This window comes from Papilio machaon, chromosome 11, assembly GCF_912999745.1.
Source record: "Papilio machaon chromosome 11, ilPapMach1.1, whole genome shotgun sequence".
NCBI classification, from domain to species: domain Eukaryota; kingdom Metazoa; phylum Arthropoda; class Insecta; order Lepidoptera; family Papilionidae; genus Papilio; species Papilio machaon.
Window position 1 is genome coordinate 6,808,162 of NC_059996.1, and position 127,119 is coordinate 6,935,280.

Consider the following 127,119-nt stretch of genomic DNA (forward strand, 5'->3'; position numbering starts at 1 on the left):
GGAGGCAGACATTTCAATGAATGCTCTGCTTATTACTACTGATAATATTTGAATTAAAAATAATTTTTAATTTAAAATAAATGTGAATGCCTTGACTTAAAAAATGTCAGGAGAGCGAGTTGAATTGCAATATACACTATTCACGTTTTACAATAATCAAGAAATTATTCCAACATAAATAAATTAAATAAAATAAAATAGTAAATTAGTCATAATAACGCCTAGTAACAGGATAAAACATATTTTTTTTTCATTTGTGAGTTATATTTATTTTTATTTAAATAATAGTCTAAAATTACTAAAGTCAGACAGACTTTATATTATTTTAAGGTCGAATTAATTAAGCGTTATTTAAAACTACGAGCCTCATTAAATTTTCTTAAATTCATAATAATTAAGAAACAATTTTCAGATACTTTTCAATTATGTACGAATTTATTAATCAAACTTTAACTCAAACTAAGTTTAATATCAAGTCTGTTAACGACAAAAGTAAAAAATTATATTCTATAATAATCGTACAATATTACAACCGAAGCATAATTTAATGGCTGAAGATATGTTTTATTTTTAATTCACAGACTGAAAATGGAATCGTTTAACGTTTCATATTATACTCGTAATAAAAGCATTTTAATGAGTAACATTTAATTATTTTAAAAATCTGTTGGGTACATTTAACGACACACTCTTGACCCATATAAGTCAGCAAACTGTAATCTGAGAGTCGTTCCAAATTTGAATTTTTATGTATTTTCAATGCCCATTCATGACATGAAACGTTAGTTTACGTCCTATAGAATAATCCAAGACATATTAGAATTTAATCTTATAAATTCAGACAGTACTATAATATTTATTATCCAATTTTCTGAATTTTAAATAAATCTGTTATTTTCAAAGTCGAAAGTTACATCGTTAGAGTACAAACATTAAACAATTATCCTCAAAAGGATCAAAACCACTCGAAGCGATCATTCAAAGTTCCTAATCTTCCTCTGTACCGGGAATTAGTGAGTTACGCTCAATTAATTCGAACACAATTTCTCAAACAAACTAAGATATTACTTGATTTAACAACTTTACAAACGATGAAATATTAATTGATGATAGAAAATATTTTAAACTACTTATAAAAGCACTTTTGTTATTGACTATCCCACAAGCTGTTTACACTTTACATCAAGACTGTATTTAAAGAACCTAAGTACACTCATAATTAGTATTCTATAAAGAATAAAAATGTCATCTCAATTTCTTTTAGCGTACCCGAAACACCGAAACTCAACTTTTTTCATATTAGTCGTTTGAATTAAACAGTTTTTTTTTTCTTATTGAGTGAGAGCAGTAAAAGAAAACAATTACATTTATTTCATATTTGATCCCAGACGCCTGATTTCTACTGTCCAGATACAATATGAGTGCAAATACGCAGTACATACCATTTGATGGAGTCATAAAGATAACAAAACAACTCAAATAAGAGGGTGCGCTCGCCAACTCGCTCTACAAACATTCATTCCTTGTCGCCCTTCTTCAATCGTCTGTCCATAAAAAGGGAGGAGAAAATTATCTCCTGAATAAATTATATTTTCCCCTTTTCATGAAGACAGTAGAAGTACATTTCTGTTTTTTTTTTTCCTTTATTTGCAGTAGATCAAAGACGCAGCAACGTCTGAAAGTCCGCAAATACAAATGGGTGAGAAATTTAATGTGATTTGATGTCCCCCGGATAATGGCTTTAACATAATTCAAGCGGACCCTCCTCGACCAACCTTGTTTGTTTTACAATTCAATTTCTATTATGCTTTTTTTCTTTTTTTGAATCTATTAAGGTTTCGCGATTGTTTGGAATTAGGTTTACATTTTTAAAGTCGCACCACACAAAAAAATATTGATATTCACTTCGTAAAGTTAAAATTTTTTATATTATATACTGTTAGAGACAAAAATCAACACTGTGCCGGTGTATCGGCGCAGCACTAGACATGTCAAATATCAACGCTTACGTCGCCTCACTACAGCTATCTGTCACTTGGTTTTGGGAACTTTAGCGCGCAATACGCTCGAGATGATCTTGACTAACAATTCTCTAAAAGTTCAGAAGAGGGATATTACCCAAACTCACAAAGTGATTTTGTTGCATAAAAGAATCGTATTGTTTACCGGAGAGTAAGATTTTTAAATTTGTAAGGATATTGAGAACTTCGAGTAAATGGTAAACTTAAAACGCACACCAGCGTGAAAATCTTCATATTTGGTGAGATTGTTCCATGTTTCTAATTATCTGTACAAAATTATTTACTGATTTCTTAATTTGGTGATTTCTAAAAGACTTGAAAACATTTTCCTAAAGTCCGTAATCGTACAATCATAAAGTCATATTACGAAAATTGTTTTATTAACAAACCATGTAAAGACCATTGGCTTGAAAACACAAAATCAAGATTTGTTGTGTTTATTTCTATTTTAATGTTTGATTTAAAGGTTTGGTTTTATGGTTTGTCAAGACACAAAAGTTTGTGTAAAATATTAAAAGTGCCTTTCATTTTAAAACAAGGTATGATTTATGTTGAGACACAAAAGTGGTGTGTAAAATAATATGAATCATACATTTAATATTAAGATTATAATTTGGTTAGTAGATAAAAGTTTTGTGTAGAATATTTAAATATACTGTTGGCTTTAAGACAGTACTTTTAAAGACTACAGGTTATGTTATAATTTAACAGGATAATTAAAAATACTTTTCTGTATTTTAAGACAGACAAAGAGGAATAAAGAGAAAAGACAGTCAAATTGAGGTATTAAAGGAGTTGGTACAAAAACTAAAATACAAGTCAGTGGTGTATTATGTGGAATATAATTTTGAAGTTGTGACAAATATGCATGAAAAGATGTTACAATGCAATTGCATGGCAAAGATAACTTTGCCAAAATATGAATGGAGGACCCCATGTATTCATTATGTCAGTTGATGACAAATTTAATTCAAGTGTTTCCATTTGTTAAGAACAGTAGTAGTAGTTCAGACTAGGGAACATGCCAATTGAGTTAAACCAAAGGGTGAGGATTCAGTAAAATTTTATTATGACAAACTTGGGATTGGCATGTCACATGTCATGTAATATGACAGATAGCATGATTGTTCAAGCCATTATTGGTATAAGCTGCCGGATGTCCTGGCATGGATACTTATTCAATTTGTACTGCGGTAAGATCAAACCAACATTTATTATATTTTTAGTGTTGATGTTTAATAAGACAAGATCAGGTTTTTCAATTAATTTAAAGAATTTTCCTAACAACTGAAATTGAGAATATAGATCAGTTTATTAGTGAGGGTCTGGTAAAGCAGAGTTGTGATAAAATTAAAGCCATTACCTGAGTCAGATGGATATCATTATGTCTTAAGTCATTGATGTCCTTTCTAAGTTCAGTTTATTTTAATTTGTGTGTCACCAGGATACTTCTGAATTAAAACTTGATTTTATTGTTTGGTATGTCATGACATGCTTGCCCTACATGGTCATGTGATGAATGTTATAGATCCATAAAGATACTTGGTGTTTGAGATGACAAGAGAAATCGTGTAGATCGAGTTACCGCCTAAGGGTCCGAACCTGCGCATGTCGCGAGCAGCGCGCGATTGAAGCGCGTGTCGCGAGCAGCGCGCGATCGAAGCGCGTGTCGCGAGCAGCGCGCGATCGAAGCGCGTGTCGCGAGCAGCGCGCAATCGAAGCGCGTGTCACGAGCAGCGCGCGATCGAAGCGCGTGTCGCGAGCAGCGCGCGATTGAAGCGCGTGTCGCGAGCAGCGCGCGATCGAAGCGCGTGTCGCGAGCAGCGCGCGATCGAAGCGCGTGTCGCGAGCAGCGCGCAATCGAAGCGCGTGTCGCGAGCAGCGCGCGATCGAAGCGCGTGTCGCGAGCAGCGCGCGATCGAAGCGCGTGTCGCGAGCAGCGCGCTTGTGAAAGCGCCTGTCGGGAGCAGCGCGCTTGTGAAAGCGCCTGTCGGGAGCAGCGCGCTTGTGAAAGCGCCTGTCGGGAGCAGCGCGCTTGTGAAAGCGCCTGTCGGGAGCAGCGCGCTTGTGAAAGCGCCTGTCGGGAGCAGCGCGCTTGTGAAAGTGCCTGTCTACAATCAGCGCGCCTGAGCGGTGCCTGTTTACGATCAGCGCGCCTGAGCGGTGCCTGTCTACAATCAGGGCGCCTGAGCGGTGCCTGTTTACGATCAGCGCGCCTGAGCGGTGCCTGTCTACAATCAGGGCGCCTGAGCGGTGCCTGTTTACGATCAGCGCGCCTGAGCGGTGCCTGTTTACGATCAGGGCGCCTGAGCGGTGCCTGTCTACAATCAGGGCGCCTGAGCGGTGCCTGTTTACGATCAGCGCGCCTGAGCGGTGCCTGTTTACGATCAGCGCGCCTGAGCGGTGCCTGTCTACAATCAGCGCGCCTGAGCGGTGCCTGTCTACAATCAGCGCGCCTGAGCGGTGCCTGTCTACAATCAGCGCGCCTGAGCGGTGCCTGTTTACGATCAGCGCGCCTGAGCGGTGCCTGTCTACAATCAGGGCGCCTGAGCGGTGCCTGTTTACGATCAGCGCGCCTGAGCGGTGCCTGTCTACAATCAGGGCGCCTGAGCGGTGCCTGTTTACGATCAGCGCGCCTGAGCGGTGCCTGTTTACGATCAGCGCGCCTGAGCGGTGCCTGTCTACAATCAGCGCGCCTGAGCGGTGCCTGTCTACAATCAGCGCGCCTGAGCGGTGCCTGTCTACAATCAGCGCGCCTGAGCGGTGCCTGTTTACGATCAGCGCGCCTGAGCGGTGCCTGTCTACGATCAGGGCGCCTGAGCGGTGCCTGTCTACAATCAGCGCGCCTGAGCGGTGCCTGTTTATGATCAGCGCGCCTGAGCGGTGCCTGTTTACAATTAGCGCACCAGTGAAACGCGTGTGGTGAGCAGTGCGCTTGTAAAGTGCCTGTCGTTAGCAGTGGCGCTTGTGGAGCGCCTGTCGCGAGCAACGGCGCTTGTGGAGCACCCGTCGCGAGCAGTACGCTTGTGATGTACCTGTCGCGAGCAGGCCGAGGCCGCGAACCTGTAGAGAGTATTGATGGGTATAGATGTCATGGAGTACAGGGTGCACGGAATGCCAGGTATTTGACATGGTAGTAAATAATAATAATGATAACTTTTATTTCAGACTCATGATCGATAAAAAAAAAAGAAATCAAAGATTGCCTATGGGGCGTGTGTTTAGCCTCAGGGCGTATATGTTGCCTCCGGGCGTATGTTTTGCCTATGGGGCGTATGATTAATAAAACTTTTATTTCAGACACATGATTGATAAAAGAAAATCAAAGATTGCCTATGGGGCGTATGTTTAGCCTCCGGGCGTATATGTTGCCTCCGGGCGTATGTTTAGCCTCCGGGCGTATATGTTGCCTCCGGGCGTATGTTTAGCCTCCGGGCGTATATGTTGCCTCCGGGCGTATGTTTAGCCTCCGGGCGTATATGTTGCCTCCGGGCGTATGTTTAGCCTCCGGGCGTATATGTTGCCTCCGGGCGTATGTTTAGCCTCCGGGCGTATATGTTGCCTCCGGGCGTATGTTTAGCCTCCGGGCGTATATGTTGCCTCCGGGCGTATGTTTAGCCTCCGGGCGTATGTTTTGCCTACGGGGCGTATGTTTAATAACAATTATTATTAGTTTTATTTCAGATACATGGTTGATACAAAATCAATTTTTGCCTACGGGGCTAAGTTGTGCCTATGGGGCTATATGTTTTGCCTACGGGGCTAAGTTGTGCCTACGGGGCTATATGTTTGCCTACGGGGCTATATTTTCTGCCTACGGGGCTGATTTGCTTTTAGGTCCTTTTTCTTGGAGGTGTTCTGGCTCTTCATGGCGCTTGGGACAGCGTGTAAAACGATGCAGCAAGGATCAATACTCCTTCGAGGACGAAGGAAATGCAGGATGGCCGAACTGTTAGAGACAAAAATCAACACTGTGCCGGTGTATCGGCGCAGCACTAGACATGTCAAATATCAACGCTTACGTCGCCTCACTACAGCTATCTGTCACTTGGTTTTGGGAACTTTAGCGCGCAATACGCTCGAGATGATCTTGACTAACAATTCTCTAAAAATACTATCCTGAATGAATTAGTCAATATGACTGGCAAAACACATCTATACAATAAACATGATGTATAATCTGCGTCACTGAATGATGAATAATCCAATTTATATATTTTTTATTTTTGATCTATCCATAATGTCGCGTTTGTTCCGGTAATCTACGAAACGAATGGGCAGATTTTAACAGGACTTTGTCGGGAAGGTATCTCATGTATACGGAAATATTAAAGGCCGCTATTTATCTATTTTCGCGCTGACAAATACGCGTGCGATCGACAGAGTTAAAATATATCATTCGTGTGTTTCGGCAGCCCACTGACAGTGCCCAGTTACACTAGTCATCAAACATATCGAAAATAAAAACAGGTAAATAAAACAAATGCATATTTAACACATCTTTTATTGTTCTACATAACGAAAACATTCTATTATTCCTAAATAAAAATTTGTAAATGCTGTCCTAGTATATGAGTTACATATATGTTTGATTAAAAAATAAAAATCTCATGAAGCTTTATATTTTTATTTAAAATCTCATAAGCTTATGAAGCTTAAAAAAAAATAAAGAAAAACTCTCGTACTAAAGCGAAAAGAGAGCACCTAAAAATATCTAAATATCCATTACGATATTTGATGCACAAATAACAATAAAAAATGGCATAATCAGCATTTTTTCGATACTGAATTACAAAAGAAATACCAAACCTAAGTACAATCTTAAAATTAGGTAAATAAATACGATGTTAAAACGAAAAAAAAAACTCAGTTTCAGCGAAGCAGCACAAATTTATAATGTTCCAAAACCAAGCATTTGTGAGCATCTTTATTTACAAACGAGCAGGAAAACACAACTTGTCGATTATATCATAAAGTGCAAGTTGGTAGTTGCAGAAACCATAATCAATATGACAGAACTTGGTTTGGAATGACAGACAAGACGCTGCACAAACCTTCATAAAAAATTTACATATCATCAAATTTCGGCGCGAAAATATTGAAGCGGACTAAACCTACAGATTACACATGTGTACATATTACAAAAGACATACCATATTAATCTACCAAAACAGCTAGTCATTATTTAATAGAAAGATTTTTATATAATTTAAGGTATAAAATAATATTTAATAAATGTGCAAACAGCCACCAGGTTTAGCTAAAATACAGAAACAACCATTGCTAATAGACATCTACAATAAGATTTTCGATGTATTGCCAATTGTAAGTTACAGAGGAGGGGTACCTATATGTTGCCTCATCGCCCAGTTCCCTTCCCCTTCCCATGCCTTCCTTATAAGAAAAGACTAGGATTATAATTTTGCCTCTGGTACTCACTAATTGAGCCATTAATTTAATAAAAATCTAGGATTTTCACTACAACTATCTAACAACAAGCTAATATATTAAAAAAAACATCTATCGATTTATTTAGGCCATGTTTCAAATTAGGCCAGTCAAAAAATTCATCATCATCAGCTCACTATACGTTCCCAATGAAGGGGTCGAAGCCTACCCCAATTTAGGGGTGACTAGGCTATAGTCAACCACGCTGGGCCAGTGTGGGTTGACTTTACACATATCTTTGAATTTCTTCTCAAATATGGGCAGCATCACAATGTTTTTCTTCACCGTAAGAACGTCAGATAAATGTACATATGTAAATCGAAAACACATTGGTACATGGCGGGATTCGAACCCAGGACCTACAGATTGACCTACATAGTCAAGTACTTAACCCCTGTGCCACCGATGAACAAAATTCGTTTACATATAATTATATATTATTTTAATTTACATAACATACTAATTATATATGTCGTTGTAATATTGACAATGTATTTTAACAAATGCATCTGTATTTTTGTAACTTAAAAAAAATCGTGAGCGTATTTGTAAAACTAAATAATTGACATTAATGTCCAACGGTGAGTAAAACTGCCTTTTGGCTACTGTTAAAAACAACTTTATACAAAGCTATTTATACATCATATAAAATACTCTACTGCTAATAAACTTTAAATTACTTCCCTCCAAAGATAATAAAATATAACATACCTTACTGAAGTTTATACACTTTTAGTGTCATTTCACTTTAACTCATTCACATACATTTAAACTCATGTTCAATACACAAAGCACTTTAGGACTACAACGGAGACACTTTCACTGAATCTGGAGACGAAGTTTCCATGACTTCACCTTCACAGTAATTTGTTTCATCCATCATAGACCTAAGAGGCAAAATGCCAGGAAGTTGGAACATCAGTCTTCATCATCTATTTCATCATCACTCATCTCCTCCTCGCTGGTGCAGTCCGGCTGCGAGCCTTGAGCAAGGCAACGCTCACACCAACAGACAAACAAATAATTCTGTGCCAGTTCCTAAAAAAAAATCACAAAATTGCATTATAATAGTATGTATTACTATAGGTTTATACACTTTACTTATAAGTTCTTTAATTTTATCATCATCATCAGCTCGCTATACATCCCCATCGAGAGGCTCCAAGCCTACCCTAAGTTAGGGGTGACTAAGCCATAGTCAACCACGCTGGCCAAGTGCGAGTTGACTTCACACATATCATTGAATTTCTTCTCAGATATGTGCAGATCGCATCACAATGTTTTCCTTCATCGTAAGGTACATAGCGAGATTCAAAACCAGGACCTGCAGATTGCAAGTCAAGTGTGTAACCCCTGAGCAAGCGCCACTCTAAATAATTTTATGAACAAAGTTGATTAAAATAAATTGTTTGGTGATCGGTTTATGTCAAAAGTTTTCTATACCATAATTATTTCTATTTATTAAATCTTTTGATAAATTTTAATAGTCTGATGCTAAATCACTTATCAAATTATTTATTAAGACGTAAAAAAATAATACAACTATAAGCCATTTTAGTTACCTTCTGTCTAGAATGCCTCGACCTTTGAAGTGAGCACTCGTCTAAATAGCTTATGGATATCTCATCTCCAGGCATTATAAGATCAATTGCTTTCAACTGTATCCTATGGTTGCCATACGGAAATGATGACTCAGCATTAGGGGCACAGCTGTGATTGCATGCACTCTGCAATCGGTACAGACCTGAGCCTTCTGTGTTTAAAAAAGTACCGGATTCTGTAAAAAAAATAAAAAGTAGAAATGTCAAGATTTTTTTAAGTATTTGTTTATTTGTTTCCTTAAATTAACTGAAACATTTTAATAAATATTGGCTGCAGAGAAATGTATGGTAAACAGTTATAAACAATGATGCTCACTTTCTAATCTCTTAAAAAAAATACACAAAAGCACCACACAAAAACTTTAAAAGGTGGGTTTATTTAACAAATTAATTAGTGTAAAATAATATATACAGTACAATCTCCCTAATCCGGCACTATTAAAAACCGGAGGGTGCCGGATTATTGGAATGTTCGGATTACTGGGTTATACTGAAAAAGTCATCAGTAATAAATAAAATAAAGCATTTCATAGAGAGAATAAATGTATGTAATGTATTATGGAACAATTGAATTAACATGTAGGCACATATGTAATTAACTAGTTTTGAAATAATCATAGGCAATCTCCGCCCACGCCTCCCTTTCCCCTCTATACCTGTGCGACCAAAGCGCAAAGGGAAAGGGAGGCGAAAGCGAGGAAAGCGTATCGAAGTGCCGGATTAGTGAGATTGTACTGTACTATAAAGTTAAATAATTAAAATTTGTTCTGCAAATTCTTAAATCTTACTAATATTATAAATGCGAAAATTTAGATGAATGGATGTTTGTTTTAAGGTATCTGTTGATAAAATTTGGCACAGATGTAGAACATAGTCTGATAGAACACATAGGCTACTTATAACGATTTTTTTTTTAATTTCGCCCGGACAGTCACGGGCGACAGCTAGTGATTTATAAATTTTACCACAAGAAGATATAATTCAAGAGTGAAAATAATCATATTAAACACTTACCTTGTTCTACATATTGATACAGCTTATCAATAAACAAATCAAGTTGTTGTCTCTCATCATCTGACATAGTCAATTCTGATACGGAATTAACCCACATTGCAAGTGGGCTTGTACCAATACCTTGACCATTTGTACCAACTAGTGCCATTAAACTGCAAAAGCCTTCCGGTGTCAGAAACTGAAAATTGTTTTCGTAAACTATAGTTTTTATTTCATAGACACTAATAAAAATGTCAAAAAATTACATGAATAAGAACAATATGTTACAGATGATAAACTACTTTTAGTGAGCTATCTTTATACCAAATTTTTTAGCTTAAAAGATAATGATCTAGCTGAAACTTTAAACATTAGATTAAATTCAAAAAGCTGATTATGAACACAGATTTATTTTATACTAGCTTTTACCCGCGACTCCGTCCGCGCGGAATAAAAAAAATGCACACAAAATAAAAAAGTTCCTATGTCCGTCTCCTAGTTCTAAGCTACCTCCCCATCAATTTTCAGCTAAATCAGTTCGACTTATCTTGAGTTATAAATAGTTTAACTAACACGACTTTCTTTTACATATATAGATGACTACATCCATATAAAATCAGAACTTTCACTGGTTAAATTTATCACATAAACAGTGTTCATTTTTAGCATAAAAAATCACTACCTCTTGTATGTGTTCTCCATTAATAACATTAGCTGTCATATCTCGCAATGTATTCAGTTGATCAGTAAACTGTTCACCGAGTAACTTATGAACAAGTTCTGCATCCTCATTTACCGTTCTATGACAGAATTGTTTGATAACACTGGCTGCTGCAGTAGGATCATTACTCTGTTCTATAAAAGCCAGTATTCTTACTAAAAGCATTACACTCGTTGTTTCTGGTGGATAATGCATTTGTCTGGAAAATCACAGAATGATGTTGTACATGTTTGGATTTCCAACTTCATATAGTGATTTTTTTTTATTGAATGATCACTAAAACATAGACTATTAAAGTTGGCCTAGGTAGACTTGATAAGGAAATCAAATTCTAATTTAAAATAGTGCTACTTTGAATCGGAAGAAAAACTGTCTTGCTCAGTATAGATGTCAGCATGATCAAAAGTGTATATCACAGATATCAAAACACTTAAATTATCCACAAATTACTCTGTGGACTGCAGCATTGCATTCCGGCTTCAGGGCTTTTAAAAATCCAGCACAGTCAGTAAGGAATATATTTTTAATTTTAATAAGAAAGATATACAAAAACTTTGTCAGATGATAGTGAACTATTGGTGCTGGCACCATCTACTTAGAGTTTTCAGTATTTCTCTTCATTCAATTAATGGTACAATTTTTAAAATTAAAAAGATAAATTACACTCACTTCCAAGTCTCCAAGAGTACCACTATAGGATGTTGTGCATCAGTTGTGTCATAACATAAACTTCTATGATAAGTATCAAATGCTCGTTGTTTACATTCCTCTCCGCAGTATAATGTACTGCATTGCTCACAAGTAGCTATATTCTCCAGGTTTATATCAAAACAATTGGCATGTGGTAGGACTATATCTGGTTTACAAGACAGTCGTCTCACATTTTGTTCTGGCGTTTCCAATGGCCTAGAGAAATATAAAGCGTTTGTTAGATCTTGAATTTATACAATATACGAGCAGCTAATAAACAGAAAGAAACAGTGATATAACCTCATACAGTAGTCACATGCTAAATATCTGTATGCCGCATTCCAAGCAAATTGGCACGAAACTAACGGGTCTTCTTCCAATATAATATCACCTTTGTCATACTTCTTGGTTGCAAACAATCCTTTTCCCTGTAAATAACGAAAAAAAGATAAGTCGAAAGCTCACATTTGAAATGTTGTTTACAAAAGCAGTGAAATTACCTTTTTGCTATTAGAAGTTCTTATTTCAAATCCTGCCATATTATGTGTAGGACTTGATATTTATTTAAATATATAAAAATTTCCACTTTTTAAGTAAATAAGGCTTTTTGAATTAGAGTTTGCAGAAATAAAATGAATTATAACTCGTTGTTTTACAACTTATAACCACGATGACACCAAGCTTGGTGATAGTCTGACAGTGACAGATAACAGATGCCAAGTCTTTTTTGTTGATTTTTTGGCCTGGTTACTAGACCTTTAAGCCAGTGCTAAGCGCAAGAGGAAGCTAAATAATTGTAAATTAGAAATTGCCATATTGCAAAGAAAAAAGATAACTTTTTTGACAATTTTTTTTCATACTTCTTTGTTTCAATTCCATTATCATCAGTCTATACTCCCAACTTACATGCCTATTCATTGTTTGGCGAGATTCTTTACTTAAATATGTATGTTGTGTATAAATGTCATAACTAAGAGTTAGCGACGAAGTTATTTTATCTTTTTGATTGTAGTACTTCCCGGAATTTAACGTTAGTTTTAAACATTTTGCCAATAAAGCAAGTTAGAGAAGGAAATCAAAATAAAAAGGAACAGATTGATTAAAAAATAAATTAAAAGAGGAATTGGTCATTAATAAAACCATTACTGATTGGCGAAGATCACTTAATTTATTTCTTTAAATAGGTATTTATTACAAAAAAAAAACCTGTTTACAACAAGTTGCATACTATTAAATAACCTTAATATAAATAAACATAAGTATTAGCTACAATATACTATATGATCACATGTGAGATCGACGGAATAATTTTTTTTGTTAGCGAAATGAAAACATTCTTTTAAATATTTCAAAAAGAGCGAAACAGTTTCATATGTTTTTTTTTATCTCAGACATCGGTTTGAATTAACTTTGTAAGTCTAAAAATAATCAAAACATTCAATAGAAAGTAATACATATCTAAAAAAAACTTAAACAACTTTATTAAAAATTAACGATTGAACTAAAAACAATGTATGGCCAATACGCATTCAAAAACGTACGGCTACATTTTTATTTTCATATAAAGCTATATCGTACATGGGTACACTTACGAAGCTACATCCTTATACTTACACTAGCGACCCGCCCCGGCTTCGCACGGGTGCAATGCAAAATATACCTACTACAGAATAAATGCACAATTTATTTAAGGTACTTAAATGGATAAGGATTAATGCTGTATTGTTTAAAATCACTTCGTAAAAGAATAAAAATGGTTATGCTGGGTTATCCCTAAGAGATAGACATATACCATCGCGGACTTTTTTGTTGAACTTTTTAAGGTGAACAATACTGTAGTACATTATTTTGGTCTATCTCGTAGGGTTCAGCCAGCGTTTGCAATATAAGCGCAAAAAAAACGTGCTTATTTACGACATCACATTAGAAAACTTTAAATTTATCAGTGTTTCTCTACTATATTATGCATTTATTATACATACAAACCTTCCTTAAGAATCACTCTATCTATTAAAAAAAACCGCGTCAAAATCCGTTGCGTAGTTTTAAAGATCTAAGCATACATACGGACATACAGCGAAAGCGACTTTGTTTTATACTATGTATTGATTTACGTTAAAATTGTAAGTAAGAATGAATTAATATCATTAAATTAAAGAGCGCACTTTAAGACCTTTAAAATAACTTAGTTCGTGACGAAATCTAATAGAAATATCAAACTTATGTATAAAACAACCATCTACTATCGTGATACTTACCGTTGGTTTCTGAGACCGTTTAGAACATATTGTTATCTCTATTTTGTCAAAGATAATAACAGCAATGACAATACGTTTTATAAAGAGATTTAGGTCTCAGAAACCCACTGTTATAAAAACATAATTTTGTCTATGTTTCTTTAAAGACAACGAGATATTTTTTACGCTAGTGTTGTAACAACAATTTCTGTATTCTATTTTACAATGCGGTAATAATTTTCTCTCTATAATTATCCACTTGCGCTATAGTATCAAACAACGGTAATTTTCTCGTTTCAGGCGTAAATGTAAGAAGTAATGCGGAAATAATCGCTGTAGATGCGAACAGGAGCGATGATAGGAACGTAATTTCCGCTGACTGAAAAAAAAAATCATTCATATTTTAAATTTTAAAAATAAAATAAAGATAACAATTTTTAACACTTCAAATACTATTATTATATATTAAATACTCTTTGTTTTTATCTGTGTTGCGCTAGTGCTTAAGTCCAGAAATGAAACTAAAAAAATATAATCTACGTTTGAGTAAAAACGCAATAAAAATTTGTAGAATATAAAAAGTTTACAAACCAAGATTTACAATTATTTTATTACAGGAATATTACAATGATAAAGTTATAAATTAGTCTTATTTCATCTCTCTGTACGTAAAATGGTAATAGAATTTCTATATTATTTATTCTGTGTTATTCCTATACTCTTACCAATAAAGGCGTAAGCGGGGCAAGCATGCTTCCAATTCTTGCGGCCGTGTTTCCCCAACCAACAAGCGAGCCTCGTACACTCGTAGGGAACAGTTCTAAACTGTACGTATAGATGCCTGTGAAGCATACCACGACTCCAACTTTTCCCGCTAAGAACAATGCTACTTTCAACCACATTATATCTGTAAGAAGAAAAATTAGTGAAAGCACTATTGAAACATACAAGTTACAGTTTAGTAGGACTATTCGTGAATTAAAAAAATAGAGACGGTAATTCAAATGACACGGATTGCTTTAAGTTAAAAGTGACTTGTGTATTATACTAAAATTAGTAGTCAGTACTTTTTTTTTAATTTGTTTGATATTAATATGTTGGTCCCCAATTTTATTTGTTACATTATGATAATATTACCAAATATTACCTACCTTCAGGTGAAAATGCTTGTGCTAACAAAAAAACAGCTGAAAAAATATATCCAAATTGCAGTGTTATTTTCCTGCCAAACTTTTTGAATGTATAATATGCGATGAAATCTCCAGGGAAAGATGATAAAGACGTAAGAACGAAATTTGTGTATTTATTTCCAGGTAACAGTATAGAATGTACCGCCATTCCATAATATATAAAGCTGGAAGAGAAAAAACAGAACGATGCGACGGCTAACCGAATCATTATCTCTTTAGAATTGATAATATCTTTAATAGTCTCTTTGTCTTTTTGTACGACAACATTGAATCTTGATCGTAGGTCAGCATCACTTATTTCACTTATCTCTTTATCTGTGACGTTTATTTTATTTACTTTAGCGATAACTTTTAGAGTTTCTTTAGCTTCTTCAGTTTTCCCACGGAGCAGTTGCCATCTTGTGCTCTCTCTTAATATGAATACGTAGAAAATGAATAAGAACATCGGTGTGTATACAATTAATATCAATGTCTTCCAATACTGAAGTCCCATTGCACTAAAAGCGAATAACATCTCTCCGATGTATACTGCATAAGAGAATATAACTCCTGCCAACACTCTTGTCGATTCACCACCGACTTCTATTACTGAAATGGAAATATAATTTGTAAGGAGAAATATTATCTGAAAGAACAAAGAATTTAGAAATAAATAGATAAATAGTAAGATATTTTCAATAAAACAGAATATATAAGTTCAACCTCCGTAAACATCCGATTATCTCACAAAATTTTAAGGGACAAGGATTTGTAGGTATGTCATCGACTACTTTATAAATTAATGAAGTATACAATCGTTCGGTGATATGGACTTCGATATTCTACGATATTGTTGTACATATAATTTATTTACAAACGTCTTATTGATGTTGCAACGGGTATCTAACTACTCTACAGTTGTCGAATTTAAACAACGTCTCATAACGTTCAAATTTTACATTGAACTGAAGTAATATTTACACTTACATAAAACAACATTGACGGTGTAAAGACCGGAAGCAAGCATTGATTCTAAGAACTCGATCGCTAAGTATGCGTAATAATTCTGGACAAATATTTTGAACACGCCGACAGCTGCGCCTATCGAACACATGATAATGGTTGGTTTTCTGCCGATTCTGAAAAGAAAACAGAAATAGAAAGAACTTAAACATATCTTACTAATATTATAGTTAAATGCAAATGTTTACATGGATGTATGTATAGATGTTTGTCAGAAGGTATCTCCAGAACGGCTCAACGGATCTTGATGAAATTTGGCGTCGTTGTAGATCACAGTCAGGAAGTACACATAGGCTATTAATTAAGTTTATTTTTTATTCGGCGCGGACAGAGTCGCGGGCAATAGCTAGTAAAATTTATAAATTCTGTAGCACTGATTACCACATTTATAGCAGAAGGGTGTAAACGTTGCCTAACGTTAATAAGAAGAATACCAGAAATCATAGTTAATAGTTAACGTAAAAGGTATTACGTTCTTTCTTCAACCACTAAGTTTCAAAAGTACCAACAGCGTAGGGCCAAGAATTACATGATTGTAGAAACCGAACGCTGATCTTGTGAAATTTGATTTGAAAAAATTTGGTGTTTTACTTAGACAATTTTAATAATCGTAAGATATTCACATCTGAAGTACTTATGTAAAACTTACTTATCTGCTATCCATCCAGAAATCATGACGGAGGCAATCATGCCGGCGTTGTGAACACTACCGACCAATGTCGACTTCCATGATTGACATCCAAGATTTAGCTGAAAGAAAAAAAAAATCATTAATACCTACCGGTAAAAAATAAATGGCCTAAGTTCTCCCGCACACGTTTCGGAGATTACCCGGAACAAACGCGGGCTTCAGGACAGACAAACGATAGACAGACAAACATTTTAAAAATTAGTTTTTCGTTATAAGTAAAGCAGTTTTATTCACATTATAAATAGATAGATAATCTTCGTATTCGTACACAAAGGATGGCCAAAGTCACAGTCACATTTGAAATTATTTTTAATACATTACATTATTATGGTAATAAACTAATTTAGATAAGAAATTGCACATCAAATATAATCAAACAAGAAACTGTAATAAGCTGGGGTATAAAATATTAATCGGGGAGTATACATATGTTTACATTAGGTGCATTAATTTACATAATAAATATCACTATCACACTAGTGACTTTATTTTCGTTGCCTAGGACTAAGTCTACGGGAGTCACCAACATCTGCCAGTTTTTTTTAACCTTAATTACATTATCATATCCCAAATGTCTGAACAAAATTACCTTTTGAATCTATCATCTTTTCAAATTCATACGACTCGGGCTATCCAATAAAATAATACAAGATATTTTTTTTTTAAATTTACGAGACGAGATAACCGAATGAAAGCGAGAGTCAAGGGAACGTCGATATTTTTCCCGCTTATAGAGGTTTCCCTCTTATCCAACTTTCTCACTTATGGAAGTCATCTGTCTGTGTCGGACTATGAATCTGGCTTATTAAATTCCGACTATAAGGTACTAATGTACTTAAAATTTAATCATATACAACGGTGCGTCACATTAACCTTCTAATAACCAGATTATGAAGCGTGCCATAACATATAAAGCTTAGAGTATTTACTTATGAATAGGTACCGTTATATATTTACAACTATAATATTTACATAACTGGTAGCTTATAATTTTAACTTTAAACTTAGAATAAAAAGAAAAACTTTACGGTATTTTTTGAATACTAAATCCAATGTTACGATAAGAATGATCTTATTAACCTCATTTCTAGTTAAATAATCTAAAATCCTTTAAGTGTTAAGTGCATAATAAGTATCTGCTCTTTCAGATCTTCTGAACAGGACTACGCTTTGTAAATTAATGAATAATTCCAAAGAACCAGTCTATCATATTATTTTTAAATTGTTTCATATTTTCTAACTCACCGCGGCAACTATTGAATTGTGATTCTCGTAGATCCACTCGTGGCATTCTTCTAGAGTCTCTTCGAATGTCGCATTCGAGCAAGTATTATCTAATGTACCAAAACTGCTGACATCTACAACCGGTCGGAAGCATTTCGAGTCCACATTTTTGGGCCACCACGGCGGTATTTCCGCGCTAGCGTTCGTACCATCACATTCGGGTACGCGGCATCTGAAACCAGTTTTCTTTTATTATTTGAATAAATCACTACTCCTGACTCATCAAATAATAATCCGATTACGATTTGCGGTAACATAATTTCAGATTTATTTTGTATAGGAAAAGGAAGATTGTCTTAGCACCATAAACTGGAAACTCAACTCCGATTATAGTTTAAAAGATCGAGAACGCAACACATTTAACAGTCAGTATAGTTTAGTCGTAAATGATAGGGTCTGAGTTTAAAATTAGGATTCCTTATAATCTGCGAAAGTTTGTGCCGTAAATAGATCATCGCACATTGGGGAAAGAATTCCCAAAGTTGCTTTTAATTTTGCCATCACATGTGCCTGGTCTATGTTTATATCCATGACTGCATCCCCTTCTTACGCATGTAAAACAAAAAACTTGCCGTTTGTGCGGAGTGTTAGTGTAGTATGTGTATCGATTTTTATTAGCTTTTTAAAAGACCACAGAATTTATATGCGAAATAGATATATCTGGCGAAGGCGTGATCCTCTCTGGTCGCCAAATGTCTTGGTGCGTCACATGAATTTAAAATGAAGCTTGACCGCTTTTTCGATTAATGTTCCGTGTGTGACTGATAAGCAAATGCTATCAATGGAATGTAATAAACTTTATTATTATTATTTTACTTCTTTTCATAAGGATTAGAAACAGGTTCTGCGTCAGGATCCACTTTCAGGCCTCGTAATTATTAGGTTTATAAAGATATGTACCATCTTTAACAAAAACGTAGGTTGCTAAATAATCTTTCTGAATAGTTTGTACTATTAAATGGGAGACGTTTCACTAATTAAAATCAATTGGCAACATATTAGATAATTTAGTCGAATTGTTTCAATGATACGTTCATTTTTGATTTACGAACACAAGTATTATTCAACAGGACATTTCAAACTAACACTGATTATCGTATAAAAGGTCTCAAGTAGAATGGTAAAGGTACGGAAGGTAGAAGTTATAAGAAAAGGAAAGAAGATATACTATTACATATATATTTTATGTCGCTTCGGAATATTTTTTGTCTTCATAATCTATGGTAAATGATTCGAAAATTTTACGAAAACTTCTGTGATTAGATTTGAAATGACTTAGCGAAATTAATTAAAAGGACAGTAACTCGAAACTGAAGCATGTTACGATCATTATGACATCCCTACTTAAACGAACTCAATTACGCATCACCTACTATTTTCGTAGTATTTTTGTAGGATTTTTATCTTTGTCCTCCTAAGTGTTATAATCTTATCACAGAGCCTTTGTTCCAATATATTCAAAGATGTTTGTAAAGTCAACCAAGCCGCACTGGGTCACCGCCGCCGACTAAGGCCTAGTCACCCCTAACATAGGTTAGGGCTCCTAGTATTTTTTTCCCTGGGGGTATCAGCGTCGTGCGTTACGCCGACGATACCCTCGTGACGGCTCGGGGCAGCACTGACAGGGAAGCCCATTGCGGAGGAGGACGTATTTGCGGACCCTGTTCGTCGCCGCAGAGCGGTGGGCAGGCGGCGTGCACACGACCGCCGTTTGCCCCCCTAGTGGTAGGGCTCCGAGCGATAGAAACTACCATCCCATCGCCACCTATCAATTATACGTAAGCCGCATCTCGATATTCCGGGTGCGTCTTACTGTAAGATGGAGGGATTCCTCGTCCCAAAATGAGACGAATCCGTCTTGGCGGACGACGCTGCCTGGGTCGCGGACGATTGCGCAAGTGTTCCCGCGACCCAGTCACTAGGCGACGTGAAGGAACATCGTTGGGTTTTAGTTGGTATTCCTGTCACATTCCATCTCGTGGCCGGCGAGTCCAACATACCCTCCTGGAAACGGGAGGAATGCGTAAACGCATTTCCCAACATAAAAAGGGCTCCTTGTATTTTCTCTTATAAAAAATATCGAATCTTACTTATTAATATTACATGTGGGAATTACATTAACATAATTAATAACATTATTATAAGTGCGAATGTTTAGATGGATGGATGGATGTTTGTTTGAAGGTATTTACGGTACGGTTCAATGGATGTTGATGAAATTTGGCACAGATGTAGAACATAGTCTGGAAGAATACATAAGTTTTTTTTAAATTCCGCGCTGACGGAGTCACAGGCGACAGCCTTAATATTAGTAAAATTTAAATCACGTTGCAAAAACTTACCTATGGGCTACGTCTTCAGCAACAAATATATAATTAACATGGACCATAGATACCATTACAAGAGGCAAACTAATTAAAATATATTGAAATAACTGATACTTTGAAAATTTTTCAAAATCTTTAAACACATCACTCTGCGCCGTATTTATATTTAACATCGTAATTTTTTTATTTTAATGTCTAAAAATTATATTTAAATTATTTTTCTATTTAATATTTATGTAAAGTTTATTTTGGACTAGTTGTAACACTGTAGTATACGGATGCCGCCAAACTACTAATTGAATGGCGCGACGGTACTATAGGATTCGTTTGCGTGCGCGTACGATAAGCGAAGAGTTCGGAGATTTACATATATAATTAATGATTGTTTCTAAACTACTATTCGAAGAATTATTTTTAAATTACACTAATAAAATGTGACAAAACGGACATAAATTTTTTCCAGAGATTTCGCACGGTCTTTTAAAAACAAACATATATTTATTTGTATAGAGACGATGTCGATGTCTGATATTCGTTAGGAGGTTGGCAGAAGGTTAATATTAATAGATACAGTATATAATTTCATACTGTTACTACATACATATTGTTAAAATCTTGCGTCCAATTTTAAATACCTTGACACAGGTATGATCTTTGGTTCCATCGCCACCTATCAATGAGATGGGAGACGCACCTCGATGTTCCGGGTGCATCTCACTGTAAGGTGGAGGGACTCCTCGTCCCAAAATAAGACGAATCCGCCTTGGCGGACGGCGCTGGCTGGGTTGCGGACGATTGCGCAAGTGTTCCCGCGACCCAGTCACTAGGCGACGTGAAGAGCATCGTTGGGTTTTAGTGGGTATTCGGTCACATCCCATCTCGTGGCTGGCGAGTCCCACATACCCTCCTGGAAACGGGAGGGATGCGCAAACGCATTTCCCAACATAAAAAAAAAAAGGTATGATCTTTGGTTGAGGTAATTAAATTAACAAAAGTTAACTAAAACGGCTATAATTCAACCGAAAAATTAAAGCTTTCGTAAAGTTGTGCTACTATAATTTCGATAGAAGAGATTCTTTGAGAGAGAAATGTGAAAATGTTGTTTTTTTTATTTATTTATTCACATTAATGTACTTGTCCTTATCGCGTAATAACACAGTAGTAGAAGTTTAGCTAAAGCTATTCTAAAGTAAAATTATGCATTTAAGATGCAAAATGTGGCAACCGTTATATTTTGAATCTATTTTATTGTTAACTAGCTTTTTCCCGCGACTCCGTCCGCGCGGAATAAAAAAAAAAAAGAAAACGGGGTAAAAATTATCCTATGTCCGTTTGCTGGTTCTAAGCTACCTGCCTACCAATTTTCAGTCAAATCCATTGAGCCGTTCTTGAGTTATAAATAGTGTAACTAACACGACTTTCTTTTATATATATAGATAATCTGAATACACATTTTATATTATACCTATTAAACATAATTATTATGTTTAAAAAAACTCTCCCTAGTGTAGTATACATTTGTCATATATTTGTAGGAAGACATCCTGTGAAGTAGCCGTATTGTGGGTTTCAACTAGCAAAACGCTAATAATATACGAGTATTGTCATAATTTTCATTCTAAATGAAAAAACCTGAGGTAACATGTTTCCGGAATTGTGTTCTGGCAGTTAGAAACAACGGATATAAGATATCACCAAGATTTTGAACTTTATTGACAATGATATTTAGTTAACAAATTGACACAAAAGAAGCACTTCGAATAATAATTAACACATGTTACGTCAAATCACATGAGACTGTCACAAACAATATTGAAAAAAATAATAACAATCTGAAAGATTTCCACTGAAGTTACATTAATTTTTATCATAGTAGTTGTTGCCTGCGACTCCGTCCGATTTAAAAAAAAACTAGTAAGTACCCTATGTGTTCTTCCAGACTAAGTTCTATGCGAAATTTTCACCAAGAGCCGTTGTACAAAAATGCCGTTTCGGAGATACCTTCAAAGAAACATCCATCCATCCATATAACATTCGCATTTAGAATATTAGACTAGCTGTGCCCGCGACTTCATCGCCTGACGTACTGTCTTCTGGTACAATTTTAATTATTTAGGCTAATTATTTGACCTAACCGACGTATTATACGTCATACGTCAGGACTACCTACCCACCCCCGTAACTCATACGGGCGTGATTATCTTGTTATTTTTTTACTTAGTCATAAAATATTACAACAAAACATATAAAATTTTACATAACGTTCACATAAACCTTACATATTCCGATACAAACTTTCATCCCCTATTTATTATGAACCCTTGAAGGTAGAGAATGTTGATTTGATACATGTCTTTAGTTCCGACGACAACATAATATTAAATGTAAAAAAAATGTTTGGTGTTCTAAGTTTTTTGAACGAATTTTGCTGAGCTAGTATAAAACATGTCTAAGTATGCGCAATAAACATTGTTATTCTCTTTGCTATTAAAGAAGTTAGCACATGTAAAGCATGCAAATTTTTAAACAAGGAAATGTCAATATTTTTAGTTTTTATATTTTCTCAGTTGTGCTATACAAAAATATTATTTTAATCTATAACAGGATTTTTTTGGAAATAAGCTATTGTCTGAACAATATTTCATGTCAGTTTTTCTATCATTATCGATTGATTCATCATTTACTGTTGATTCTATTTCTACTGCCGTAATTGATAAACTCATATTATAATTTTCTCCCAAACACGTCAGGCCAATAAATTGTTTTATCACATGAGATGATATTTAGATTAGATCAATAAGCATTTGGGAAGCCTTTAAACACTGTGGTAATGTTATCCTAATTACTTTTAATATAAAAGCGAAAGCATCCATCTTGGATGAAATGATGGATGTTTGTTTGAAAGTATCTCCAGAACGGGGTCTCGATGACATTCGGAACACATAGGGTACTTATTAGGATTTTTTTTTATTTCCGCGCGGGCGACAGTTAGTTTAATATAAATAACATGACTTCGTAATCTCTAATGAGGCACGTACATAAGAATTATTTTAAGGTAATTGAACCTAGTGGGAAAGGCCTATGCCCAGCCGTGAGCAGATTTATGCTGTTGATGATGATGCTGATGATGAACCTAGTGACTATATCCGTGATTTATTGGCCTAATATAATATTCGTCTCTTGAAAATCGGGTTTAAAAAACTTGTCCATATTTTATATATTTTTTTTAATGTTTATTAAGACAATTAGAACCCGCTTTTAATTTCTAATTCTAACAAATCTTTTAAATCTTATAAAAACCACATAGACTTTGATTTTGATTGGAATAATCAACGAAAAATTGTATACTATTTGAAAATACGTTAAACTTAATATAAAAAGGATTTACTCAAGGCCATTGACGTATAAAGTGCCTTTGAGTGGCAAAAATACGCCAATATTTATTACTCCCTTAACAAATTTAGGTACAGTTGGTTGGTAGGAACGGAATCACAAGTTTTTAAAATCCGGTTACAAGGATATTTTTGATGAGCTTACAAATAAATCGAAGGTAAAGCTCGCTACAAAACGTAGAGGCATTTGTGTAGACAAAACTGAGAGCTGTGCATTTTAAAAAATGCCTGTTCTATTATATGAACATTATATGAACGATTGTTTTTTCACAAAATAGCAAGTTTTTCTATTTTCTTGATGTGGCTATACCTGTATCTACCTAAATGTTTATTTCGAACGTATCCAATTCAACAATGCGTACTCTTTGGTAACGCGTAAAGCGCGCGCATCATAGACAAATTCATTCTCTGCGCGCCATGTTTTGACAGTGACATCCGTCTAGTTTCTAAGTTTTTGTATGTTTTGTAATAAAAATTTCAGCAATATAATTTTATGAGTAAGCTGTTAATCCAATGTTTCCTGAAATTTTAATAACCTAATGAGAGATTAACAATTGGACATTTTTAAACATGCACATTAAACAGGTAATGTTATATTGCAACATAGTATGCTGATGGTGTTAAAATTTTATTTGTTTAATTTTGAAGTTTAATGTTATTGTTTACAGGTTATTATACAAGGGTTCAAGAGTTACCGAGAACAAATTGTTGTTGAACCCTTTGATAAAAGACATAATGTGGTTGTAGGACGGAATGGATCCGGAAAGAGTAATTTCTTTCATGGTTAGTAAACATTGTTATTCAATAAATTTACTGTTATAAAGCAATAAAGCATTTTTACAGCAAGGTTAAGCTACGTCTGAAAATAAAAACTGCATATGAGTAGTTGACTATAGATATAGATATTTACAAAATATCAAAAATTACCATAAAAACAAGTCATATTAGGATGCATTGATATTTCAGTCAGTTTTTTCTTTAAAGAAATATTATTTATAAACATGTAGAACATAAATTAAAAAATAAAATTAAGGTTTAAGACCTCTTGCACTGATTCTGCTTGAGTGGGATAAAGCAACGGAGATGATAATAGATAAATGAGTAGGCACTGTATGTACTAACCACTACTACTCTTCCATATAACTAATATAAGATGTAAAATATCATACAATAAAATGTATTTCAGCTATACAATTTGTGCTCAGCGATGAGTTCTCACATCTCAGACCAGAGCAGCGACTGGCTTTGCTTCATGAAGGCACTGGACCAAGGGTCATATCAGCATTTGTTGAAATCATATTTGATAACTCCGATCACAGAATACCGGTAAAGTATTTTTATTAAGACATTTTATTGGTCATAGGAAAAATAAATTACTGTAAATTTATAATCTTGTTTCGTTGTTTTATAGATTGAAAAAGATGAAATATTCCTAAGAAGAGTAATTGGATCAAAGAAAGATCAATTCTTTCTAAACAAAAAAGTTGTACCCCGATCAGAGGTTCTAAATCTTTTAGAAAGCGCTGGATTATCTAATTCAAATCCATATTACATTGTTAAGCAAGGAAAGGTAAGTTGTCCCACTTTAAAAGAAATAACTATCTCAACATAGTTACATAGTTATAGAGTATATTAATAGCAAAAATATAAATTAACTAGTTGCTGCCCACGACTCCATCCGCGCGGAATAAAAAAAAAGTAATAAGCCTAGCCTATGTGTTCTTCCAGACTGTTCAGCCGTTCCGGAGATACCTTTAAACAAACATCCATCCATTTAAACATTTGCATTTATAATATTAGTATGATGTTTTTAAATAACAAGTACTAAATTTGACAGTAAAATTTATTAACTACTGTGAACAGATCAACCAGATGGCCATAGCACCGGATTCCCACAGACTGAAGCTTCTCAGAGAGGTGGCTGGGACAAGAGTTTATGATGAGCGCAGAGAAGAATCCGTTACTATTCTTAAAGAAACTGTTGGAAAGGTAATGTGAACTAAAGTTAACAACTTTTCTTTAAGGTACTTCTTAATATTCATTCATCACAATTAAATGAATTAACCTTAAGAAAAATATATTAATTTGTAATTATGATGAAAACTAGCTATCGCCCGCGATTCCGTCCGCGCGAAATTTAAAAAAAACTTACTAAGTAGTCTATGTGTTCTTCCAGATTATGTTCTACATCTGTGTCAAATTTCATCAAGATCTGTTAAGCCGTTCCGGAGATACCTTCAAACAAACACCCATCCATCCATCCATATAAACGTTCGCATTTATAATATTAGTAAGATATACATAGTGTGTGTTTCTCAGCTGAACAGCACAACAGATAAGAAATAATAGAACATTCAGACACAAGGAGAAATTAAGTAGGCTAGTATTAAAAATTGTTTTTTAATACTAGTCTACTGGCGGAGCGACCTATACTCGGTCTTTTATTCTGTTTCAAAACAGCTAATTTTTATAGCCCCATAAATTATTTAGGAATTATTGCTAAATGAGTAACTAAATTCTTTTTTAGGTGGAAAAAATCAACGAGTTTCTGCAAACAATAGAGGAACGTTTGAAAACTCTTGAAGAGGAAAAAGAAGAGTTGAAGGAGTATCAGAAGTGGGACAGAGCTCGGCGAGTGCTCGAATTTATTATACACGACACTGAACATCGCGAGAACAAACGGAAGCTGGAGGAGGTAATAAATGTCATAAAAACAACCGTAATACAGTAATACATAAAAAAAATAATATGTTGTTATTTAAAATGTAGTTATGACTTTCAGAAATTAAAAAAAAGTTATTTATATATCCATTAAGAAAATATAATAGTAATGTTTATTATAGTTGGAAAAGATGCGCTCAAACAGCGGCAAAGAGCAACAACATTATGCAGACTTAGTTAGAGAGGCGCAGGACCATGTGAGGGAGGCCAACAGGTATATTATAATATACTTATTAATACATAAGACATCCAAAAATCTCAAGAAAAAAAACTTTTATTAAAGTATTTTTGGCTAAGCACATATTATTTTTAAAAAGTGGAAATTAGTTTATTTTTTATTCTTTGATACTCATAGAAAACTAAAAGAAGCTCGAAAGGATGTAGCAGCTGCTAGAGAAGAGAAGGATATCCTGTCGACGGAGCAGCAGCAGCTGCTGCGCGAGAAGACAAAACTGGAGCTTGGCATCAAAGATCTCACCGATGATGTGGACGGAGACAACAAATCCAAGGTTAATGTTGATTTATTTTTACTTTAATTAGTAACGTAATTTAAAAATTTATCAATTTTTTTTATTTATTTTCCGTGTATGCCAAAATAAATAAATAAATGGAGTAATTAATATAATAATTATGATATAAGATGAATAATAATTTAATAGTCTTTTAGGATAAGTCATGAATGAGACATTACATCAGTTTTACGGTAAAAAAAATATTTAAAGACTTAAAAAAAATATTCTACTACTACTACTAAATAAATAATAAATCTAGACTAAAGAACTCTTTTTAATGTTAAGGAAAGAGCGGAAGCAGAATTGGAGAGATTGAGACAACAGATAGCGGAGAAGGAAAGAGAACTGGAAGAGTTGAAGCCGAAGTACGAGGAGATGAAAGCTCGTGAGGAAGAGTGCACGCGGGCTCTGGCTCTCAACCAGCAGAAGAGACAGGAGCTGTACGCCAAGCAGGGCAGGGGAACGCAGTTTACCTCTAAACAGGATAGGGATAGATGGATAGAGAAGGAATTAAAGTATGTTATTTATATTTAACATTGTTAAAATTTTATTTATATAATAGTAATTTGAATGAAAAGATAGTGTATTAAAGAAATGTTTAATGAAGGTATAGACATGCCATCAAATTAATTCAACTTTGTTATTATTGGGAACATTCCGAAGCATTCACATCTCATATTATATTAATCCACATTTTTTTTATGATCAGTGCCATACCCAAAATATTGTCATAGGATACACACTAAAATAAACTTCACCTAGTACAGGAAAAATTACGTTGTGAGCCTCTATTTTATTACTTTCTATGTTTATAAAATTAACAAAAAATTTCAGATCCCTAAACAAGCAAATAAAGGATAAGAAAGACCATGAGAATAAACTTAAAGAAGATTTACGTCGTGACGCAACAAAATTGACAGAGTTACAGAAGAGAATAGAAGAGACTACGAAGGAGATGGAGAGACAAAGAATAGCCATTGATGAGCACAACAAGCAGTACTACGAGTGCAAGAAGAGAAAGGATCAAGAGCAAAGTACTAGAAAGTAAGTCTATCTTAAATATAATCTTGTTATTAATTACGCTAAATGTTACTTAATAATATTTCAAAGGAAATTATTAATTAATTTCCACCTAATTCAACACTTTTAACTTCATCAGTGTAGAAAAAAATAGCCCGCGTACATCAGCTACCTCCCTGTTAAGGTCAAGCCGTTCCGGATATTATCTAGAACAAATCTATCTTTTTGGATAGCTAGACAATAATTTAAAAAATTAGTTTTTAGCAATTAGCAACGCAAATACATGATGTATTTTTTTTAGCCCTATGCCACCCTCTCGTTCCCCCTAACATATTTTTGGTGAGGGACCTGGGGTGTGGGTTTGTCTTTATTTCTTTGTTTATTGTAAACTTACATTAAATCTTTAATCTAATATCACAATATTTTTGCTAGGTCTAGGTTAACAAAATAAACATATAATAGGACAATAAATAAAAAATTAAATATATAAAATAGGACATAAAATATTAAAAATACATGATGTATTATATGCTGCTATAAAAAAATCAAACTTTTGCTATCATATCTTAAAAAAAATAAAAGGTGTTGTAGTTGGTAACTATTCTAGTTTTATATTTGAGATTCTGTAATGTTTATTTATAAATTTCAGTGAACTTTGGCGTAAGGAAACGACATTGACACAAAACTTGTCATCGCTGAAAGATGACTTAGCTAAAGCGGACCAAGCACTTAGATCTATGGCTGGAAAGGTATGTATTTAATTAACACATACAATGCTACTAGGATTTTAAAATACTATGTAAACTTGCAGGTTGAGTTAATATCAGATGTGTTATATAATAAGTTGTAACTGAAATTTTTTTTCTTCTAGTTTTTAAGAATGTTGTCATTTTTTAGCCTATTTTAAACGGACGTGACAGTGTACGTAAAGTGTTAGAGACATTCCAAGAGAGGGGAGGAGAGTGGGCAAAAATAGCCACTCAGTACTACGGACCGGTTATTGAAAACTTCACTTGTGAGAAAACTATTTACACTGCGGTTGAGGTAATGATAGAATGTTGAGGTAATTTATATATTAAAATATTTTCAGCTAGTCTTATGTTAAGCAATTTTATTTCGCGTCTTAAAAATTTGTGTCGATCTCTTGTTTTTTATTAATGTATGTAATTTTCTATTTTTTAGATATTTTTCGCATTTCATTTTTATTTTTTTTCGTTTGACTCTTATTATTTGAAAACTAAGCATCTAGAAAAAGACTTCCAAAAGACAATGGTAAAATAATAAATAATGTATGTTCAGGTGACAGCAGGTAACAGACTATTCCACCACATTGTGGAGTCAGACACGGTGGGCACCAAGATCCTGAAGGAGATGAACCGGCAGAGTCTGCCCGGAGAGGTCACCTTCATGCCGCTTAACAGACTTCAAGTGCGGGACATGATTTATCCCAATGACAATGTAAGCATCTATTTTCTTACCAATTTTATACATTCGAAAATATAGATGTATGGATGGAGGGATAAATGTATGGATGTATGTTACCCTATAACTCTAGAACGCCTAAACGGATCTAGATGAAATTTCATCATGTATTAGATTACAGAGTGGAATAGTTCATAGAATTGAGTTTTTTAATTTTTTATGGTTGATTTTATGTGCAAAGATTCCGATTCCGGAATAATAAAAATGCACACAAGATAAAAAAAAAGTTCCTATATCCGTCTCCTAGTTCTAAGCTACCTCCCCATAAATTTTCAGCTAAATCAATTAGACCGATCTTGAGTTATAAATAGTGTAACTAACACGACTTTCTTTTATATATATAGATTAAATATACATTTTTCCTTAGTAAATAATATATTTCAGAATGCGATCGCGATGGTGCAGAAATTAAAATACGACCCGAAGTATGCGAAGGCGATGAAGTACATATTCGGGAAGACGCTCATCTGCAGGAACCTGGAGTGTGCCACCGAGCTCGGCAAGCAGTTCCACCTCGACTGTGTCACCCTCGAGGGAGATCAGGTACATTAATCTCATCAACCCTTTTCTTATAGGGAAAGGATAGGAAGGGGAGGTGGATTTGATGGAGAAGGAGGCATAGGAAGTTTAAATATTCTCTTTTTGTGCGTCTCCTCCTTCGTCTATTGGGGGTAGGCAACGCATCTGCAATTGCGAATGTCTATGGGCAGCGGTCGCTTCGTCATTTCGGCGAATTCATGTGGCCGCTTGCTAATATGTAAAAAATCACGATGTGTGTTGTGGGTTCGAATCCATCTTTCGACTGTTCTCGATCTTAGTTGGAAAGGTTAAATGAAATATGTTAGTAAATTAGTAAATAACTTTAAACTAGCTGTTGTCCGCGACTTAGTCTGCGCGGAATTAAATAAAACTTAATAAGTGGCCTATGTGTTTTTCCATACTATGATATAAGTCTAGGCCAAATTTCATCGAAGTCCTTTGAGCCGTTCTGGATATGCCTTTTAACAAAGATCCATCCATCCAAACAGTCGCATTTATAATATTAGTAAGATATATGCTCTTTCATAAAAAAATCAAATTAAATTAAATCATCATCCTCTGCCGCATTCAGAGTCGTTTAATCGTTACATAATCAGTCCCTTAGTGTTGATTATAGTAAGTTCTTACAAACTTCATTATTCTAGGTGTCATCAAAAGGTTCACTGACCGGTGGCTACTTCAACCAGTCCCGGTCTCGGCTGGAGATGCAGAAGACGCGTTCAGAGCTGATGGAACAGATAGGTACCCTGGAGAGCGAGCTGAGTGCGCTGCGGCAGGAGCTCGCCAGCACCGAGACCACCATCAATACCATAGTCTCCGAGATGCAGAGGACGGAGACCAAGCAGGGGAAAGCCAAGTCAGTATACTGAATACCGTACAAACTAAAACAGGATGGATGTACCGTGGATGTTACACTTTCTAAGCACTTACACTTTAACACTTACACTTTAAATCTATATTGTTACACTTTAAATCTACATTGCGCTAACTTGGCTAAGTCAATAGTAATTTTTCCTGATACAATCGAATATGGATAAGCGAGAATCCAAGATGTTTTTGTCACTTATACACTCTAACCTGAGTTTCTCTCTTATGGAGGTCATTCGTGTAGACTAGAATTGTCTGGCTCGATTGCAGAGGTTACTTGCTTATCCAGGTCCTACTCAGGTCAGGTTTCTTAGTGCTCAATTAATGTCTCTGAGTGCGGCAGTTAAATGATGTAATGTTACAGAGACATCTTTGACAAAGTAAAGGCTGATATCCGCCTGATGAAGGAAGAACTGGCGTCCATCGAGCGGTTCCGTGGACCCAAGGAGCGCTCTCTGGCGCAGTGCCGCTCCAGTCTAGAAGCCATGCAGGCCACTAAAGAGGGTCTGGAGTCTGAGCTGCATCAGGTCATATATTGTATATACAACTTTAGATATAGCAAAGAGCTCAAGATCGGCCGCCAAAAGAATTGGAATGGTCAATAATAAGCCATTTGTAGTACCTGTACCTTTCTCCATCCATTTTTGTAACAGAGGGTTTGTTATAAAGATGGTATCTGTGCTTTATTTAGTTCATAGTTTTTTTTAAACTAAGATTTATTTTCAACATAAGCAAATAAAATAAACGTCATATTTACACAGGAGTTGATGGAGCAACTGTCGACAGCTGACCAGGGTAAGGTGGACGAGCTGAACGATGCGATACGTCGTCTCACGCAAGAGAACAAGGAGGCGTTCAGTCAGCGTATGAACCTCGAGGCCAACAAGAACAAGCTCGAGAACTTGCTCACCAACAATCTCATCAGGTATCTCACCCATTGAGGATAACCTAAGTCTGCACATAAGTGCATTGCTCCTAGGGCGAAGTGCATTGCTTTTAGGGCGAAGTGCATTGATTCTAGGGCGAAGTGCATTGCTTTTAGGGCGAAGTGCATTGATTCTAGGGAGAAGTGCATTGCCACTAGGCAAAATGTTCTAGGGACAGTTGCGTTTGATAATAAGCATTACTAAGATACTTAGCTTTCCCGAACATGCCTTGACTTCACAGTACCGATAATCCTACAAATAATAGCTTAATCCTGAACTAATTCCCCTTCTCTTAATTTTCTGTCAAGAAAAAGATGGAAGGGGAAGGGTATTTATGTGGAAACTTATCGATGTATATCTGTAACAGACGTAAAGATGAGTTAGTGCAGGCGTTACAAGAGATATCTGTGGAAGATCGCAAACGGAGGCTGGCTAACAGCAAGTCTGATCTGGCGGCTGCTGAGAAGAGAATAAGGCAGATCAACAAAGAGATGGAAGAAGTAGAACGTAAAGTCCAGGCGGCTGTGAAAAATGAAAAGGCATTGAAACTGGAACTTGATAAATGGAGGAATAAAGTATGTTCATATTTAATATCATTGATTTTGAAGTTATTTAAAACTTTAGTCAGACATTATTAAGAAAAAACTATTCAATTCACGTCTAGATTTTTCAAAAAAGACTACAAAAGAAAAGTGAGATAAATTGTTTTTTATTTTAGGTAAAGAAAATTAGTCTAAATGGAAAATAAAATTTTTCTTTATTTTGTTAATTCTGCCGTTTATATCGAAATGGTGGCATAGAAATGTGTTATTTGTCACATTTATAAATATAACAGGAGAAGGAAGCACAAGACAAAATGGAGGAGGACGCTAAGGGTCTGGAGAAGATGGCCTCGAAGGAGGTGCTGCTGCAGGAGAAGATCCAGGAGTCGCTGGACAAGATCGCAGCACTTGGTACACTCTCCAACGCACCAGAACTACACGCCAAGTATCAGAAGATGTCACTCAAACAGGTACGCAACGATCATTCACTCACTGAATGATTAACTGAACTGAACTGAACTGAATGAATGATACTGACTGAAAAAAGATGAAGTATATGAATCAGATGAAACTTTACGCGAAAATTCATTAAATTTAATGTTTTTTTTAAATTAATCTCACATTTACTACAAATATACATTTAAATTATTCAAACTTTCGTGAGACATTATCATTAAATTATATAGTGAGTGTTTTAGCCGTTTCTATCTATATAACTTGAATATACATTTCTTATAATTATTTTATTTAATACTAGCTTTTACCCGCGACTCCGTCCGCGCGGAATAAAAAAATAGAAAACGGAATAAAAATTATCCTATGTCCGTTTCCTGGTTCTAAGCTGCCTGCCCACCAATTTTCAGTCAAATCGATTCATCCGTTCTTGAGTTATGAATAGTGTAACTAACACGACTTTCTTTTATATATGTAAGATGCGAATGTTTGGATGGATGGATGTTTGTATGAAGGTATCTCCAGAACGGTTCATTGTATCTTGATGAAATTTGTCACAGATGTAGAACATAGTCTGAAAGAACACATAAACTATTAGGTTTTTTTTTTAAATTCCGAACGTACGGAGTCGCGGGCGACAACTAGTGTACTATGATTTTTTTTTTTAATACTACACAATTATAATTTATATATTTAGTTATTCAAAGAACTGGAGAAAGCGAACCAACATCTGAAGAAATACAATCACGTGAACAAGAAGGCCTTGGACCAGTTCATCAGTTTCTCTGAACAAAAGGAGAAGTTGTACAAGAGGAAGGAGGAGTTGGATATTGGGTAATTATATTACATTTTATTTTATTTATCTAATTTATTCTAACACTATGATTTACAAACATTTTTTTAAGGTTTAAATTATTAAAAAAAAAATTAAGACTAAAAATTATTAACTTCATAAAAAAAATTACATTTCTAATTGTTGGTTTCTAAAACCAAAATCCTTGTATAAATATCTCTGTTTAAAGATGATAAAGTATTTAGTCTCAGAAATCAACTATGAGTACCGTTTTTTCATCATAACTATTAATTCATCAAAAATAAAAAAAACTAGCATTTAACAAAATAATTTATGGAGATAATAACTATATACCTAATTATAAAAAAAAACAGTGTATTAATTAAAATTAATAACAGTGTTGCCGCTTTATTTGAAAAATACAAAATTTTCTAATTTCCAAATCTTGACTAGATGTTAAAAGATATAGTTTTTTTTCTTAATATTATGGACATTTAACACTTTCTAATGATACAGATATTTTAGTTTCATAATAATAAATCTGTTTAATAATAGATAAATATATTAAATCTTTAGCTACATCCGCGTACAGATAATCTAAATGATTGAAATCTTTAATATAATTATCTATCTTCACTTTTAAATGTGTCTTCAATATTTCAACATCACGTTGATCACACAACCAATCATTTCCACTGTAATATAAAACTATTGGAACAGTGATAACACTTAGATCATAATCCGGTGGTGATTTTGATCCATAGATCATTAAATTATCTTCCACACCTCGATCATAACGACAAAATCTACCATTTTGTACCAACTGACCATAATGTACGAACTGTAATGTTGAAGAACCAGCCGGCATATGTCCATGTATTATTGATGACATAGATCCATTTATATGTTTAAAATCATATCCGACTATCAAATTGAGTAAACTGTCACATCTGATAGGTAAAAAGTTACATATGATATTAGTTACTGTATTAAAATATTTCGTACTATGTGAATATGTATTTATATTTATATATTGTAATATTTTGTTCGCGGGTGAGAACATTTTTACTATAGGACTTTTTACATGACTCATCCAAGCTATAGGTGCTAAAGAAAACATCATTTTTATCTTTTCATTGTATTCTGGTTTTAAAGAAAGCATTACGTAAAAACTAGTCGTACCTTGAGAATGTCCTATATAATATAATGTCTTCATTCTAGTAGTTTCTAGAATATAATCTATCATTGATGAAAGATCATATTTTCCTATTTCATCCCAAGTAAATGACCAAAATTCAGTTTGAGATGATTTTAATTTGATATGAGATAATGAATATTTGTTACCTCTCGCGTTACCCATCCATACATCGAAACCTGTCTCCGCTAAAATATAACCTAAAGATTTATTCGGTCCTTGAAGTATCCAACTATCGGATGAATCTAATATACCATGCATTAGTAGTACTACTAGATCATTTCGAGTCGAATTTCTGCCTTTAGGTATCCTGTGAAGGGATAAAATGTAACCATCTTCGGTTGTAACTGTATGCACTTCCATATTATAATTATATTTTTCTGCTAATTCCGTTATATTTAGATATATATCTTCGTGTTTCATTTGAGAGATACTCTGGCCTGTATCACTTTCTGCTAAAACTTCAAATATGTTTTTTAAACTGTTCAACAATTTTACCGTATTCGATATTCCACCCAGAACTTTGTATGCGAAACCGAATATATTAAAATCCATTTTATATAGTAATGTTCTAGAAAACACTGGAGAAATTATTAATATAAATAAATAGATATTTTTGTAGCAATCCATTTTAAATTCACAAATAACGTATCCAACATTCACATTAACTTAATAATCCATAAACTTAAATATTCATTTATTCTCGAATTCTAAAAATACACTTAAATGTTATTTAAATAGTTTTTTTTAAATTCTAAATGTCAATAGTATACTGTATCTTATGACGAGTGAATGAAATCCATGTGAAATTCAATGACGCGTCAACACACGATCGCAAAATCATTAATAATTCATACGTTAAAATGAAATTACGATATCACAAACATACGTATTGTTTTCAAACAGATTTATTGTTTGAACATTGAAAAATGTAAACAATAACATAAAACGTAATATTGTACGCGTAATTATATAAAAAAAAATTGATGATGTAAAGATTTCATTCAATATGACATTTGTTTAAATTAAATTTCCTTATTTGCGTTTATTGAATGAGTCAATAATTGATATATTAATTTTTAAGTATTACATAGACAATTCCTTAGTGTAAATTTAGTAAGAGAAATATTCACTTAGGGATTCCTAAGTTACTTTAATCTATTCCCACTATTGCTATCTCTGTCTTTTTTAAAGAGAATAAAGTCTTTTGAAAGGGATGAAGGAAGGGTCTTTTTAAGGAATTGTTCAGAGTTACACTACTTATAGAGTGGACATTATGAGGAATTTTCAAATATTTTTATTATAATCGGACATATATTCAAAGATATTCAGATATCTTCAGACAGAACTCACTCACAAGTTCAGACTTGTGAGTGAGTTCTGTCAGAATATTTATAAAACTTAGAAGATAAAGAAAAAAATACATAACAGCTGCAGCTGTTATGTCATTTTTTACTGCAGTACAAAGAGGATATTTTGACTATTGACGTTGAAAAGGGGGGCGTGAGTGAGCATTAGTAATAATAATTTGATGCCCCCCCCCCAATCCAGATAGCCTTGTCGGTTTAAAATACCATTATAGTTTAGACAAAAGTTTAGGCAATCGAAACTGGATACGATTTGTTTCGTAACGTCCTGTCTATTGATAGTATGTTGTATGCGTGTTATAAGTGGTGAGAAGATCCGCGAACTGATCGAGACACTGGAACACCGCAAGTTGGAGGCGATCCAGTTCACATTCAAGCAAGTCAGCAAGAATTTCACTGAGGTGTTCAAGAAGTTGGTACCTCATGGCCGAGGCTCCCTCATCATGCGCGTTGCCGCAGACGACGTTAGCGACGCACTCGCTGAGGTATAACTCTTCAAATATCTTTACAGCGCAAAGTTACACTCTTATGATGTTCCGAGCCACCAAAATATATGAAAACTTCAATACTTTAAATTAATAAGATTTTTATATATCAATTGAATAATTCTCTTCGCTTTTTTTCTATATTATTAGCTACTTTAAAAAAGTTTATTTTGGAAATATAATTAACTTGATAAAATTATAATATGTCGAGACATTTTTAAACCATAGAGTTATAATTATTGATAATATATTTTTAAATGTTCAAAATAAACAATTTAAATTTCCTTTATTATATTCTAGATGACATTTCGTTAATTTTTCAAATAATAAATAAATGGTTATTTCTTTTAATTACCAGAAAAAATAGTAATAATGACTAATATAGAGCATAGATAATAATAATAATAACTGCTTTATTGTAACACTCATATACACAATTATGTGGAAGCCTTGGTTCCTGAACTAGGGCAAAGCCCTGTGTTTCAGGAGCCAATCCCTTCCCCCATTAAGCTATATATTTCCGGTACTAAAAAAAAGTATATTCGATTCCTTTGTACTAAGGAGGTCTAATTGACCTCTAAGAATGTTAAGAGGTGGAATATAAATTGAAGAGATGTGACATGTAGCGTGCCAACGCGGACCAGTTCACCGGTGTGGGCATCAAGGTGTCATTCACCGGCGGAGAGGGTGACATGCGGGAGATGAACCAGCTCTCTGGAGGTCAGAAGTCTCTGGTCGCACTCGCTCTCATCTTCGCCATACAGAAGTGTGATCCCGCACCTTTCTATCTATTTGATGAAATCGATCAGGTTTGTTGATAATTTTACTAATAAATGCGAAAGTTTAAATGTTTATATGAAGGTATTTCCAGAACTGATCAACGGATATATTAGGTCCTTACATATGAAATTGGCGTTTTTCGTACTGGCCACTTTAATCACGAATTTCTCCTCTTTGGTAAGGAATTCCAAATTCAAATTTGTACAGCTATAGACTCATGTATTTGTGGTTCGATGACCGTCATTCATTTGTTTTTTTTCTTCTGTTTTTTTCTGTTTGCGTCACTCATTTTACAAAATGGAAAACTTAAAATATCGCATTATTTACGAGTACGAGTTCCGCCGTGGCACTAGTGCTGCGGAAACGACTCGAAGGGTGAATGATGTGTATGGCGGTCGTGTTGCAAAAGAAAACACAGTTCGTTTTTGGTTCCAACGTTTTCGTTCTGGAAATTTCGATCTGCAGAACAAGCCCCGTGGACGGCCTGAGACTCAAGTTGATAATGAAGAGTTGAAGGCTATTGCGGAAGCGGATCCATCGCAAACCACGTCCGAGTTAGCTGCAGGCTGCGATGTTAGTGATAAAACTGTTTTAATTCACTTGAAGCAAATTGGGAAGATTAAAAAGCTTGAAAGGTGGGTACCTCACGAATTGACTGAAGCAAACCGGCAAACGCGCGTCGACTGTTGCGTTACATTACTAAACCGGCACAATAATGAAGGTATTTTAAACCGAATCATTACCTGTGATGAAAAATGGGTTCTTTACGATAATCGGAAGCGCTCAGCGCAATGGTTGGATCCTGGCCAGCCAGCCAAATCCTGCCCCAAGCGAAAATTAACCCCAAAAAAGTTACTTGTAAGCGTTTGGTGGACTAGTGCCGGTATTGTTCATTACAGTTTTCTCAAATCTGGCCAGACTATTACGGCTGATGTCTATTGTCAGCAATTGCAAACCATGATGGAAAAGCTAGCGGCTAAACAACCTAGGCTGGTCAATCGCTCCACGCCACTGCTGCTTCACGACAACGCTAGACCACACACTGCGCAACAGACGGCTACTAAATTAGAAGAGCTTCAATTGGAAAGTCTAAGACATCCTCCGTACTCCCCGGACCTTGCTCCAACAGATTACCATTTTTTTCGAAATTTGGATAACTTCTTGCAAGGGAAAAAATTCAACTCCGATGGGGCAGTCCAAATCGCCTTCAAAGATTTTATTGATTCCCGTCCGACTGGTTTTTTTAGTAAAGGGATCAATGAACTACCTATGAGATGGCAAAAGTGCATAGAAAATAATGGTTCATACTTTGATTAATTAAATATATTATATTAAAAAATATTCGACTTTTTGTTCCTCCCATACAAAACGCCAATTTCATATGTAAGGACCTAATAGAATACTAGCTGTCGCCCGCGACTCCGTCCGCGCGCAGTTAAAAAATGGGGGGGGGGGGGGGTTTATGAAAAATAGATGTTGGCCGATTCTCAGACCTACTGAATATGCTCACAAAATTTCATGAGAATCGGTCAAGCCGTTTCGGAGGAGTACGGGAACGAAAACTGTGACACGAGAATTTTATATATTAGATAATCTGGAAGAACACATAGGCTACTTATTATAATTATTTTTAAATTCCAGGTAAATTATAAAAAAAAATTACATTAATTCCAATTAATAACATTTGTGTTTGTATGTAATAAAAAAAAAAATCTTACGCTATGTATTGCATTATTTTTAATTTTTATTTATGTATCCGCAAGATCCTGTTCGTTCCGAGTAATCTCCGAAACGGATTTACCGTTTTCGACAAAACTTTTATTGAAAGATATCTAATGTGTCCCGGAATAAATTAGGCTATTTTAGTTTTTTCACTAGTTTTCTAGTAAATTAATTAAGAACGTCTTAACTCACGTGTGATCACGGTGATGTCACCGACTAATTTCGGACCCGTCTGAGGTCCATATTCAAAGCGAGTGTTTATTTTGAGGACATCGCGGTTGCATCTTGTCTCGTACAGACGACCCCCGATGGGTCCGAAACTATTCCAGTGACTAGTTTAAAAAATTAAGATTTTTTTAGTAGTTTGTTCAATCACTAATGCTTCAATCACTAATACATCTAACGTGTAATTTTTTGAACTATTTTAGGCGTTGGACGCACAACATCGTAAAGCGATAGCAAACATGATCCACGAATTGTCTGCGTCTGCGCAGTTCATTACGACAACATTCAGACCTGAGTTACTGGAACACGCTCACAAGTTCTACGGCGTCAAGTTTCGTAACAAAGTGTCTCATGTTGAGTGTGTCACTCAGGATGAGGCACGAGACTTTGTTGAGGACAGCGCTACACACGCGTAATACTTATGTATACAGGTAATGTATCATGTATAAGATTCCTAAACATTTTGTCATACAATTTACTGTTCTCTTGTCTTAAATTTCATTATCTTTTACAAAACTAATATGTATTCATACAAATGTTTGTTGTATTTGAATTTTTCTATTGAATTCTAGGAAATACTAAGTTATATTTGAAGTCTACTCTGTTGGTTATCAGACTTTCTGATGACCTCATGTGGTTCAAAACTCTTCCTCATCCGTTATTTTCTTACAATTTTTCTATCTAATAAGATAAGTGATCGAGAAATTGCAATTTTGTTACTAGATTACTTTTGATTCTTTGTGCTCCTTTCACATTTAAATATTAGTTTAATTATTATAGTTTTTTGTATTCGGATTTAAAAAAAAATAGCTGGATATAACTTTTTAAGATTCTTTTTTAGAAATAGTTGAATCGACCCTTTAAAGTTTTAATAAGGATTTATTATAGATTTTTTTATTGATTAATATTAATGTATAATTAGTTTCAATTTAATAGTTTTTTCGCCTAACAAAAGATTTGACAATGTAACGCTGTGCGTCTGAATTTTTAATAATTCCTTATAACATAAATTGACATTCAAATATTACAAAATTGTTGACATTAATAGACATAATTATCTATTGACGTGGTTAAATTATCTTGGACAAGTGACCCTTTTTCCAAAATGAACTATCACCTCAGATCTCCATGTCCAAATTACCTACTTTTAAGATCAATTATTATTATTAATTCTGACTTAGGTCAAAAGAAGACAGAGTGAGAATTAGCAATGATTTAAGTTCGATATCCACTTTGTGAATTCCTGGTGAGGGTCTTTCTTTATGTCACTGATCCTTAATCTTGGTGATTAATGAAGTTATTATTTAACAAAAATATCGCTCATAACTTAAATTCGACTTAACGAAGTGAAATTGGGAGAAAAACTGAAAATTATAAGTAAGGTAGCACCAGCGTCAAGTCCGTTGTCATCTGTCAAAGTTTTTATACGTCATTCTTGCGATTTAAAATTAATAATGAAAATTTATTTCTTATTAATTGTATCGGAATTACAAAAAGCCGAAATTCATCCACATTAATTTATGAATTATCTTTAAAAATTACTTACTTAACTTAATTACTGAATTCTTTGAGTGATTTTTGACGGAATTCGTTGCTATGACTACAGTCCACAGAGTACTTTCTATAAAGTGGTTTTTATATACCTGTGGTATATTTAGTGCTAAAGTACAATTATTAATTTCAATAAGTAAAATAATAAGTGCAACTGTCACTGATACAAAAAAGGGGTGATGTAAATTGAAAAATTGTAATTACATATATTATATAAAAAAATGTAATCTCGACTAACTTTTAAATGTAAAAACTCGATTCTACTACATCACTATTTTGGGACTAAAAACCTGTATTACTGAAAATGTCATTTTACTGATTGGAATTAATAATCTTACTTTAAAGTCACTTTGGCCTAATTTTAGTCCTCTTTCCTTTCCCATCCTTTTCTTATTAGGAAAGGATAGGAAGGGAAAGTGGATTTGGCGGAAGAGGAGACGCATAGGAAGGAGAAATATCTTCTTTCTGTGCGTCCCCTTCTCCGTTGATTAAAGGTAGGCAACGTAGGCATTTGCGAATATCTAGGTGCAACGGTCGCCTCGCTATTGCGGCGAATCCAGGTGGCCGTTTGCCACCTTATGATGTAAAAAAAAAAAAAAACTTGTTTATGCTGACATCTGTAGTTAGCAAAGGACAGTTTTTCTCCCCTTTTACACACAAGATTATATTGAACAATATTTTCAGTCAGATTCTAAAAAGATTTATATAATTGTGTTTAGATAAGCTTTTTACTGTAACTGTGGGTTTCTGAGATTAAAATCTCCTTTTAAAACATTGTTATCTCTGTCTTGTCCAGTAATGACGATATTTTGATATAGGGATTTTAGTTTGAGAAATGCAAGGTTAGTGTTATTCATCTAATTCTGACATTTATATCAATTTATAAAAATGTCAACTACTTTATATGATTAAGCTTTTATTATTTGAAAATTACTGAGTTAAGTTGACGTTATTTAGAAAATTTATGTGTTGGAAGTAAATACATTTTTAATGATCTTAAGGAAGTACTTGTTTTTTTTATTAAAAATATATTTTGTAAAGGCTATTTGTAGTTTCATTTATTTAACACATACCCGAAATAAATAAAAAGGTAACTATCAGTACCCAACGAGAAATAAATACGAGATAAGTAAAGAATTATTTATTTATAAATACAACACCAACAAATTTAGTATATCATCTGTATTGTCTATGACCATAGATAATACATACTATTGCTTTTAAAATTACAGAATATTATCAGTTTTAAAAAGGTAAAAAAAATATATTTAATTACAGTACCAAATTGGTCACGAAAAATATAAACAAGTAAAATCATTTGACGTTATCCATCCAATCCGATACTAATAGTTTAAATAACATATATATCAAAAATATAACAAAGTAAAATAAAAATTAATCCTTAATAATGAACTTTGTTACTTTAAAATTATATCTTTAGTTTTCATTAAATAATTTATAACTAATTAACATATAATTTTGAAAAGGCTTTATACGATAATCTGTCCCCAAATAAAATTAATAAAAATTGTTCATATTTTGTAATGTCTTCTCTAACTACTAATTAAGTACGTCATGAAATTAAAATTCTATATAAAATCTAGAAAATTATTTAAATACGCAATCAAATTAGACAATAAAATTGCAAATATAAAACCGTACTTATCTCATTATGGAATATAAACGAAAATATAGATTTTAATAATTTGATATGTGAGAAATTTTATAATTGTTGGAAAAATCAACATTTAAATGATTTTACAAAGAAAAATACTTTAGGAACATAGCTTTTAATATCCTACTAGCTTTTACCCGCGACTCCGTCCGTGCGGAATAAAAAAAATGCACACAAGATAAAAAAGTTCCTATGTCCGTCTCCTAGTTCTAAGCTACCTCCCCATAAATTTTCAGCTAAATCAGTACGACCGATCTTGAGTTATAAATAGTGTAACTAACACGACTTTCTTTTATATATATAGATTACTAGATAAAGATTTCAAATTTGACTATCACATACCAAAATCAGAAAGCTAGTCAAAACTTTAGTACTACATTAATAGTTATGTACAAAAAACCTTCTTTGAATCTTCTTTGAAGAATGATGAAAGTGATGCTCTTTACAAATGTCGTTATTCGAAAAAAAAAGGCAATAACATGAAAGCAGACTGTAGACATATAGAATTAATATCTACAACTAGAAGGATATAAAAATCTACTTAAAGTTAAAATCACGCACTGAATCTCGCAGAATTTGAAGGCACACCTTAGAAATAGTTATTTACAATGTCAGCTTTTAGCTAGACTTCGATTTTTTTTAGTTAAATTTAACATTAAAAGATACTTTTTAGAATAGAAAAATACTATATTTAGAATATTTAAGATACATAGATTAAGGTTAGTTACTCAAAAAGTACAGAGAAATCGTTATTTCAGGACTGTTTACTTAAAAAAAAAATTAAAGATTGAATATTTTTCACCAAAAATATTAATTTATCTCAAATTAAGATTACATTAAAGTTCAATAAATTGTAAAATTGTCGCATTACATTTATGTAGTTGTCTAACACACAAATGGATGCTCTATTTGGTCACCCCTTAATTATCCCTTACGCAGTTTTCCTTGAAAAATAAAACATTATATATATATACTGTTTGATCGAATTCCACACAATACATGTCTTGGTCCCAAAAATAAAGCCACAAACAAAAGTGTAGATCGAATATTTTTGCTATCAAGATAAGATTACAAAATATTTTTGAATCTTATACTTTAGAGGGTGGAGGTCAAATTGATGCGATATACACTGATTTCGAGAAAGCATTCGATCGTTTTGATCACACATACTTCTCACAAAGCTTCAGCAACTTGGTATCCATGGAGATTTGCTCAGATGGGTTAATTATTATCTCACAAACCGGTCTCAAGTTGTAGTAATAGGAGGATAGCGTTCAAATTTCTTAAATATACCTACAGGAGTTCCCCAGGGCTCACATCTCGATCCTATATTTTATATGACATTAATCAATGTTTTATTTACGCAAAGCATATTATATACGCCGATGATATATAGAGATTAGATAGAGATATAATTCTGTTTAATCCAAATAAAGTATCATAATTTTCCATACACACATTAAAATAAATTAGATAAAACACATTTACATAAAAGTATTGGCAGGTTTTTCAAGATGACATTTGGTTTGAGGAATGTCCCGCTATAATTTCAAGAGGGGCACGGCGTAGGGCGAGGTCCAGTCCCTCTCGAAGACCTCCTGCAGCTGCATCCTTATGTCCTTGGTGCCGTTGTGAGGGCCTCCTCCCTCCTCCAGGTCCTGGAAGACAAAGGAGACGCCCGCGGTGGTGGTAAAGTAGTCCCCGGACCAGTTGGAGGTGCCGATGAGAGCGGTGCGGTCTGTCACCATGTACTTGTTGTGGTTGACGCGCGCGAACGGTATCTTGTCCTGATCGGGTGTAGATGGCACTACAAAACGTTTCTGAAATACGTTACAAAAGTTAATTAATCACACAACTCGTTGAATACAAACAATGAAGAAGTAAATTGTGACTAAGTACTAAGTAAAGTACTAAGAACCCACCACTTGTATATCCACTCCGGGCAAAGCTTGCGAGAGCGCGGTGAGAGAGCGCAGGAAGTGGTCCTGCGCAGGCAAGGAGTGCGACCACCAGCTGATGAGCAGGCGCACGCGCACGCGCCGCTCTAGTGCCGCCGCGCGGATCGCATCGTCTATCTTAGGCCAGTACCTAAAGAACAAATTGACTTATCCTGCTGTCTTGGATAGGCAACTAGGACTTCGAGAAATCCCATTTTCATATTAAAAAAATCGTAGAGGCATGAAATGTGTTAATAGATTTGTTTTTAAATGTTTATGTTATATCGCCTAGTAACTGTTTTCAAAAATATTTGATAATATAGTGATCATTGTTCCAATAATTAAAGGAACAGCTAAAGATAACAAGACTTTTGTATTAATAAGTTATATTTAAACACTCAATTATCATGAGCCATTGAATAATTTAGACATGTTTTGTCTACAACATGATTTATAAATATAGGTCAGGTTAAATAACTCAAATGGACTCGTAGGTAAAGAGGTCATGTACATGTGGTTCGTAGTTGGCGTGTCATATAGTTCAAATTTACAAGTGCAATTCCGCTTGAGTTTTACAACACTCGCCACTCATAAAGCTCGCCGAGAGGTCACAGCGCAACGTCCAATCACTGACCAGAGAAATGCATCAAACTTTAACACAAACGAATATACATTTTTAATATCGTACATAAAGTCGAATAAACAAAAACTACACCACGTATACGGTACGAGTATTTATTTTAAATCTTACTCGAGCTTGTGCGTGTATACGAGTGCGGGCGCGTAGTCCATCACCGCAATGTATATGAACCGCTCGGCCGACTCTATGATGGAAACGATGGCGTCGTCGTCCGCACTGCGTCCCGCCGGACTGAACGGCGGCGGTGAGCTCTACAACAAAAAACAGATCATTACATTCAGACAAGAGCCTTTTATCATTGAAGAAATAATTGTGTGGATTACACTATCCTTAGTTTAAGTCTAGCGACACTATATTTTGTTTCTGAGACAGAATAAGCTTTAAAATTAGCAAATCAGCCACTCACCTAGTATTTTTGTATTATATACTTTTCAAGGATTTATTAAAAATGCAGGAAATATGACATCGATTGAGCTGCGAAGTGACAATGGGCAGTTATACGTCACGCGACACGATACATCGAAGTGGGACACTTTACGCGGCAAATTGGAAAATAATAGCGCAGATCGAACGATAAACAAACAAATAAAGACGGCACGCATTAATAAAAGTATAGGAAAATTACACTAATAAATAAACACAAGCTTTAATAACTCATTTCTCAGAATTCAGTTATTTCGGTATGCATTTGATCTGATCTATCTCTACGAAGTCGTAAAAGTGAACTGTAAAATGACTATCAATATATCAAGGTTACTTCTCCAAATAATAAATGTTGTCAGCAAAAACTTAAATAATTCTTTACAATTTATCGTTATTATATTTAAAATAATAGAACAATACAGAAATATGTGCAACATATTTTTTGAAATAATGCTCAGTCGAGATCGGAGTACAATGGCGAGCCATAGAAGAAATGGACGTAAATTAGAGGCATTTTTTACTTCTACTGTTTTGATATGAGCTACAAAGCAAAATATCTTCTATTCAACAGATAGCTTTGTAAGTAAACTCAACAATAAAGCGTTATAATATTGCATCGCGTGGGTTGATCTCCTTTATAGAATTCATTACAACTTGGCGTAGCATCTACGGTCTACGGCGTAGCGCCGATCGTTACAAAGGTCATAAGAAATACCGTCTTAATTTCTTTATACACGAAAAATTAAGTGTGAAGTTTAATTTATTAATCTTCTTTGCATTTAAAAATAGTGAAATTAAACATATTGTAACTGAGAGAGCGGGAATTATAACCTCATTATTTATTAATTGTGTAGTTGATATAATCTTAAATTTGTGCATTTAATCCCAACAAATATTCTATTAGTATGAAAATTCTAACACGAAATACTCCGAAATAATTCGTAGTTTGGATCATTTTTCTAACAACTTAAATACCGATCGTGTATTTCAAAAAGCCAAATCTAATAAAAAGCATCGTAGCTGCCGCCGAAGTTAATTCGCGCTAATGTTCGAGGAAATTCATGGAAATCTTACACCCCGACAACTATTATGAGATTTTCTCACGAACGAAACGTTTTGAAGAAATGAAAATAATAAAAGAAAACGCGACTGAACGAAATCTTTTATAAATATTGAATTTTTATACAAATTTTATTAGGGTTTTGTTTAGCCTTTTTTTATTTGTCTATATTGCCAAAAAACGTAGTGCCAAAATGTTCTAGTAAAAACATAGATTTAAAGTAATTTTCCTTGCTTCAAAGTTATAATATACTAGCAGTTGCCCGCGACTTCGTCCGCGCGGTATTAAAAAACAAATCTAGTAATAAATATGTATAGCCTGTGTCACCCGGGTATAGTGTACATAAGTGTAGCTCCCAAACAATGAAATAATTTTTCAAATAGGTTCAATAGTTCTGAGACTATTCAATACATTAAAAGAACAATTAAATCTTTCCTCATTATAATATTAGTATATAACGCTTAGGAACCAAATATTAATTTCACTTGTTATATACACTTATTATATACTCGCAAAGAGTATTTTACTATGTTATAAAATCACAATACCTTTATCACAATGTATCATATTAATACTGCATTTGAAAGTGTATTAAAATTATCAACTTAATTAAGCTGTATAATGAATCAAGAACATTTTACACTTTACACACAATAATTTTATAATTATATAATTACACTAAATTACTAACAAAGTTCAATTACATTAAACCATGCGCACGGTTTTGTTGCGTGGACAAAAATGTCAAGGTCGTTTTTTGAAGATTGACCTAAAAAATTATAACTGTACTCAATTTAATATGAATTAAGAAGTTAAAAAAATAATATAATAATAAAGCCTTTATTGCTGAAGATTTTCTTTATGAAGTTTTTTCTTTTTTTTGTCATTAAGATTGTTAAATAGCAAAAAATAAATTTAAACCGGCGACTGTTATCCTTAATCTACAGTTTGTCCTTGGACAAAGGCCTCCTCTAAAGATTTCCACTTCTGTCTGTCCCTGGCTTCTCTCGTCCACAAACGACGACGTGTATTAAAAAATAAATACACTTATAAATAATAGTATAATTTGTAGTGATAATAAAATAATATTTCTAGTCTTGAGACATATGGCAAGTGACAAGACTTGATCAAAATTGATCAAAGTGGCAATATTGCTTTTGATGTAGCATAAAACTTACGAGTTTATTGCGATCACTTTCTGATACATTCGCTTATTGGAAATGGCAACCGGAGTTCAGCATAATTCATACAGACATGATACCCGGCCGCTTATAATCAAATCAAAAAGTTAGGATCAGTATTTTATGTCGATTCAACAAAGATATAGACAATGTATGTGATTCTTGTTTAATATTGACTTCAAAACCTACATCACATCATTATTTCAAGCATAAAGTAATTTAAGTACATGATAGTGTAAATTACACAGCATTTTATTTCGATTGTGTAATGAAGTTGCATAAAAAATATTTATTAGAATCAAAATCAAGTCTATTTATACCGTATCTAAGTTGTAGTAAGTTAAATCTAAAATTGATTATAAGTTATTTTGTTAGAGCAAGTTCTGTCAAGTTGACGTCTAAGTATCGTAACTCCTCAACAAGTTCTAACTCCCGTCTCACAGTATTAGGTATTTGCGGTGCCATATTCCTAACCGCCCGGAGGAGGAATCGAGACAAGACATCGAGCTTTAAGGCTTATGTTATACTTTTAGACAATATAATACATTATGTATATTAACTTTAGCAAGCACTAAAGTCACGGACACGAAATTAGCGGCAAGTGGAGTGGCGCGCGGTATGTTGCGGCATATTCAATGGATTATGTTTAACAAAGCGACGTTGAAAAATGACAACTAGATATCACGAACGCGGCAATTTTTCTATGCTATACGTTTGATTACGCCTATTTTATATTTTACTGGAATAAAATATTAAGCATAACCTACATAGTCTTTCACTTAACATATTTTACATACTACTTTAGTATTTTTTGCAGAGAGTTACAACTGCACATAGTAAAAACCAGGCGAAAAAAATTAAATGCCTACTAGTACTTTATCATTTCTACACAAATATAAATCAAGTTGAAAATTTATAGAATCTTTACTAAATAGTTGTATTACTTGAACATCCGTCTGGCATAACTTAGCTAACTTGAAACGGTATCGCTGCAACTTGGCAAAGTTCAGGGTCTATCCAGTTAACAACGTTGTACATAGCAAATATATGTACTTTAGAAGAACTATATTTAGAACGAGTGCATAATATATTTCGTCTTACTTGGGAGGCTGTGAGTTAAATATTTTTTTATGACATACAGAAGAAAAACATAAGAATTTCACTAAAGTCTTCTTAGATTCTACTGCATAAAAATCTGTTCACATTCTGTTTTTCTTTTTGTTTTAAAAAAAGAACAGTTATGTATGTTTCTTGAGTTTACTAGACAATACGAAGAAAACTAACTTTAATTTTTATAATATTGACGTTGAAATATCCTTAATATACCTTTTATGTTTTATAAACATAAAAGTGCCGACATTACAAAGTGCTGTCAGTTATAATAGGTGACGTCGCCCTAATCGCCGGAACTACGCCATTTCCGGTTTGGCAAACTTCAACACTACCTACAAAACTATATTTCTTTTAACCTGATTCAAAGAATAACAGCAATAAACTTCGGTCTTTACGAACCATATTTAGTAAGTTATAGATTCGTAATCATATGTTTAATTTCAGAGTACCAATATTCAGCCCAACAAGTTAAAAACAGTTATTATTTAAACAAAACCAACAGAATATAATACGATCTTTTGCTATAAAATAATTTAATTTGTAAACTAAACTAAACCTGTAAAGTAAATAATAACTGACAAAGGTAAACAAGGAAACATACTCCATAATCTTTGCTAATCCATTTGAACAACGGGCTTCCGTGTTAGTTTTTATTTAAAAAAAAAATTGGTAGTTTATATAGAGTTAAAAACAACTAGAACAAAAGAGGTTAAAGACCTCTTTAAACAGAATTACGTGCATATTTATACAGCTGTATTATTCTAATTACTTTGGGGGTTCACTTCGTATAATTACACACTAAATGACAGCGATAATGGTAAACACAACGCAAAATAGAAAGCGCTTATCGCTGGGCGGGCGGTAGTTGTATGTAATTTTCACTTCAGCGGTCGTTAGTGAGTCAGCGCTTGAAGCTTTTACCACCGGAGCGTCCGATGTCATTAAAAGGAATGGCAGCCGGCACTTTCGCTAAATTGCAATATTTTTATACGTTTAGTAGTACTTTAACGGTAAAGTCGTGAGTTAACATAAACTACAGAAACCATAAACACCTGGGGTGAAAAGACCTGTGTCTGTGTAGTCAAATAATAAAATGGAGAAGGTGACATTGTATTAACAAATGGTTATATTTAAATTAATTAAACTTTAGTATGCAATATAATACACTAGCTGTCGCCCGCGACTCCATCCGCGCGGAAAAAAAATTGCCTATGTGTGTTTCATCAAGATATGTTGAGTCGTTCTGAAGATAACTTCAAACAAACATCCATCCATCTAAACATTCGCATTTATATTATCTGTAAGATAATAATCAGCTCACTATACGTTCCCACTGAGGAGCTCGGAGCCTATCCTAAGTAAGGGGTGACTAGACCATAATCAACCACGCTGGCAAAGTGCGGGTTGGTTTACTTCACAAATATCTTTAATTTATTTGTAGATATAACGTCGGATAAATGTATGAACATATGTAAATCGAAAATCGAAACACACATCTAAACCTGGGACCTGCACATTGCTTAACTCCTGAGCCAACGACGTTCTATGCAATATAATGAATACTTCAAATTGTACTTCTCACACTAACTAAAGCTTTAATACACATAAATTTAAAATCTATATAAATTTGCTTTAGTTTAGAATAGGGCATTAGAGACACAAAGTGTGCACGTAATGGACGTATACAATGCATCTCTGGGGCTTGCGTCTAACGTTACATTAATGACTCTGTGAAAGCTTGGCAGCGTATCTTGTTGTCTTTAGAGAGCTAGGAAATTTAATACAATGTTATTTTTAATAACGAAGAGTCTGCATAGTGGTGTTTTAACAGTGAAACGTTCACTTGAACACAAAACATGCAGTTTTGTTCCAATTCTAAACGATTAATAATTATCTAGTTTGTATTAAAAATGTACTGAAGATGTCCTTTGAGCATATTTTGACTGGAGATTTTAACTAGAATTCTAAGGATGATTATAAAGCTTGGTTTACACACGAACTTTGTCACTAACATAGCAATGTGGCCATATTAAACCTCAATTGTATTTGAGTTTAATGTTCAAAAGAGTACTGACCGTGATGTAGGCGCCGTAGCTGCGCTGTCCGTCGCTGATGTTGGCGGGGCGCTGCATGTTGATATCAGTGGCCAGCGCGGGCGGCCACGTGGCCGGCACCGAGTCGGCCACCCCCAGCTGCCAGTACACCTGGCCAAAATACACAATACTACCTAGTACCACAAATTATAAAGAACAAGCGTGAGGTAGAAGCATATATTATAAATACTAAGTCGAAAACCATCTTGATACATGGCGGGAATCGAACTTGTGACCTGTTTACAAATGTAGTACTTAACCAATGAGCCACCGATAACTTAAGCGTAGCCGTGTGTACCTTTAAGTGTATATACGCAGGTTATAAAGTTATAAATAATAAAATTTTAATGTATTACTATCTCTTTTTAAACATCCATTAAAAATCCAATATAAATGGATGGATGGGTTGTTAAACTTTTATAGACTAGAAGAGTTCAATTACTTTGGTTGAAAGCGCAATTATTTTGACTCAAAGCGTTTCCTAACGTAGCGTTTACTTTGTGAACTGACTTGTTGACTTGAAACTATTTCAATTAACGCAAACTTTTTACTGGTAACTTTGTTAAAACAACTTTAGCAGAATGTAAAAAATAACAAAGACAAAGAAATCCGTGTAATAAATGAGTTTTAGGAATATTCCTATAATTTATATAGGAAAACTTCACATACATGACATTTTACCTGAAGAAGAATTCTGAATAGGCTAAGCAGATGTCTCTGAAGGCAGATGTATCTACTATTCAGGTTTGTTTTGAACTTTACCAAAGATACGTTTCACGCAAACAAAACTAAGGGCAATAATCTGTTAAAAGACTTGAAACAAACAACATTGAAAGATTGCGACATAATAAGAAAATCAAAAGTGACTACCAGTGCTTTTCTACTGGTTGTATTATTTGTTGATGTTTGGCCACATGCCAAGATTGAGCAATGTGCCAAAATTTGCCAGTTCATCTATTCATACACGGAGCACAAAGCCACCGGCGCAAATCACAAATGGACGCCGGATGGATTTTAATTTTACAATAGCTTTTAAAACAATGCATGTTAATGTAAACTTTTTTTATATCAAAAGATAGCAAACGGCTAACTGAATTCGCCGAAATAGTGAGGTGACCCTTGCCCATAGACATCCGCAAATGCAGCTGCGTTGCCTTTAATTAACGGAGAAGGGGGGGACGGAAGAATGAGGATATTTCTCCTTCCTATGCGTCGCCTCTTCCGCCAAATACACTTCCCCTTTCCATCCTTTCCTTATAAAAAAAGGGTGGGAAGGGAAAGAGGACTAAAATAAGCCTCCGGCACGATACTCATCAGACTGTACGCGGAATTGCTTCCACTTTACGCTTGTCTTCTGTGTGGTCGTGGTATTTCAGCGGCCAATGTGACACATTCGTGCACCCAACAAATATTGTTGTTACAGGAGGTTACCACTGTTTACAGCTATAAGGCTTTTGTTTTTATGTGTATAAAGCCTTTAAAAAGCGCAATTAAAAACAATAATTGTTCTCAATTACTTTTTTAACTTCAGTTTAATAAACTTTTTTTAATACTTTCAATACATTTTACAGTTGGTTTTTCAAAAAAAACCTTTAAAATGTGACAGAATGACGTCATTATGAAACGTCAGATTTTATTTCTATTATCACAAATGACGAGCTAAAAATATGCACTACATATACGAATTGACCTTATAACTGTTAGTTCTGTGGTGAAATGAAAAATGGTACTCAGGGTGATTCGTCATTGAAATTAATTATTCGAAAAATATATAGAACAAATATATTTGTAACAAAAGTCTTTGTACCGAATATATTAGTGTCACACGAACTAGCCAAGGGCGATATTTATCAATTAAATCTCTATTACCTACAATAATATAAAATACAAATATCACTGTGGTATTGTTTATTCGAATATCATCAAATATTGCATGGACTGTACCAATATACAGAAAATATAATATTTCATTTTTAGAGCTAAGTTAGCAGTCTATTTTACTAAGGACATTTGACTTTGCTTAGTATGTAAACTTTTTTAAAGTTAAAATACTTAAAAATGTTATAAAATGTATAATAAATTGATTTAGGCACTGCTTAACTTACTTATGATCGTCCCCTGACGGCACCGACTAGTTTCTGATGCGTCAGGGGTCAAACACTAATCGGTGCCGTCACCGGACGATTATACGTGAGTTAAGCCGTTCTTAATTAATTTATTATAATGACTCATGGAATAAACAATTTAAAATGTATAAAGGTGAAAATGTTATAGGATTAAATAGGTATAAATGCTAAGACGGAAATCAAACTTTTTTTCGCAATACAAAGGTCAGGGCTGTGAAAAAGATCTTCAGTGCGCCTTTCTTCACACGTACAAAGTGGGAATGGAAGGTCGGGGCTACAATGTATGCATGAATATTTACCCTTAAATTAATGATTTCTTTGTCCCCGAGTCACAGGGTTACATTGTATTTATGAGACCTTGGCAACGCTCCCGAACACATTATCTATGAGATACAAGTAAAACAAATAGAGACACGGAATAACATAGAGAGCACACGTTGATTTAATGTTTTTTTAATACATTTTAGCAGATTGAGATTTATTGATACTTTTTATAGCCATTCCAATTATGCTCTAGGTTTGCGCTAGAATAAGTTCCACGACAGTAATCGCATGTCGAAAAAAAAATTCAGTACCCCGTGATCATATGTCCGTACTCTTAATTAGGCTATTGTCATAGTAACTAGGCTATCATAGTAAATTACTCGTATATGTGTTGAAACGTTCATACGAGATATTATATCATCTCTTTCTTTCACTCTCAAAAGAAATGTGATGACTACATGTTTTATGTCAATGTTTATGCAACACAAATTCATTTTAGTAGCATATAAATAACAATGAACGAGACGTTTATTAACAGTATTCCATCAATCAAAACGTTATTGCAACATTAAAAATTAAAACGGAGTGCTTTTCGCATTTCAGTTAAATTTAATACAGACTTTCTGTAGAGGGAGTTAGTGGGGGGGAGGTAGGGTGGAGATTAATTGCATCTCTCTGTATCCAAAGTCAAGGTTTAATATTTAATGCGGTACTGAAAGAGAAACTTGTAAATCGTGTAGCACACTGCTACGAAAGCTATTTTTTTTTATATCAAAAGGTGGCAAACGAGCAAACGGCCACCTAAATTCGCCAAAATAGCGAGGCGACCGTTGCCCATAGCCATTCACAAATGCAGATGCGTTGCCTATCTTTGATTAACGGAGAAGAGGACGATCAGAAAGATGATATTTCCCCTTCCTATGCTTCCTCTCCTCCGCCAAATCCACTTCCTAAAAGAGAAAGGGCTAAAAGTAGGCATCCAGCACCACACTCATCAGACGAAACGCGGAATTGCTTCCACTTGACGCCTGTCTTCTGTGTAGTCGTGGTATTTCACCGGTCGACCTGACACATTCGCTCACACAGCAAATATTGTTGTTGCGGGATCTAGCACTGTCAAACTTAACCCAAAGCTTAACTTGCGGGAACTCAAATGTGACTGATTGGTAACTCGGTTATGGATTTTCTCTATTCTATGTATCGCTTCGGTCCCGTTTCGCTTTTGCGTCTGTGTGTTACGGACTTAAGGCATAATGCGACAATTATTGTACTATAATAGCACTACAAGCATGGCTTTTATATAAACTGCTATGTGATTTATTTGATTGAATGGTATAACTGGAACTTATTTGTGTGATTGTGTTAAGTTTATTTAATAAGTTCTTAATTATTATAATGTAAATAGAAGAAACCATTCAAAGAAGTATCCATGGTTAAATAGGTTAATTAATTAACTGGCTTAAAAAAGGGGATTTTCAATTCGTCAGTAAGTTTTTTTTAATAATTTTCTTTACAACAAAAGGAAATCGTTTGGAAGTTTTTGTAATATTAAAGAAGGTTCTCGACCTATTTTAAAATTAACATAACAAAATATTAATAGTATTTTTATCCCTCAAATACGTGTAAATATTAGCCTTATTACTAATTAGGGTTAAGAGTACTTATCATACGTATGGGAGTATATTTTGAAGTCAAAGTTTTTAAATAAAAACTTTAATACAAACAGATAAGGTGTGATTTTGTATAACCAGCATTTAGTGTATTAATTCAAAAATGTAAATCTCTAGAGCCTCAGTCGAAAACGGTTGAAAACTATTTCCGTTGCAATTTTAACATTAAGTTGTAGGCATTAAAGTTTATTTTAGATTGAAGTAGCAACTTGGGCTTTTTATACGAGTTTATGAATAACGTAGAAGTTTTTTTTCCATTGCAGCGTACCTGGGAATTTTCCTTATAAAGTAGGCGCTTGTTTTTATCGTCAGTTATTAAATACTATTAAAAATAAGTCAAAGAATACAAGTTACTAAAATATATCCGTACCTAAAATATTTTTTCAACTTTTTTGAATAATAAACAAAAAAAACTTACATCAAATATTTTCCCCAAATCGGTGGCCATACACGAACAGTTATAAGCCACAATTCCCAGCTCTTTCACCTGTTAAAAAAATAAAGTAACTTTATTTTATGTCAAAAAATTAAAAACAAAACATAACTAAAAAAAAAAATTAAAAAATAGTAGGTCTGATTCTAAATCGTTTATTATACAATTAAAAAGAGATATTTAAAAAACTAAACAATTAGTTCAGTTAAACACAACTAGAAAATATTACATTACAAACAAAATCTTTCAAGTCCCATACCTTACAAAATAAGGACAGGTATGTTGCAAGCATTAATGGTAAATTGGACCTAAGGTTCATAGCTTTAAGAGTTAAATTGTATTATTCCAAGACCGCAAAAATACACAACATGAAACTATTCAACGTTTACGATGTAAATTGCAGAAACAGCTGTGTCCTTTTTAAGATAACACGAAGAATTCCGAATTTACTTTATTAAGATTATGTAATAGCTTAAGACCGTACATCTTATTAAAAGAAAGTCGGATATTTTAAACCTGAGACTTTAACACTTTTAAAACATAGAAGGCAATAATAAAAAAAAACAATACAATAAACCAGAGTTTACAAACATAATGCCCGGTTTACATTATTCCAGTACAGTACGTCAGCAATGCTCAAAATAAGCATACAATCTAGCATACAACTGTCATGATGTAAACACCAACTGGAGCCAGTGCACTAAAACAGATCACACCAAGCCAGCGCTACTGTACTGGCATAATGTAAACCAGGCATAATGGAATTATTGATATTTGAAGATAAATTATATTAAAGGTCAGATACTGTAGTATTTTGTATTTAAGATTAATTACCATATAAATAAATTTTCTTTATTTTGTATTTGACATTAGTTGAAGTATCTATTGTGTATAAAAAAACATAAATACTGTTTCGTATAGTAACGCAAGATGTATATGAAAGTTAAACAGAGCACATTTATTAAGAATTGTCACATATTTTATTATAATAACAAAGTTATTAACATACCTGAGTGAGCGATCGCCAGTCCATGTTAGCACTGCCGATGTAAAAATGCGTTCTATCCACAATCCAAAACTTGGTGTGGAGAACTCCACCCCCCAACAGCTTGGAGAAGTTTAAACTTCTTACCTATAATTATATTATTTAATGAAAAAAAATTTACTTCACAAAAATTACTAAGCATAATAGATACCCAAACCAATTAATGGACGGTGTGAAATTATAATTAAAAATGGTCGCGACTATTTTTTAAATAAAGTTTACCCAACAAATTTTTAATTGAAATTAAAAAAAAACGTAAGTATACGATTACCTGCGCCGCTTTTTTCTTAACTAAATACTCTGTATCTATATTAGGATAGTCTTTACTGGGCCAATTTTGAGCAATTTTCAAATCAATCTTCCTTTTTGACCCGGCGGCGTATAGTGCTTGGAACACTTGCTCGCCCTACAAGTTAACACTGGATTGAAAACATCACCCCTTGTTGGAAATAATAGCAAAGTTGTGTGAAAAAAGATATAATACAAATACAAGGCGCATATACCAAGCTTCGTATTAATTGGTATTAGAAGCAACATAATAAAAATGTAACATCATCAACATATTACGATCCAATAACATTTAACGTCAGAACTTTAATACACGTGTAATATCTTACGCGCTATTAAATATGCCCTTGCTAGTCGACATATTTGATGGCATAAAAACTTTATTGCTGTGTAAGTAACTTTTCTGCCAGACAATTGCAGATTTGATATTTTTAATGTGTCACAACCATTGTTATTATGTGGAGCAGATTTAGCAATTATCATAATATTATGACCATTTATACACAAAGAATACTACTGTTAGGTTAGGTTAGCTTAGTTATATAGATATTAGCTTAACACGTTCAGTGCCGTCAACTCGCCTTGCGTACTCTCTTTGTTATGTGAAAATCATAGCAGCATTGAACGTATTAAAAACTGTTTCATTGTATAACACCTTATGTGCCGACTCTATTTGTTTGATGCTTAAGATATACCATCATATATTTTTTTTTATATTTCTGTCAGATTTAACAATATATGCCAATAGGCAAACAATTAAATTCAAAATATGTACTAAAAATATATTCCTCCTACAAAAGTGAAACTATAATAAATCAAAACATTTACTCTATTACTCTAAAAAAATAATGTTAGATACTATTTATTTAAACATGTGTTTTAACCCTTTGACTGCCACTGATTATTATTGAAGCCAATGGTGTTATATGTATCACCACAATGCTTTTGGTATAAGTACTTCATTATTTATTAGTAAAGATTGCATTTCGCAAGCCTTCACATAGTTATATTTCAATAACCATGATTTGTCAAAAATCCGCTGCTGGAGTCACAGTATAAAAGAGTTGACATATGTTTACTCTAAAATGTATATGAAATAATGTCTAAGTTTTTATGGTAAGGCATTTAAAGTGATATTAGGTTATGTAATTTTTTTTTATTTTATATAAGAGATTAAAGTATATAAAATAAATAAAAACACTTACCTCTATAGAAGAATTATATGGATAAAATTCATTAAACCTAAGTGACCAATAAAAAGAGGCTATTTCTATTGTTGTTTGAGCTTCATCTATTAAATCTAACCAAACATTTTTTGTAGGTGTATGCGTCATATTTGGAGGATACATATGCCCTTCTGGTATACTCTCTACTAAGGATAATCTGGAATAAAAGAATTTAATTAAAAATAAATAAAAAATACAGACCATACTTATCCATACTAACATTAGCATTAAAAAATAGTATTAATTTTGTATAAGTAAAAACTTAACATCTTCCCACAATTCTGCTAAAGATAAATTAAATATTTAATTATAGGTTACAAATAAAACTGTTTTGCTAATGGTAAAATCATTGTAATTTGATATTTTTCAGGTTTATACAGAACTAGCAGTTGCACAAAATCCACCCGGAATCAAAAAAAAAGTAGTAATGATTATACCCAGGGATGGCACCCAGGGATAGTGTAGCTTCCCAATAGTGAAAGAAGGTTTCAAATTGGTTTTTTACTTTTGGGGCCTATTCAATACATAAACATACAATCAAATCTTTCCTTGTTATAATATTAGTAAATTCATACAAATATATCCTTTTTTTATATTGATTTTTAATTGTTTGACATTAAAATTAAATATTAAAAAATATTTATTAATAATTATTAAAAATAATCACAAATTATTAATTAATAATTCATAGTTATCAATATATGGGTAGAATATCTTACCTACACTCATCTGAGCAATGTACAGTGACAGGTTCCTGACTTGAAGCCGCATGTGGTACATTGGGCTGGTCCAGCAATGGCACAAGCACAACAAGAATTATCAACAAGATGACTATAGAAACAGGGATACATGATGGCCGACACCATATGCTGCGTTTCTTTCTTCTGCAATAAACAGAATAAATAAAAAACTTAAATAACAAATGCCCAATCAGATTCCTTTCTACATGCTTATGTTAATATGACTACAATATTATTATTCTTTTAACTTCAGTTTAACTTAAAAGGTGTATTGAACTTAGTTTGTTAACAATTTAAGAACTTAAGTTTGCTCACTTCACTAGGGTTTGTGTGTCTGTGTCGGTTCATATAAGATAATTACTTCTATAGATAGGTACTAACTCATAAATTAGTAATTTCGAGCAAAATTATTGATATCTTCATTTCAAATAAATATAAATGCAATATATTCATTTAACTTTGTTAAAGGGTATTTTAGAAGAGGTAAGTAGCATCTAAAAGTAAATTTTTATTTACTTTTCTCACAGAAAGAGATATTCAAGATACTAACTTGTCATTATAGCTGTTTCCATTTTCATCCCTCATCATGAAAATTTGCTCCCACTGCTCGAGCTCCTCATCAGAGGATGACGCGTTCCCCACACTCCCCGATTCTAATACAGTCTACAAATAAAACAAATATTAAATACTATACAAGCAAAAAGTTTACAAACAGTTACAACGAACAGAAACAAACTTTTATTCGATACTTGATACATTTAAATATCGCTTCTAAATACCCCATTTTAAATACAATTACTTAAACAAAACAAAGAAACAAATGACAAAGCATAACTTAATAAAAAACTTAAGTTGTTTTGTTTTTGTAATAATCTTGTTCTTGATGTTTGAATTTTAGTTTGACGTTGAATTGACGTCGCATTGACAATAACTGTCAAATTTTCATTTCTATGCAGAAAAAATATAACTAAAATAATTATTCACATTTTTCCAAAAAAATATGTTAAAACGAAAATGTCACGTAAACGAATATTAACTGTTTTAAGATTAATATAAAATATGAAAAACTAACCATTTATATAGAAATTGCAGTAGCGTTGGTGCAAGGTAAGCCAAATCAATACTCAATGAGCATGTATCACAGTAAAAACTTTTTAAAACGTAATCACGAATACAATACGTTAATAACTGCATTTTCGTATATCCTGGTGCTCCTTTACGAACCGTGCAGGCGCAATAGTAGCAAAAATATTACTGCAAAGTGGATGACGTCGGCAACCGCCGCATTGTTCATGTGCATTTTAAATACTGGGTTAGTTCAGACCGTAAAACTATTCAGGGCAAAACACAGTCATTATTATGATATCACGCAAAAGGTACAATTTACCTACACCATGTATTTTTAAGAATTTTTCATTGTTAGCTCGAACAGCAGCGCTTACAGTAAATCGTTGATGGAATAAATTACACTTCGAAACTGTTTTATGTACTTTGATGACTTATTGGCATGCGAACGCGATATTTCTCTTCCGGTTGGTTAAATAGATTTGATTTAAGAGTCTTCCAGTTATTAGACATAATTATTATGGTATGATGACAATTTTTCGGTTCAGGTTAGTTTTATTTTTACAACTATTTTCCAAACAAAAATAATTGATACTGAGACAAAGTACGTTAAAACAAAATGGTGACCATTACTGACTCACAAATTTACTTACGTGTTAAATCACTACGCCTATGTGGGTGAGTTAATTGAGTACGCTTTTTAAACAATGGAATAGGTTAACCTTTGACAAACAGTGTCAGCATACGCTCTTTGCGTGTGTTTTCACAGGTACAACCCGTGAACTAAAAGATTGTTTTCCGTTACACCCTAATTTACTTTATCGAACCAAAACCAAGTACAAAATAATAAAAAATCGACCACAGTGTCGTGTGAACACGATAACTGTCCAAATTACACTACCAGTGACAAATGGATTCGCTTGAACATTAGTAGAACTTGAAATGGTGGTATTTGTGTTACTATTGTGAAGCTGTCAATAACTAACTAGAATAATATAAATGAGTTCATGGTTTGCTAAGAAAAAACTTTGAGTATTAATTTTTGATTTTCATTTCAATTTGCAAGCAAACCAAGAAACCGAAATATATAAACCTGCTGTGATGAGGAAATCCAAATATGGCATTAAAAACTTCACACAAATATATGCTCCCTCGACCTGAAATCGCATATTGAACCCATGACCTACTGATATTATAAATGCGAATGTTTGGATGGTATCTCCAGATGGGCTGCATGGATCTCGCTGAAATTTGGCGAACGGGGTCTCGGTCGACGGCTACTTCTAATCAAACTCTAATAATTGAAACCGGTTTAAATTGGAAAACAATAAGTTTAATAAATAACGTATTATTCATAAAAGTTCACTGCATTGGAATTACTATTCCTACTACTTTTTAATATTATACAAATGTCGTTGGAACTAAATGTACAGTATAAAATTCGCAAAACCTTCAACATTTATTCAACCTTGTTTATCAAGTGACATGTAGTCATATTCCTTTTTCAATATCACATATTGCAAGTAAGAAAATATCTGAGAAAGTTTGAGGAAAAACAAAAGAAAACTTGTTTTATGTTTACAGCATCATAAATAATATTTGACATATTTTTGAAGAGAAATGTTATAAAAACTTTGAACAAAGAATATTAAGAAGCCAGTCGAAATAACCCATTTTTGAAAGTTATGTTATCATTCTTATATTTTGATTTCATTTCGTACGGTTTAGTCTTTGTTTTAAACAAGTAGTAGTTTTAAGTATGAGTGTGGAGGGGTACACCAGTAGAGGTATGCGTAGAAAGAGATGGATGGATTACGTGAAAGGTGACATGATCAAGAAGGGAATGAGAGTGACGACTGAGATGACGGTACATTGATATGGAGGACGGAACCTGTCACGCTGACCCTACGTAAGTGGGACAAGGACATAGAGATGATGAGTAGAGTGGAGGTACAACATGTTAACATAGGTCAAACTTTATTTGGTAGGTTAGGGTACTCCGTCCGTACGGAATTAAAATAAAAACATAATTACTAGCTTATGTTTTCTTCCAGGCTATAGTTCTGGAGAGTTCATACAAACATTCGCATTTATAATATTACTCTACTGAGTGAACAGAAAAGAGTGATAGAATAAAAGCCATTAGAAATACATAAATATTTGTATTACTTATAATGTAATTAAGAATTTAAACTACGAACGAGTATTTAACGATTCGTCGAAGCTACGATGAAAGATTCTTTGAAGACTGGCTACGGCGTAGCACATCGATTTACTTGACGGCGTTACCAAAAACTATATCTTTCATTTATTTTTAACTAGCTTTTACCCGCGACTCCGTCCGCGCGGAATAAAATAAATAGAAAATGGGGTATAGATTATCCTATGTCCTTTTCCTGGTCCTAAGCTACCTGCCCACCAATTTTCAGTCAAATCGATTCAGCCGTTCTTGAGTTATAAATGGCGTAACTAACACAACTTTCTTTTATATATATAGATGCAATTACCAGATATTTTAATAATAAGCAAATTATGATTTCTAAGAAATATTTTACGTAAATTATTTTTACAATTTTTACGTACTTTTTTCGAATATGAAAGCTATGAATATAAATGTTATAAAAACATAAATGTTAGGTAAACTAAATTTTCGTGTATATAAAGACTAGTAAATAAATATTTCAGTATTTTGCTTATATTTATTGTATTTTTGTGATCGTGTGTCTAATTACTTTTAAATACATGTTAGAGGAAATAATAACATGCTTTCAACATTAAGTGCCTCGTACCATGATACTGCGATATCATTTTCAAATATTTTACGAGTTATTGTTGACGTATATAAAACTGTGATTAACTGAAATATCAAAAAGCCCAACTGACTTAGGGAGAAGAAGGATACAAGCAAATTGTGTCAAATATGGCCCGATGTTTTGGCTACTGCGGTCACAAGGTCGTATGCTAAGTTGTAAATATTGGTTGAGAAAACAAACCCCACATTGGCTGTTGCCATGGAAACGTGCGTACTAACAGTATTATGCAAATGTCAACTGGATTAATTGTTTAAAACCGATTATGGGACGGTCAATGTCCTAATGTCAAATCGTAAAATTAAATGAAGTTAAAATAGGTACCGAAAAGTTTCCATTGTAAAACGATTAACAATACAAATAAATTCATGAATGTTCAGATGATAAAATGCTTTGACTTTGATAATTTAAAAATAAAACTAACTTCTAATCAATGAACTAAAAGAAATACAACTAATACAGAAGGAATATAGGACATCTTATTCCAAGTTTTGTAGGACTTAAGTGAGTCGTGACAAAATTCGTCATGTTATGTGTGTTTCACTTATAATTCCGAATCGTTGCTTAGAAACACATAATACTTTATAAAATTGTTAAACAATGTCCATCTCAAGGAACTAGGTTAGGTCTTGGGACTTTCTAAAAGTTTTAAGTACTTAAAAGTATCAAGTTACGGACAGCGTCTATTCATTTCATACCAAAAGATAATATTTTTACGAAGTAAATTTAATTAACAACTCCGAGGAGAATAGTCGTAGAATGAGAACGATGGTTAATTTATAAAAACATTTTCATTTGAAAATTAGACATCATAAACATAAATTCCCTCTCCAATTACATTGTTGATGTCTAATAAACAAGGGTATTTTTTTAAGAGAAAGGGACTAACGAGGTGATCAACGTCGCCCATAGACAACCGCAATGCTAAGGGTATTAGAAGACTTTTTCCTCCCAAACAGTTGCAACCATTGAGCTATTTTATTTGTCAGTAAAAACATTATAATAAGTGTTCTACTTTCAAACATAATTGAAACAACACAATGTCACACCTCGCAGCGTTACAATTTCAAATGTCCCTATCTCTTTATGAAGCGATGCAAAGCCACCTGTCAACATTCAAAACATTAGCGATAAGAGCTTTCTGCTTTCAACCAGATTCAATTCACTTCACTGTTCGCGATCGTTAAACGTACTGGCCGTAAAATTTTATAAAGTAATGAATACTAAGGAGGTCAGATATTTTACTTATCGGTAAATTGTTTTTTTCTTATCTGTATACTTAGCCTTGTAGTATTGTGTCTTTATTTTTTTAAATTCTTTTGAAATGTTAACGTGCTTTTCCACAACCGAAACACTTGTATAAAAACATACTTTACCAAAATACAAGTTACTATTTTATTAAAGAGAATCAGAGAATGACAATGTTTCTGTGTGCATTTACTTATGTTGTCCGCGAAAGCTCTAGATAAGACCATACTATCTTGTCGAGTGCTACGAAGGAATGATGATTGATGATTGCTTGTTTCAGTCAGTATTTTTTTATCACCTGCCTTCGCGGCTTAAATATTATTGCAACTATCTTAATAAATAAATTGTTCAGTTTTGTAGCCTCAGTCACGTTTTTTTCTGCTTCATATTTTCTACTTTCATAAACTGTTTACAAAGCGCTCATATAAATTGAATCGCGTCTGTAAACTATCATTGCAATAATATGTGATTACTGAAAGTGCAAACAAAAAGTTCTGAATTTTACCCGAGAGAAGTGTGATCAACCGTCAGAGGTCGACGACCCTAAATAGACAAACATAAGCGTGAATTATGTTGAAATATTATTCCAACAATACGTGCTACATTTTTACTTTCTTCATGCTCAATTTGTTGAACATGTCTCGAATTTATTATTTACAGAGTTATATAGGTATATAAAAAACAAATATATGCTTTGCTGGATATAGGTAACGTTGCCAAAACATACTCTTTTCTAACAAACATGTATAAGGAGAAAAATTCATACCCGTTACCCAAAATGACAGGCAAAGATTAATTATTATAAGGGAAAAATATAAACAGGACTCTGCTACCTCCCCCCCACACACAGTAAAAAAGAAATATGACTTATCACAGAGTAGAAAACTCAGATACATAACGTCTTTGGTATGATTATTTCAAAAGCATATCTAATCTCATATAAACTTCATAACTTCCTAAAATTGAAAAGCCATTTTTCTTAGTAGAGCAATGTTGTCATAGATAACAATATTTATTTAATTTTCCCGATATTCTAAACGTGGCGAGTAGAGAAACGGACACCGGAGATAGACGACGACGAAACGAATTTAAACGCGAAATCGATTTGGATTATTTTTGATACCTTTCTTGTTACAAACATTAGTTTATTTGCATAACTTTTATAGTCGTCTTTTTCTTTTTCAGAAAAAGAGAACTACAATTTAATTTAATTTACATTTCATTAAATTGATCCTGACCAGCCAATATTTTCCGACTACAAAATGTGCCAAGCTGTGACTTTAACTAATATGGACCCGTCCTATTGTTTGCAAACGGAACTGAAATGGCTTTTACTACTTGATCTACCAATACTTGCTTACTTCTGTACTTATTTTTTCATACGATACTGAACTTATAATTATCTAATTCAAATTTAACGATAAACTAGTTGCATGTTTTCCTAATATTTTTTTTAAAACTAAATACATACCTATACAAAATCTTCCTTAGCGTAGATAGTATTGTCGGTGGCTTTTCGTATTTTAATAATCTATTGATTTCCTTGTGCACAATAACAACTTTTCCACTACCCCAAATAATAAAGAATGTTGTTCACAAATTCCCAAATAGCCTTCAACTGTCAAATTAAATGCACAAAATATTATATTTTGTATCAAAATTACACTGCTACGCTAATAAATTTTATTATTTCACGTCACGTCAATGTTTCCAACGTTACAGCATTACGACATTTCAACTACTGTTGGTATTATCGTGAGAAACTTTATAAATTTGTCGGTGAATATATAAAACGTATAAATAATTGTAAAATAGCGTGCGCCTTCTGCGGTAGCCACAGAACCGTCAAAGTTACTTTATTGCGAACTACCGTAATCGTGTTGCTTGAGGTTTTCGTATACAAAGTGGAAAATTATACTACGTTCATTAGCTTGCCAAAATTATATTTCGAATACATTACTATGAAGATTTACTGATTAATGGAATTAGCGAGGATAAAATTATTTTTATTAACTTGTATCTTTATTTTATTGTGATATCTTTTTGATCACTAATTCTAAAAGAATTTTCGCAGTAAAACTGCTTGCTTATTTACCGACAAGAATATGAAAACCCAGTAATTACAATACTAAAGAAATTTATCCACTGATAAAGATTTAAATTCAACAAAAGGAGAGTTCAAAGCAAGTTTGTTTTACATGAAAAATGACTATCAACGAGTCAATCGATTGAACACAGTGAAAGATAGTAGCGTGTTAGAGTCAAAATTCAATACAAGCTACAGGTAAATATCGATAGTACGATATGTGAGCGTTATGGAAATACAAAAGGATATTTCTCAATGATCAAACAGCATTCAGTTAACTCCGGGAACATAAACCAGATAAGTAAATATGGGTTATAAACGTAATAAAGTACTTATAAACAAACATTATGAGAATATGTTCACAACCACTTTGATCGCTATTAAGAGATAATAACAACAGCTCACAATATAATACAAGTGCAAAAACAATGCAATAAAGTGCAATTTAACATTATGAGACTATCATAATAATTTACAAAGCTTCACTTTGAAAAACAAAAATGGAAATTTATTAATAGCAGCCGCATTCAAACACTTCATCATCATCAGCTCACTATATGTCCCCACTGAGGGATCGGAACCTGTCCCAAGTTAGAGGTGACTAGGCCAAAGTCAACCACGCTGGCCCAGTGCGGGTTGGTTGACTTCACACTGATTCACACATTGATTTTTTTCTCAGATATGCGCAGGTTGCATCACGATTTTATCCTTCACCGTACGAACGTCGGATAAAAGTACGTATATAAATCGAAAATCACATTGGTACATGGCGAGATTCGAACCCAGGACCTGCAGATTACAAGTCAGTGCTTAACCCCTGAGCCGCCGTCGCTCCTCAGACACTTAATGATTACTTAATCTACACTAAAGAACCACCGTAACGACTTATCTGTGAATAAAGTGAAAACGACTAGACCGACAAGAATATCTGACCCGATGGGCATAAATAAAATTAAAATATGTGATCTCACTTAGCGCCTCTTAGTTAACGTCAAAAAACTGTCCAAACATCCTTTTTGTACTATGACTATGCCATGTCATGTTTTTTTCTTTTATGCAATTCTCTGTGTCCATATAGATTTTGCACAATTTCTGACAGAACGAACTGTGGCAACAGCGCCTCTCTTCTTCCTTACAATACAATTAGGAATATTAACTTCTAACAAATGTGGCATTCTCCTAGGTTTTTTCACAAAATACATTAAATTAATATTTAAATACTTAGATGACCACTATCGCAGTAAACTAACTTAAATATAGTATACATTCAATACAATGGTCTATTAATCATTGAAAATTTAATAAACTAAGTCAATACCAGGCATACTTTTACATCAGAAAAATACACTGCGCTTGACATTGTAAATTCCTATAATACTTGACATTGAAACTAAAATTCATATACTTAAATTCCTATGTAACATACTTGTTACATAAATAACTAAGCATGAGTGTAATGTTGTTAGAAGGTTTCTGTTCTTCATAACTTGAATACTATAATGCGAAGTAAAAATGTAACGTGTTACATGCGAAAGTTAACTGACGTTTACACCGTACGCTTACGTACAATAATTAAATAACTCTGTTTGTTAAATAAAAAATTCAAACCCGACTACAACAAGGAGAATAACGAATTCAATAACAACGCACTCATCATAATCAGTCGTTTAGGCTACATGATGCCTACTTATATACGCGAAGACAACATTACCTGAGTCAGTCAGGTGAAAACTTATCTTCATCCCGCTCACTCTCTTTTAATTTATCAGAGTTAACATTATGTTTTAATAAAGGTATTTCGTCAGTGAAACCTCACTGTAACTGCTAAATAACTGTCTCAAAACACTACTTTAAATTAATAAAGCTAATGCATTACAACATTGGGTCGCCTGACCTTCACCCAGGTAAGGCGGCACCTTTATCCAAATAATGAACGATTCACAAAGCTTTTTAATAATGTATACAATATCTGAATAAACTTTGAATTAACTGTAATCAAGACCGAATTATAATTACGTTAATAACCCAATTAACCGCGTTATGAAGTCGATCACGAAACTACACGGATACAATGATTTTTACTATACTTTAGTGTGTAAATTCTGTTTAGAAATTAATAATGAAACAATTCAGCGACTTATTAATCAGTCTTTCTTTAATACATTAACAAATTAATTTATATTCCATTATAATCAAATAAATTGAACCGCTCGTGAGAATAACAAATAAAAAACAATATCAATAAAGTACACTTTAATTCATTAAGCTCACGCAATTAAAATATCAACTACTTCATTATTAGTATTTCATATTATAATGCAGTTCTAAGAATTATATGTTTTCAAGTATTGAGTTTCTTAAGTGGGTCACCTTTAAGAAAGCTATAGCGGCAAAGATATACGATAGTCCTAAAACTAGGCCACTCCACTAAATAAACTGCCGTACTACGGTCTACGTTACGTCTACGATAAAAGTTGCTCCAAGATTCATCGATCAATTTATTTCGTTTATATATTTAAATTATATTATACATAATGAAATCTTTATAACTCGAATTTTGTGAACGGAAGTCATATGCATTGCATGTGCATGTGAAGTAATTCGTGTATTAATAAATATTGTTCTCTCTTTGTCAAAGAGATTAAAAGGGATGTCAATATGTATCAATGTAGAGATTCTCGTTAGGTACGTACGTGACACAATATATGGCACAGTATGTACTACTCTTCCTTACATCGCTATCAACCGTCATATCTGAATTTACTCCCTTGTTACTCATATCCTCTTGTACACAATCCGGCCATACTTTCTTCGGCCTTTCTCTACTTTTGTTCATATTCAACCTTATTACTTTCTTATTTATATGATCATTATCTTTCAGCATAATATAATATCTAAGATTTATAATAAAACTAGCTTTTACTCGGAATTAAAAAAAAATAAGTAACCTAAAAGTAACCTATGTGTTCGTTCAGCTCTACTTCTATGACAAATTTCAGCAAGATCCGTTTAGCCGTTATGGAGATACCTTCTAACAAACATCAATCTATGTTTTCGCATTAACATAAGTAAGATACTTTAAATATAATATATATAAAATATTTAGTTTTATCTGGCTGTAATATGACAAGAACTGTCGAGGGCTATTTAACATTATAAAACTAGAATAAAAGACTGTCAACTGTTTTTATTTTTTGAACAGCCATTTTTAAAGTGTAATATGTTATTTAAAAAGACCTTCGATCTTATCATTATAGTAACGTTTCTCTCAAATTTATTAAAACCATTCTGAGTTGCTAAAATAGCACCTGGTTTTAATTATAAAATACAAAGAGCAAGGTAAATGGCACAATACATGTATATACACAAAGCTAACAAAAAGCGTATTTTATTTTTCCTCCCTTAACAAGCTGTTTTACATTTTTCTGTTTTAATTCATTTGACAAAGAGTGTTTATAAATGTCATCAAAAGTGTTGTGATCAAATTATGATGGCAAATGATATAATATTATACGGCCTGGTCATGATCTCCATTTTACTAAAATCCGAAACGATAGCCGAAAAAAACATCCAGAGCCGATTAATAGTGAGTAATCGGAACAAGGTCGAACCACGGCATTTGCAGTGTCTTTCTTGTACGTGTAAAATCAATATGACGGGCATTGCTTTGTCGCACGCGAGTGTAATAAAAAATTATAAACTACTATTACAAAGTTCGTTTACCTCAAATCGAATCAGCTTGTAATCTATCAACACCAAAAACTTGCAAGGAGCTCCGCAGCATGCGTTTTAAACACTAACTCGCGCTGATATATCGATGGAGGGTGAAATGCACATGCCGCCCGCGCCTATGCATCTTTAACACTGACAGGAAGGACGATCGCTTAACGCTTAAAAAGCTTCATAACTTCAAACGTATCCGTCATTTCATTTCCACCCGTAGGTTTATGTGGCAGAGTTACTTTGCTTGAACTTGAACACTGTCACTTTACCCGCGTGGTATGATTACTTGAAAGTGGTAATTATTTTTGATACATTTTAGTACCGTACCATCGTTATATGTTCCATGTACAGATTTTATACAAAGATAAAGATATCATCAACTTTTTATAGAATCGTTTAAATATGCTTTGAGCTTTTTCGTCCTCTTTTTATAATATAAAGTGGCAAACGATCAAACGAGCAAGCGGCCACATAAATTCGTCAAAATAGCGAAGTGACTGCTGCTAATAGAAACCCACATTTGCAGATGCGTTGCCTTCCCTTAATCGACAAAGGAGGGGAGGGAGAAGGGACGCACAGAAAAGGATATTTCGCAATTTTATGCGTTCGTTTCGTAGCCAAATCTACTGCACCTTCTCATCTCTTATAAGAAAAGGGAGGGTAGGGGAAGTGGATCAATATTAGGCCTCTAGCATGCACACCCATCAGACGGCAGCATTTAATATTTCTATATAAAATTTTAGCTCTTTGTTTCACCCTTTCTGGTGAATATAAGAACGAGGAACATTAGATAATCGTCTATAATTACTTTTGGACAGTTAACCGTGGGTTTTAGAAACCAAAATCTCCGTTAAAACATATCGTCAATCCTGTCATTCATTATCTTTGACAACACAGAGATAACAATATGTTTTAAACGGAGATTTTGAATTTAGAAACCCACCGTAAGTGGTAATAATAATACAAACGTTAACTGGCTAAGTATAAAAATATGTCATTGCGTGTCAAACTGGTAGTAAAAGCAAAACTTTTGTCGTTAGAAGTCTTTCTATCATCATGTTTGGTTTTTTCAAGCGACAGTTGTTCTCAAACTTAAATCGTCAAAGATCACGCTTGTGCACATGTAACCTTTGTTTTGTTACTTTTGCTAAGGTCAATAACCTAATGTTTACTCGTAGATTGAATTATATCTATCATAAAAGATTTCCCGCAATCCTTAGTTTGCTTAAGTGGTTATGGATAACGAGATATTTTGGACTGAAATAATATGTTTTCTTTTTCTAAACAAATTCTCCCTTCCACATTTTAATATGTATGTTTAAACTTCTTGAAATCATCTTCCCTTATGGTAAAACGAGGAGGGGCAAAGAAACAATCGACTTATTTGACTAATACTACGTTTTTCGGAGTCTTCTTGGCGTATTAAAAAATCGTAGCAATCGTCTACGAAGCGGCTACGATTTATCCGTAGTACTAATGTTAGCTTATTGGTAAATTGATGGACTCAGATTTTTATTTTGTTACTTGTTTGTTGGAATTTCTTATAAGATTTAAATCCAGAAAATTTTAAATAGCAACACATTCTGATGTATTTAAATAAAATTAAAAAAGAAGATTATCAGTTATTATTTCTAAAAATTAAAAAATTGTACGCTGTCAATTTGATTTTCCTTTAACTTAATAAAAAGTAAAATAAAAAATATGTCCCGGATTTCAAATTACCACTGATTATATAATACAATACAATTTTATTGCTAATATGTAAATTACAGGTCATAAAAGTACATTTTCTTATTGCAATGTAATAGTCTCGAATAAGAGTTGGTATCAATATTTTTTATATTAAAATAATATTACTCACCGATAATCCTGGATTACAACCGGAAGTTATAGAATTCTTCCTAAACTTGGGTACGCATATCTGCATCGAACTTTTTCCTTTAGGGGGGCCAGCGCATCCGTACTCGTCGCTGCGATCGTTCCTCGTCAAATTTATGTTATTCGTGTTGTTAACCTTTACCAAAATATTACAAGTCTGTGAAGCAATCTGGAATAGACCCTCCTCTAAGTTTCTCTTATTTGAATACTGTCTATTGAAATGTAAATAGTCCCAAAGCGAAGGCATTTTTATTCAAGAATCGCGTATGGAAGTTATTGTATTTCTGTTTTTGACAGCGACGTGCGACTTGCCGGAGTCGCCAAACCGATGTGTCGTTGGGGTTAGAGTTGCTGTACTGTTGTGGACTTGCGCGTTAAAGTTTACTTTTGACATGGTACTGTCGCGTAGTCAAGTTTTTATAAAAACATTTTTAGTAGTTTTTTTTAAAAAACAGAGTGATGATTTAGTGAACACTTCTTAAAGTAATACGCCACTAATTTAACTTACAGACTAACTTATTGATTTAAAATGTAACGTAAAAGAAGTTAAAATCCTTTTTTTTACAAACACAATAACTTAATTATGGTATGCATTGATTAATTTTACTTTTCATTTATTTGAGACATCGGTATATATTTTTTTTTTATATTTAGTACTTAAACGTTGTGCGCATGATGATACTGAACCGATCAAACCGCTCAACGGAGTTTTACATAATTAATTGAAGCAAATGTATTAGGTGAATTAATTTCATTAAAAAATGAACCTCGTAGATGACAAATTATTTTCTATCAATTAGTTTACTTTTATAGATTTCTTTTGGGAATATATGTAAACATTGCGTTAATTTGTTTGCTTTTTTGTTTTAGGAAATTTATTAATGCTTTATCACGCTTTGATACATTTATTATCAATTTTGGAATGAAACGTCACACATCACAATGAATTTCGGCTTTGAAACTACCTCATTGGATACATATGGGCGATGATTTCCAATAATTGAGATTACAACATGTTTTTATGTAAATGTTTCGGCAGTGTGAACAGGCAATTACATTTTAAAAAGTAGAAACGTGTATGTAGCATAAACAAATATGTGTACACGACAGTGAAGTCATTATTAAAACATAGTTCAGTACTCATGGGCTAAGGTAAACAAACAAATGGTAACGTTGTTTACACTTGAGGTAACATAAAACGATACAATGAAAAACAAAACAGCTTTTCGTCAGGCAACTCCCTTAGCGTCCAATTTATCCGTTAACTGCGCAGTCTAGCTCACCCTGTTAATATTTAAGGAATTGTACATATTTGAGAACGAAAACTGGATACTACTTTCGAGTCGGTTTTATTGTTATACGTATAAACATTTTTTTAACGGAATACATTTTTGAGTAGTCCTTTTATGTAAAATGACTGACGACTATGTTTTTAATTTGTTAAATTTATACCTTTTTGAGTGTAACCTTTCAACTTTTTTTGAGTTTATCTCTTTTGTTGCAATAAAACCTTAACACATTCTTTCACAAGAATTTTTGCGTACTATATTTAAATCAAATTTCAGGGCTGGTCGGTGACACTCAACGTGTTTACTGCACTAACATTTTTAAATTTGTTTTGGTAGAAAAGTTGGTCCCGTGGGGAAGTATAAGATCAGACCTCATTTCTTCCAAGATAAATAATTAAATTATGATTCTGATGATTTTTAGAATGGTACAAAATTTGTGAGTAAAATGAAGACTAGTTTATTAAAATGATTTTTATTTACTTTCAGGACCTTACATCTAAGTTTATCAATGGTGATTATTTGTAGTTACGGACCCTGTAGGGCGACGTGTCTCTGGGGTTTGTACACCACTTCGTCGTGACTCTAGTGAGGTCTTTTCGTCTTCATCTTTCATGTCCACATCATCAGAAAGGCAATCAATCTCATCAGAGTCATCTAGAATAGCTTGCAGCTGATGTATTGAAGTAACCAAGACATGGAATTGCTTCTTCCTTAACGCTAATCTACTTTCCAATTGCTGTTTTGATGCTTCTAAGCTACTCAATTCTTTTTTCAATGTGGCAAGTCTTTCTAAAGTCTCTTTTCTATCGGGCTGTTCACTTATTACTTTTGCAAGGACATCATATTCAATGCGATTTTTACGCACAGTTTTTGCTTGCGCTAAATCTGCTTTGCTCTTCTCTATGTTATTTTTAGCGACTTCTATACCGTTTTCTAGTATTTTTGATAGTGATTCGTAACTTTTTAATTCGGCAGCCATCATGCTGGCACCCAGCTGAGATTTTGTGACAGCAAATTCACATTGAGCAAGTTGCGCCAGCATTCTGTCATGAGTTGATTTACTGTAATATAATAATTATTATTAGTGATGGAATATCGTAATTGAAATCAATCAAAAACAATCAAAAAAATCAATAGCAGTTTTCTAACCTCTCTTCCAGTTTTTCGTCAGTATTGTTACACCATTTTATCAATGTCTTCAGTAGTACATTTAATCGGCGGTCATCCCCTGTACCATCGCCATCAATAAGAAGTCTCCTTCGTATAACGTCTTCTGTAAAGTTTAGATTATGAGATAAATATACAAATATTCAACACAGTATAGAAGCTGTACACAAAAAGAATTAACGATTCCATAAATTTAAGCTTTTCTACTTACCATCCCCCATGTTTTAAAATTGTTTATTTTATGGTTTTAAACATTAAAAAATAAACGTTTTGCAACTTGTTTTTATTTTTACAGAGACAGACTTTTCAATGTTTTGATGTTTTTGAAGTTTAAAACTTTTAAAACGAGTCACTCGTTTTGGGTCGTACAGCCATCGACCAAGGATTCAATATTTTTCGTTTCAGAAGGAATTCGCCATTTTTCCGTTATGAAGATTTTACTTTCATAATTTAATTAAGTGGCTAATAAAATAGCTCTAAATATGTTTTTTCTTTTTTACTTTCTGTTTAATAATTTCAACATCACAGTCAGTTGTACTTGTATCTAAACGTATTACAAATGTCAATTTTATTCAATGTTATGATTCTTACCGTGTTCGAGTCCATATTAGAAATGATGGATATTTTTCTATTTTTCCTTGATTTTAAACGACAATCTTTGTATCCCCTAGTATTTTCCATGTAGATTTTCAATTAAAAATGTCCGTAATCATGGAAAACAGAAATATCAGTGATAAAATTGAAGCTTACTTTTCGGAGCTAGGGCGACGGTTTGTAAAATTTGATTTTATTGTGATTCCTATCTTAACTTTACGATAGACAAGATAAAACTAAATTTTAAACAATGGTTTATTTCAGGATAGTGTGGCGAAATATTATGCTGGGACAGATATTGTCTTTCTTATTAAGTGGCAAGTGTATATTAACAACACTGCTTCAGAGTGCTACATGGCAATTTCCCACCACGGCTCAGCTGATTATTCCATATTTATTGCTGTTTATTTTATTTACACCATCTTTACTATGTGCGGACTTCAAAAAATTTACCAAGTAAGTGAAACAAACGAGAAAAGTTTTCCAAAATAATGCATATTGGACTTTTAAATAAGCATAAAAGTATTCTAGTTACAAATATACTAATTTATTCTATGGTTTAAATATGTCTATATGATATATAACATATAGACTTATTTAGCTATAATTATTTAGTTTATACTGTATTTTATTATTCCTCTCAAGTAGGGTTGGCAACAGGCAGGTGGCCATCTGTAAAAGATTTAAGTGTGCTGACCCCATGTGAGTGAGAAAAGACCAGATGATGATGATATATTGTCCTAAATATAACTTATTTTTTTATTTTTTTTTTGCAAACATTATACTGAGTTAGACAGGTGTAAAAAAATAATTTCGTTCTTATTTCAAAATCATATATAATTAATACAATTCTTAATATTTTAGAAGATGGTGGGTGTTAATCATAGCGTGCACATTGGATGTGGAAGCAAGCTGGTTGTTGGTGATGTCACAAAGGTTCACATCTGTACTTAGCTGACAGCTGCTTGCCTGCAGTGGTGTGGGCGCGGCCTTAGTTGGTGGGGCATGGAGGGGGCAGAGGCTGGGAGTTGTTCATGTGGCAGGAGCTACAGTAGGTCTAATGGCTGTTGTTTGTGTGGTCTGGGCAGATGTGGAAGGTGCACCTACAGATGGTAATGTATAACTTAGGAAAATTATAAATGTATTTTATTTTAATCTAACTAACATAACAGTAGTAGAGCCCGTAGTGATATCTTTTACCCTGATGGTCTTGACACCATGAAATACCATGAACACGCAAAAGACAGGCGTGAATTTAAAGTAATTTCGCATTTCGTGTGATCAATGTGTGCCGGATGCCTAGTGTTAAGCTCTCTTTTACTTCCCACCCTTTTCATACAAAAAAAGATGAGAAGGGAAAAGGGATTTGGCAGGGGTGAAGATGCATGTGTAGGGGACATATCCTCTCTCTGTACATCTTCAACTTTGATGCTTAAAGGTAGACAATGCATCTGTAAAAGCAGAACTATACTATAAAAAATCCATGGCTGCTGTTACTTTGTTATTATTATGAGAGAAAAAGTGGTTTAACAGAAATATTTTGTATGTTATGAATGGAGCATAAGTTATTAAATAGATATCTGTGAATATAAATTATTTAAATATGTACTAAATTAATAAACATTATTTTTATTTCAGGTAAAAATCAGCTTGTAGGTGACATGCTTTGTCTGGCAGGTTCATTGCTCTATGCCTTGGTGACCATTCTTCAAGAGATGATGCTGACCAAACAATCTTGCTCAGAATATTTGGCTTTACTTGGATTTATTGGAGGAGTTGTTTCTTGCACTCAAACATTTCTCCTAGAATTTAACGAACTTCTTACCTTTAATTGGTATGACTTGGAGACTATTGTACAATTCGGCAGTTTCTGTGGATTGCAGACTATATTTCAGATACTACAGAGTTTTATGCTACGAGATGCAGGAGCCATTATTCTACATCTCTCGTTTTTATCATCTGACTATTACACACTTATTGCAGGGATGTACATTTTCCAGTTTAAGGTAAGGTTACAATAGTCTTGTTATTTTGTATATTTTATAGGCACGCAATACGCTTGCTTCGTATTCAGTATACTATTATTAGATATTTAAAACTGTAACTTATATTAAATAAAAATATTCCAATGGTCTCTTAAGGTTATTGTTACCATGGGTCTATTGATGAGAAAAACATATTTTATTTAAAAAAAAAAGTAAGATAAGTAGTGAATGATTGTTGCAATAGAAACTTAATGTCGCTTAATTTACAGTTTCATGCGCTCTACTTCTTATCATACCTCCTGGCAATGGTGGGGGTGTTCCTGTTCAGTTCAAGGTCTACAAAGGCCCCACCTTCCCCGGAAGCTTTGCCGCAGATTGTGAATGATGCAGTACGCTCACAGGATAATGTGTCTCTGTATGTATGATTTTATTTTTAATCTAACATTTCTTTGACTGGCCAAGTGATATCTTTATTAGTACAACAGGAACAAAAAAAAAAGAAATAGTTGCCAGTAACATAATGAATAAAAACTATTTATATATAAACTTTTTAGTTTATCCCAAACATCAGCCTTCATATACCGTAATACGATATTCATTATTACATCATACATCCTGTATGTTTTATTTTATTTTTTACTAGCTTTTACCCGCGACTCCGTCCGCGCGGAATAAAAAAAAAAAAAAAAGAAAACGGGCTAAAAATTATCCTATGTCCTATTCCTGGTTCTAAGCTACCTGCCCACCAATTTTCAGTCAAATCGATTCAGCCGTTCTTGAGTTATAAATGGTGTAACTAACACAACTTTCTTTTATATATATAGATGTAAAATAAATTCATTTTAAATTGTTAACATGTTGGGTTAACCCTTTCAGGACCATAAGTTTTCCAAGACTAAATATGCCAATACAACACAATATTTTAGCTGCAATAGCTTAGCACAGTTCTTTTTTTTTTAATTTGTTCAAAAACACATTTGCTACTGTGGACATAAGTTTTATTTTGACATTCAGTAAAAAATATTGATAAAATAATAACTGAACAATCGATAACGATTTTTGTAGAAGGGAAAAAAATCCCTTGAGCGTGAAAGGGTTAAAAAAAATATTTTTTTAATTATCAAACTGACATATTTCTGATAATAGTTATTGGACACATGGTTGAATTGTAATAAATATTGATAAATGTATGGACGATAATATTTTACTATAACAGTATTTATGTTTTCAGGGAATACACAGTACCGACATTGGATTGTATACCTATAGAAGGGCTCGAGCCACCGATGAGTAGAGATACAACATTTACATCATTCCTCGGAGCACCACAGACTAGCGTACCCAATGGTAATTTACTTTCGGGACAATCACATGATAACCAAAGTCCTTCTAAAGATTCTTAGACATGTAATTGTATGTTTCAATGTGTATCTGAGTTTACATTGTTGATACACCTGTATAAAAACATTATTTGCAAAAGGAAAGATTGCTGAGAATAAATTCTTTAAATAGCGGAAATGGTAAGCAGCATAAGGTATGTTTGCTTCATATATGTTATTATTTATTAGTTTTTCTTTATATATATGCTATGAATGTACTTCATCTATGTATATGTAGCAAGATATATAGATATATGTATTAAAGTCTTGTTGTTTTTACTTTGTTGAATAAAAGATTACAATCTTGTAAGGATCTATTAGTTTGTAGAAAGATGTTTCATGTGAGATTTTCTATGTTGGCAACATTTAGGAATTCCAGCCATATGCGATGGTGTGACAGTTGAAAATGTAATGTTAATTTTTTTTTAAATTTTTTAAGGCATTGGATATCGGTGTCCTTTAGCCTATTTAATGTTAAAAATTTACAATGTGACCATATAAAGTTTAGTATTGCCATATAAATAGTGTAATTTATTTAAATATTAAATATAAATAAGACATTGGTAATGATGTTTGTAGGATGATATTTTAGAATTTATGCGTAAGTCATTTTGTAATGTGTTTAACTTTTGAAAATCAAAACTGCCATGTAATCGAATTTTTAATGAATTTTTTAAACCCGTTTAAAATATTTTCAACTTTTGTGAGGATTTTTTAGAATAGTTTCTACAGTAAATTAAGGAATTGTAACCAATAATATTGTAGGCAATTTTACTATATATAGATAAGTACCATTATAGAATAAATAATATAAATTAATAATATTTAATGTTTATGAAAAAAAAAATTACTATACACATCGCATTTATTCCATATTGAAATATTCCATAAAATTAATGATGATATTATTCCATAATATGTATTAATTAGTATTTTTTAACAATTCATATATTCCATTTCACACATGAAAAAAAATTTTAGTTGTACAAGCCATTAGGAAAAATATAAATACAATATTTATCTGTTATATTAAAATAAATTTCTTGTAATAAAGGGTAGGTGCTAATTTTAACAGTGTTTTGTTGCTAGAAACCAAAATTTCTAACATTTCTACTAGATTCATTTAAAATACTATATTTTTATGTATATAATACAGTCGTAAAATTTACATTAACAAACAAATATATATAAATATATATATATATATATATATATATATATATATATATGTCGGCGCCCGCGCGCCACCTGAGCGAAACTGTAAACAACACGTGCACTGATTACGTCACCGATTGCCCCCACTCTCCCCACTACTAGCTCTGCAGGTATAAAAGACGTGCAACATTATTTGAAAGGCAGTCTTGGCTCTGGCGTGGCTCGGTGCACTAGTTGTACTTTGCTTGCTTAACCTAGACGCTTCGGATAGTTAATTTGTGGAAACGAATTCATTATTATTCCGGTGCTATAATTTGGTCCCTAGACTAATTATACCCGGTTATTATTTAAGGCTAATTTATTGAATTGTTACATAGTTTAGTTTAATGGTTAATTAACTGTCATTAGTCCTGTGATTTTGCTAACAACTATTATAAAGTTTAGAGTAGCTTCATTCTTTTTAACTATGGCCGATCCTCCTCCTACAATATATATATATATATAATATTATTATTTATTATATAAATATAACTTTTACATTAACAAACTTATACTAATTAGCATTTAAAATAATAAAACACTAACTGTCTTAGCACAATATTTTTCAGAATCAACTAATATTATACACTATATATGTAACACCTCGAACTAAGTCATGTATACGTGTGTGTGCGCACGGCATCCGGAAGCCGCCGAACACACCCGAGTGCGCGCGCGCCGCGGGTATAAATACGGAGCCGCGGCCCGTGAAAGTCAGTCGGAGTCGGATATGCGATCGGAGCAGTTCTAGTCCAGGGGGAGCTCGAAGACGAACATCCAGTGCCAGTTGCCACCAGATGGACGTCAGCGGGAAAAACTACTCGCTACGCCCCTACCTGCCCGTGGTCGTGGGCGTCCCAAGAAGACCTAAACTTCTGCTGTCTCTGCGCCGGGACGTCTGCTGGATCCAGAGGGGGAGGATGTAACACGTCGAACTACGTCATGTATACGTGTGTGTGCGCACGGCATCCGGAAGCCGCCGAACACACCCGAGTGCGCGCGCGCCGCGGGTATAAATACGGAGCCGCGGCCCGTGAAAGTCAGTCGGAGTCGGATATGCGGTCGGAGCAGTTCTAGTCCAGGGGGAGCTCGAAGACGAACATCCAGTGCCAGTTGCCACCAGATGGACGTCAGCGGGAAAAACTACTCGCAACGCCCCTACCTGCCCGTGGTCGTGGGCGTCCCAAGAAGACCTAAACTTCTGCTGTCTCCGCGCCGGGACGTCTGCTGGATCCAGAGGGGGAGGATGTAACACGTCGAACTACGTCATGTATACGTGTGTGTGCGCACGGCATCCGGGAGCCGCCGAACACACCCGAGTGCGCGCGCGCCGCGGGTATAAATACGGAGCCGCGGCCCGTGAAAGTCAGTCGGAGTCGGATATGCGATCGGAGCAGTTCTAGTCCAGGGGGAGCTCGAAGACGAACATCCAGTGCCAGTTGCCACCAGATGGACGTCAGCGGGAAAAACTACTCGCTACGCCCCTACCTGCCCGTGGTCGTGGGCGTCCCAAGAAGACCTAAACTTCTGCTGTCTCCGCGCCGGGACGTCTGCTGAATCCAGAGGGGGAGGATGTAACACGTCGAACTACGTCATGTATACGTGTGTGTGCGCACGGCATCCGGGAGCCGCCGAACACACCCGAGTGCGCGCGCGCCGCGGGTATAAATACGGAGCCGCGGCCCGTGAAAGTCAGTCGGAGTGGGATATGCGATCGGAGCAGTTCTAGTCCAGGGGGAGCTCGAAGACGAACATCCAGTGCCAGTAGCCACCAGATGGACGTCAGCGGGAAAAACTACTCGCTACGCCCCTACCTGCCCGTGGTCGTGGGCGTCCCAAGAAGACCTAAACTTCTGCTGTCTCTGCGCCGGGACGTCTGCTGGATCCAGAGGGGGAGGATGTAACACGTCGAACTACGTCATGTATACGTGTGTGTGCGCACGGCATCCGGGAGCCGCCGAACACACCCGAGTGCGCGCGCGCCGCGGGTATAAATACGGAGCCGCGGCCCGTGAAAGTCAGTCGGAGTCGGATATGCGATCGGAGCAGTTCTAGTCCAGGGGGAGCTCGAAGACGAACATCCAGTGCCAGTTGCCACCAGATGGACGTCAGCGGGAAAAACTACTCGCTACGCCCCTACCTGCCCGTGGTCGTGGGCGTCCCAAGAAGACCTAAACTTCTGCTGTCTCTGCGCCGGGACGTCTGCTGGATCCAGAGGGGGAGGATGTAACACGTCGAACTACGTCATGTATACGTGTGTGTGCGCACGGCATCCGGGAGCCGCCGAACACACCCGAGTGCGCGCGCGCCGCGGGTATAAATACGGAGCCGCGGCCCGTGAAAGTCAGTCGGAGTCGGATATGCGATCGGAGCAGTTCTAGTCCAGGGGGAGCTCGAAGACGAACATCCAGTGCCAGTTGCCACCAGATGGACGTCAGCGGGAAAAACTACTCGCTACGCCCCTACCTGCCCGTGGTCGTGGGCTACCCAAGAAGACCTAAACTTCTGCTGTCTCTGCGCCGGGACGTCTGCTGGATCCAGAGGGGGAGGATGTAACACGTCGAACTACGTCATGTATACGTGTGTGTGCGCACGGCATCCGGGAGCCGCCGAACACACCCGAGTGCGCGCGCGCCGCGGGTATAAATACGGAGCCGCGGCCCGTGAAAGTCAGTCGGAGTCGGATATGCGATCGGAGCAGTTCTAGTCCAGGGGGAGCTCGAAGACGAACATCCAGTGCCAGTTGCCACCAGATGGACGTCAGCGGGAAAAACTACTCGCTACGCCCCTACCTGCCCGTGGTCGTGGGCGTCCCAAGAAGACCTAAACTTCTGCTGTCTCTGCGCCGGGACGTCTGCTGGATCCAGAGGGGGAGGATGTAACACGTCGAACTACGTCATGTATACGTGTGTGTGCGCACGGCATCCGGGAGCCGCCGAACACACCCGAGTGCGCGCGCGCCGCGGGTATAAATACGGAGCCGCGGCCCGTGAAAGTCAGTCGATTGCGCGCAGCGGCCGCTTCCGCATCGGAACGAACGCTCCGTTCATTGACGCACCCCTCTCCTCCCACACTGTGATCTATGCGCTTGGGCAGTGCTCTGTATCGGACGCTGACTCGGACCATAGTTCATTGTCGTTGTAGGTTACCTCGCGAGTGTCTGTCTCTGTCTGTCATTTTTTGTTCTTCTTGCTAAATAAACTTTATTATCTTTCTTGAATCTTGTCTTCCTTTGCCTTACATACTCACATATTTTTATTATTTTCTTGTTAATTACTAGCTGCTGTTAGAGAGAAAATCAACACTGTGCCGGTGTATCGGCGCATCACTAGACCTACAAAAATATTAACGCTTACGTCCCCTCACTACAGCTATCTGACACTTGGTTTTGGTAACTTTAGCGTGCCATTCGCTCAAAATTATCTTTACTAATTATGTCCAAAACTACATTATCCTGGTAATTATTATTTATGTATTACAATGTACTGTTTACCTGTACAATAAAAGCATGGAAAATATTTAATCTTACAAATAGTATAATAGTATCTCTCTCTCTCTCATAAATAGTATCTTATATATAGATGCGAAAGTTTAGATGGATGGATGGATGTTTATTAGCAAGTATCTCCGGAACAGCTCAACAGATCTTGATGTGATTTGGCACAGATGTAGAACATAGTCTGAAATGACACATAGTCTACTATTTTTTTTTTATTTCCGCGCGGACAGAGTAAATTTCGACAGCTAGTTAATTATAAAAATAGAAATTATTAAATAATTAAAATGTTTCTATTGATGTTATTTTTGCTCAATTTTTGTTTATTGTTATGTTTTGAATATGTATTAATTTTATTGAATTTTGTGATAATTGTTATACTCTCTATACCTTTAAAATGAAAATTGTTTATACTGTGATTAATGTTCTATATAATAAAGTGCAATGAAATATTTTTATTTTATACCTTGTTGCTTTTTGTACTTTAATTAATGTACTATTGTTGAAAGTATTATCGCTCAATTACTGAGTAGTTTATAATATGAGTTAATCAGGAAAATATTTATCCATTAGATGAAATATGCTAGAATTAAGGTTTTTTTTAAATAAAATCCAAAATCATGTTTGTATGTTATAATTATTTTTAATAATCCCCGTTAAATTAAGCCACTGAAATGAAAAAAACACAAAACACTGTATGTGGGTTAAGATAATCTTAAAGTTAGTGGGACGAGAGATAAGATTGGGGAGGATATCAATTAGGGACTAAGTTTTGTTTGGAAAAGAGAAAAATATATGATCCACAGTCATCAGAGAGCTATCCTTAACCCTAATTTTGCTAAAAATAATTGGGACTGTGGACAAGAAAGACGAGTTATTTTGAGATAACCTTTTACAAGACAAGGGGGTCATTTGTGCCCCCAATATCCACAGTCAGAAACAAGGTGTGACAGTTCATGAATTTTTAGAAGAATTCTATGTGTAGAAGTTTGAATTTTTTTAAAGATAAAGCAATTACAAAGGTATTTTCTCCTGATATGGAGAGAAGAGTATTGTGTAGAAAATCAACTTGCATGGAGTTAATAGGAGAGAATTTCATAGCCCCAGTAAACAACCTGAGACATTTACCCTGGACTTTGTCTACTGAATGAAGAGGTAATTTATTACATAGTTCTAGAATAAAGATGCCATTGTCAAGATAACTTCTGACTATGGCATTATACAATAATATAAACTATATATATTATAGCTTTTGTGAAAATGGGTGGGAATCCCACCAAACACCTGAAAGGGAACGCATAATGTTTATATTTTCTTCGCATTTCGCAATAATTTCTTCCACAGAAGGGGCACACCCCTGTGCAAAAGTGGCTATCCAGCTGAGTGATCTTTTGAAGAGTCATCACTAGAGATAATAGACCGACGAAATCGTTTTATGTTCCTCCACACCATATTAGGGGGAGAATAGAGGGGATAGGGAGATCACCTGTTTTCTTTACAATGCTATGTTGAACATAATCGTAATTTTAACTAGTCCGTTTTCTATTATTATTCAAAGAACCTTGTGTCTATGGAAGCACATTACATTTTTCATAATTACCCTCAAGATTGGGAGGGTCAGTATACATTTTGGACTAGTTTTAACTTAAAATAAAAGTAAATAACTTAAACAATCACAAAACCTATAACTAAATCAACAGAATGATTCAAATAACGCAAATCGTATTAAAATAACCAGCCAAAAACACACTTGTATTAATGGCTTAAATTCATTTTCTTAAAATTTTTCAAACACCAATTTTTAAATTGACCAAGATGGCGCCCTATTTGTGTATAATTGTTCAACTGAGATTTGTGGCTATTTTATTTGTCAATGGTCGTGACAGTTTTTTGACAAGTTGACAAATGACAACGTTGTTTTGTCAAACATTTCTTTTTCAAAACATTTCTTGTTGGCGTCCTCTGTCTTGTAGTTTAAAATGTTAAATGTTATTCCTACGTAGAAAGGTATTTTAAAAGGAACCAAAATGTCGCTCGAAATACCATTGATGAACACGGATGAGGTAATATGAACGAAAGATCGCGTTATACGTTTTATAGTACTGTCAGTGTTTCATAACCAGAATTTATTATTTAGGTGATCGAATTGGATCCAGAGCAGTTACCATCGGGGGATGAAGTACTTAGTATATTACAACAAGAACGTCCTCAATTAAATGTTTGGATTAATGTCGCGGTATGTATACATAACCTCTTGGACAGTTCATTAGTTTGAAATTGCACGTTATAAAACGTGATTCTGTTATCTTACAGCTTGCATACTACAAGCAAAAGAAAATAGAGGACTTCCTTAAAATCTTAGAAGCGTCCAAAGATTATGGAAATCTTGACTACCGAGATTATGAGAGAGATCAAATGCGGGCCCTTGACATGGTGGCTGCATACTATGTGCAGGAAGCAAACAAGGAGAAGTCTAAGGACAAAAAGAAAGATCTGTTCACTAAAGCCACATTCTTCTATACTATGGCAGACAAGATTATCATGTATGATCAGGTATGTGACAGTAGCAATCACGAATATAAGAATCAAGTATATTTTTTTTTCAAATTTGCTGTAATTAATATAATTTTTTTGGAATATTCTAGAACCATCTGCTTGGCCGAGCATATTTTTGCCTTTTGGAAGGTGATAAAATGGAACAAGCAGATGCTCAATTCAATTTCGTACTTAATCAATCACCTAACAATGTACCGTCTTTACTGGGAAAAGCATGTATAGCATTCAATCGCAAAGACTACAGAGGTGCTTTAGCATTTTATAAGAAAGCTCTGAGAACTAATCCAAACAGTCCAGCTGCTTTACGCCTTGGAATGGGACACTGCTTTATGAAATTGAACAACCAAGAAAAAGCCAGGTAAATAAAAAAACCCTTTTTCAGATTTTTTTAAATTGAGTTATATGCATTTTAAATAGTTTTATTTGGCAGATTTATATTACTGAAAAAAAAAACTACCTTTTTCTTAAAAAATTTTTTTTGTTCTAGGATGGCTTTTGAAAGAGCTTTACAGTTAGACCCACAGTGTGTCGGAGCCTTAGTAGGGTTGTCAATACTAAAGTTAAACCAACAGGAGAATGAGTCAAATAAAATGGCTGTTATCATGTTGTCAAAAGCTTATGCTATTGATCCTAAAAACCCTATGGTGTTGAATCATCTTGCTAATCATTTCTTCTTCAAAAAGGTTTGAGTTCACATTAGTATTAATTAGTATTAATATAACATTAGTATTAAAAACAAATAATTAAAAAATGTATGTTAAAATATGTGACAGATTAGTTGGTTTGGAAATATTTTTTGTTATATAATTATTCAAACTTTAGTGAGACATTATCATTAACTTTTATAGGAATGGCTAAAACACTCACATATGTCCGGTGTCGGCACCGACTAGTTTTGAGCCCATTGGGGGCCCTTCATCAGGTAGAGTGGGACTGGTATTATTTCTGATGGGCTCGAAACTAGTCGGTGCCAACACCAGACATATGTACGTAATTGTTTTATCCATTCCTATATAAGTACTTTTTGTTATTTATTCTTTATGTATTTGTCACAAACCATGGTTAAAATAAAATTCTTGTTAAAACCAAAATGACAGCAACAGATGCTTTCTATAATTTTTAAACATGAGAATTATTTTAATAATTTTTATCTATGGAATATTTCGTTTTATAATACAGGACTATGGAAAAGTATTGCATTTAGCAATGCACGCTTTTCACAATACCGAGAATGAGGCGATGAGTGCAGAGAGTTGTCATCATTTAGCTCGCGCATTCCATGCCCAGGGAGATTGCGATCAGGCCTTCCAATATTATTATCAGGCAACACAGTTTGCTCCACCTAACTTTGTGTTGCCACATTATGGACTTGGACAAATGTATATTTATAGAGGGGATACTGAAAATGTAAGTAATTGTAAATTTTTTCTAAAATTGTGCAAGAATAATAGAAATATAAATTCAAGCTAAATTCATTTAAGTTAAAAGTATATTAGTGTTCTTTTCTCAAAGATCGAACCTACATAAACAAGGAATTTGTATAACCACAACTTTTTACACTTTTTCTATACATTAACTTTAACTGAGTGAAAATCACCAATAATCATTGCTAATGGATGTCTAAAATATGTATTAATGTAATTTTAATGTAGCTTTATTTATTTTTTTAAAATATCCTAAGAAAAAAAAATGGACATTACTAAAATGTTACACAATCATAGCTTAATTGTGGTTTACTTCCAAAAGAAACAATATTAAAAAAATACATTCACATCCCTCTTATTCTAGGTGAAAAGACGGAGAAAGCAATCTATTTTTAGCTGAATTCAAAAAGAAGGAGGTTATCAATTCGACTGTATTTTTCTTATGTGTGTTACCGCGAAGCTCCGCCCCTGGTGCTCTGATTTTGATAAAAATTATTTTAATCGAAAATTAGTGCTTGCAGATGGGTCCCATTTTTATACAGATGTTCAACAGTGAAAACACAATTAAACATTTAAATTTTATTCTCTCAATAACAAATAAGTAATTATTACAGGCCGCACAATGCTTTGAGAAAGTGCTCAAAGCTCAACCAGGGAACTATGAAACAATGAAAATTCTAGGATCATTGTATGCCAACTCACCATCACAGTCAAAGCGAGACATAGCTCGGCAACATCTGAAGAAAGTCACCGAACAGTTTCCAGATGATGTAGAGGCGTGGATTGAATTGGCACAGATATTGGAACAGAATGATTTACAGGTTTTTGTTTTAATTAATTTTTATATTATTTTTTACATATATAATATTACATCCAATAAACAATGTATTTGTTATGGCAACAAAAACCATAGACTCTCGATAAACTTTTAAACAATACAATACCCAACATTAAAACTGTATACTTTTTGGTTTCATGGGGAAAAAATGTACTCTTAGTGTGAATTTTTTTTTCTTCATTATTATTTCTTGAAATGCTTTATATTTGAAATCCATGTTTGTCTGTTATAGGGTTCCCTAAATGCGTATAGTACAGCGATGAAAATCTTAAAAGATAAGGTAAATGCAGATATACCAGCGGAAATATTGAACAATGTGGCAGCCCTACATTACAGACTCGGCAATCTTAATGAAGCCATGAAATATTTAGAAGAAGCTTTGGAAAGGTATATTAAATTTTAATATTTATTAAATTTTATTTCTCTGGTTCTTATTCTTCTTCTTTTAATTAATAGTGGACTCCATCGTTTTTTCGATGATTTCGCTAACGTCTAGGTGTGTGTAATCTAAATATTAAATAGCAAGAGACAATCCAGATGATGGGGTCAGGTATGCTCTGATAAATGGCCGATAGCTTATGTCAATTGAGACATTGAAAAATTGCATCTCTTGTTATATTTAAGTTAAAATGTCTGCTATCATGTCATCATCATCATCATCAGCTCACTATACGTCCCCACCGAGGGGCTCGGAGCCTACCCCAATTTTAGGGGTGACTAGGCCATAGTCAACCACGCTGACCAAGTGTGGGTTGACTTCACACATATCATTGTATTTCTTCTCAGATATGTGCGGGTTGCATCACATAGTTGTAATAATGTAATAATAGTTTAATATTTTTTTTTAATTTCAGAGAGAAAGCAGATGCAAAAACCTTGGATGCGCAGTATTATAATTCAATAGCGGTTACAACTATGTACAATTTGGCGAGATTGAATGAAGCACTTTGTATATACAATAAAGCTGAGAAGTTATATAAAGATATACTCAAAGAACATCCTAATTATATTGATTGTTATTTAAGGTAACACTTATTTGTAGTTACTTTACTTGATCTGAGTTTTTTTCTTTTAGATTGATTTTAAATCACCTTATCTTCGCTTATTACTAAAAATATATGTCACTAAATTCATCTATCTATATATATAAAAGAAAGTCGTGTTAGTTACACTATTTATAACTCAAGATCGGTCGAACTGATTTAACTGAAAATTGATGGGGAGGTAGCTTAGAACTAGGAGACGGACATAGGAACTTTTTTATCTTGTGTGCATTTTTTTTATTCCGCGCGGACGAAGTCGCGGGTAAAAGCTAGTAAATAGTAAAAGTAAAATTTGATTCTGTAATTTTCTAACTAAAGGAATATTCCTTGGGCTTATTTGATTATCTGAATATGCAAAAATTGATTTTTTTTTAAATTGAGAAAAAGTGTTTTTCATACACGCATACAATTCACGCCTGTAACACAGACGGGTAGGCACAGATCATGGCATTCCATTCCATTTAGCATGACCAAAGAAACCTCCCAATGCACTTTTCGATATTTTTTTTGATTTCAATGTAAAATTTATATTAATTGTTTACAAATTTTAGGCTTTAATTTGTATCTAGATATGTATGAAGTGTATTGTCAGGTTGGGCTGCATGGCGCGAGACAAGGGGCGCATCTACGACGCCTCGGACTGGTTCAAGGAGGCGCTGAAGGTGAACACGGAGCACCCGGACACGTGGTCTCTGCTCGGCAACCTGCACCTCGCACAGCAGGAGTGGGGCCCCGGACAGAAGAAGTTCGAGAGGATCCTGCAGAACTCCGCCACCTCTACTGATGCTTACTCCTTGATCGCACTCGGTGAGTTGTAACTCAATGAAGTACTATACACTGGCGCCCTCTGAGAATAAAGTGACACTAGTTCCTTGTCGCACTGTATTCTTGTCATGTTTTGTATGACATTGTCTATGCCTAGATTTGTGACATCTAACCGCGATAAAATCTTTCTCACGTTTTCATACAACTACTGTCTTTAGTGCTTAATACTGCAATTTATGTATACGTCTTTTGAAATATCTTGGCGGCTCAAGGTCTTCCGGGCGCTGCACAGTGACCTCTCCCACATCCCCCTACACATGTTTGTGTTTTGTGCAGCAACATGTTCCGAGCTGTCTACATATTTGCAAACTTCTATACCAGGGATTTCCAAAGTGGATATTGAACTTAAAGCATTGCTAATTCTCACTCTGTCTTCTATTGACCTAAGTCAGAATGAAAAATAATAATCATTGATTATATAAAAAAAATGGGACCCATCTGCAAGCACTTCCTTTCGATTAAAATAATTTTTATCAAAATCGGACCACCAGGGGCGGAGATTCGCAGTAACACACATAAAAAAAATACAGTCGAATTGATAACCTCCTTCTTTTTGAAGTCGGCTAAAAAGTAGGTAATTTGTATATGGGGTCTAAGGTGATAGTTCATTTTAGAAAAGGGGTCACTTGTCCAAAATAATTTGGGGATCCCTGCTCTATATATACCTAGGTCCGGTTTATTATGAATGACCTAGCTATGGTTTTATAGTTAGATGAATATTGTGTAGGTAACGTATGGCTGCAAACATTACATCAGCCATGTCGTGAGAAGGAGCGCGAGAAGCGGCACCAGGAGCGAGCACTCGCCATGTACAAGCAGGTGCTGAAGAACGATCCCAAGAACATCTGGGCAGCTAACGGCATAGGATGTGTCTTAGCGCACAAGGTAACTAAAAATAAACTATAAACATTTCATATTTAATACATGCTTTTAAAGGATTTTTTTAATATTGAAGATATTTAACTTTTTTTAAGTTTTTGTGTTTAAAACGTTATCGCATTATCGAATTTTTTTTTTCACATTTTACGGTCACAATGGTGGTATTCGAATCAAGAACCTTCAGATTACAAGTCAAGTGCTTAACCCCTTAATGTTATAGACTACTAGCTGTCGCCCGCGACTGCGTCCGCGCGCAGTAAAAAAATTTCATGAGAATCGGTCAAGCCGTTTCGGAGGAGTTCAAGTTCGAACCCCGTGACACGAGAATTTTATATATTAGATTTATAATTAATAATTAAATCATTCATATTTTCTTTCTTAAAATAATTATTTATAATATTCCAGGGTTGTATAAACGAGGCGCGCGACATCTTCGCGCAGGTGAGAGAGGCGACGGCGGACTTTCCCGATGTATGGATGAACATCGCCCACATATACGTCGAACAGAAACAATATATTAACGCCATACAAATGGTAAATATTTCATTATTATTTTTTAGTGTGTGAGAGATAGAGAGCGAGAGAAACAGACAGAGAGCGAAAGAAATGTGACGAGACAAAGAAGAAAGGTAGATAAAGAATTTATAACAATGTTTCTTATGGTTAAAGTACCTTCTATTAATTGGGTATGGTTCGGGTTAAAACGTGTACGACGGTAACGCCCTCTGTGCTTTACGATGTAATTAAAAGATCTATACAAAGTAAATGAGTTTTGTACTTAATATGTACATGTTTGTGGGCAGTACGAGAACTGCATCCGCAAGTTCCGTATGCAGCACGACGAGGAGTGGCTGACGTGGGTTGCGCGTGCGCACGGGCTGGCGGGGCGGCCACACGCGGCACGCGCGGCGTTGCTCCGTGCACGCCGCGTGGCGCCGCACGACCCCGCACTGCTGTACAACACCGCGTTAGCGCTGCGTCGTCTCGCCGCACATGTTCTCAAAGATGAAAGATCAGAACTAGCGGTGGTGCTGCGAGCTGTACACGAGTTGCAAGTCTCACATCGGTACGTATGTCATTATGAGACTGTGTCAGCTTTAACATTGGTAGAGGCCAGTAATAACACCCGTTGCATGAATTGGCCTCACTCAGTGAAATACCACGACCACACAGAAGACAGGCGTCAAATGGAAGTAATTCCAAGTACAGTCTGATGAGTGTGGTGCCGGAGGACTCATTTTAGTCTTCTTGCCCTTCGCACCCTTTTCCTATTAGGAAAGGATGGAAAGGGGAAGTGGATTTGACGAAAGAGGCGACGCTTAGGAAAGTTAAATATTCTCTTTCTGTGTGTTTTGTTCTCCATTGATTAAAGGTAGACAACGCATCTGAATTTGCGGATGTCTATGGGCAACGGTCGCCTCGCTATTTCGGCGAATTCAGGTGGCCGTTTGCTCGTTTGCCACATTTTGATATAAAAAAACAAGGGATATCGATTTATATTAGGTCCTTACATATGAAATTGGCGTTTTTCGTACTGGCCACTTTAATCACGAATTTCTCCTCTTTGGTAAGGAATTCCAAATTCAAATTTGTACAGCTATAGACTCATGTATTTGTGGTTCGATGACCGTCATTCATTTGTTTTTTTTCTTCTGTTTTTTTCTGTTTGCGTCACTCATTTTACAAAATGGAAAACTTAAAATATCGCATTATTTACGAGTACGAGTTCCGCTGTGGCACTAGTGCTGCGGAAACGACTCGAAGGGTGAATGATGTGTATGGCGGTCGTGTTGCAAAAGAAAACACAGTTCGTTTTTGGTTCCAACGTTTTCGTTCTGGAAATTTCGATCTGCAGAACAAGCCCCGTGGACGGCCTGAGACTCAAGTTGATAATGAAGAGTTGAAGGCTATTGCGGAAGCGGATCCATCGCAAACCACGTCCGAGTTAGCTGCAGGTTGCGATGTTAGTGATAAAACTGTTTTAATTCACTAGAAGCAAATTGGGAAGATTAAAAAGCTTGAAAGGTGGGTACCTCACGAATTGACTGAAGCAAACCGGCAAACGCGCGTCGACTGTTGCGTTACATTACTAAACCGGCACAATAATGAAGGTATTTTAAACCGAATCATTACCTGTGATGAAAAATGGGTTCTTTACGATAATCGGAAGCGCTCAGCGCAATGGTTGGATCCTGGCCAGCCAGCCAAATCCTGCCCCAAGCGAAAATTAACCCCAAAAAAGTTACTTGTAAGCGTTTGGTGGACTAGTGCCGGTATTGTTCATTACAGTTTTCTCAAATCTGGCCAGACTATTACGGCTGATGTCTATTGTCAGCAATTGCAAACCATGATGGAAAAGCTAGCGGCTAAACAACCTAGGCTGGTCAATCGCTCCACGCCACTGCTGCTTCACGACAACGCTAGACCACACACTGCGCAACAGACGGCTACTAAATTAGAAGAGCTTCAATTGGAAAGTCTAAGACATCCTCCGTACTCCCCGGACCTTGCTCCAACAGATCACCATTTTTTTCGAAATTTGGATAACTTCTTGCAAGGGAAAAAATTCAACTCCGATGGGGCAGTCCAAATCGCCTTCAAAGATTTTATTGATTCCCGTCCGACTGGTTTTTTTAGTAAAGGGATCAATGAACTACCTATGAGATGGCAAAAGTGCATAGAAAATAATGGTTCATACTTTGATTAATTAAATATATTATATTAAAAAATATTCGACTTTTTGTTCCTCCCATACAAAACGCCAATTTCATATGTAAGGACCTAATATTAAAATTTCTTCGGATGTCCAGTTCCGCTTCTCAAATTCCTCTAGTCAATTATATTCAGAATTTCTATTACTTTTATTCCGCGGCGGACATGTGGTTAGTGCGTTAAATCTAGATGTTTCTTTGCAGGTACTTCCAAAGGTTATCATCAGTGGGCGGCGAGGGCCAGGAGAGGACTCGGTTCGAGGGTAGCGCGGCTGCTGCGGAGGCTCGCCAGTGCGCAGATCTGCTCTCGCAGGCGCAGTGGCATGTCGCAAGAGCACGTCGACAGCACGACGAGGAGCTCACGCTGAGGGACAGGCAGCGGGAGCAGCGCGAGGCCTTCCGCAGGCAACAGGTAACATCCACGAATATTATATTACAAGGAGGCAAAAGAGCAAGCGACTACATGAATTCGCCGAAATGGCGAAGCGACCGCGGCCCATAGACATTTCGAAGGAAGACGCGCAAAAAGAGAATATTTAACCTTCCTATACGTCTCTATTAAATCCACTTCCCTTTCCCATCCTTTCTTAATAAGAAAAGGGTGTGAAGGAGAAGAGGACTAAGATTAGGCCTCTAGGGCCACACTCATCAGACTGTACTTGGAATTGCTTCCACTTGACGTCTGTCTTCTGTGAGGTCGTGGTATTTCACTGAGTGTGGCCAATTCATGCAACTGATGTTGCTGGCGTCTACCACTGTTACCACTGTTATATCTCATCAGCGTTATAACTCTTTTCGTCGTGTACTACGCGCATGTGTTACTACATCTTAATACATTTCATGCCACTATGTCTCTTTTTCGTGAGCCGGTGGCATTCAATGTGTTAACGCTATTTTATTTGCACATTCATTGATCCGAAACTAATTGAATTACAACCTCAATCAGTAGAAATTCTGACAATGTACTTTATTTGACGTCAAATTGCTCATTTGTAATACTCGAAGACACGTAGTTATTCTTTAATTTTGTAGGAGGAGGAGCGCAAGCGTCGCGAGGAGGAGCAGGCGAAGAGCACAGTGGAGATGCTGCAGAAGCGGCAGGAGTTCAAGGAGAAGACGAAAAACGCGCTGGTGTTCGCCGACATGCCGGCGGAGGGCAAGTCGCGAGCGCGTGGTCGACGACGCGACGAGTACGTCTCCGACTCGCCCGCCAGTGGCAGCGACGCGCCGCGAGAGGAACGGTCAGTTACAATCAAATACACTTGCGTCAAACATCTGTAATATATCCATGGACCAGGGGGGGGGATAGGAAGGGGTTTCCCTGGAGAATTGAAAAAGTGTATATATGTTTCACATCAAAAATAGAATTGAAATAAAATAAATATATAAAATGTATGTAGAGGAAGGAAAGACACGAGCGGTAATTTGGAATAATTAAGAAAAATATTAAAAATGAAAATAATTGAAGAAAAAAGGCGAAAAGAAACACTTGGATGAATATATATTTTACACTGATACAATTTTATATAAAAAGAAAAAAAAAAAAAAAATGTTCTATATTTAAAAATTAAAAAAAAAAACATTATCAAAGAGGTCCGTTTGTATCGGCAACAATGTATAAAAAGTTTTGATTATAATATTTACGGCCAGTCTCTAACAGTAAGTATTGTTTTGTTGCAGTCGCGAGGCTAAGCAGAAGAAGAGTCGTAAGCGCGAGGGTGGTGAGAGCCGCAAGGGTAAGTCGCGACGTCGGCGAGATCGCCCCTCCGGCAGCGACAGTGACCCGCCTGCCAAACGCGGCAGGAAGAAGGTAAATACTCAACACTACATCCATACACATCCATACACATCCATACACATACACTAAAACTTCCTCAAAATTAACTCCGTCATGTGATCGTGGGTTCAAATTTGACTATTCGTATCGTATCCTAACACAGTTGAAATAAATATTAGTAAATTTTAATTAATCTGCAATATTTAAAAAAAAAAATCAATTAAAATAAAATTCACAAATGGGAATCTATTTTTCTCTTCATTAAGGTCAGCTGTAAGAGATTATATATTGTCATAGGGCGAGAAAGGTATCGGCAAACGTGAGAAAGGCTCTAAAGGGAAGGCCGACGAAAAGGTCGGCACGAAGTTACGCACGAAGATAGTGTCCAAAGAGACGATCTCAACGTCCGAGTCGGACTCGGAGGCGTCTCGCAAGTCGCGCAGTCGCAGTCGCAGTCGCAGCGGCAGTCGCAGTCGCAGCCCGCCAGCTACCAAAGGCCGCAAGAGAATTGTATCCGCGTCTGACAGTGATCGGTAAGATTAAATATTTCAGTCTGTGGGTTTCCATTGAAGTGAGACGTTATCGTCCCTCATATTTTAACAGTAAAAAAAAAAACACTTAAAAACAACATGTGTCAAAGTATGGCGGAAGTCGAAATTCAAAACTCGCAAAAAGAGTGTATAGTTATTAGACCTTTTCAGCCTAAGACTACATTGTGAAAATGTTTAATTAGTGTGATTTAGATAATTATTACTTAAAGATACAATAATTATTTTTCTTTTTAGATCACGTTCGAAAAGCCGCTCCAAATCGCGTAGCCGTTCACGCTCTGGTTCTGCGAAAAGTCGCTCTCGCTCTAAAAGTAAATCACGCTCAAAGAGCCGATCTCGGTCTAAGAGCCGCTCTCGCTCTAAGAGTCGTTCTCGCTCCAAGAGTCGATCTCGATCAAAAAGCGGATCTAAGGGCCGTTCCCGCTCCAAGAGTCACTCCCGTTCGAAGAGTCGATCGCGCTCCCGATCAAAGAGCGGATCAAGGTCCAAAAGCCGTTCAAGATCCAGGTACATTTAAACAAAATATATACATTTTAGAACAAAATTGATACGAAAAACATTAAATCCTATAATTCATTGATGTTTATCTTTTATTAATAAAATTATCAAAATGTAACAAACTATACATATTTTTGTTTTTGCAGATCACGATCAAGGTCTCGTTCGCGGTCCAAGAGCGGTTCCAGAAGTCGGTCCGGTTCCCGGTCTCGTTCCGGCTCGAGGTCTAGGTCTGGGTCTAGGAACTCCAGACCAGAGACGCCCGTGTCTAGGAAATCTGTTTCTGCAAGTGAAGACGAGGCGTAAATTAACCACACTGCATATCTATATAAATTTAATTTACCGTTGTGGTATTAATGCCCATGGTTACGTTTTCAGTGTATTATAATAGACATATTAAAGCTTTTCAATTTTATTTTTTATTTCATTTCTGACCTCATGGGTTTGGATGGGAATGGGCGAAAATGATTTGATTACGATGTCGGTTTTCAAACAACTCCTCGTTGGAAAATACATTTTTGAAATAGATTTTATAACGGTTGGTTATAGATCTACGTGCTTAGTAGATTATCTGTCAATGTCACATGTCAGTGTCAGAATTTGTAAATGATAAATGTAAATATTTGTGTTTTCTATGCACTTGAATAATTTTATTTTAATAATTGATACAGTGATGATGAAATATCGTGTGATTTTAAAGAATTTGGTGATAAAGACAAAATATACCTCGTTTAGTTAGTAAAGAACATTTAATATGGATATCCTGGAACCAGGTAAACGAATAAGTTTAAAGCGCGCGCGTCCTAACCCTCTGTTTCAAATATGGTTAGAAGAACTGCAAGAAGAAGCTATTCAGAAGAAAAGTAAACTCGAAAACAAATTAACAGTGGCTTTGACTTCTCTTTCTAAATATCCTTTACCATTACAATCAGGTGCTGAGTGTGCTATCCTTAAAGGTTTTGACAAGCGCTTATGTATGTTCTTAGACAAAAAACTACAAAAATATAATTCATTTAAAGGAATATCCTTATGTTCTATTGACAGGATAAGTAAAGAAAATGGAATAGACCTTATTTCAGAGAGACTTGATATAATAAATGCAGAATCTTATGGGACAGAAGAATACGATGTTGAAATAATTGACGTTGCACCAAAATCTAGTAGCCAAGTAAGAGCCAGTCCACAGAATTCAGAAAGTCCCAGTAAAACTAATTGTAACACAATTTATAAGCCATCTTATGGATCTGGAGGATATGCTATACTACTGGTATTGCTTGAACAGTCTAACGATGAAAAAAAGCAACTGAACAAGGAAACATTGATTGAGCATGCTGAAAAATATTGCAAAACATCATTTACTATCAAAAAACCAAACACATTCTACACAGCTTGGTCTTGTATGGGTAAATTGATAACAAAAGGCTTAGTCAAAAGAAGTAAAAGTGGCAATAAAACTACATATTCTTTAACAGATGAAGGTTGTATAATAGCAAGAGATTTATCAAAAAATTCTCCAAAAACATCAATTGCAGAAGATATAATTCATGTAAATACAAGACCAAAAAATACCATACAAAATGAGACTGATAATTCAAAAGATCTTCCAATAGAAGTTGCTTCGGCAAATAGTGAAAGCTCTTCAGTACAAAATTCGCAAATTGTTTGCATAGAATTGGCAGCAAATACATTTGATATAATTTTACTTATTGATAAGCAGGAGACAAGTGGGTATGTAAACATTTTTCCATACAATTTTAATAACAAATTGATTAATTTGTGTATAAAATATAATTTCTCTATATAACTCATAAATTTATTTCCAGATTAAATAATAAAAATGATCCTACAGTTGCACAGTTTAAAAAGTACCCTAATATTTGTCATGAATACAGGACTTTAAAAGTTGGTGACTATACTTGGATAGCTAAACATCGTAATACTGAACAGGAGTTAGTTCTACCATTTATTGTAGAGAGAAAGAGGTTAGATGATTTAGCAGCCAGTATTAAAGATGGCAGGTTTCATGAACAAAAATTTAGATTAAGACGCTGTGGCATAGAAAATGTAATATATCTAATTGAAAATTATGGAGGTAAAAAGAATGTTGGGTTGCCTGTACAGTCATTAATGCAAGCATTAGCAAATACAAGGGTTAATGATGGCTTTAAAATCCATATAACAAAATCTTTGATTCATACAGCAAGATTTCTGGCAATAATGACTAAAAGGCTGGCTTTTAGATTTCAGGTAAGTCCAAATTTATTACTCACTAGCTTTTACCCGCGACTCCGTTCGCGCGAAATAAAAAATAGAAAACGGGGTAAAAATCCTATGTCCATTTCCTGGTTCTAAGCGACCCGCCCACCAATTTTCAGTCAAATCGATTCAGCCGTTCTTGAGTTATAAATAGTGTAACTAACACGACTTTCTTTTATATATATAGATGTATTACAATATGTACTACAATATATACAGTCAAAATCTGTTATAACGACATCGAAGGGACTACTCATATTGAGTCGTAAAAACCGATAGTTGTAACAACCAGTGACAGGTATTAATAGGAAAGATATGTATATAACATTCAGCCAGGACCTTTGATTTTGGTCAATTTAACCGGTATATTGTTCTAAACGATGTCGCCATAAACGGTTTTGACTGTATTAACATTATATATTATATGTTTCAGAGTAAAAACTTAAAAGGATGGAATGCAGCACCGGAGGGTACTACATTAATGACATTTTATTATTTTAATAAAAGTACAGTCAAAAATAAACCTTTAACTGTTACGGAGACATTTATTAAAATACTGCTTCAGTTAAAAGGAGTTTCTGTAGAAAAAGCTTTAGCAATAACCAGCAAATACACAACTCCACATTCTCTTATAAGTGCTTATAAAGTCTGTAGTCAAAAAGAAGGTGAATTTTTACTTGCAAATTTAAAACATGGTGAATTAAATAGAAATGTTGGTCCTACTGTAAGTAAGACAATATATCAACTATTTTCAAGAACAACTTAGGCATGGCTGATAGATTGATTTGCAGTATGAAAACTTGTGTGCCGATCAAATAAAGTGGTATAAGAACAGTAGGTACTCAACTCAACTAAAATTGGTGACCTTCAGATCAATTCATGGCTCACATGTGTGAATCAAATCACAGCTAAGCTCAATTTGTTCGTAGCAAACTGCAAGGCAGCTTGCGGCTCATTGACTCACATAGTAATAATACATTGAGCTATCAATTTCGTTGTTGATCCACAGCTAAACAATTCAAGTTTATGTGGGCTGAACTTTAGAACCGGTTCAGAGCTGACTTATACACATCTAAAATATAGAGAGGTGATGTATTTAGATATATAGAATAGCATTGTAAATCTTTCTAGCATGTTTATTGTGATAAAAACATAGCTTTTTTATTGCAAATTGTTTTAAGTTCGCAATACAAATTAAGATGTTTTTTTAGTTATTCACAATTGAATCGGTCATTTCAAAAACCTCATAAGTCACAAAATTATAATTTTTCAGAAATCAATAAAAACTGTTTCATACACAAACAAATGAGTTTTGAAGAGCTTCTTTATGGTTAATTTAGTATTCGAGGGGTAAAAAATTAAAATAGCGTATAATCTTTTCGCTTAATTAATAGAAATAATGAAAAAAACCTGATAAACAGTTCTTGACTTATGTTGTTTTAGCGAGAAATAGGTTTAGTGGTATATAATTTAACCAAAAAAATTGTAGTAATCATATTTTTTATTGCTTGTAATTAAGAATTACACTTAAAAATAATCTTATTAATATTTCACATGTATTAATTTGTCATGTTTTAATATCTTTATGGTACATAGTCATATTCTCCATCATTCTCATCTGGATTATCTTCAACATTTGCAGTTGGCCAGCTAAAAATGTTGTTATAAAATGGCATATGCTCTTCCGGAATGCTATCTTGAACTAGTTTTAAATCGTCTATTTTATTTTTATTGATGGGCACTTTCAAATTATAGGCTTTCGTTGATGGAAGTGAAACAGAAGTTGTTATTTTCTTCAATAATGAGAATGAATGTTCAATCAATCCATCAATATATTCCTCGGCTATGATAGTTCCTTTTCGATCTGAATCATATGAAAAACTGATGTATGTCGAAGGTGCAAAAGACTTTTTCTGGTCCTTTGGGACTTTTTTTCCATAAGATTCAGTTGACAAACATTTTTTTTTGTACAAATTTGGCCACCATTTCTTATATTCTAAAACATCTTCAGTTTTTAGCTCTATAACTGTGAATGTTGAGCTGGAGTTCGAAACCAAATCAATGTATTCTCTTGGGACGTAGATACGATCATGCTTCCGAACTTTTTTTTTTATGACTCCAAAATCACGGTCATTTGGTAAGAAGGAGTGACCACTTATGGGAAAATACTGATAAACTACCTTTGAAAAACCATTTTCTGTAAAAAAAGCATGTTGGAAAAAATGTTGACTTAAGTGGTTTTTGAAATGACCGATTCAATTGTACTGTAATGTATTAAATGACTGATTATTGGAATTTACTAAACTAATTGTACTATTTTTTAACCTTAATTTATTTGTAAATAATCCAGCACTTTACTTGGAAATCATGAAACAAGCTCTTATAAAAAATAAATTATGTCGAAATATTTCGATTTTGTTTTTCTACCTGTGTTAATATTTTTGATGTCTAGTTTTTATAATGAAAGAAATTTTCATATTTGCATGAAGTTGTAACGGGATAATGTAAAGTTCGAGTTCCTATTCAGTCCTACATACTTTTTATAAAAAAAATATGTCATTGGCTAAAATCAAGCCGCGAAAAACCTGGCTATTTAATGATTTCACTAGCGCTTTTTATTTTGCAATGGTTATGTAGTTGATTGTTGGTCAATTTATAGTAATATTTTGAAATAAAACGAATAATATACACATATATATCTTTATTAACACAACTATTGACGAAAGTGACAAGAATAAAAAGAGCAGAATAATTGAGGATAATATAAAGCCTGTAAATACTCCACAACTAACCCATAAATAGATGAGATTTATAAGAGCACTTTAGGATGGAATGAACTTTCCCCAGTTTACAAAATCACAAAAGCAAAATGCGTACATTGGTTTAGCACATCAACATCAAGCAATATAAAGTATAGGAAATACAAATTGTCATACATTGAAGAGATTCGAGAAGGTAACTTATTAGAGATTCAAAGTGTTTGAATTGTGCCAAACCAATATTTTACTATTTTAGACCCTTATTTTCATCATCACATTGCGTTACCTTACAACAACACTTAATAATATGCTTACAACTATTTATAAAATGAGGATTCCGTGCAGTCAATGAAGTGATTCTACAATACAAATGTGTTTTACTGTTAATAAAAAATCTCATCGTTGGAACATGGCACAGGCGAATAATAGAAATCCATCCCTAAGATTAAATTACACATCTTTTAACATCAATTATATAATATGCATTTCAAAACAGTTTATAATTTGAAGTATTCCAACCTTAAGTTTAACATCTAATAAATTCACAAAAAATCTTAAGATCTCTCAAATTTACACAAAATTATCAAAATTCTAAATATTGAATATGTATGCAATCATAATATACATTTTGTTTGGTCTTAGGCAAGAAAAATGAGTTTGCAAGAAGGAAATAACTGTTTCAAATTCAATTCTTTTGACATGCAAAATAAAACTATATCAGCTGCATATAATAAAAAATTTAACATATACATGTCCCAGTCCCATTATAATTCGGTAAAATAAATCTCAATCTTTTAAGAAACGAAACTAGGGCAACCCTGTTAAAGACAAACTGGCAACATTTAAGTGCACAGAGAAAAAAATAAAATACACATCTTCTAATGTAACAAAAATTTAAGGTCCATTTATTTTAATGTGCCCCTTGAAACATAACTAAGGAATAAAGTGCACCTTAACTAATGAAGTCAAGCTTAACTAACATTACACTTAGAGAGTGTGGTAATTCCTTTCAGTGTGATTCTTGTAATATTTGAAGCCAATAAATCCAATTGCAAGCAGACCAAGTGTAAGAATTATGCCACCAATGAAGCTGGGTCCATCAAATCTGCAAATAAAAAACATCATTTATTTATTAAAGAAGTACACCAATTGCATGTTAAACATGCACCAACATGTACAAATAACACACAGACAAAACAGACATTATGAGTGTGTACATATTAAATTTTGTTATTTATAAATCCCTTTAAAGAATAAAAAAAAACTTGAGAGGTGTCAAGGGACACCCGGATGGAACGAAGTTCCTTTCGATTAATTAGTGAAGGAACCAATGTTTATTCTATGAATAATAAACTTAAGTCTTCACAAGAAGTACATTTTATTTCTATATTGTAACGTCGTTGCCATGGTGATATAGCAAAAAGTGTCGTCACAACTTTTCGTAAGAATTTTTTCCGTCTAGCCCCCTTTCACAACGCGCAATAAGGAACTTAGTTCCAAAAATCAACATGATTTTAGTAGTGTTGTGTAAATTACAAAAGAAAGATTTAAAAAAAACAAATAGGTGTAAACACAACAAAGTGTTTAAGTACAAGCTGTGTAAAGTCTCTCTCTCTCTGAAACAAACTTATTTAACAAATCTTTTACAAATGTTACTGTTGTAGAAAGGCATTGTAAATAACTTACCCTCTAGATTGGAGTGTGGGTTTATCTTCATCCTTTTTAGGTGCTTCTGTGGGTTTAGTTGTCACAGCACTCTTCTCAGTGGAGGTAATGGGGACCTTTTCAGTCTTCTCTTCAGGTTTAGCTTGTGTGACATTCTTCTGTGTCTCTGTACTGGCTTTCGTTTCGGGCTCGAGTTTAGCAGACGCCATTTCTTTGGCAGGTTCTACCTTCTTTTCGGTTTCTTTCTGAGGTTCCGTGTCTTTTTTGGTTTTGTTTTCGCTTGGAGCGGTTTGAGAGGTGTTGGTTTTTTCATTGGGGACCGGTGTTGCTTCTGTTGTGTTATTCTTTTCACTTGTAGTGGTTTGGGCAGGCTTCTGTTCGGTTACACCGGTAATGGCGGGAGATTTTTCTGTTGCAACCGGAACTTTCGGGTCTGGGGTGGCATTTGTGGTCTGCGGCTGACTAGGTTTACCTGTAATTGTACATTGAAAAAAATTAATGGTTTATATCACATTTCTGTAGGTCAAATAACAAAAACTAATGTCTATAAACACAACAAAAATCTTAAAACTATAGTATATACATTCTATATTATTATTTTGCCAGTGGAGATCCCGTAACAATATTTGTTGGTGCACGAATGTGCCAGGTTGACCAGTGAAATACCACAACCACATAAAAGACCAGCAATAAATTGGCTAATCTGGATTTTTTATTTTAAAGCTAGATAGTAGTAATGATAAGTAATTATTTCATTTTGCCACTTATTCATTTAAACTTTAATATATTATATAATTATCTAGTCATTTCATTAGAAAAATATTATTCAAATCTGTTAGTATGTAAGTTTTGATCTTGTTATGCAAATGAGACACCAGATATATTACAAGATACTTTATAAAGAATTTTATACTCAGTAGAGCACAAGATATTTAAATTACTCAATTCTCACATATATTTATGTATAATTTTATGGCTCTTGCTTATCTTTAATAAATAAGATCTAAATTAATTAACATTTATTAATACAGTGGGGTTTCATTGCCTAAATACATGTACAAAAACACTGTTGTCTCTTTCTTTCTGTTTTGAAATACAGAGATATCAATGTGTTTTTAGCCGACTTCAAAAAGAAGGAGGTTATCAATTCGACTGAATTTTTTTTTTTTTTTTTTATGTGTGTTACCGCGATACTCCGCCCCTGGCGGTCCGATTTTGATAAAAATTGTTTTTTGTATATGTATTTCACAGTGGAAACTCATAGAAAAACACGAAAAGGTTATTTACAGATTGAAATTTGGTAATAAAAGGATTAGTCCAAAATAAAATATAAATTAACATAAGGCTCTATGTAACTTTTATTTTATTTAATAAATATCCATCAAGCAATTCTATTTTAAAATCCAACTTTAGTAAAATATCACATATACTAGCTGTCGCCGGCGACTCCGTCCGTGCGGAATTAAAAAAACTTAATAAAGAGCCTATGATGAGTTCTTCCAAACTATGATCTACATCTATGCCAATTTCATTTTGATCCATTGAGCCACTCTGGAGATACCGTCTAATAAACATCCATACAAACATTTACATCTTACTAATATTATAAAAGTGAATGTTTAGGTGGATGGTTGGATGTTTGTTAGAAGGTATCTCTGAAACGGATCAACAGATCTTGATGAAATTTGGCACAGATGTAGAACAATCTAGAAAACTAGGTAATTTTAAAGTTTTTTTTTTTTCAATTCCACGCAGACAAAGTCGCGGTCAATACCTAGTACAAAATAAATATGTACTAAATTCACATTTAAACATATATGTGTATCTAAACAAAGCAAAAATAATGTTTTCTTTGTTGTGTTACAACTTACAACACATTTAATTTTTTTAGATCATGTGTGACAGATCTCAGAATGATAATAATATTTAAATTGAAATTTGTCAAAAATATGTTTCAAGTTTTAACATACCTTGAGTAGATTTCCATTAATAGCGTTTTATCTTATTATGTTGTAAGTTTAATAACTTAAGGCAAGTAGAAAGTAATTATGTTGGACAGTAAATAAATCAAGGCCAATTAACTTTGTTTTGATAGATAAATATATACTATGCTAAATTTAAAATATAGCATATTAGCAATTATGTATTCTGTATGTTTGGAAGTTTCGATTCTTTTAGCAATACTAAATTTATGAATATTCCAAATGGAATTTTAAAGTTTGTACAAACTTATTTTACTATTAAAAGTGACAATTACATTATTTTATATTTTGATCAGATATATGAAATTAATACATAATCCTTGAAAAAAATATTTTATCTATACTTATAAAGAGACAAGATTTGATTATTACTTTGTTGCAAACAGCAAATTATATATTTGTTAAATATATAATTTGCTGTTTGTAAATAATTTCTTCCCTATAACATGCTATATCCATATTATAGGAAACCGCATTGAAGGAATATTCTCATATAATCCACTGGTATGAATATATTTTAAAACAGAAGCTTCGGTTGAAGTTATATGAATAACAAGGTTTTAACCGCCTAATAAATTGTTGGCTCCTAAAACTGAAATGTGTAAATTGACAACTTTAAAGGACAGGCTCTCAAAGTTTCAAACATATAGGTAAAGATGCCGCAATGCAAAGAAACATGTTTACACCTGTAAATGTGTATTTATGTTCAGTGCATTATTAACTAGACTAAGACGTAACTTTTAAGATAAACAAGTAAAAATCGTCAATTTGTTACTTTGGCCCTTATACATAGAGGTGGGACATCAACCTTTGTAATTTTTTAACACTTTGTCCCTACAATAAACTAAAATTTTCATACACTTTTCCGTAAACATATGAGTATAACCAACGTTTTTACAATTCAAAACTAGGAATAAAAATGTTATAATGTAATTTCATAACAACACAATTGACACACATGCAAAGGTATATAAAACTAATTATGAACTGTGTACAAATCATGATAAATTTCACAATACAGAAATAAAATGTGGGCAATCACACAATTATCTGGGGGGAATACCCGAGTTAAACGAGGGATTGAAATCGCGTAATATGAAAAGAGTACCGTGTTATAGGGGAATACACATATTCTATAACACTTATAATGTTAATTACGTTATATTGATCTGTTACTGTTTTAAAACAAGTTTTGATCATTATGCCAAGTAATACAGTGAAGTTTAAATCACGAAACTTTTTGATATGTTGACAATCCAAAATAAAAATATCTTAGTTGTGAAAACAAAAATATTACTTTTTTTACTTTAACTTTTCATATTAAAGACAATGTGAAGAAGAATAGATATTTTTTGTTTAAATTAATAAACCGGAAATGAAATCTTGTCTTGACAGAAAGTAAACGATGAAATATGAATTTGTTAAAAATGGCGGTTTTTAGTGATTTCAATAATTTGATTAAACATAGAAGTTTACAAACGGGTTAAATATATTTTATCAAATATATTTAACCCGTTTGTAAACTATATATATATAATAAATTAACTGTATAACGATAGCATTTTAGATAACGTATGAATGGTTCCTTAATTTTCTTTTACAACGGTACATGTCATTATTATTAGCGCCTAACTTGCGATCATTGTTTGTGTGAATGAGGAATGTACACTTTTTTAATAAGAAAACAATAACGTTAAAGAAGTACTGGTCCCGACGCAATAAATGGTTGGGTACATAAGTAGAAATACATAAAGATGTGTATAGTACGAAGTACTGCTACCCTTGAAAATAGCTTGATATCTTGGTGAGATCAAGTAATTTTATTAGAAAATATGATGAAATTTAGCAAGCGCGTTGTGGGAGAAACAAGTTTTTATGACAATGTCACAATGTAGAAATTTTTATTGCTACGCATTTTTGTTAAAGTTAGATTGATCCATATTAAAGCTTACCTTCGTCAGTTGGCTTACTCAGGCAGAACGATAATGACAATAAACATAGAAATATTACTTTCTTCATCTTTGAAGTAGTGAATAATCAGTATACTGTATTTTAAAATTAGTTAAAAGCTAGAGCAATTGATTAACGACCCAACACAAGCAACTTCGTGGTGAAATAGAATTAATTAGTGATGTGCTGGTTCTGCATAATTTAACGTACCGGTACCGGAACCGAAAGCGACCAACAAAGTGGTGTGACAAAACCGGTATATTGGTTTTGTCATAAATTAAAAATAAACTAACTGTAATTGAAAAAAAAAAATAATCTTGCAGTAACTTAGCTATAAATACAGTTTTTTACTTTTTAAGTATCTTAAATTGAAAATTTCCGACACTACGAGCACCATCTACATTCAATAAACAGTCGCTATTTTAGTCAAATGTTTTATTTTCAAAGGTATACCATAGATGTCACTATTTAACAAAGTAACAATTACACTGTTTTTATTAAATATTTGTATTTGTATTAAAATAAATGAAACAAAAAATTCCGCTAAATTCTAGAATCAGAATCAATACTAAGTGATTATAGTTTATCGCTCAATCGTAATTTATTAATTTTGGGACTTCAATGATCGTTTACAGAAGGATCATAGTTGGTTTAACTTTTAAGCCCTTATCACAAGTTTTAATACTTCTACTTCAAGTCTATAAGCTACGTTGTATTTTGTAAAACATAAACCAACTCTTTGGAGATTTAGCTTAATGACTGCTAGGTTGTGATCAAAATGTTGAAATTACATAATTTAAACCTTGTGTAAAATAAAAACACGCCTTTTATGACCATTATATTCCAGTAATACGCCAGTCATGGTCTAGGTTTGTTGCTTTTGGTTGAAATTTTAGATTTTTCTATGAAATTGTCCTAGTCTTGTCATATAAATTGCGAATTGCACGACTGGTGCAAAATATATAACTATGATACCTACTTGTCGTTTAATGTTTTAGATTTATTTTTACACTTCTGAACTACTTATAGACGAATTATGGAGTTATAATATAAATAATAATTTAAAGATTTTTAAAAAGTTGTTACCCCAATAAAAGTATTTCAATGAAACACATACCTAAATATACACCATGAATGTAAATAACAAAATGTAATTTAGTATCTTACTGTTCACAAAAACAACTGTAAATATAGTAATTACATTAACTGATAAATGTTTTGGAGAGTCCTTCCATTTTGTTTCTATTCAATTGACTATCCCCGGCAACGGATTTAAAATATTGTGCAGGAAAGTGAGTTTAAAGTGAAAATCTTGCCAATATTTCAGTGCATCGACTCGAATGGAAAGCTCTGGTGGTGAGTAAAACGTTTATAAAATCCGAGATGATTGTAACGAACGATAAAAATAAAATGAAAAACTTCAACAGTGTCTCAACGTTCGTCTAAAATACTTTTTATAACATGGACGGATCCCACTTATATTATCAAAAGATTGAAACAAAACAATTTATTTTTTAACAATAAAAGACAGATAATTACATGTATTAGCACACGGGAGGTTTTGCATTTAACTATGCGACATATCAGACAGCCATAACAGTGTTTATAGTACGCAAACCTACTAGAAGTTTTGAAACATACACACTGGGGCGCGACTTTTATGCATATAATGAATGTACTAGCGTGCCGGAAGGCTAATTTTTTGTCCCCTTTCTCTTTTCACCCTTTTAGTATAAGAAAAGGGTGGTAGGAGGGAGTGGATTCAATGGAGAAAGGGACTCATAGGAAGGAGAAATATCCTCTTTCTGTGAGTTCCCTCCTCTGTTGATCAGAGGTAGGCAACGCATCTGGAATTGTGGATGACTATGGACAGCGGTAGCTTCGCTATTTTTGCGAATTCAGGTGGCCACTCGCTCGTTTGCCACCTTATGATATAAAAAATTACTAATTACTTATATTGACTGATTAATGTTAATCGTACTAATATTGAAAATGCGAATGTAAAGATGGATGTTTGTATCTCCGGAACGTCTCAACGAATCTTGATGCAATTTGGCACAGATGTAGAACATATAGTGTGGAAGAACACTTAAGCTACTTATTACGTTTTTTTTAAAATCCCGTGCGGACGGAGTCGCGGGCGACAGCTAGTAAAATATATATGCTTAAAAGGATTCATATTATCCAATGATTTCATCATAAAATGCAAAGTAAAAACAAAGACACAATTTTCATTTTTTAAAGTGAACAACGGCTACAAAGAGAATGACTTCAAGTGAAATTGCCAATTGAAATTCACAAAGTAACGTCGGAACGTGTCGCCTTGTGACAAGAACGGTGGCTCAGACATTTCTCTTTCGAGTTCCCCTTTTTAGTGGAAATGGTTACTTTTTATTAAGTGATTATTATGAAAGATTACCATATTACAGTTCAGCTGCATAGCATATAGATCTTGAGTGAGACTATTTAACTGACAGAATGTTTATTGATGGTATAATTTTACACTAAGATTGTATGAAAAAGGATATATTGAATATGTAAGGGAGTGAATTCATAATATAAAGTGCATCCTATACTTATCAAAGTAATTTTTTTTTCTATTATGATCGCTGGTACCGTAATTATCTTGACTAAATAAAAGTACGCGATAAAATTTAATACCATTTTTTTAATCAATAACAGCAATTAAATGTATTTCTGTAACATTATTTTAAGTTTTACGTAGTTAAGGCATTTATTCATTTTTAAATTGCAATTTTTGATGAAATATTAAATATTTCTTATATATTCACAAATATAAAAGCATAACAAAGTTCTTTTGTTATATTATGTGCAAACTCAAATAAATTTGATCGTCCATTATAAAAGGTATGCTTTGATTTATATCATTTGAAAATGTATTTTAAAATATGCATTGTCAGCTGTTCCAATGACATTAAAGAAATACCGCTTGATATATTCTGTGCGAGTATTTTTTCTAACGTCAGTTAAATTTATGTTCTTTTATCACCTGTGCACCGCATTTTATTCGGAATTGCAATGTACGCAATTAAAACCAATTTATTGTGTCACATTTTTTATTTTTAATCAGTTCCACACAAGGAAACACCCATGGTGAATCTGAAATTTTAAATGTATTCCTGGTTTTTATTATGCCAGTAACAGTAGGACGGTAACGTTGATTTGGCTCACTAGCCAGTGTTTTTATTATGCTTTGTATGCCAGCGCTGATTTTGAGCACTACTGTCCTACTGTACTGGCATAATGTAGACGAGACATAAATAGAATTGTGAAATTGTAAGTGTTCACATTTTTTTATTTTTAATCAGTTCCACACAAGGAAACACCCATGGTGACTCTGAAATTTGAAATTTATGCCTGGTTTATATTATGCCAGTAACAGTTGGACGGTATCGCTGACTTGGCTCACCAGCCAGTGTTTTTATTATGCTTTGTATGCCAGCGCTGATTTTGAGCGCTATTGTCCTACTGTACTGGCATAATGTAGACGAGAAATATAATAGAATTGTGGAACTGTAAGTGCTGAAATGTACTTATCGTGTCTTTTCTTTTACACAAATTTATACTCAAGTTACGAAAAATAAAAGCTTGCTCTTTCATTTACGGGCAAACTTTTTATCTCGTGATAAATATTATTACGATTCAAAGCCTAAGACTTTGAGCTTTAGCTTTCAGATGTTATGATTAATGATTTACAAAGCTACGGTCTAAAACGAATCTTTTTTTGACGTTCTTCAGATTTGCAGTAATCATTTTTAATCTACTTTTTTTGTGTTGCCAAATCGCTTAGTCCTTAAAAACAATATTTTTTTCCACTACTTATTCTTTTAATACTATGAATTAATTTAATGGTGGTGGCCAATTACTTTTATCGTGAGTACAAAAATTTGTCTACGAAGTGCAAAAAACGAGGGTTAATTTGTCTACTTTTCTTTATAAAAATTTGCATAATTAAAGTCGAAACAAATTAGCCGCGGCCCATTCACTACCTTATAACGTCGAGAAGGAGAGGCATCTATTATTATATCATTAATTTACAAAGCTATTTGTGTTTTTTAATGTTTGAGAATGTTTCGTATAGGACTAGCTGAATCTGATGGCCTATCATGAATATTTGCAACACGCATTCATAATGTCATCGACAAGGTCTGCCATGAAGACAAAAAGACTGTCGACTCGACTGATTCACTGGCGGTTTTTTTATATCCAGGATTCTGAATTTCTAACATACACAGCGAGTCAGCGAGTCGGTTCAACGATTTTTAATTCCGCGGCCTTTTGAGTGCTCTATTCGCGGATTAGACTGTTGGCTATTGTTTGTTGGCGGACCGGTGGTTTTTTAGCTAACAGATCACTGGCTTTACGCCTGGTTGGGGCACTGCACAAATTTTGTCGATAAAGTTAGGAAAACAATTTCAGGAATATTCTAGCTATTCCCTCTGGTATGCGTTGCAACTAAGTCACGTGACCATTTTTGAATGTCTTTTGTTTAGTGAAATGTTATATTCAGAGTGATTTGATGTAATTAATTTAGTTATTCATTTGTCTTCTTATTAATCGAAAGGTGATCGAAGTTATCACCTATTGTGTGCAATATGCGTTATAAGTCGTTGTAAGCACGCGATAAATCTGTCTAACAAAGTTGTAGAACAAATTGATTGTCTTTGTCTAGTAAGTTACGACCAACTATCCTGACACTAATATTAATTCCAGGGAGAGTCATCCGTCTGGAAGGCAAGGGTCAAAGGCGACGGTTGTTCTAAATTGTCTTGTCAATGTACGATTCGGATGCTTGAAATTGTCTATAAATTATAGTTCTATACTGAAACTTAAACTATTTCTTTTCGTGTGTTAGCGAAGTCTTCTATTAAATCCATATCAAATGCCGCTACTTGTGATGTTTTAATTGCGAACATTCAGAAAGAATGATATCCATTTTCGGACATGTTCGACAAAATACAAAAATGTATCTAATAATTAAGTTCATTAAAGAGCATATTTTACTTGACTTACAAACTTAATAATAAAATAACGTGTTCTTTGAATTTTTTAAATAAAGTTCATATTATTCCCACAATGTCCGTTTAATTCTTAACCAAAGAGTGCAAGCAACTCTATAAATTACCCTTAACGTTCAATAATGCAAGAAATAAAATATGCGGGACCGTATATCAAAATTCACAGGGTAATATCATGAGCCATTCTTCGCCATTACACCATTTATTTTATTTAACTACTTACTTTGGAAAGGTATCTTTACTGCACAGAGGTGTTTTTAATATTAATTCTTATTTGGTTTAATTTATTGAAGTAAATTCTATACACACGTAAAGGAATTGTTTTTAAAAACGTCATCATATGCTCACTAACTGATGTTACATTTTTATTGTAATACATGGCGCTAGATATATAATTGCACAGTATTTATCCTAGTCAAGATAATTAACATTTTACGATAGCTCCAAAGCTATATTTTGTATTCAATTGTTTCAAGTAACGTAATGTAGTAAGTATTAATGTTTTTTTTATAAGTTAGGTGCTTAATGTTTTATTATATTAACAATATAAGACATAAAATAGTTTTTAACAAAATTTTTTGGTAGTTAATATGTCATAGATGAAAAATTATGGTGAGCAAGTGTTAAAATTCTTCACGTAAGTGCACTTACACTGTTCGCATATTATCGTATAAATCTACGTTAGAGTCCATTTTAAAAGTAACACTGTGATTTATATAGCTTGTAAATATTGCAAATATATGAATCTGCATATTTAGTGATGAAACGCGTTTACATTAATAACTGCATTTTTTTACTCTTTAATTAAGTACACAATTAAATAAACGTAATAAATGAGGGGATTAGAAAGAGATGGATATTAATCTTTTCTTTCGGCTTTTATTACTCAAGCTAAATATGAAAAAAACCTCATCAAGATTTAAACAGTTTCATGGTTACTCTATGAAAAGTTTTAATGAATATTTATTCAATGATCATTGGATCAGGAAAGTAAATAAAATAATAAGCGATAAAGTTCTTCAAAGAAAAAGTTCTTGGGATTATAGAAATTATATTTTATGTGTACATAAAAAGGTTTTATATCGTCTGATGGTATCTTTAATTAGGTTATTAGAGCTACAATGTAATAACCCAAGTTTATAACGTACTTTCGTCAAGAGGTGTTTACGTTTATTTGACTTTGAGAGATAGTTAAGAAAGCCTTGTCATCTTTGACCTTTGAACGTGAAAAAAGCGATTAGGTTTATGATAAAGGTATTTATAAGTGTAAATTGAAATTAGATTTCGGAGAAAATTGTGTTTTAGTATTCTACGTTTTTGTTTTACGATAAAATGTTAATTATCGCAACTTTTTTATATTCCAATGCGGTTTCGAGAACATCTAAGTATGACCGTTTTGCGTTTTTGTGTCATATTTGTGTCCTGTCCTAATGATGTCCTATTACGGTAAAAGACCTTTACTTAATCGAAGTCATTAGCCGTCATAAAGTTAAAATTTGAATACGGTGTATGACTGACTAGAATAATATTAGGTCCTTACATATGAAATTGGCGTTTTTCGTACTGGCCACTTTAATCACGAATTTCTCCTCTTTGGTAAGGAATTCCAAATTCAAATTTGTACAGCTATAGACTCATGTATTTGTGGTTTGATGACCGTCATTCATTTGTTTTTTTTCTTCTGTTTTTTTCTGTTTGCGTCACCCATTTTACAAAATGGAAAACTTAAAATATCGCATTATTTACGAGTACGAGTTCCGCCGTGGCACTAGTGCTGCGGAAACGACTCGAAGGGTGAATGATGTGTATGGCGGTCGTGTTGCAAAAGAAAACATAGTTCGTTTTTGGTTCCAACGTTTTCGTTCTGGAAATTTCGATCTGCAAAACAAGCCCCGTGGACGGCCTGAGACTCAAGTTGATAATGAAGAGTTGAGGGCTATTGTGGAAGCGGATCCATCGCAAACCACGTCCGAGTTAGCTGCAGGCTGCGATGTTAGTGATAAAACTGTTTTAATTCACTTGAAGCAAATTGGGAAGATTAAAAAGCTTAAAAGGTGGGTACCTCACGAATTGACTGAAGCAAACCGGCAAACGCGCGTCGACTGTTGCGTTACATTACTAAACCGGCACAATAATGAAGGTATTTTAAACCGAATCATTACCTGTGATGAAAAATGGGTTCTTTACGATAATCGGAAGCGCTCAGCGCAATGGTTGGATCCTGGCCAGCCAGCCAAATCCTGCCCCAAACGAAAATTAACCCCAAAAAAGTTACTTGTAAGCGTTTGGTGGACCAGTGCCGGTATTGGTTATTACAGTTTTCTCAAATCTGGCCAGACTATTACGGCTGATGTCTATTGTCAGCAATTGCAAACCATGATGGAAAAGCTAGCGGCTAAACAACCTAGGCTGGTCAATCGCTCCACGCCACTGCTGCTTCACGACAACGCTAGACCACACACTGCGCAACAGACGGCTACTAAATTAGAAGAGCTTCAATTGGAAAGTCTAAGACATCCTCCGTACTCCCCGGACCTTGCTCCAACAGATTACCATTTTTTTCGAAATTTGGATAACTTCTTGCAAGGGAAAAAATTCAACTCCGATGGGACAGTCCAAATCGCCTTCAAAGATTTTATTGATTCCCGTCCGACTGGTTTTTTTAGTAAAGGGATCAATGAACTACCTATGAGATGGCAAAAGTGCATAGAAAATAATGGTTCATACTTTGATTAATTAAATATATTGTATAAAAAAATATTCGACTTTTTATTCCTCCCATACAAAACGCCAATTTCATATGTAAGGACCTAATATAAAAAGGTTTTAAGGTCAATATACCAATCAAACGAGGCTAAGCGTCATCTGCGCCCAGCCACCTCACGCCCGGTGAATCTGTAAATACCTCTTCAAGGCAAACAGTGACAACTCAGTGTTAAAAATAAAATATAACCAAATTAATGATTAGGCATAATGGTGCAGATATAAGTGAAAGATGTTGTGTAGAGATTCCACTCGTTCTTAATTGGTCAATCTGTCACACATAGTTATGTCCGTATGATTACTTCGCTTAAACACCATGGATTTTCTAGTACAAAGCGAAATGTGTAAAATTAACAATAAACAGTGATATCACAGTTTTATATGGGTTTAGCTGCCGCCCGCGACTCCATCCTCGCGGAATTAAAAAAAACGTAATAAGTAGCCTATGTGTTCTTCCAGATTATGTTCTACATCTGTTCCAAATTTCATCAAGATCCTTTGAGACGTTCCGGATATACCTTCAAACATCCATCCATCTAAACATTCGCATTTATAATATTAGTAAGATTTGTTAATTAATGATAAAGTTTGATATAATCTGGATCAATTATTTTGTGTCAATGTATCGTGTGAATACATGTATTAATTAAACAAAACAGTACCAAAGGAAGTATACGTTGAAATGCATTGTATTCCAGTAGTTTGGTGACGTATACGAGCAGAGTTTAGCATTCATTAGTTCAAGCTGAAGCAGTACGTTCGCTTTGTTGTTCAGTGGAGCAAAGTGCGAACAATGTGGAGTTACAAACGTGATAGAATCCACGCGACAACAATGAAATGTCACACGTCGAATGTACAATAATATGTACTCTACTACCTAAATACTAACGGTTGTACTCTAATTTTATATTTACTTATTTTTTTCGCTAAAATTGTGTCGCAGTTCATAGAATTCCGCATTTGAAGGTCACAGTAAGAATTTCCCCTTCCTATGTGTCCTCTCCCCTGTCAATTCCCCTTCCCCATCCGACCCTTTCGTTTAGTGTAGATTAAACTCAAACAAACAAACGCTTTAATGGCGTCTACCAGATGGAATTTAACATTGAAAATTACTAAGGGTTATCCTAAGCTTAGAATTAGTATAAAAACTACACTAAGCGTACTATTAAAGTAACTTTTAGAAGCCTTTTATTACGGCAGTTGATAAAACATACCAATAGTAATCTAACGAATAATAAAAATAAAATATTTAATATAAGTAATAATTACGAAATAATGTTCGATTTTCGATCACGACTTGTATCCGTAATTATTTTAAGCAAACGAATTCGGTGACGTCACTAGACTCAATAATAGAAGTAAATGGATTTCATAAGTCATCGATAAACCCAGCTTATTCATAATTTTCTACGTCAGCAACATTTCCATTACGACACTGAAGGTATTATTAATTACTGTGATAATTAGATCTACGACTAGACTCTCTGTTTGTGGCGGCCATATTAATCTATTAATGAGCTATTGATTTGATAATTGTACATTGATTATTATTTGTATAACTTGTATTATATTCTATAATAACTTTATCAGTCATATATAAACCTTTCTTAATACTCTCTGTATTTTGTGGTAATTTATTATGTCTTTTCAGTTTTTATATAAAAAACCCAATTAAACTATGAGTACATGTAGTTAAAATAAAGCAATAAGAGTATTTCCAAGATTTTTTTTTTAAATTTAATTAGTAAACTTCTAATGAAGAAGGAATTATGTTACTATACTAGCTGTCATCGCGACTCCATCCGCGCGGCATTAAAATAATGATAAGTAGCCTATGTGTTCTTTCAATCTATGTTCTATATCTAGGCCAAATTTCATCAAGATCCCTCGAGCTATTCCGGAGATACCTTGAAACAAACTTCCATCTATCCAACTACACATTCGCAATTATAATATTTGTAGGAATTAATAAGATTGAAGCTTGATAAAGTAATATGCGATACATTTATAACTCGGGGTAACAAAGTACTAAAGTACTTCATAAGTACTTCAAGTTCTTCAAGTAAAACCAATCGGTAGTTTCGTCCAAAGTATTCTTTGACACTCCTTTAAGTGACCGAGAAAGTAATATATTTTCAATTACCTCTAGAGTGTTCAAAGACTTATTAGGGATGGAATATTGAAAAAATGTTTCTTATAAAAAATATACGTTGATTGTTGTTGTTTTAGGATTCACTTTTTATTTAATGGAAGGATAATCTTAAAATTTTTCACGTATTTTCTATTTGAAACTAGCAGTTATCCACGACTTCGTCCGCGAGGTATTAAAAAAATTCTAATGATAAATATAGCCTATGTCGCCCGGGGATAGTATAGCTTTCCAACAGTAAAGTGATTTTCAAATCGTATCAGAAGTTTCCTACAAACAAACAATCATATCTTTCCTCTTTATAATATTAGTAAAGACATAAAATAAATTTATTTACCGATATGCAGAATAATTTATGATGCAGCGTAAGGAAATTTCAATTTTTATTTTAAGGAACACTGCTTTAGTGAGTAAATTGCTGCTTTAATGATTATAAAAAGCGCGCCTAGCGCCATCTAGTTACAAAATAAAAAACTTTAGACCATTTAAATGGAGCTGCGTATTTAAAATTGTATACTTTAAAAGTAATATAACCAAAAACTAAACTAAAACAAATAAGGCATTTAAAATTTCGCGCATGTTCGTATGTGTTTAATCTATCAACGTAACTGTGAACAGAGACCTTAGCCTTTGACCTCTATCTTGGGAGATGGATGACTTTCCCACCAATTGATATAAGTGTCAACCTCCAGATAAGACGTACGTACGGGTTACGAATATAAGCAATCATTATATTATAGATTAGTTTTATGGCAAAGAAAAAGAAGTTACCAGAGTAATCCGCTAATCAAAGAAGCTTGCTTGATATTTATGCAATCAATTATAATGTTTTATTTTAAAACAACTACATTTTTTTTCTATTTCAGTTGTAAGCAACATTTCTAAAATTAAATTAATTCATGATTTATTTCAGTTTAGACAAATGACGTATTTCATTAATATGAAAAGACGAAGCACTAATTTAAATTACTTTTATAAATCCAAATATATTTTCCCTTCAGGGCCACGACTTAAATAGTATTAAACGGCAGTTTAAACAAACCTCGAAAATAATACCGAAACAAATCTTAAGATTAGATTCACAAATTAAATTAACGAGCTTTAAAATTATTTATGAATACAAATGAATGAGGAAAATTTATTTTTTTATATCATGAGCTAGAAAATAATTCATTCTTCTTTCTTATTGTTTTAAATTAAGATGTCATTTGATTTTTATAACAGTTCGTAAAGTATATGGAGCATAAAAGGTAACGAGGTGTATCTTGTAATAGTAATAGCTTTAGTCCCAGTCGACACCGGTCCCGGCCGGCCGGTATAAATCACCCTGTACTTCGACATTCTTTTACGAACCTTTTACCATCATAGATTCTCGGTACGCAGCAAATGTTCCGTGTTGGAGTTACAATTTACTATCAAGTGAACACTTATGTTTGATATAGCCTCGAGAATTTCGAGAATGTTGTATGTAGTTTACATATCTAACCGTAGGTTTCTGAGACCAATATCTCAGAATAAAACATATCATTATGTTTGATAAAACAGATATGACAATGTGTTTGAAACGGATATTTTGGTCTCGGAAATCTACGGTAAAACAAAATAAGTTATTACAGAATTGAGTTCTTAAAAATCAAAATTCTGAACAAAACTTAAATGTAGCACATTTTGTTTTGTCAATTATTTAGATTATTTTCGTTGTCGCTCAAAAATGTTTTGAATTTTAATTAAAAAATGCAAACATACGAACAAACCATATATTATGTTAATAATGTATAGTTATTATAGAATATTACATCTTACTAATATTATAAATATGAATAATTTTGATGGATGGATGTTTGTGTGAAGGTATCTCCGTAACTGCTCAACGAAATTTGACTCAGATGTAGAACATAGTCGGGAAGAACACATCGGCTACTTACGAAGTTTTTTATTTTTTACTCTAAAGCTATATCACATAAATATTCCTATAGAAAGTAAATATGTAGGTAAAGGTTTTATCTCACGTTTGTAGTTGATTTTTGAACATGACAACACAATTCCCCGCTCCTACACAATTGATGCCCTCGTTTTTCGGAGGTCTTTGTGTTCGCACTATTTGACAGAATGACAAACGTTAACTCATAACTTTCATTTGTAAGGAACATCTCCACAGATTTATGGTAATGTCCCTTCACTAGATAACCTATTCAAAGATTGCTATTCGATTGCTTTTAGGCCTTTTCAATAACGTCATTTCGTGATCAAAAAGGCAAATGGAAGTTAGGTACATGTTAAAATATAGATATGACTATGTTCGAATTACGATTTGGCATTACGGATAGACTCAGTGTTTAAGCACCTATGTTGCAATCTGCAGGTCCTGGGTTCGAATCCCGCCATGTAACAATGTGTTTTTCGATTCTCGATTTACATATGTACGTTTATCCGACGTTCTTAAGGTGAAGGAAAACATCGTGATGCAACCTGGACATATCTGAGAAGAAATTCAAAGATATGTGTTAAGTCAATCAACCAGCACTGGGTCAGCGTGGTTGACTATGGCCTAGTCACCCCTAACTTGGGGTATGTTCCGAGCCCCTCAATGGGGACATATAGTGAGCTGATGATGATGATTACGGATTGATGCACTTATTTCATTCACCTATATGGCGTGTATAATAATATCAGTATGCTATTTGTAGTGTATTCATTTGTTTACGATAAATATAGATATAAAAGTATGTAGCATATAATTAATGTTATCAATAATATATTAATGACGTGGATAACATATGTAAAATGTCGGTACTTGTGTAGGTACTTATAGTTAGTAGTTTTTAAGAGTTTTAAGGTTTTGAACTTTGTCGAACATTGTTATATCACTTTAAGTTTATTGTTATATTATTTTAAGTTTGGTATCATTATCAAGATGCTTTTTAACTTAAGAATTCGTCAAAGACAATTTCCTACAAAGTTTAAAACCTTAAAACTCTTAAAAACTACTAACAGCTTCTAGCATCTTAATATAAATGATATTAAGATGCCTTTCAACTTAAGAATTTAAAACGTTTAAAATGTTCCAATTTAAAGTTAGAAATGTTTACAATTTTATTAAGATAATCAAACTACTATAATGACGTGTATTTTCAAGAACTTATAAAAATATTAAAAGAATTTTGTGCAGCTTTAACTTGAAAAAATATGAAAAAAATGACAATATTATTGTCATATCTATTTTTTTTTACAAACAGAATAAGTGGGATGTATATATATTTTGATTTACGTCCTTCAACAGAGAAATCTCACGGTTAAGAGGAAAAACACGTCGATTTAATTAAATTGAAACATAAAGAAAAACATGGTAACAAGAACTCTCAGCGTTCCTAGTTTACAGAATAATACATAAAGAAAATCAGACTTCTTTGTGCATTTTCGTAACTAGATTTTGAATTCTTAATAATACAAGAAATTTCGAAGAAAACAAAGATTTTTTTGTATAAAAAATATCGTTGTGAGTATTTTATTTTAATAATTAAAACTGTTTATAAAAAAATACTATAATTACTAATAAATTCATTGACATATAATAGTTAAATTATTCTGTATCGTTGCGAGTTCACACTGCAAAGAAACATGTATAAAACAAATTGTACCCGTTCTGTATCTCTTTGGAAAACGAACAACGTTGAGTAACAATAAACTTTTCGCTGTTTTATTCTCATTTCCATTGTTAATTTAACGGAATAAATATTTTAACTCGCTCCACATTAATTAATGTTTCAGAATAAATTGCTTATTGGCGAGTAATCCAATACAATCTTATGTAAGCTTCAATTTCGATTCCAAACCGTAAATTAGAGGTCTAAGCTTGATTCATTGGCTGAGCTTAGCACGGTTACAATAAAACCTAAGTTTTGATGACTGGCTCGAGGTTTTTTCTATAAAATAAGGGGGCAAAGTATCAACGAAATGATCATCGACCTCCATGTACATCCCTAACAAAAGATTCCCCCCCCCCCTTTTTATCAGCTTTATTTTCACAAAATAAATAAAAAAGTTTAAAATCTAACAGTCGCATAATCGACATTGAAACTGTTGAAATTGACACGGATTGAAACGGACAAAGGATATTTTTACCCCGTTTTCTATTTTTTATTCCGCGCGGAAGGAGTCGCGGGTACAAGCTATAGGTTATAAACATTGAATTGAAATACTTCGGAAATATTTCCGAAAAATTGGTTTAACATATTCTGAATTTGAAAATAATAACATACAAAGTTTTCCTTAAATAGAAGCACTGTCAAAAGTCCACAGTACCAGCTTTTGCAATTGACACATTGGATAGATTTGTCAATGTACCATTGTTTGAGAATACACGACTATCTACTTTCTTTTTTACATTCTGTTCACTATTGTTGCACTTTGCCGTTTTTCCTTCTAACATTTTCATCTATTTTGCCTGCAATATACATGCATTTGCTTTCGGTTTCTTTCTTGTTACACGTTTTCCCTTTAAGTTAAAAGTCGAATATTATTTCAGTTCAAGAAATCACATACCAAGTCTAATGCTACATGTACTTGGTCCTTTATATATTCAATTGCTATCTAAAACAATGAGACTAATCTGAGAGGCCGAGAGTCTCATTTAGTTAAAGTAGGGCTAAGGAATAAAAGGGATTCAGCCGTTTGTTGATAAGATAATCCTTAGTGTTTACGACGAAGCTGACCATATCACTGTGGAAATAAAAAAGTTGCCTAACGTGACTCGCATATGTTGCTAGGATATAATACTAGTTTCACACGAAGACAGAATAGTGAGACAGTGTATTTAACCACTCCTGTACTGCTTATAGTTGTACGCACACGCAAGACCGAACCGGACTGTTGTGATAGTAAGCATGCGTTCAAATAATAGCAGTACTGAACTATGCTGCTTTGTCTGAATGTTCTGCCTTCGTGGGAAACTAGCATAAAAGATTTTCGCTGAGTGAAAGCCCGAATCATTTATTTAACAACGCCATTACTGCTCCTTTTCTTTGCTGTCATGCATCATGTAGGAAGGTTTATTCACTTCCCTTGTACGTTTATGACCAGATTCATAATCCATGCAGCGATATAATATTAGTTGTTATAGTTTTTGCGAATGAGTTGGTTTAACCGTGAACGAACTAAAGCCTCATGAAATTGTTCATTTAGAGCGCTATAAAATATCAATAATTTTTTGTCAGTCATTTATCAGTATGTAATAGTAATAAATTTAATCCTTTAATTAAAACTCAAATTGTCAAATATTATTTTCTACTTTAATGTAATTTTTATGTAAAAAAATGGAAAATATCAGAATACAATAATATCTATTTTAATAAATTTTCTGCCTTTCAATGCCAGGCGTAAATTCATTTATCAGGGTTAAGCCTCCGAAAGCCTTCTCTCGGTTTGAGGCAGACGTCAAAGGGCAATACGGTCATAAATAATCTATTATTTTAAGTTTCATCTCATTGTTATTTTGTGTGTTTCGTTTTATACTAGAAAAATGTTTTTAATATTAGAGTATTTTTTATTTTTATTTCAATGGCACATACGTAGCACAAGCTACAACGTAGACGTCGTAGCTTAAGTGTTACGAGTCTATGAATTGTTAATACGTTCATTAGCCATTAGTAAAGTCCATTCAGTCAGGGTCATTTATTTCAATAATGTGTTTACAAAAATGAATAGAAACTAGTACATTTGATCTAAGAACGATAAGCAATTGACAGTAAGCATCGCAATTTACAGTCGCTGATAAAAATGCAGTGAAGTTGTCACTCTCGAAGCAGGCCGTAGCAGCCTTTACGCTAAAGTATCGAGACGTGACGTGCGTTACAACGTGTGTAAACGAAGACATTTTGAAACGTATAGTTATTTATGATGAAAAATGGTGTTCTTGACGCAAGCACTGATTCTGTCATGCTTTCTAGAACTGTTTATCTAGGAACTCTGAACATGTTTGATGCTACTAACGATTTACGTTAAAACAAGTTAGGATTTTAACTTTTTTATTTACATATAAGTTAATATTTCTGTTCAAAGAAATGTATCTTTTTAAGTTATGCTACTAATAAAAAAATATTTGAAAGGTAATAATTATACATGTGTGGGATCTTTTCATTTCAGTTTTTTTTAAACCTAGCAAAATGTTAAATCTCACGAATGTTGACATTTTTTGCAATTCGAATGGATATGCTTTTTTATTTCCATCCAAGACAAAGATGGATGGTTACTAATAATAAGAAACTCTGGCTAATATTACTTGTAAGCTGTAGATTGACTTTTTATGCGGATTTTCTTTTAGAAAATGTTTTCTTCAGACCGCTTTCAACGTTTATTGGTTTTTAATTTTATTGTTACTATTTCTTATACTAAACAAAAATATCATTATCATCATTTGTAGTAAGTAATTTATTTTGTAGTTTACAAAAGGCAAAAAAGTTAGATACATAATAGAAGAAAAAAAAACATATATGTATATGTGTTTAATAAGAACTAAATATATAAATGACCTTTACATGCTTACGTCATCTATTATGACGTAAGCATGTAAAAGCCTTGAAAATAGGTCAGTATAAAAGGTCAATAGTTTGTAATAAGTACCAAAGTTTACATCGTCTTTTAGTTTAAGTATCATCTTAGACTGAGACTTGTGGAGTTTGTCTTACGAACGAACAGCGGGTGTTCAGGCAATCAAGATTAAATCGGGATAGTGTTTTTTATTTGGGCTACGTTTAGTTTTATACCTGCTTTCTATAGACAAAGTAGTACCAGTTAGTCGGTAAACAAAGTAATGAAGTATATTTTTTAATAGCCCGACTGATGAGAGTAATATTTGCACATCAATTGTATTGCACAATAATTTAATCATGGTAACAAGGTATTTATTCTCGATTCGGTTTTGAAGATTGATATATAATTTTCTCTCTTTATTATCAGATTCTTTCTTCTCTGAAGTGTTTTGTTTTCTACACTCAGGGTTAACAGTTTGTAATGAACTGTACCTTGTTAATATACCGATTAATGATAGTGGTTTGAATTCTTATATACTTTACAAAAGTTACTTGTTGTAATTAAATGCTCATTCATAGTAAAAAGCCGGTAATAAAAACAAAGAAGGCATATTTTAAAAAAAAATAACAAATCACAAAAATATAAACGCTATTGCTTTGAGTCCTGCTATTATGTTTAGCTTATAGATATATATATATTATATATGTGTATAATATAGAGGTATAAGAACACATCACATTGTTGTTACATTAGTAGAAAATAAATGCTTCTAATTTTAACTTTGAATGTAACTTTTCCCGAGGTCAAGGTTACTCTTGCATACATAGGACACACGCATACAAACATTGAATTTTGTTTATATAACTCCCTTGCTAACACTCTACACGACCTTTTTGTGTTTGGCCAAATTATAGTACTATTAGAAAACTGTATTATGGAAAGAAGATATTTAGCAGCGGAGGTAAAGTATAAGAAAAGAAAATATCCTCTTACTGTATGTCACTTCCTCTGTCAATTAAAAGGTAAGGAACACATCTTCAACATGTTGCAGAATATCAGATTATAAGTTTAAGTATGTACATGTACTTGTATTATAATAGTAAAACTGTTCTTTGATATAAGTTTTCATTACGAGTAGCTATAGAGAAAATGTAAAGCGTACGTTTTAATATTTAGCTTCGGTTCATTCCGACGGCGTTATATAAATGGGACACTTCAATTATTTGATCGGAGCGCGATGCCTGGAATACGTTGGTGCGCCGGGGACTCGGAAATATTTCAATCATCGGTAAAACATTTAATTTATCATATTTTTATTAAATTATAAGATTACTTCAAGCTTATTAATATAACTAGCTGTCGCCCGCGACTCCTTCCGCGCGTAATTAAAAAAACGTAGTCTATGTGTTCTTCCAGACTATGTTCTACATCTGTGTCAAATTTCATCAAGATCCTTTGACCCGTTCAGGAGATACCTTCAAATAAACATCCATCTATCCATCCAAACATTCGCATTTATAATATTGATAGGATTTGTTTATTAATATATAGTTTGGTTGTGCGATAATTTTAAAAACATTACATTTAATTATTAAATTTCTTGGTAATGTTATTTATTTGTAACTTACCAATATTGTTAATATTGTTTTAAATGTCAATAATGATTTAAAAAGTCTGCATATTAACATAATATATTAGGTCCTTACATATGAAATTGGCGTTTTGTATGGGAGGAACAAAAAGTCGAATATTTTTTAATATAATATATTAAATTAATCAAAGTATGAACCATCGTTTTCTATGCACTTATGCCATCTCATAGGTAGTTCATTGATCCCTTTACTAAAAAAACCAGTCGGACGGGAATCAATAAAATCTTTGAAGGCGATTTGGACTGCCCCATCGGAGTTGAATTTTTTCCCTTGCAAGAAGTTATCCAAATTTCGAAAAAAATGGTAATCTGTTGGAGCAAGGTCCGGGGAGTACGGAGGATGTCTTAGACTTTCCAATTGAAGCTCTTCTAATTTAGTAGCCGTCTGTTGCGCAGTTTGTGGTCTAGCGTTGTCGTGAAGCAGCAGTGGCGTGGAGCGATTGACCAGCCTAGGTTGTTTAGCCGCTAGCTTTTCCATCATGGTTTGCAATTGCTGACAATAGACATCAGCCGTAATAGTCTGGCCAGATTTGAGAAAACTGTAATGAACAATACCGGCACTAGTCCACCAATCGCTTACAAGTAACTTTTTTGGGGTTAATTTTCGCTTGGGGCAGGATTTGGCTGGCTGGCTTCCGATTATCGTAAAGAACCCATTTTTCATCACAGGTAATGATTCGGTTTAAAATACCTTCATTATTGTGCCGGTTTAGTAATGTAACGCAACAGTTGACGCGCGTTTGCCGGTTTGCTTCAGTCAATTCTTGAGGTACCCACCTTTTAAGCTTTTTAATCTTCCCAATTTGCTTCAAGTGAATTAAAACAGTTTTATCACTAACATCGCAGCCTGCAGCTAACTCGGACGTGGTTTGCGATGGATCCGCTTCCACAATAGCCTTCAACTCTTCATTATCAACTTGAGTCTCAGGCCGTCCACGGGACTTGTTCTGCAGATCGAAATTTCTAGAACGAAAACGTTGGTACCAAAAACGAACTGTGTTTTCTTTTGCAACACGACCGCCATACACATCATTCACTCTTCGAGTCGTTTCCGCAGCACTAGTGCCACGGCGGAACTCGTACTCGTAAATAATGCGATATTTTAAGTTTTCCATTTTGTAAAATGAGTGACGCAAACAGAAAAAAAAACAGAAGAAAAAAAACAAATGAATGACGGTCATCGAACCACAAATACATGAGTCTATAGCTGCACAAATTTGAATTTGGAATTCCTTACCAAAGAGGAGAAATTCGTGATTAAAGTGGCCAGTACGAAAAACGCCAATTTCATATGTAAGGACCTAATATACTCGATAAAATTAAGTGTATATAGTTTTAGTTGTTTCATAATGGAATCTTACTAATATTATTAATGCGAATGTTTAGATGATATCTCCGGAACGGCTCAACGGATCTTGATGAAATTTGGCACAGATGAACATAGTTTTGAAAAACAGATAGGCTACTTATTACATTTTTTATGGACAGAATCGCGGGCGACAGCTAGTTAACATATAAACCCACAAACATATTACTCAGTAAAATATTACCTACCTGTCCGTCGGGCAGTGAGAAAAACTTTAGCAATAAGTTACTTTTACCGACTTTACAATTCTCTAGAGCTGGCCGTTACGTGAAGATAGATCGTTCTCTTAGGAATTCGTATAAGTGTCACACTGTTAGATGTCTCATAAGTTATGGCAAGCAAATCACCAATCTCCGTACATTGGTGTAAAATAGTTTTATTTCTAACTAGCTGTCGCCCGCGACTCCGTCTGCGCGCAGTAAAAAAAAATGGGGGGGGGGGATATGAAAAATAGATGTTGGCCGATTCTCAGACCTACTGAATATGCTAACAAAATTTCATGAGAATCGGTCAAGCCGTTTCGGAGGAGTTCAAGTTCGAATCCCGTGACACGAGAATTTTATATATTAGATGATAGATAATTGATATTATATGCACGAAACATCAAAGGGTTTTATTTTAAATTCTGTATCTTAATTGAACTAAATATTGATACTAAGTATACTTTTAAATAATTTCATAACGATCTCAGTACAAGATGCAACATTAATGTTTTACCAATACTTTAAACTTATCAAAACATTTCATATGGACGTTAGAAATTCAAGCGTATATCGGGATCGAAAAGTTTTACAAAAATCTATATATTTATATTTTTCTAATAAATCTATGCTTTGACTTTAACAGAAAATTTATAAATCAAATCTTATAAGTAATGGCAAAACAAAATAGATGGCAGCACATGTATTTTGTATCTACAAAGTGATGAATGATGGTGGTAATATTGATATGCTAAGTAAGACGTTTACAGACGTGTCCAAATAGTAAGTACGTGTGTAAATACATTTTATCTGTTCAAAGGTATATCAGTTTTTTTTAATTATTATTGCTGGCCATTTTGAGTGAATAATGTTTCATATCTCTGCGGTCGTTAAGAATCATTTTGACAAATGGATTTTGGTTAAAAGCTTTCTGATAGCTTTGCCTACCAGTACGCAATAAAAGTCCATTTTTGTTTCAGTTATGTCGAAGTAATTCGGTGCACTAGCTAAAGTGAAAACTAAAGGGGTCTAACGATGGAATACACTGTCAAATGTTTTATTTATATTTTAGCTTAAACATAAGAGTAAGTCAACCCTTTTAT

General features: G+C 34.0%; 9 protein-coding genes across 11 annotated transcripts; 4 read left to right on the forward strand and 5 right to left on the reverse strand.

The window, feature by feature from the left end:
• Positions 1–8,014: 8,014 nt before the first annotated feature.
• On the reverse strand, positions 8,015–12,153 carry LOC106711461 (histone-lysine N-trimethyltransferase SMYD5). Its single transcript, XM_014503776.2, has 7 exons — positions 11,975–12,153; positions 11,775–11,902; positions 11,454–11,690; positions 10,746–10,983; positions 10,085–10,262; positions 9,032–9,246; positions 8,015–8,507 (listed from the first exon to the last, which is right to left on the reverse strand). The coding sequence occupies exons 1-7, from the start codon at positions 12,011–12,013 to the stop codon at positions 8,388–8,390; spliced, it is 1,155 nt and encodes a 384-aa protein (XP_014359262.2). The 5' UTR covers positions 12,014–12,153; the 3' UTR covers positions 8,015–8,387.
• Positions 12,154–13,931: 1,778 nt separating this feature from the next.
• LOC106711488 (organic cation transporter protein) lies at positions 13,932–20,383 on the reverse strand. Its single transcript, XM_014503809.2, has 7 exons — positions 20,221–20,383; positions 17,840–18,050; positions 16,553–16,653; positions 15,868–16,019; positions 14,863–15,489; positions 14,437–14,618; positions 13,932–14,090 (listed from the first exon to the last, which is right to left on the reverse strand). Exons 1-7 carry the CDS (start codon positions 20,376–20,378, stop codon positions 13,932–13,934), a joined length of 1,590 nt encoding a protein of 529 aa, XP_014359295.2. The 5' UTR covers positions 20,379–20,383.
• Positions 20,384–24,017: 3,634 nt separating this feature from the next.
• On the forward strand, positions 24,018–39,652 carry LOC106711346 (structural maintenance of chromosomes protein 3). The gene is made up of 23 exons (XM_045680050.1): positions 24,018–24,182; positions 24,266–24,380; positions 24,784–24,923; positions 25,009–25,167; positions 25,461–25,586; positions 26,125–26,292; positions 26,441–26,532; positions 26,674–26,827; positions 27,116–27,345; positions 27,665–27,874; positions 28,500–28,599; positions 28,748–28,894; positions 29,150–29,308; positions 29,717–29,875; positions 30,517–30,728; positions 31,104–31,266; positions 31,501–31,664; positions 32,033–32,240; positions 32,501–32,677; positions 33,358–33,494; positions 36,320–36,500; positions 37,127–37,309; positions 39,431–39,652. Exons 1-23 carry the CDS (start codon positions 24,168–24,170, stop codon positions 39,641–39,643), a joined length of 3,612 nt encoding a protein of 1,203 aa, XP_045536006.1. The 5' UTR covers positions 24,018–24,167; the 3' UTR covers positions 39,644–39,652.
• A 3,634-nt stretch (positions 39,653–43,286) lies between these two features.
• LOC106711343 (5'-3' exonuclease PLD3-like) lies at positions 43,287–71,817 on the reverse strand. Of its 3 annotated transcripts, none has more exons than XM_045679933.1 (11): positions 71,486–71,817; positions 59,243–59,355; positions 58,672–58,836; positions 57,932–58,109; positions 56,710–56,844; positions 56,403–56,525; positions 55,379–55,447; positions 50,883–51,011; positions 45,142–45,281; positions 44,376–44,541; positions 43,287–44,273 (listed from the first exon to the last, which is right to left on the reverse strand). In XM_045679933.1, exons 1-11 carry the CDS (start codon positions 71,747–71,749, stop codon positions 43,995–43,997), a joined length of 1,761 nt encoding a protein of 586 aa, XP_045535889.1. In that variant the 5' UTR covers positions 71,750–71,817; the 3' UTR covers positions 43,287–43,994. The 3 variants fall into 3 exon arrangements, with proteins under 3 accessions (XP_045535889.1, XP_045535891.1, XP_045535890.1); XM_045679935.1 differs by lacking the exon at positions 71,486–71,817 and adding an exon at positions 60,411–60,637; XM_045679934.1 differs by lacking the exon at positions 71,486–71,817 and adding an exon at positions 59,765–59,905.
• Positions 71,818–73,272: 1,455 nt separating this feature from the next.
• On the reverse strand, positions 73,273–74,205 carry LOC106711471 (THO complex subunit 7 homolog). The gene is made up of 3 exons (XM_014503788.2): positions 74,170–74,205; positions 73,941–74,064; positions 73,273–73,852 (listed from the first exon to the last, which is right to left on the reverse strand). The coding sequence occupies exons 1-3, from the start codon at positions 74,177–74,179 to the stop codon at positions 73,297–73,299; spliced, it is 690 nt and encodes a 229-aa protein (XP_014359274.2). The 5' UTR covers positions 74,180–74,205; the 3' UTR covers positions 73,273–73,296.
• Positions 74,206–74,552: 347 nt separating this feature from the next.
• Positions 74,553–78,017, forward strand: LOC106711476 (solute carrier family 35 member F2). The gene is given in 6 exon segments (XM_014503793.2): positions 74,553–74,728; positions 74,817–75,008; positions 75,417–75,664; positions 76,191–76,558; positions 76,807–76,952; positions 77,769–78,017. Coding segments are annotated over 6 exon segments (1,197 nt in total). The 5' UTR covers positions 74,553–74,657; the 3' UTR covers positions 77,941–78,017.
• A 6,480-nt stretch (positions 78,018–84,497) lies between these two features.
• LOC106707585 (RNA polymerase-associated protein CTR9 homolog) lies at positions 84,498–96,104 on the forward strand. The gene is made up of 19 exons (XM_045680059.1): positions 84,498–84,669; positions 84,744–84,842; positions 84,920–85,159; positions 85,252–85,520; positions 85,650–85,845; positions 86,342–86,569; positions 87,201–87,407; positions 87,657–87,811; positions 88,279–88,449; positions 89,060–89,274; positions 90,020–90,177; positions 90,577–90,705; positions 90,975–91,237; positions 93,087–93,294; positions 93,915–94,123; positions 94,563–94,692; positions 94,957–95,192; positions 95,445–95,717; positions 95,855–96,104. Exons 1-19 carry the CDS (start codon positions 84,634–84,636, stop codon positions 96,012–96,014), a joined length of 3,582 nt encoding a protein of 1,193 aa, XP_045536015.1. The 5' UTR covers positions 84,498–84,633; the 3' UTR covers positions 96,015–96,104.
• A 197-nt stretch (positions 96,105–96,301) lies between these two features.
• Positions 96,302–99,053, forward strand: LOC106711341 (crossover junction endonuclease MUS81). Its single transcript, XM_045679960.1, has 3 exons — positions 96,302–97,436; positions 97,532–97,955; positions 98,398–99,053. Exons 1-3 carry the CDS (start codon positions 96,463–96,465, stop codon positions 98,728–98,730), a joined length of 1,731 nt encoding a protein of 576 aa, XP_045535916.1. The 5' UTR covers positions 96,302–96,462; the 3' UTR covers positions 98,731–99,053.
• A 1,597-nt stretch (positions 99,054–100,650) lies between these two features.
• LOC106711424 (sialomucin core protein 24) lies at positions 100,651–106,488 on the reverse strand. Its single transcript, XM_014503732.2, has 3 exons — positions 106,323–106,488; positions 102,410–102,860; positions 100,651–101,828 (listed from the first exon to the last, which is right to left on the reverse strand). Exons 1-3 carry the CDS (start codon positions 106,387–106,389, stop codon positions 101,711–101,713), a joined length of 636 nt encoding a protein of 211 aa, XP_014359218.2. The 5' UTR covers positions 106,390–106,488; the 3' UTR covers positions 100,651–101,710.
• Positions 106,489–127,119: the final 20,631 nt, after the last annotated feature.

Bases quoted from the DNA above. Each gene is read 5' to 3' on its own strand.
- LOC106711461 (XM_014503776.2), bottom strand. From the start codon at position 12,013: ATGGCAGGATTTGAAATAAGAACTTCTAATAGCAAAAAG. The intron at 10,984-11,453 runs GTGAGTGTAATT...GTGATTTTCCAG, and splicing joins GTACTCTTGGAGACTTGGAA to ACAAATGCATTATCCACCAG. The intron at 9,247-10,084 runs GTAAGTGTTTAA...TTTTTTTTACAG, and splicing joins GTATCAATATGTAGAACAAG to AATCCGGTACTTTTTTAAAC.
- LOC106711346 (XM_045680050.1), top strand. The intron at 27,875-28,499 runs GTAAGTCTATCT...TATAAATTTCAG, and splicing joins CAAGAGCAAAGTACTAGAAA to TGAACTTTGGCGTAAGGAAA. The intron at 37,310-39,430 runs GTTTGTTGATAA...GAACTATTTTAG, and splicing joins TATTTGATGAAATCGATCAG to GCGTTGGACGCACAACATCG.
- LOC106711341 (XM_045679960.1), top strand. From the start codon at position 96,463: ATGGATATCCTGGAACCAGGTAAACGAATAAGTTTAAAGCGCGCGCGT. The intron at 97,437-97,531 runs GTATGTAAACAT...ATTTATTTCCAG, and splicing joins GATAAGCAGGAGACAAGTGG to ATTAAATAATAAAAATGATC. The intron at 97,956-98,397 runs GTAAGTCCAAAT...TATATGTTTCAG, and splicing joins GGCTGGCTTTTAGATTTCAG to AGTAAAAACTTAAAAGGATG.
- LOC106711424 (XM_014503732.2), bottom strand. From the start codon at position 106,389: ATGAAGAAAGTAATATTTCTATGTTTATTGTCATTATCGTTCTGCCTG. The intron at 102,861-106,322 runs GTAAGCTTTAAT...GTACAATTACAG, and splicing joins GAGTAAGCCAACTGACGAAG to GTAAACCTAGTCAGCCGCAG. The intron at 101,829-102,409 runs GTAAGTTATTTA...TTTTATTTGCAG, and splicing joins CCCACACTCCAATCTAGAGG to ATTTGATGGACCCAGCTTCA.
- LOC106711471 (XM_014503788.2), bottom strand. The intron at 73,853-73,940 runs GTTAGAAAACTG...ATTATATTACAG, and splicing joins GACGAAAAACTGGAAGAGAG to TAAATCAACTCATGACAGAA.
- LOC106711488 (XM_014503809.2), bottom strand. From the start codon at position 20,378: ATGTTAAATATAAATACGGCGCAGAGTGATGTGTTTAAAGATTTTGAA. The intron at 16,654-17,839 runs GTGAGTTAGAAA...TTTTTCTTTCAG, and splicing joins ACAATTCAATAGTTGCCGCG to CTAAATCTTGGATGTCAATC. The intron at 15,490-15,867 runs GTAAGTGTAAAT...TTTCCATTTCAG, and splicing joins CACCGTCAATGTTGTTTTAT to TAATAGAAGTCGGTGGTGAA.
- LOC106711343 (XM_045679933.1), bottom strand. From the start codon at position 71,749: ATGCCTTCGCTTTGGGACTATTTACATTTCAATAGACAGTATTCAAAT. The intron at 56,845-57,931 runs GTAAGTGTTTTT...GTTAACTTGTAG, and splicing joins CATATAATTCTTCTATAGAG to GGCGAGCAAGTGTTCCAAGC. The intron at 44,274-44,375 runs GTGGGTTCTTAG...AACGTATTTCAG, and splicing joins CCGGAGTGGATATACAAGTG to AAACGTTTTGTAGTGCCATC.
- LOC106707585 (XM_045680059.1), top strand. From the start codon at position 84,634: ATGTCGCTCGAAATACCATTGATGAACACGGATGAG. The intron at 84,843-84,919 runs GTATGTATACAT...GTTATCTTACAG, and splicing joins ATGTTTGGATTAATGTCGCG to CTTGCATACTACAAGCAAAA. The intron at 87,408-87,656 runs GTTTTTGTTTTA...TGTCTGTTATAG, and splicing joins TGGAACAGAATGATTTACAG to GGTTCCCTAAATGCGTATAG.